This window comes from Hyperoodon ampullatus (assembly GCF_949752795.1).
Source record: "Hyperoodon ampullatus genome assembly, chromosome: 6".
Classification (NCBI taxonomy): domain Eukaryota; kingdom Metazoa; phylum Chordata; class Mammalia; order Artiodactyla; family Ziphiidae; genus Hyperoodon; species Hyperoodon ampullatus.
Genome location: NC_136919.1, coordinates 24,823,831 through 24,944,370, shown reverse-complemented (window position 1 = coordinate 24,944,370; position 120,540 = coordinate 24,823,831). Strand labels below are relative to the sequence as shown.

The 120,540-nt window shown below is 45.0% G+C and overlaps 4 protein-coding genes across 5 annotated transcripts in view; 2 read left to right on the top strand and 2 right to left on the bottom strand.

The window, feature by feature from the left end:
• The window catches only part of CORO2A (coronin 2A), a gene marked incomplete at both ends in the record, with an annotated part of 23,716 nt that extends 23,517 nt beyond the window's left edge, over positions 1 to 199 (top strand). Inside the window, one exon of the mRNA XM_079706683.1 lies at positions 117 to 199. Within this exon, the coding sequence (XP_079562809.1) occupies positions 117 to 199 (83 nt within the window). The remainder of the gene's footprint in view (positions 1 to 116) is intronic.
• Positions 200 to 4,191: 3,992 nt separating this feature from the next.
• TRIM14 (tripartite motif containing 14) lies at positions 4,192 to 25,999 on the top strand (the record flags this gene model as incomplete). The annotated part of the gene is given in 12 exon segments (XM_079706109.1): positions 4,192 to 4,298; positions 4,300 to 4,405; positions 7,192 to 7,256; positions 7,258 to 7,282; positions 14,202 to 14,327; positions 14,331 to 14,435; positions 18,076 to 18,226; positions 21,823 to 21,915; positions 25,474 to 25,522; positions 25,524 to 25,709; positions 25,711 to 25,747; positions 25,751 to 25,999. Coding segments are annotated over 12 exon segments (1,299 nt in total).
• Positions 26,000 to 32,706: 6,707 nt separating this feature from the next.
• NANS (N-acetylneuraminate synthase) lies at positions 32,707 to 54,929 on the bottom strand (the record flags this gene model as incomplete). 2 transcript variants are annotated; one of them, XM_079706228.1, is made up of 6 exons in its annotated part: positions 32,707 to 32,955; positions 34,716 to 34,986; positions 37,604 to 37,758; positions 38,551 to 38,650; positions 48,357 to 48,572; positions 54,798 to 54,929. In XM_079706228.1, the coding sequence occupies 6 exons, from the start codon at positions 54,927 to 54,929 to the stop codon at positions 32,855 to 32,857; spliced, it is 975 nt and encodes a 324-aa protein (XP_079562354.1). In that variant the 3' UTR covers positions 32,707 to 32,854. The 2 variants fall into 2 exon arrangements, with proteins under 2 accessions (XP_079562354.1, XP_079562353.1); XM_079706227.1 differs by having other exon boundaries at positions 32,707 to 32,937; positions 34,720 to 34,986.
• Positions 54,930 to 65,541: 10,612 nt separating this feature from the next.
• On the bottom strand, positions 65,542 to 91,084 carry ANP32B (acidic nuclear phosphoprotein 32 family member B). Its single transcript, XM_079706082.1, has 7 exons — positions 90,948 to 91,084; positions 80,507 to 80,656; positions 77,196 to 77,318; positions 71,572 to 71,761; positions 68,554 to 68,678; positions 67,221 to 67,296; positions 65,542 to 66,003 (listed from the first exon to the last, which is right to left on the bottom strand). The coding sequence occupies exons 1-7, from the start codon at positions 90,999 to 91,001 to the stop codon at positions 65,936 to 65,938; spliced, it is 786 nt and encodes a 261-aa protein (XP_079562208.1). The 5' UTR covers positions 91,002 to 91,084; the 3' UTR covers positions 65,542 to 65,935.
• Between the last annotated feature and the right edge of the window lie 29,456 nt (positions 91,085 to 120,540).

The following is a 120,540-nucleotide window of genomic DNA, read 5'->3' as shown; positions in this document are numbered from 1 at the left end:
GGGAAGTAAGTCAGGGTTCAGACTAATTGTAGAACACAGACAGGAGGCCATCCTCTCTCTCTTCAACCAGAATCAGCCGAATATGGGTAGACGCTATCCCTTATGTGGGGATGCAGACAGCAGAGTGGTGCCCATGGCTACCGACTGCCACCACCAAAGCCCTGAGGTCACAGAGCCTGCCTCCTCCAGGATGATGTAGGCAGATTTCAGCCCAAGGTAATAGAAGAGGTCCCCAGGAGGTAGGGATCTCCAGCCTGGAAGTGTGCCGGCAGAGCCCCATGGCCGCCCAGCCATGAGGGTTTCTGGAGAAGGATGACTGCACTAGGCAAGGAAGCGGGACCAGATGGCCCTGACTTCCCTTCCGGCCTGAGAGTTTTTCTGTGTCCCTCCTTTGTGAGTCTGTATTCTGAGCCCTTTCTCTAAGGTTCTCTCCTTCTCAGTGGTCAGTACAAGAACCCATCTAGGGACGGGGAATGTTGGAAGTTAAATGTGCCCCTCTTTACCAAGGCTATGCAGACGATGAGTTTGTCCATTGCACAGGGCGATCCTGGAGCTAAGATGGGAACTGCAGGAGGCCACCTGGCCCGGTAGGTTTCAACCCAGGCTGTACCTTAGAATCCCCTTGGGAGCCTTCAGGAAATACAGATACCCAGGCCCAACCTCAGACCAGCTGGAGCCGAATCTCCAGAGTAGGGCCTGACCTTGTGTATGTTTTTATAAGTTCCCAGGTAATTCTGCAATACAGAGAGGACAGAGACCTGCTGGGCTAGTCCCTCTGTACCTATTTGCAGGAAAGATGAGGACAGTGAGCCCCAGACAGGATCTGGGACTTCAACCCTATCTTCTAAGTCCATGCTAGAAGCTCCTAAAAAAAGTCAAAAAGCATTTTCCTGGGTGTCTCCAGGACCCTGACTGCAGCACAGTGAGGGCTCTGCACTCCCGACTGCCCCCTCCCCGAGCCATGGCTGCGTCCCCTTGTTTGCCCACACACACCAGGTGCCCATGTTCCTTGTCGGGTTTACTCAGTCACTGGGGCCTGCCAAGCTTGCCAAAGGCCAAATCCCAGACATTGTCAGGGGAGCAGAGCTCCACTGGATGGGGTTACCTTTCCCACCTCATTCGCGGCCAGCATGTCACAGTTTACAAAGCACTCCCACCCTCAGTCACTGACACATTCTATTTTAATACGGGTCAGCTAAGTGTTATCATCCCCAAGTTCAGAAGAGAAGACCTAACCTCAGAGAATGAAGAATCATCAAGCCCAAAAGGCACTGGCTGCAAGGCATGGAGGTGGGGCCAGTCTGGAGAGCTTCCCGCATGCCTCCTCAACACAGAGACATCCCTTCCTTCTCAAGCTCTACCCACCCCTGAGGGACCCAGACCTCATGCTTAAAAACAATACGAAGGCATCCATGAACAAACTTCTTTTTCCTTCTTTTTTTTTTTTTACATCTACAATAAATTATTTAAATTATTTCACAGCAAGGGAGAGGGATAGGTAATTTTTATCAGATATTTTTTTAAGACATTTTTTAAAATTACGTTTTTGTTCTTGACTGATGAAGTGGAACTCGCCCAGCATTTGCAGGGCCCTCAAGCTCAGGGCAAGCGGAATGTGTACTCATCTCCTTACTCCATACCCTAGGAACCCCCTGACTGTTGACTCAGGAACTTTCTGAGAATGAAGACAGCACTGGGAGATGAGCTTTGGGGTGTATCCACCTTAGCTCTACAGTCATTGAGATTGTATCATAGAGGGAAGCAGGAAGTCAGAAATCAATCTATGCTTTTAATATGAAACCGTGCCTGAAACAGTTGATTGTTTTAATATTGTTTCTGAAATTCCTTGTACCTTTGTAAAAAAAAAAAAAGTGAAAATAAATAGATGTGGAATAGTGCAATGAAAAGAATGTAACAAAATAATAAACAACATCTTCCTAGACATTTTAATGCATGGAGCTTTCCTTGATTTGTTTCACAAATACCAATGACAGGTTTCCCTCCATATCTGAAAATAGAGGGTTCTTATGAAACCTTTTGTAAGCCAAAATGGCTAAAGTGAAGAATCAGTTACCTTAACACAACTTGCTAACGGACAGATAAGTCCAGATAAAGCACAAATGCTCACAGGCACAGTTCAAAGCTAAGACCGCTTAATGTTGAGATGCTGAGTGTAGTTCCTGGGGAAGGAGCTTGGTGGTGCCACTCCCACTGCTTGGGGTGCTAGGGGGTGCACCAGTGCCTCTCTAATAGCTTGCTGTAAAACAAACGCTGAACATATTTTCACTTTTTGTCTTTTCCCATAAAAGCGAAAATCCTCTTCAGATTTCTTTCTGTTAGTGAAAGCAAGTGCTAATGTAGGTCTTTTGTGAAAGCAAGGTGGCATAAAGTGAACTTTTGGAAATACCCACTTGTTTGGGCCAGAAACCAAGCTGGGAAACAGGCAAGAAAGACTTGGTTCCTACCCTCCAAAGAGTTTTTAGTCGTGGTTGGAAGGAAGGGAACATTCAGGCTGCTCTTGGAGGAGAAGCAAGGAAGTCTTCTTGGAGGAAATGATACTTAGGCAGAAACCTGAAGGATAGATAGGAGTAAACAAGGCAAAGAGCATTTGGGGAAAAGAGTGTTCCAAGCAGAGAAAACCAGCTGTTCCATAGTCTGGAAACAAGCAAAGGGTGAAGCATAGACAGGGCAGAGATCATGAGTATTAAGAGCCACGGGCAGACTTCCTTGGTTGTCCAGGGGTTAAAACTCCATGCTTCTATTTCAGGGAGTGTGGGTTCACTCCCTGCTAGGGGAAGTTCTACACGCGAGCAGTGTGGCAAAAAAAAAAAAAAAAAAAAAGGTAAGAGCCAACGGCTTTGTAGGTGGGAGCTGAGACTTTTTCCCCCTAGCTCTATTGAGGTATGATTGACAAAAAAATTGTATATATTTATGTTGTTTGTGATTTCTTGAGGTGTATGTGGTAATGATTACGATATGAATACATTGTGAAATGATCACCACAATCAAGTTGATTAACACATCCATTACCTCACATCGTTACCATTTTTTGTGTATGGTTGAGAACATCTGAGATCCAATCTCAACAAATCTCAAGTGTACAATACAGTATTATTAACTATAGTCACCGTGCTGTACATTAGATCCCCAGAACTTATGGGTTCTGTAACTTAAAGTTTGTACCCTTTTCCCCCACCCTACCCTTTTCTGTCGGCCCCTGGCAACCACCTTTCTACTCTATCAGTTTGACTTTTTTTTTTTTTTTTTTTTAGATTCCACATATTTAGGTATCATACAGTATTTGTCTTCTCCGTCTGGCTTATTTCACTTAGCATAATGTCTTCCTGGCTCATTCATTTAGAAAATGGCAGGATTTCCTCTTTTAAGTCTGAATAACATTTCACTGTATATACGTGCATATACCACATCTTCTTTATTCATTCATCCACTGATGGACACTTGGGTTGTTTCCATATTTTGGCTATTGTAAATAATGCTGCAATGAACATGGGAGTGCAGATAGCTCTGATATACTGACTTCATATTCTTTGGATATACACCCAGAAGTAAGATTGCTGGATCATATGGTAGTTCTATTTTTAATTTTTTGAGGAACCTCCATACTGTTTTCCATAATGCCTGTACCAACTTACATTCCGTGGATGCTGAGACTTTAGCGTGGGGGCAGGTGGAGTTTCCAGAATGTTTCTCACAATTGTGGGAATCGTAATTTCTCTTGGGGATAGGGCAAGAGAGAATTAAGGGAAAATGAAAATTCTAGGTAATGCACAGCATCCTGGAAGGCCACAGCCAACTTTGGTCCCATCCACAGGGCTGCAGTTTTCTGATCATGACTGGACGAGCGTCCCTCAGCGGGGAAGCCCACCTCCTTGCAGTTAGTTAGCCCATTCGAAGTGAGCCCCCATTTGTGCTGTGGCCGCCTCTGGGCTAGACACAGAGCCGGGAGACCAGGCCTGAACATTCACTGCCCGGGCAGATGGACGGGAGAGCACCGTGCTGTCCGCAGGGTGATGATGCTGCGGCTGTGCCCTGGCCTGCAGGCGGCGCCCTGCCAGATATCTGTCTTTCCCCGCCGGAACTGGGACGGCCCGGAGCGCCCCGCCCCACCGCCCAGGTTTCGATTTCGCCGCCGGCCCCTGTCTGCGCGGCGGACCCAAAACTTGGGGGTGAATGGCGGGCGCGGCGGCGCCAAGTGGGACTCTTGGGGGGCTGGGCCCAGCGGAGCCCGAAGACGCGCGCGGCTGGCGCTGCCCGGAGCATGGCGACCGCGTGGCTGAGCTGTCGCCGCTGCCGCCGCTGCTGCGTGTGCGCGCTTTGCCCGGTGCTGGGCTCGCACCGCGGCCACCCGGTTGGTCTGGCGCTGGAGGAGGCGGCGCGCGTGCAGGTGAGGACGGGGGCGCGGGAGCCCGGGAGCAGAGGGCGGGGAGGGGCGTGACAGTTCCCGGTTGGGACCAGGACCCCCAAGGCGGCCCAGAGACCATCTAGGAGGCCGACCTGTTGTTGTTCAGAAAAAGAAACAAGCCCAAGGAAACGCAAGGCCATCATTTAAGCATAAGAAGAGGTGGGTTTGGGGCTTCCCTAGTGGCGCAGTGGTTAAGAGTCCGCCTGCCGATGCAGGGGACACGGGTTCGTGCCCCGGTCCGGGAAGATCCCACGTGCCGCGGAGCGGCTGGGCCCGTGAGCCATGGCCGCTGAGCCTGCGCGTCCGGAGCCTGTGCTCCGCAACGGGAGAGGCCACAACGGTGAGAGGCCCGCGTACCGCAAAAAAAAAAAAAAAAAAGGTGGGTTGGGGAGTGAGAACTTGGGCGTCCCGGCCGGCACCGGATATCCCGGACCTCACCCACCAAGGCGGGTCCACCACACTGCCTTTGGGCCGGAAGAAATTCTGCCTTTTAACAAAGATGAAAAAATCCCTCCCGCTTCGAAAACATCTGTGTTTCCGGAAAGCCAAACAAACACCTCCTCTGGTTTTCCCTCCTGGAATTCAGAGAGGGGCTGCGGACACAAAGGCCCTCTGCCTACGCCGTTCTGCCCCTCCCCCTCCATACCGGCTCCATTCCACGCTCATAACAGCCTGGTGAGAGCTAGGCCGGCCGCTTCGTGGCCAAGAAGAGGAGGGTTCTGGAGGCCGAGGCGGGCCTTGAGCCCAGGACTGCCTCCCACGGGCCCATTCTCACCTTGGAGCTCTCACCCATGCTTATTCCTAATAGTGGAAGGGGGCTCTGGACTCTTGTTCCATCCTTGTGGCCAACTTGTCCAGTGACTCTAGTCAGACCCCTCCAACCTCTCTGGGCTAGGCAGGCCCCCCTGTCACAGACAGATGTTGATTCTACCACTTCCACCTTCAAGAAGTCGTCTGTGGTTAATCCACAGCCCCATAATGACCTATCCCCTGCACAGCATGACTTAACACCATCATGGTGACAACCTTGGAGCTCCACTGTGAGAATGGGCCACGTGGGGGCCAATCTAGCAGGTGGAGTCCAGGATTCAAGGCTTGCCTCTGCCTCCAAGATCTTCTTCTTGTCTATAAAATGGTTATAATAATAATTTAGTTCCTCAAAATGCTGTTTTCAGAGTTAACAAGGCTGCTTTCAGAGATACAGCTTCTAATAGGCAGGTCCACCCACCTACCCCTTTTGCATCCACACACCCACCCACTCACCTGTCTGTTCATGCATCATCCATCTGCCCATTCATTCATTCATTAGACATCCATTCAACTCATACCTGGTGCCATGAGTCAAGGAATAGACCAATTCTTCCCTGACCTGGAGGAGTTCCTTGGCTAGTGGGGGAAGAACAAACAGTGACAATACAGTATGATAAGTATTGTAACTGGGGAGTCTGAGGCAGTGGTCAGTGGGAGCCAAAGAGAGGACAATGTGAACCAGGGCCAGGAAGCCCAGCAAGACTTCCTGGAGGAGGAGCCATTGGAACTGGCCGTGAAGAATAAGTGGGGTTTCACCAGGTACCTAGATGGGAGAAGCACCCTGTGACTGGAGGTTTCAAGCACCAGGAAGCTGGGTTATCCTTGGCTGATAGCCAGGAGCTGGACTTGAAGGCTTAGAAATCACAGTGGGGTATGGATGTGCTCCTGGAAGTTGAGGCTATGGCTTATACTTGGGTTATTATTGTGTTGCCAGCCCCACCCCTCACTCCCAGCCCCCCAGCTAGAATAAAACTGTGCACACCATAGCAAATGCTTGTTGGATATTAAAATAACAATACAAGCTACGTCTATTGAGCACTTATTGTGTGCCAAGCACTATACCAAGCACTTTGTGTACTTCTTATTCTTTACAGCAACTCTGTAGGGGTGTCCCCTTTTTTGTAGCTGAGGAAGCCGAGGTTCAAAAAGGTGAGATCACTTGCCCAGGTCATGTGGAAGGAGAGCTGGGACTCAGACCTAGGAGGTCCCATCTGACTCTGGGGCTTAGGCTCGTAACTTGCTCCAGCTGTCCACTTGAATTTGGCAGCCCCTGGTAATTCTGTTCAATTCAGCAAACACTTTTGGGTCACCCCCTGGTCCCTGTGGGGTAGCAGGAACCAAGAATGGAGCAGACCTGCCCTCAGGAAGCTCCCAGTTGGTCCAGCAGCTGAGTGTAAGGTGAGCCATAAGAAGGTAAGATGGAGGTAAGGCCTTTGGAGAAATGGCAGTTGCAAAAAGCAGAGATAAGGAAGGGAGCCATCTTAGGTGGGAGAGGGGACCTCTTACACGTGCAGGTCCTCTGAACCCCAGTCCAGGCCCGAGGACCACAGACCAAGCCTGGATGCAAGTTCCATGAGGACAGCTCCAAGAACAGGCCCCAGCACATTATAGGTACTCAGTATTCACTCTAGAAGTGAAGGCTCTTCCCCTGATCCCAAGCTGCTTCCCTAAAGTCCTATTTGAGGGCCTGGAAAAGCAGGTCACAAGCAGGACTATCCTAGAAAAAAAGGGGGCACCTCGAGGTTTGGAGAATACCTCATAGGGCCATGAGGATCAGAGTGGCCCTACTTCCAGCTCATCTTCCAACTTGCCTCATGACTTTGGGCAAGTCAGCTCACCTTCTGAGTCTCAGCTCAGCTGAAAAAAAATACAGGAGTGAGAGGACATGACCCCTGGGGTGACTTGTTATCTCAAAAGTAACAACATTAAGACTTCTCTCCTAACACTTTCACATACAGAAACTCACCCAAGAATGTTTAAAGAATTTGACAACCAAGAAGCGGCAAGTTGGCAACATAACCCAGACAAGATGCTGCTGAGAAGCTCAAGGCAAGTGGGGATTCTTCCTTATTCTAGATGAGATGTCCACCTTTGCCCTTGGACACACAGTTCTCCCCAATATGGAGCCAAGGGAAAATGAAAAACAGCCTCAAAGGGGCAGGTCAGGTTTGGTGAGACCTGGGGCTTCTGTAATTTAGGGGGCTCTTTTGGAGAAAACACAAAATTAGTTGCAAGATCATGAAGGGGCCATGCCAGGGAGGGACCTGGGGCTCCTGTTTCATTAGCTTTGTGGTGAATCTGCCTCTGCCCAGAGCCCTGGCCTTGTCCCATAATGCCTGACAAAATGCAGGAACAGCCTTTTCTCCCACCATGGCCAAAGCCATTCTCTTGGACAGACTAGTCCTCTATCCCCTGCACCCCAAACTGCCTTAAGCAAAGCAAAATACAAGGTAAGGAACACACAGATCGCTCTTTAGGTTTCAATGTTGAAAGTAAATAGGTATAAATGTATTCCATAAATATGTACTTTCTTCAGGCTTCTCCTTGTATAACACTTTACTTAAGTGGATTCTTTTGTGGGTTTTAAGTGGGAAGTTGGGGCTGACATTATCCCAGCTGCTGTTTTGACTGTGAGAATGGTGTTGCTCTTTAGGAGCGTTTTAGGTGAACTTGGCCGATCCCTTCCCTTCTCAGCCTCAGCTGCCACCGCCTCAAAGTGAGGGCTGGAGTGGGTTGCCCTCCCAGGGCCTGTCTCACTGAGGGCTCTGTGAACCCCAGACTGGCCACCCCAAGTCAGGCAGGGAGATTGGCCTTGACGACCACAGGAGTAGCTGGCACCCAGACCAGGCCACAGAGTTGGCCCCCTGTTTGCCCAACATCCGTTATCTTTCGGGTGACAGCATGCCCCAGTTTACTGGGGACGGTTGTGGTTTACACCTGTGGCCCTGGGTTAATTGTTAATCATGTCTTGTCTTCAAGAGCAGGACTCTGGGTATAGGCAACTACATCAGTTCAAAAGGATTTGGGAACTGAAAGTTGACACACCTGAAGGGATGGCGGAGGTGCTTTGGGCTGTTCAGCCAGAAGAACAGAGTCAGGGCACAGTCTCACTGTCTGTAAATCTCTTAAGCAGATATGGTTTGGGGGTCCCCGAGGAAAGAGTTAGGATCTGTGTGGAAAGTCTAAGGGGGCAGGTTTCAGCTTAATCTAAGGAATGGTTTTCTTTCTTTGAAGCTTTTCCCCAACTTTTAAACTTTATTCTGAAGTAATTACAGATTTATAGGAAGTTGCAAAAGTCATGCATGACCCTGGATGGATCAAAAGATTCCTTGCCCTTCCCCCAGGCCCGTGGGTGGGCTTTTACTGGTGCCTAGTTCATGGATGGAGTGGCTCTCTGTGAATCTGGTTTGATGCGGGTCAGGTAGCCCCCTTCCCGCTCCCAGGACGCCAGGTGCCCAGGGCGCCCTCCTAGATGACCCGGCCCCAGCATGGTGTGTCTCTCATACACCCCTCTACCTCCACCCCACCGGGGTCCCTCACTCAGCTCACTGCCCATGGTTCTGACGCCAAGTTCCCTCTTTGTTTTTGGCACCCAAGGATTTCCCGGTTTTTGTTGATGTTTGTTTGATTGTGGGTTGGTTTTTTGGGTTTTGTTTTTGTTTTTCCAGCTTGATCGCGTGATTTTAAAATTTGCTCATTTTATCAGCATTTCCATGTGTTTGAAGTAGGAAGGGGGATTTCCATGTCAACTCCTTCTCCCTTTTTGACCGAAACTATATGTCATTTTACATATGGGTTTTTTTTTTTTTTTTTTTTTTTGCGGTACGCGGGCCTCTCACTGTTGTGGCCTCTCCCGTTGCGGAGCACAGGCTCCGGACGCGCAGGCTCAGCGGCCATGGCTCATGGGCCCAGCCGCTCCGCGGCATGTGGGATCCTCCCGGGCCGGGGCACAAACCCGCGTCCCCTGCCTCGGCAGACGGACTCTCAACCACTGCGCCACCAGGGAAGCCCCATATAGGGGGTTTTGTGGTTGTTCATTTAAGACCCTAACCCTTCCCTATGTCATTAAAAGTTCTTTGTCAGTGTCAGTATTAGAGGCTGTATATTCCATTATAGGGATCGACTATGATTCATGAAGCCATTTTCCTAATGTTGAGCATTTAGATCACTTCCAGGCTTTCACTCAGGTAAAACAACGCTGCAGTGATATCTGGCACCTTAATGTATTTTCTCTGGGACACGTTCCTAGAAGTGAGTTGCCTGGCTCAATAGGCGCAGACGTTTGTAGGGGGTCTGGTGCGTTCTGCTGAACTGTGGCAGGCGTAGTTGTGGCAAAGAGATCTGGGGCAACCATGCCTCTCTGGCCTTGCTTACTCAGAGGCAGTACTAGGGAAAAGGCCATTTGCCTGAAAATTAATCCATAAAACAGCTTGGTAAACAAATTAAAACCAGTAAAGTTCATAATTGTCCAACGTCTACTGTTCAGAAGCCAACAACCACACCTACCCCTCCACGCCTTTCCAGAGAGCAATCAAGAAGGACTTGAACATGAATCCCCAGCCAATACCCACTAAATGATTTTTCTCTGACATCCTTGTTAATAGGCTGTTTGCTTCCCCATCAGGGCTCTTCAGCGGGCTCATACATGCCAGGTGTAGGGAAAATCAACACTTGCCTGCTGCCCTTTTTACTCAAACTGGGATGAGTTGACAATATAGCAGAGTGATTATAGTCTTCTTTCAAATCTTCCAAATTTTCCACAGTGAGCTTTTGGTACTCTTGTGAACAACAACTAAAGAGTATATAAATACATGATATATATATAGATATATAATACATTAGTTCACTTTGAACCAATGTGGCCCAAACCAGACAGTGTACTTCCTTGTTTCATTTCCAGAATTCTCTCTCTCAGTCTTTTTTTTTTTTTTTTTACCATAGTGCATAATCAGCCTCATCTTGCCTATACTTAAGTTTTCTACACTGAGATTTATAACAATGTGTAGTGTCATTAAGCTTATTTTGTATATTCTTCTTTAAAAAGTGGATCTGTAGAAACTGCTTGGAGCCCAGTTGGTTGGGAGAAGATATTTGCTCTCAGTTTCTGTAGAAAGGTCCTCCGTGTACATAGGTTGCCTCCAAAATGTGTGGATAAATCAAGCGTTTAGAACACATTTTCTTTCCTTCGTTTAATCATTCAACAAAGATATATTTCTGTCCAGGCTCACTGACTCATAGAAACCATGTTGTAAGTGTGGACTAATTCCCAAGCTAGCCCAGAGCCAATTTAATCAATATGAGGCTCTAAACTCAGAGCCTCACCACTGCCTAGAACATTGCACGGGAAACACAGACTTCGGGAGCCCATCCCGTAGATCCTGCCAAACCACACATTCCTGCCCCACTAAGGAGAGAACATGGCACACAGGGGAGCCTGCCCACCCCCATGCCTGCCTGGGTACCAAGGATCTTTCTGCTGTGTGGGCTGTACAGACATTTGGGCTGAGGAAAGAAGCCGACCTGATTTTTTTGTTGTTATGATTTTATTTATTTTATTTATTTATTTTTTTTGCAGTATGCAGGCCTCTCACTGTTGTGGCCTCTCCCGTTGCGGAGCACAGGCTCCAGACGCGCAAGCCCAGCGGTCATGGCTCACGGGCCCAGCCGCTCCGCGGCATGTGGGATCTTCCCGGACCGGGTCACGAACCCCTGTCCCCTGCATCGGCAGGTGAACTCTCAACCACTGCGCCACCAGGGAAGCCCTGATTTTATTTTTTAATTGTACTAGTAATACATGAACGCATCTCGGTTTTTAAAATTTAAAGTTTATTAGAATACAGTGTACAGCTATGGAAAGTACAGAGTGAGGGTCCCTCTTGACCATTTCCCCAATCCCACACCTCTTCCCAAACATGACCAAACTAACAGAAATTTTATTTTTTTTAATTTTTGATTGATTTATTTAGTTTGGCTGTGTTGGGTCTTCTTGCTCCTAGCAGGCTTTCTCTAGTTGTGGTGAGTGGGGGCTGCTCTTCGTTGCAGTGCGCGGGCTTCTCATTGCGGTGGCTTTTCTTGTTGCAGAGCACGGGTTCTAGGCGCGTGGGCTTCAGTAGTTGTGGCGCGTGGGCTTCAGTAGTTGTGGCACGCGGGCTCAGTAGTTGTGGCTCGTGGGCTCTAGAGCGCAGGCTCAGTAGTTGTGGCGCACGGGCTTAGTTGCTCCGCGGCATGTGGGATCTTCCCGGACCAGGGCTCGAACTCATGTCCCCTGAACTGACAGGCGGATTCTTATCCACTGCGCCACCAGGGAAGTCCCCAGACATTTAAAATGCACTTGCAAACATGCAGATGCATATATACATGTACACTTTTAATTTTGTTATCTTTTACATAAATGGGATCATCCTATATATATTATTCTGCAACTTGCCCTTTTTCACACGGTGTCTTGAAGAGCTTCCCACGACAGGACATATAGGTCCACTGCATTCTTTGTGTGTGTGTGTGTGTGTGTGTGTGTGTGGCAAAATACACATAACATAAAAGTTACCATTTTAACCATTTTTAAGCATATAATTCAGTGGCATTAATTACATTCACAGTGTTGTACAACCATCAGCACTCTTTCCAAAAGTTTTTCATTACCCTAAATATAAACTCTGTAATCATTAAGCAGTTACTTCCCATTCCCCTCCCACCAGCTCCTGGTAACCTCTAATCTACTTCCTGTCTCTATGAATTTGCCTACTCTAGATATTTCATATAAGTGGAATCATACAATATTTGTCCCTCTCTGTCTGGCTTATTTAATTTAGCATCATGTCTTCAAGGTGCATCCGTATTATAGCATGTGTCAGAACACTGCATTCATTTTAATCACTGAATATTATTATTTCATTGTATGAATGCAGCATAATTTGTGCAATGAACATATATATATACTTCCCATGTTGAAAATTTTGTCCAACTTTTCTCTATCTCCAACAATGCTATAGTGAGCTTCTTGGTACACAAATCTTTGTGCACATGTGAAAACATTTTCTAGGATCAATTCCTGCAAGAGGAGCTGCTGCATCAAAGGATTTAAGCATTTAAAATTTTGATATTATCATATCACCCTCTAAAAATGCAATACTGATGGACACTACCACCTGCAGTGTATGTAAGTGCCTATTCCACACACCCTTATGGACTCTTGGTATTATCCATCAGTTAGCATTCTTCCAGTCTGATGGCCAATATATATATATATATATATATATATATATATTTTTTTTTTTTTTTTTTTTTTTTTCTCTGATTATGCTGCTCACTTCCTTGATTGTTTGGGACGCTGAGGCACCTCTTCATACGTCTATTGGCATTTGTATATCTCTGGTCCATTTTTAAATTGAATGATTTCTTTTTTCACTATATGTTATGGATAGTAAGCCTGTGTAGTTTGTTACTTGTCATGTGGCTTTGTTTACAGTACCTTACCTCTTGGGAAGAGTTTCTTTTTTTATGTAGTCCAACCTGTCATGACTCCCATTTTGCTATCTGAGTTTTGGGTTCCTCTTACAGAGGTCTTCCCTTCTCAAATTTTTAAAAATAAAATTGTTTTGTATTTTATTCTAGTAGGTTTATCATTTTTTTAATGTATAGTGCTTTGATGTATTTAGAATTGTTTGTTTGTTTAGCTTTTATCGTGGAAAACCTCAAGCATACATATGTGTTTTGAAGCAAATCGCAGACATACAATTTCATCTGTAAAACTCTGAGCATATTACCTCTATAAGATAAGTACTCATTTTTTAAAATATATAAGCATAGTATCATCATCACACCTATGAAAATTAACAGTGGTTCCTTAATATTATCAAATATCCAACCAGTAGTCACATTCCCAATTGTCTTATAAATGTCACATTTTATTTGTTTATTTGAATTAGGAGTGAAAATTTTCAAAATGCTATTGGTTGATGTATTTTTTATGTTAATGGTTAACATGCTCCTCTGTCCTCTATGTGTCTTCTAAATTTTATCTTTAAGTTAGATCTAGAGGCTTAATCAGATTCAGATTCACATTTTTCACAAGAGTACTTCATAGGTGGGGTTCTGTCTGAATTTGTTTTTGTATACAGAATAAGATAAGAATCTTAGTTTTTTTTAAAATACATGATTAATTGCATGCTGTACCAATACCATTTATTGAATTATATATATAATTATATTAATTATATATATGTATATACATACTTTTCTAAGCTATTCTTTGCTCTTGATCTTTTTGTCTATGCCTAAGCCACATAGTTTTAAACCTTGTACCTTTATAGTTTGTTTTGATATCTAATACGGCAGCTCATCCTTCATTGATTTTTTTTTTTTTGGCCATGCCACACAGCTTGCAGGGTCTTAGTTCTCCGACCAGGAATCGAACCAGTGCCCTCAGCAGTGAAAGCCTGGCGTCCTAACCACTGGACCGCCAGGGAATTCCCCTTCATTGATCCTTTAAAAGAAATTTTTGGCTTTTCCTGTGCTTATTCTCCCCCATGGTAATTTAACATTTGGTTAATCTGTATGTTAAGACTTTGATTGGGATTGCATCCAATTTATAGACTAATTTGGAGACAAATGGCATCTTTATAGTATTCAATCTTCCTAGCCAGGGATATGGTTTTTCCTCCATGCATTCAGATTATTTTATGTCTTTCAGTACAGTTTTATGCTTTTCTTTATCTAGGCCCTTACAGTTTTTGTTAGGTCTAGTTTTAAATATTTTGCTATTTTTTTTCTACTGTTTTAAGGATGATCTTTATTTCTCCATTCATTTTCCAGTTGGTTATAGCTGGTACTTAGGAAAGCTTTTTATAAGTGCTGAACTCACTTTTTAGAAGTTATAATAATTTTTTTCATGTTGATAATTTTGGATTTCCTGGTTGGCAATCATATCATCTGCATCTGGTTTTGTATTGTTCGGGTTTTTCTTTAGGCTCATGCAGAGTCAAGTAAAACCTGGCTGACCAGGAAATTTCCTGAACTCAGATTACTACTTGATGAAGAGGAAGCTCTGACCAAGAAATTCATTGAGAAAAACACGCAGCTTGCCCTGCAGGCGTAGAGGGAGCAAATTGAGTCTTGTGGGGAGCAAATCGATGTCATGAACAATCTCTCCAACAGGGTCTGGAATATCAGCCAGGAACCCAGTCCTGTACAGCTGCTGCGGGTAATGCTGGGTTTCTGCCCTCAGCAGCCACCAGCCGCCACATTTCATCTTGGTTAATGTGGCACTGAACACAGTATTCACACACTGAGTAAATACACAGAGAACTGCCTTGTCAGCAGGTAGACTGATTACATTGTTAGGAAGATAATATACATCTTGGACTAATTAAATGACATGAACAGCCACCATTTTTGAGGGCCTCTGTGTTCCAAGCACCTCTGTATCTTAGCTCTAATATTTACTAGAACTCTGCAAACTGGATATTCTCACCCCATTTTACTAATGAGAAATGGAGGCTCAAGGAGATGAAGAGACTCATCCAAGGTTATACAGCTGGTAGGTGGCAGATCTGGGATCAGGTCTGTCTGACTCTAAAGCCACAAGGCATCACTGCCCAGTCCTCTGACGGTACAGTCTTAATGGAAACATCACTCCTGGAAAGGCAGGCACCCTTGCAAAAGCTACTAAGCAGACTTCAAGAGTGGAGTCACAGTTTGCTCAAAGGGGAGAGAAGGACGGGACTCCTTGGCCAGTGGGCTCTGTTGGAGGCTATTATCTTATACTGAAGGAGAATCTAAAAACTAGCCCCTATAATATGCGCTACTACACTTAGTGAAAGCATGTTGTTGAGGGTCGCGTTCCCGTCTTCAGGGAACCATGGGAGAAACTCCTCTCTCGTGTCAGTACTCCTGTGCAGTCACCTGTGCACTCGGATTGCTTTTCTACTCATCTAACTCTCCCTCTTTCTTTCTTTGCCATAGCTTCTGGGAAGCTTAGAGGCAAATATGTTTCAAATAGCTGGGATGAGACTTTGTGGCATACAGTTTATGCCTCATCTCTGGCTTCCAGCTTACAGTCTTATCCTGGTTATCTCTTGGCTTCATTTTTCTCACTGTAAAGGAAAATCTTGCAGCATTAGATAACTTTTGTAAGGTGCTTTAAAGGTTTGTGGGATGAAGCAAGGTACAACTAAGTAAAGGTGGCACTGAGTTGAACCACAGATTAGCATGGGCTCCGGCTGCAAGATAAGACAGACAAATAAATAAGTCAGTACAAAACTAGTCAAGCCAGTCCCTGGAGGCTGTTTCTACTCTTGTGCCTTTATGTGGCCTTGGTCAATTCAGCCTGTGTCTCATTGTTAAATAACAACCACAACAAAAAAAAACCTAACAAAATATTCTGGGTGAGGTGCTCTCCTAGGCACTTTAGACGTTGTACTTTAAGAGAGGCAAGACGCACAGAGGGGCACATTTTTTTTTTCTTTTAAAATAGTGGTACATTTTAGGAATATCTAATGCAAAGGGATGCTTCCATGGAGAAGAATGCTATTCTTCCATCATAGATACAGTTTCAGGGCTTTCTCATCTCTCTCTCTCTCTCTTTTTTTTTTTTTCAATTCTCTGGTGCCCAAGCTACTGATTTTCATCATTCATCGTTCCTTCCATTTGTTCACTCATATTTTCATCAAATATACACTGAGCAACCTGATTGCAACAGGCCCCTGCTTCACATTAGGAGCTCATGTGTGGGGAGACATGCTCAGGAAGTTATTCACAACACAGCAGAGCTAAGTGAGCTAGCAAAAGTGTGTCCAAGAAAAGTCCAGCTCTGTATGGGGAATCAGGGAAGGCTTCCAGGAGGAGGTGACAGTGGAGCTGGTATGGGAGAATAAGGAGGAGCTCACTGGGTATATACAGAGGGGAAAAGCAGAGAGGACATCCCAGGCAGAAAGGAAGCATGTGCATGTGAGAGCTTGGCAGGCTGGAGAACTGCCAGGGTTCAGCCTGACTGGAGGCGGGGCAAGGGTACAAGGGAGGGGGGCGTGTTGGGAGATGTAGGGATGCCAGGGTTACTTGATGAAGGGTCTTATATGCCTGGTTATGAAGTTTAGACTTTGTCCTGTAAAGAGAACGGGGGCCAGGGGAGTGTTTTGCAGCGAGGAATGACATGGTCAGATTAATGCTTTAGAAAGGTCACTTTAGTGACAGGCTGGAGGATGGACTGGACAGACAGGAATGGAGCCGGAAGGAAAGCTGGGAGGAGACCACAGTATCCAGGAGAGAGATGATGGTGGGCTGGACCAGTGAAGGGGCAGTGGGGATGGGGAGAAGCAGGCGAGTTTGATAGGTGTGACAGGATTGGTGACTGGGGGAATCCAAGATGACAGCTGGTTTCTGGCTTGAGAGATGGGTGGTTATGTGGCTGTTCCCTGAGTCTGCAAAGGCAAGAAGTAGATGTGCTCAGTTTCATTCATTCATTTATTGCATCGTGAACATTTATCGAGAACCTCCTATGTGTCAGGCCCTGTGCTAGATGCTGGAGTTTGGGGTCACCAGGTGGTCGCATTTGTCCCTCATCCCCTTCCCCAGTCCCACCCCGCCCATCTGCCCTCTGGGCCACCCCGGAGCTGCTCCCTGCCCTCCCTGCTAGTGCTCTGGCTCCCTGGCCAGCCCTCTGAGTGTGACCTTAGCCCTCTTTCTCCACAAATTACCTTCTTCCCACCCGAATGAGGATGGGCTCTAGACCTGCAGCTTCCTAGGTAGACAGGGCTTGGAGACCATCCCTCAGCCCCTCCAAGGCCCAGCATCCTTCCTGCCAAGCGCTGGGCCACCTTCCCTCCCTCCTGAGGCATCTACCCCACCTCCCATCTTGGGCAGCACCACCCACCAGCCAGGGCCTGCTCTCCTAAGGCAATGTGCTGTCTTCTAAATCCTTGCCCAGGACAACCCTCCAGAAAGTGCAGACAGGGATCTTAGGTGCAAACAAGAGAATCCACTGTAACTGTTTTAAGCAAGAAAGGAGTTTATGAAAGAGTATTAGGCAGCACATCTGATCTCCAGGAAGGCCAGAAAGTTGTGATGAAGACCAGGCCACAGGAGTGAAGTCAAGGCCATGGCACAGACTTGCTCCAGTGGAGACCCACCCTTCTCCGCTGGGCAAGATGTCACAGCTCACACCACTGACCCAGAGCACGCCCCCTGGAACCTCCACCACTGCTGTCCCTGACAGCTACATGCTACTGTCACCAGCCCACCCTCACTTCCACATCCAAGTCTTGGAGTGGAGACTCCTTGTCACATGCCTACACCAGGGGCTGGGACAGTTTTCTTGCTTCTACTTAGCAAAGCCACACTTAACACAGGAAGGGTATTTAAAAGGTGCTGTCCGGGCAGAAAACAGGACAGGCCCCAACTGTGATGGGCACACCCCCTTGGTCAGCATTCCAGCTGAGCTTCCAGAGTCTTTGGCTTCCCCTTTGGGATATGGTTTCCTGTTCCCCCCGCCTTTGGACATGCCCCAGGAGCGCCTTTCCCAGGAAAACTGGCCCCTCGCTCTTTTCGTCCCCTGTACCTCAGGCCGACCTCTGTCACAGTGTCTGTAAAGCTTCGGGGTCCCTTTCAAGGTGGTGAGCAACTTCAGGGCAGGGGCAGTCAGCTTGCCTCCTTCCTCGAGGCGGGGTGGTGGTGGGGGGACTGCCATGGCTGCGGTCCTCGGGGCTCTGCTCCCAGGGGCTGGCCTGGGCTGGCAGCAGGTGCCATGGCCAGGTGGGGCCAGTGCTCGCTGGCTGGGTTTATTCCTGGGCACGGTGGTGGAGGCTGGGACGCGGCTCCAAGCCAACCTGAGCCCCATGTGCCCTCGCGTGTACACGGCTGCTGAGCAGCAGATGAGCCTGGGGGAGTCGTGCCACCCCATGCCCCACTCCTTTGAGCCCGTCAAGAGTTTCTTTAAGGGCTTTGTGGAAGCCACGCAGAGCCCGCTACAGACGCCACTGGACGTCCGCCTTAAGGCAAGTAAGTCACCATGTGACCAACCTTGAGTCCTTTACTCCCCTAGTGCCCTGTGATTAGAGACAGCTGTGAAGATTGCCACCCTAAATCATGTGTCTCCTGCACAGAGGCCCTAGGCTGGGTGGTCAGGGTCTCCTGGGCCTGGGCCAACCCTCCCTTCCAACCTCACCTCCTACCCATTCGGAGACCAGGTCCTGCTTCTCGCAGCTGCACTGCTCTGCTCCTGCCCCTCAGTTGCTCCCAAGGTTCTGCCACACCTCAGCTTTGCCTGCACTGGGCTCCCAGCCGGAAGGGCCAACTCCCCCTCCTCTTCCTCTGCCTGGTCAGGACCCACAGCTGTGCTCACCTGAGGAGCCTTTCCAAGAAACCCCAGGCTCGCTCGCTCTCCCGGCCGTCTCCCCCCTCTGCCCTGGGCCTGCTCCATCTTCTGCTTGGGGGTGTTTGTCAGCTGGATACATGGACCCCTCCCTTCCTCTCTTAAATGCCTGGAAGGCAAGAACCACTTTGGGTCCAGCTCTGAGGTCACAGCAGGGCCTGACACAAAGCAGGTGTTCAGAAATATCCATTCATTCATCTCTGCTATTAGAATTCATTCAGACCATTTACTGAGCCCCTGTTATGTGCTGGGCACAGTGGGGTACAAAACAAAGCTCCTGCCTTTGTGGTGCTCAGTCTTTTAAGGGGAAGATGGACAACAAATGAATATATGTCAGTGATAAGAAGTACTTTGAGGGACTTCCTTGGTGGCACAGTGGTTAAGAATCCGCCTGCCAATGCAGGGGACCACGGGTTCAATCCCTGGTCCAGGAAGATCCCACATGCCACGGAGCAACTAAGCCCGTGCGCCACAACTACTGAGCCTGCACTCTAGAGCCCGCGAGCCACAACTCCCGAGACCGCCTGCCACAACTACTGAAGCCTGCGTGCCTACAGCCCGTGCTCCACAGCAAGAGAAGCCACCGCACTGAGAAGCCCGTGCACCGCAACGACACTCACCGCAACTAGAGAAAAGCCCGTGCACAGCAATGAAGACCCAACGCAGCCAAATAAATAAATAAATATATATATATATATTTTTAAAGTGCTTTGAAAAAAAATAATAAAGCTGAGTAAGGAGAACGGAGGGTGACCAGGAGGAAGAGCTATTTTCTATGGGAAGTGGGAAAGGCCTCTTTGAGAAGGGGATGTGTGAGCTGACCTGAAGGATGGGCTGGAGATCACTGTGGTCACATGCATGGACACTGGAGCCAGAGCCAGACTGCCCGGGTTCCTATCCCAGGCCCACCACTTCCTAACCCTGCCATCTTGAGCAGGGCACCTAACTTTTCTGTGCCTCTGTTTCCATATCCATAAAATGGAGATGATAATATATTCCTGTCTCATAGAGTTTTTATAAGGATTAAATGAGTTCTTACATGTAAAGCACTCAGAGTGGCGCTCAGGTATAATAAGCACCATGTGAGCGTTAGCTATTATTGTTGCTGCTGCTGTTATATCTGGGGGAAATGTCTTCTAGGCAGAGGGAAAAGCAAGTGCAAAGGTCCCGAGGCACAAGGTAAGGGTAAGTTTGGCATGTTTGAAGGAACAGCAAAGGGCAGGTGGGGGGAGTCAACAGGAGTAGATGTGGGCACAGGAAGGGAAGAAGAGAGAAAGAGATACCAAGGAGACTCCACAGATTTCGACCAGAACAACTAGAAGGAAGTTGTCATATTCTGAGATGGAAAAGAGCATTTAGACTTGGAGGGAATGGCCCTTTTGGCTCTCTGAGCAGCACCATGGTGGTTTGCAAGAGCAAATGCCTGACGAAAGGCAGTTAAAAGGGAGCCAAGAAGAAAATGGTTGATCTGTTTTCTAAGGAAGGTTGGTACGATGTGAAAGCACCAACTACGTTCCATATAAGAAATATTGGAAAAACCCTAGTCATGAGAACTCCAGGAACCAAAATTGCATTTGATGGCCTCAAGGGTTAACTTTTGGAAGTGAGCCTTGCTGACCTGCAGAATGATGAAGCTGCATTTAGAGAATTAAAGCTATTTCCTGAAGATGTTCAGGGCAAGAACTGCCTAACTTTCGTGGCATGGATCTTATCCATGACAAAATCTGCTCCATGGTCAAAACATGGCAGACCATGATTGAAGCTCATGTTGATGTCAAGGTTACCAGTGGTTATTTGCTTCATGTGTTCTGTGTTGGTTTTGCTAAAAAATGCAACAATCAGCGTTACTCCATATGGTAGACATCTTCATTATCCCCCATTTTACGGATGAGGAAGCTGAGGGTCAGAGAGGTTAACTGACTTGCCCTAGGTCACACAGCTAGGGGTAGAGGCAGAATTCAAACAGACTCTGGTCCCAAGGTTTGTGTTCTGATCCCCTGGAGTCTGCTTCCTCCCAGGCCATCACCCCTCATCCACCACCAGATAAGGCCATCATTCTTACTATCACAGGTAATACTGAGAGGTACTGACTCCCAGGAAGGCCACAGGGAGATGGGGGTCTTGCAGCACCACTGCCCTTCCAGTGTCCCGCCTCACCTCCCTACCTGTGAATTCCACAGACACTGCAGGCTCAACAGGCTGAAATGGAATCCGGCATCTTCCATGCCTCAACCCCCAATCCTCTGCTTCTTGACTCCAATCTGCTCTTCATTCTCCACTCCCATTAGAGTTAAGCCTTGGTACTTGTACCACTGCAGTATATCGTGAACCCAGCCCCTTTTCCATCCCTGCTGCCCCAGGTCAGGCCTGAGCCTACCAACAGGGCCTCTGCCTCCACACTCACCCTGCCCCATCCACTCCCCACCAGAGAGAGCTCTGGAGATTCTTCTGCTCATGTCTACGCTCCTTCAAAAACCTTCCATGGCTCCTCACTTTTTACACAATGCTCCTAGCACCTGTCCTTAATGTCTTTGCTCCTGCTGTATCCTGGGGAAAGCCTCCCATCCTTTTTCTCGGTGTCCAAATCTTCCCCATCCTTTAAGGGCCAGCTGAGGTGCTTCCTCCTCCATGAAGCCTTCGCTGACCCCTCCAGGCCCTGGAGCCCTTTCACGTCTCCTCTTCGATCTAGAGCACTCTCTGCCTTGAGCAATATAGCTCAAGCAAGCCCATTTCTCACCTCATTTTCCTGACTGAGCTGTTGGAGACAGGGACCATGACTTGGGTTTCCCCTGAACTCCCTCTTACCTGGATGAGACCTGAACGCGACCTTCCTAAGGGTTCAGCTTTGATTTCTTGTTTTCGATCTTTATCCTAGAATTTGCATGTCTGCCATGAAATTGCCCCCTTCCTTGACTGCTGAGTACATGGTTGACTCTCAGGATGGTCCTGGAGCCTGCTGTCTCCTCCCCATGTCCAGGCCTCACTCACACTGGCCTGTCATTGCTCAGTTTGCTTTGGATCCTGGAAAGTGTGTTTCTGTATAGATCTGAGCCTTGTCCTGAAGTTCTCCTGTTACTGTGAATTTGCATTTCCTACTTAAATTTGCATACAATTCTTGGGGAGAGATTATGCTAATCTCCAGTTCTATCATATTTTTAGTATGTTTTGTAATTTGTGCTGCTTGCATGAACACCAGGCACTCATTTCTCACAATTCATTACAGACGTGAACTACCAGCACTCGGGCTCCTCTGGCGCCCAGCCGGGTTCCCTGTTAAAAACAAGCCCCTCACCAGAGCGATCACTCTTGTTAAAATGTAAGACCCCATGAGCGGGGAGAGGGTGAAGAGGGCGTGGGGTGTACTGGTGGGAGGGAGGGTCACTGAAGTAGAGGCCCCCCTTCTTCCCTAAGAAACCCAACTTCAGTTTTCTTAAGCCTTATTATCAGTTTTTTAAAAACCACAGAAATAATACACGTTCACTGTAGAAAAATTAGAAAACAAAAGATTTTTTTTTTTTTTTTTTTTTTTTTGCTGTACGTGGGCCTCTCACTGCTGTGGCCTCTCCCGTTGTGGAGCACAGGCTCCAGACGCGCAGGCTCAGCGGCCATGGCTCACGGGCCCAGCCGCTCTGCGGCATGTGGGATCTTCCCGGACCGGGGCACGAACCCGTGTCCCCTGCATCGGCAGGCGGACTCTCAACCACTGCGCCACCAGGGAAGCCCCAAAAGATTTTTAAAAGAAAATCACTCATAAATCACTGAAGAGCTTCGGAAATTTTTCTGCTCACATACCCAAGCAGACACGTAGTAGTAGATAACTACTATTATTTGCCTTTTAACTTTCTTTGGCATATCTATATACATACTGTGATCAATATTTAATATATATATTTTTTACAAACATGGTGTCATACTCCACATCCTGTTTTGTAATCTGTGTTTTCATTTACTGATATATTATGAACATCTTTGTTCCCTTAAACAATTATACAGGTAATGCATGCTTGTAGAGAATTAGAAATTACATATACTAAAAGAAATCAATTGCCTGCCCCAGAGTTAAATGATGTTAATTTTTGTCATATATTCTTTCAGACATTTAAAAAATATATATGTCTACAGATTTTTTAAAATAGGATCATATTATAGATATTCTTTTGTAATTTTAATTAATTAATTAATTAATTAATTATTTATCTATCTATCCATCCATCCATCCATCCACCCACCACGAGGCTTGCAGGATCTTAATTCCCCAATCAGGGATCGAACCCCGCCCCCAGCAGTGGAAGTGCAGAGTCCTAACCACTGGACCGCCAGGGAATTGCCTTTAGTAATTTTTAAAATTTAATAGTATAGATTGAACTATTTTCTATTTTAATAAACACAGATATTATGGTTATTTTTAAAGGATACATGGTATTCTATTGAATATGCCATGTTTAAATCAATCTCATATTGTTGGACATTTAGGCTGCTTTACATTTTCATTTCTATAAACAGTGCTGCAGTAAACATCCATTCTTTTTTTTTTTTTTTTTTTTTTTGCGGTACGCGGGCCTCTCACTGTTGTGGCCTCTCCCGTTGCAGAGCACAGGCTCCGGACGCGCAGGCTCAGCGGCCATGGCTCATGGGCCCAGCCGCTCTGCGGCATGTGGGATTCTCCCAGACCGGGGCACGAACCCGTGTCCCCTGCATCGACAGGCAGACTCTCAACCACTGTGCCACCAGGGAAGCCCAAACATCCATTCATGTACCTCTTTGTTGAATTAATGAATAAGTGACTGAATACACCTTAGCTCATTTTTGTATTTTTTTTAGGAGTAATTTCTCAAAATGGAATTACTAGGCATGCAGTTTTTTAAACTAAACTTTAACAAATATAAAATACATAAAGAAAAGTGCACAAATCAAAGAGCTGTAGCTCAATGATTTTTGAAAAGTAAACACATTGAATAACTTCCTTCAGACCATGAAATGGAAACTTCTAGCTCCCCAGAATCCTTCCTCATGCCAGTTCACTATCCCAAAGGGAAACTACTCTCCTGACTTCTAACAGTAAAGATTACTTTTGCCTGTCTTTGACCTTTATATAATGAGATCACTCAGACTACTCTTTTGTGTCTTGCTTCGACAGAACAACATGACATTTGTGAGATTTACCCATATCATTGTGTGTAGCAGTAGTTTGTTGATTTTCACTGTGGTGTAGTATTCCATTGTATGAATGTAGCACACTTAATATTATTGATGGACATTTTGGATTGTTTAGCTTTTGCCTCTAGTGAATAGTGTTGCTTTGAATATCCCTGTACATGTCTTTTGATGCACCTATGTATGCATTTCTGTTGGGTATTTACCCAGGAGTGGGAGAAAAGGATGCCCAGTATAAACATTTCTATGCAGCATTGTTCTAGATGTCCTAGAGAGTGCCTTGAGGCAAAAAAAAAAAAAAAAAAAGTAAGCTATAAGGATGGGAAAAGGGAAGAAAAGATCATTATTCAAAGCTGACATGATTATTTACAGAAAATCCAAAATAATCTATAAATAAGTTAGTTACCAAATGAATTTAGAACAGCTGCTGGATGTAATGGCAGCATACAAAAGTCAATTGTGTTTCTATGTATTGGCAGTAAACAATTAGAAAATGAAATTTTAAAAACATTATTTTCAGTAATACTTTTAAAAAGCTAGGAATAAATCTAACAAAAGATGTACAAAACCTCTGTACAGAAAACTCCAAAATATTACCAAGAAAACTATCCGGCAGTATCTACTAAAGCTAAACATCCACATGCCCTAAGACCTAGACTTTTCTCTAACTTCATGTCTACAGATGTGTATAATGCAACAAGAACTGTTATTGGGAGTTTAAATCACCACCACCTTTCTGGAGGACAGTTTGGCAATATTTACCAAAGGCTTTAAAACCACAATCATCCCCGTTGACCGAGCAATTCTTCTTCTAGGAATATATCCTAAATAAATAATCAGATACATAAAGATGTATTCATATTAGTGTTTCCAAAACCTTTTTAAAAAGCGTATTTTTTAAGGCGGGGGGAGGGGATAGGTTATTATAATTCATCTATACATCAAAATCTTAAGGTTGCCATTAAAATGCTCTTATAAGAGAATATTATTTGATGTGGTAAAATGTTCATAAATACATCAATAAATTTAAAAAGCAGATTACCCAAGAGCCTGTATAGTATGACACCAACGTTAAGAAAAAAACTATAAAGGGGCAAGTAAAGAAAAAAATTGGAAACATATACACCCAAGTGTTAACAGTGATAGGATTATTATTATTATTATTATATAATTTAAATTTATTTATTTATTTATTTTTGGCTGTGTTGGGTCTTCGTTTCTGTGCGAGGGCTTTCTCTAGTTGCGGCGAGCAGGGGCCACTCTTCATCGCAGTGTGCAGGCCTCTCACTATCGTGGCCTCTCTTGTTACGGAGCTCAGGCTCCAGACGCGCAGGCTCAGTAGTTGTGGCTCACGGGCCTAGTTGCTCCGCGGCATGTGGGATCTTCGCAGACCAGGGCTCGAACCCGTGTCCCCTGCATTGACAGGCAGACTCTCAACCACTGCGCCACTAGGGAAGCCCCGATAGGATTATTTTTTATTAAAGTTTTAGAAATTGGCAACAAATTCCATGGTACAAAATTTAAGCCGTACAACGGGTGTGCACTAAAATGTTCTCTCCTGCCAGCCACCGCCCCACTCGTGATTTCAGTGTTCCCTGTATTCTACCCTGAACACTTGCGGAACAGCGGGTACCAGCAGGGTCGGTTTCCGGGGGCGGGGCGGGGGCAGGGGCACTGGCCCCGCCAATCGGGCGCGGCCCGGTGTCCCCGCCCTCCGCAGACGCGCGCACGCCCACGCTGGAGGCAGACACGCTGCACGCGCGCCTGCGCCTCGGCAGACCGCCTGAAGGTGCGTTGCGGCCACCACGGCAGCCTGGGGCTCAAGCCTGCGCTGCATTTCAACGCGCTGTGGCAGGTGCTGGGCCGCGACTGCTTCGACGCCGGCCGCCACTACTGGGAAGTGGACGTGCAGGAGACGGGCGTCGGCTGGTGGGTGGGCGCGGCCTACGGCTCCCTGCGGCGCCTCTGCCGCCGCCCGCTTGGGCTGCACCCGCTAGTCCTGGTGCCTCGAACTGTATGACCTCGAGGACTGGGCCTTCCACGACGGCCAGCGCAGCCGTCTGCGGCCCCGCGACGACCCCGACCGGCTCGGCGTCTTCCTGGACTACGAGGTCGGTGTCTTCACCTTTTACGACGTGACGGGCTGTTTGACCCACCTGCACACCTTCCGTGCCGCCTTCCAGGAGCTGCTCTACCCGGCCCTGCGGCTCTGGGAAGGGGCCATCAGCATCTCCCGACTGCCCTAGGGGCCGACACCTGAGTGGCCCCCCTAGGCTCTCTGTGGCTCTGGTCTCACCGGATCCGGACGTGGCTGGTCTACTGCCGCCTCTGTAAGCATTCCCATCCTCTCCCCTACCAGTCATGCCCTGTGCTTTTAACAGTTCCTCTCCTAGGTAGGCTAGTTTCAAACGAGCCCTAAACACAGGTCCTCTGCTGCTGCTCTCTCATCCGAACTCCCCACCGCCACCAGGGCCCTTATACTACACTGCTTTTAGTCCAGGTTCCTGAAAGGACACACCCACAGGTGAGCCCTAAGCCTCCTCACCATGTCAGAATACATGATCCTCAGCCTCAGAACATTCTCCCTCATACAGCACTCAGAACCGCCTGGCACATAGTAGGCGCACAGTATATATGTGAATGAAAAAGAGTCGCTAAGACTCTTCTGTCTCTTAATGTCCCTTGGATCTGCTTCCTCCTCTCCACTCTCCTTCAGCTTGTCCATGTCACTCCCTTAAGAGCAGCTGCAAGAGCTTCTTAACACCTCCTGGCCTGAACCCTTTCCCGTGCTCATCCTCCACCTTACAGCTAGAGTGATCTGCGTGAAACCTCACTTAACCTCTTAGAACTATCAGAAGGTTCCCAAGGACTATGGGGTGGGGGAGCACTTTACCTTAGCAGTCAAGGCTTTCCTAGTCTGCCGCAAACTACACATCCTCATCTAGCTCCTACTGCTCTTTTCAGAGACCCTCCAATCAGAACTGTGTGTCGCATAGTTCCACCTCTGTACCCTTGCCATTTCCCATATAAACACATTTATACAGGAAAGCCCCTTCTTCTTTTTGCCTGTCTGTTTTCCCCAGGCTTAACTGCCCCCAGGAAGTCTCCCCAAGCTACAAGAATCTCTCTGTATCAGATCCACAGTCTGGGACCTGTCTTTCCAATTAGATTGGAAGATTCCTAAGGGCAGCCATGTCCTACACCTTACCCACCCTGAAAAGTTCAGAAAGTCCCTTCCCTCCAAGGCAGCGAGTGAATGACCACTAGCTGGCCGCTATTGAATCGGAACAGCTGAGCTGGGAGGGTCTCACAGATCACTCAGCCTGACCCCATTGTACATTTGGGGAGAATAAGGTCTTGAAAGAAAGTTGCCTAAAGTCACCCACGGTGATTAAGGGCTCGGCCACCTCCCAGCCCTCAGGCATGTGTCTCACTTGCCCCCTGGCCCAGCCCTTCAGGCCCAGCTTTCAACCTGGAAGATTTTACTGCTTATTCATTTCTTAGGGGATGTTGGGAAGAAATCAGCAGGTGACTGTTGCTAAGCAACCACAGGCAGTTTTCCCAACCGTCTTGGAATCAAAAGGAGAGGAACTAACTGTGAGTGGGGTTTGGGCAGCTCAGGCATCCCTGTGCTCCTCAGATCCAAAATGTTGCCAAGGAAACCCAGAGAGCCCCTGCTTTCCAGAAGGTAATGATGGAAATAGAGAAGGCCAAATCAGCAGGGCCTCCCAGGGAGATCATCCCCTCTAGTAGGGAGGGAAAGGCCTCTTTCCAGCGTCTGTGCCTCAGTTCTGAAGGTTCAGCATCCTGTCTGTCAAATTCCTTATATGGTTTTGAAGTGGTACTATGTAAAAGTATCTTCTTAGGTGCTTGGCAGGAGGGCAGTGGTAGAGTGAGGAAAACGCAAAGCAATCTCCCTCAGGGTTTAAACAGACTCTCAGTGCATTAATTGGTTTGAACCATATAAAACTGCCAATTTCCAATAGTTTTTTTTCAACCTAAAAACGGTACTTTCATATGGGGCAATGTAATGTAAGTAGAATACAAGGCAGAAGGAGCCTCAAAACTGGCTTTAGTCCTAACCAACTCATTTAAAACTCTAGCTTGGATAGATGTCTTCAGCACTATGCTCCAGGAATGCTGAGAAGAGGGAAATTAATTCTACTGGGGATGGCCCAGAGCTGAATTCTGACAGGCAGAGGGCATTCCTGACAGAGGAAGATGCATGCACTTGACCCCGTATCTCTGTTCATCCCTGCAAACCAATATTTATTCCCAGACCCATGGCCGCAGGGTCCAAGTAAAAATAACTTGCTGTTTTGTCAGGCACTGTTCTAATGCTTTACAGCTATTAACTCATTTGATCCTTACATCACCCCTAGGAAGTATAAAGTTATCCCAGTTGTACACATGGCAAAATTGAGACACAGAATGAGTAACGTGCCCAAGGTCACCAGCTAATGGTGGAACTGGGGTCTGTACTCATCCACCATGTTCAGGTGAACGCAGCCAGTCTCTAGCCAGTACCTACTCGCTCTGGCCCCTCTCTTTTTTCTTTTTTTTTAACATCTTTATTGGAGTATAATTGCTTTACAATGGTGTGTTAGTTTCTGCTTTATAACAAAGTGAATCAGTTATACATATACATATGTTCCCATATCTCTTCCCTCTTGCGTCTCCCTCCCTCCCTCCCTATCCCACCCCTCCAGGCGGTCACAGAGCACCGAGCTGATCTCCCTGTGCTATGCGGCTGCTTCCCACTATCTATCTACCTTACGTTTGGTAGTGTATATATGTCCATGCCGCTCTCTCACTTTGTCACAGCTTACCCTTCCCCCTCCCCATGTCCTCAAGTCCATTCTCTGGTAGGTCTGTGTCTTTATTTCCGTCTTACCCCTAGGTTCTTCATGACCTTTTTTTTTTTCTTCTTAGATTCCATATATATGTGTTAGCATACGGTATTTGTTTTTCTCTTTCTGACTTACTTCACTCTGTATGACAGACTCTAGGTCCATCCACCTCACTACAAATAACTCAATTTCATTTCTTTTTATGGCTGAGTAATATTCCATTGTATATATGTGCCACATCTTCTTTATCCGTTGTTGGTTGATGGACACTTACGTTGCTTCCATGTCCTGGCTATTGTGAATAGAGCTGCAATGAACATTTTGGTACATGACTCTTTTTGAATTATGGTTTTCTCAGCGTAGTGCCCACTAGTGGGATTGCTGGGTCATATGGTAGTTCTATTTTTAGTTTTTTAAGGAACCTCCATACTGTTCTCCATAGTGGCTGTATCAATTTGCATTCTCACCAACAGTGCAAGAGTGTTCCCTTTTCTCCACACCCTCTCCAGCATTTATTGTTTCCAGATTTTTTGATGATGGCCATTCTGACCGGTGTGAGAGGATATCTCATTGTAGTTTTGATTTGCATTTCTCTAATGATTAATGATGTTGAGCATTCTTTCATGTGTTTGTTGGCAATCTCTATATCTTCTTTGGAGATGGCCCCTCTTCTTAGGCCTGTGATGCTTTGCTTTTGCCCGGTTACTCTGTGGGACTTAAGTCTACCTTTGGATTACCTTCCATGGGCTCTGGGATGAGGTCTTACACCCAGAGGGAGATTTGAGAGTTTGGGATTCATGTAGCAGAGTCAGAGCTGGACTATAAAGGACGAAAACTGCAGTTTTGGTCCACAATCGTGACCTCAAGCTAGTCACTGTACTCCTTGGGGCGTCATCTGTAAAATGGGGTTAATGACCCTACCTGCAAGTGCTGTGAGGCTCAAATGAGCCCAAAGGATATGAACTTGCCTTAAAAACTGTACAGTACTGTACCATGCCAGGACCTATCAGCATCCCCAGTGGAGTTCCTGTTGTGCCTGACACGGTGCTGAGACAGCCGATACTCCTAGCTGCCATCTGGTAGTATCAGGAGCCTCCGTGAATATTCAGCACAGGACTGAGCTTCCTTGGGGTCCATGTCTGTAACGGTACTGATCACTTATTCTCTTTCAGACTTGAATCTATAGAAATTTCCTTATCGATAAGAGCAAATTGCTTGCAGATGTGGTTTTAATAAAATACGAGTACCGTCCCTTTTAACCGTGTTCTTCACTGGGAGTTTGTGTTGCTTCAAGCACACGGCACCCAGACCTGGACGGGGCCTTGCTCATTTCCCAGCCCCTCCACAACTTTCTTGCTCTAATCAGCTGGTCCTTGATGGAATATCTCTAGTAATGGGGGGAGTTCACTATTTCTGAAGGTAATTCACGTTAGAACTTGCTTATGTGGCAACAAATTCTGCCTCCCAGCTGTTCCTATCCAAGATAATATTATGTAACTTTGGGCAACTTTTGATCAACATTGAAGCCATCTGTGGTCACTTACTAATTTTTAGAGATTTCAGGGACCCTTTCTTGTCTACTGCATGGTATCTTCTGTTTCTGCAGTTCCTCTCTGCCAGGGAGAAGGGGACAGTGATGATAGCCTGGTGGAGACACAGCCTAGCAGAGGGCACACAGAGGTGGCCCAGTGCAGCCAGGGCATGGTGGGCAGGAGTCCATACCATGAGGAGGGGACAGGCTGCCCAAGAAGCCAAGCTGCATACGAGGTGGGATGGTAAGCATAAGAGGGGTGTGGCCCAAGGTTGAGTCCACCGTGTCCTGTTCTGAAGCCTTCCATGGCTTCCCATTGCCAATTGAACACAGTCCAAAGTCAGCAGGCTTTTAAGCCCTTGCTTCCTTCTGACAACCTTCCAAATCCCTTCCTTCCTCTCCATGTGGCCATTCCCTGCCCAACTTTCACCTGGACATACAGGGTACTTCCCATTCCCCAGATCCCACAATTCCTCCCTCAGTCACTTCTCAACATGCACAGTTGAACTAAAGTGCCACCTCCTCCAGGAGAGCTTCCCTGGCCAACACCTCTCCCATCCCCACTCCCATAGCTCTCATGACTCTTGGAAAACATTTCAGCAATTCACACATGCAGGGGGCACTATTTGTGGACGTAACTGCACCCAATAGGCTGTGAATTCTCCAACAGGGACCTCTGCTGCCTCACTGTGGGCCCAGCACTGGATCTCCTTCCTGGCAGGTGCTCAGGGACGTACGAATAGGCCAGAGCTGTGCCCAGAGAGCCATCCTCCTGCCCTCAGGGCCTGGCACAGCATGAGGTGGCCAGCTGCTCCTGGCTGCAGGCAGCCCCATACTTTACCTACACACGGCATTCACAGGCTGTGATTTTCTCTATGTGCCCTGATGGGAAGCGGGTTCTAGACGATGGCCCTTCTTCCCAGTTCTCTCCAACACATTACCCAACCCTCTACCCAAAAGGCAGAGTTAGGCCCTGTGCCCTCAGTGGCTCTTCCAGGTGTGAGCCTCACTGGCTCCTGCCCTCTGGGGGAATCCAGCTGAGGTCTACAGAGCAGCCTGGGCCCTTCTCACATTCCAGTCTGACAGGACCTGGAAGCAACTGACGGGTTCCCTGCTAGAAACCGCCTGCCTGCTCTCAGCCAGAGCCCCAGCTAGGCTCTTCCCTCCTTTCCGTTCAGACCCACCTCCTCTTCCCAGGCCCTGGAACACATCCGTCTACTACCATACTAAGTCTCTTCTTGTTAGGAGGTCTCAGATATTTAATGTCATCTCTGCTCTTGTAGAAAAAAAAAGGCTATGGAATCAAATTTTGATTGTCTGCTCATGACTGTTTATAGGGAGAAGTGAAAGGGAGTAAACAGCAGCCAGAAGTGGATGCCGTCACACTCCAGCTCCTAGCACGTCAATTTTATGGATTCTCGTAAGTACGACCCGGATTCCCACCCCACCCCACCCACACATACAAACGCGAGTCTCCTTCCAGAAACTGTTTGGGGATCCCCAGGAGAGGGAGGCCCTATCCTCACAAGTAAAGAAACTTCAGAGGGCAATTTACGCATTCGAAAAGAGACTCCAAGATACACTTTGAATCAAGAGGAATTAAAGTAACCAGGTCAAATAAATATGAACAAAGATTAAGAATTTGAAAGTACATTTGAAAATAATCATTAATCTCAGTATTGGTTCAAAAGAACAAAGAGGACTGTGATATGGAATCTCTGTGAAGGGTTCATGCTGCAGTTCAAGGAGGTCCAACCGTGAGGAACTTTTGTTAGCTGGGTTTGTAATTTCACAACGGATCATGGAAGGGCTGATTTCAGCATCACCAGCATACTTACAAGTCACCACAAGCTGCAAATACACCAAGCCCCACACTCCCCAGCTCCCTCACGTGCCTCACTGCACGTGTCACCTTCTGACGTACTGTGGTTTACTTTACTGTGCTCCTGGTTTATGGAGCATCTGTCCCCATCTGAACAGAAGTCCCATAAGGAAGGGATTCACTGCTGTATCCTCAGGCCCCAAAGCAGGGCCTGGCACATAGTAGGCCCTCCATATTTGTTTAAAGAAGGAATAAATGCCATTTCCCTCTCTTTGCTCAGAGCTATGAGTGCTTTGGCATCCTCTGCCTGCAAAACACTTCGGCCAACCCCTTCTCTAATGCCTGGTGATGGCTATACAGCTAACTAGACTCAATCCCAGGGCGGGCAGGGGATAAGGAGAGAGAGCTGGAGGGAAGAGATATTTGGGGTCATTAGGGTTGGTTTTGCAGGCAGGAAGAAGGCAGGCTGCAAGGAGAGGCCCCTACGGCCAGCACTCACTCCTCTGCACCCGCACTGCCACTGGGCAGTGATGAGGTGCTTCTGAGCCCACCGCCCCTTCTGGGCCAGCCAGCCTGAGGCAGCGGCCGCCCATATTTGCTCTCTGTATCCCTCCAATGGGCTTGACCCAAGGCCTGGCCCCTAAATGTGTGCTCTCTGGGTGGGGAGTGAATGAAAGCCAGATCCCTAGAGATCACTCCTACCCCACCTCACCCAAATGCACCTGACGGCACCAGCAAGGCAATCCAGAATTCAGAGAATGGCACTTTATTTTAAGACTTGATTTTTTTGCCATGATTTTCTACTGATTCCTCCATGATGGTGTCGTCTTCTTCCACAGTGACCAGGACCTTCTTGCCCACCAGACTGAAGATGTCTTCAGGAGGGTAGCCTTTGGGCTCACCCACCTTCACAGTGAGCATGTCCAGTGTTAGAATGGTGCCTTCCGGAATTTTCACTTTGGCCACCACAGACTTGCCCAGCTGTGGATAAAATTAAGACTCAGTGCCAGCCTCACAGAAATAGTTAGCGCACGTTGCTTTATCCCCAAGGTCCCTGATCGGTTTTCTTGCACAAGGTTACCTGGATAGCAGGGACTCTGTTTTCCCCCTTCAGTGCCTAGAACAGTATCTCACACACAGCAGGGACTCGGCCAGTGTAGGGTGGACTCAGAGACTCAGAGGAGGGGCCTTTATAATAAAGGACTCAGGTTATGTAGCCAAAGAGAGCCAGATCCGAATCCCAGGCAGCTGGGTACAAGCTGTGGCTGAGTTTCTCTGTAAAATGGGAAATAACAGTGTCTCTACCCTGTCAGATGACTACAAGGATTCATGATAATAATGTATGTAACCTACCTGGAACATAGACTGCTCTCGGTAAATAAAAATTATGATTGCTTTTATCATCGTCCAGTTCAGCATCGCATTTTAAACATGGGGAAACGGAGGTCCATGGAGGGCAGGTAAGCTGGCCAAGGTTGCGAGGAGCCAAGGTGAGAACCTGGGGTTCCTGACTCCTGGCCCACTGCTCGAGGGACACAAACCTTGTGTCCTCCTTGCTCAGTACAGTAGCAGTACAGAGGGCACACAGACGCTGAGTATGGAAGGGGGCCTCTTAGGAAGAGGCAGATAGGCTGGGCAGGTGAGGGGAACGAAGGAGACCTGAAGCTCATGACCAGTGTTTCTAGGTCTTGTCCATAGATGCTTTTCAACAAAGTATCTAGTCCAATACTCTGCATCTTCCAGGTGAGGGCCAAGGAATCAGTTCTGGAATTTATGCCAGGACAAAAGGTCTGTCAGTGGATGATTATCAGATTCTGCATCCTCTGGTACCTCACTGTTTGCCCAGGGAGCCAGGAGGCTCAGAACCAAATTAAGTGCTCAACTGCTATAACTCTCATTACAGTTTCTGGGCCAATTCTCTCCCCTTTTCTTGTATAAGGTAGTTTGTTTCTTTTTACTGTTATTTTAATTTCCTGGTGTATATGCATCTTTAATTTGAGGGCAGCAAGTAGGCCCCACTGGGATAAAAGAGCACTCCTCTAGCAGGCCTGGTGTTAGATCTTTGTTTCGGCCCAGACAGCTTGCAGCGTTTGAGGAGTGTCTGCTTCCCTGGCAGCCCCGGGACGCCTGGCTCTAGACTCAGAGGCTGAGCCAGGTATAGGCCATGGCTTCTGGGAAGCCCAGATAGTCAGTGTGCCAGGCAGGGTTCGCGGGCCTCCCCGTCCCCTCTGTCTTAAGGTTAACGCTGCACAGCTCAAACTGCTCCTGAGGGAACGTTTGCGTCATCCCCCACCAACCCCGTGACAAGCCCCACCCCCATCCATCCAATGCCTCCCACGCTTAGGGACGCCTTGACATATCACAGGCCCTCCTCCCACTGCCTCATGGGGCCCCTCTGCCTGGATATCCCTCAAGGATTACCTACTCCACAGGACCCCAGACTTGACCTACCCGCGTGCCTCATGAGGGGCCCCAGATACCACCCCCCCTTTACCCGGGGTCTGGAGCACTGGGGCCAGAGGCTTCAGAGACTTAATGGAAAACTGTAATATGATGCCAGGGAACCAGAGAAACAGCTGAAGTTCCTTAAATAACCAGTTACTCCCGCTGCTAATATGAACCCCCAAAAATTCATAGGCTCCGAGCGACATCCCTGCATCATTCCACTGGCCTGGCCTCAGGTAGGGCTGGTACCAACTACCTCTCGGGTAAGTGCACGCGGCCCCTCTCAACAGTGGCGCCCGGCAGGACAGAAGAACCCACCTTTTCATTGCAGGCCATCTCACAGGGCAGCAGCTGCTTGGTCGGGGAGCCCAGAGCCCTCTCCACGAGGCGCACGGACCGCACTAGCTCGGCCAGCTCCCCAGGCTCCAGCGAGGCCGAGTGGTCACTCCCCTTCCAGGTCTTGTCCAAAGTTATGTGACGCTCCAAGACCTTGGCCCCCAGAGCCACTGCAGCCACAGATATCACTATACCTGTTTCATGCCCAGAGTACCCTATGGGAATGTCAGGAAAGAGCTTCTGATATTCCTTTAAAATAGAAAAAGGGAGGAAAAAAAAGTTAAATAGTGTGGTACTTTCTGCATACATTCCAGAGTCAGGCAGATCTGAGTTTGAGGCCCAGTAAGCTCCAGGAAGCCTCCGAGGCTCTCTGAGTCTCTCCTTCCCAGGGATAGCAGTACCTGGTGGGAGCTGCTATGAACTTGTGGAGGGCACTCAGCACACTGTAAATGCTCAAAAATAATGGCTGCTGTTGTCAGGAACACATCTGAAGAATGTTTCACACTGCGCAAACCACGAAGAATAAGAACTATAACCGAATGCCTAAACCCATTCAAAAAGCATCTTTCACATTTAATTAGCCTGAGCTGCTGAAAGCAAGTATGCTATATGCACAAATATCACCATCAATAATATATACAGCCCAATCTCAAAACAATCCCTTGGTGGGAATGCTAAATAATTAATTAATTGGTTATCTATAATTCACTGGATGTGACGAAAGACATTCTGAGTGGAGTGAGCCTTGTCAGTGAGGGTGACCAGAAAGCTTAAGTACAGCAGAAAGACCCAGATGGGAATTAATAGAAGATAAGGATGGCTGAGTGGCAAAGGCCTTGAAAACCAGGCTTAAGGGTGTGAGATGGACAAAAAAGTGCAGGTTGCTAGGTCAGAGGACTCACCCTGCTGTGACAGGGGTGGGCTGGGCCTGGGGGGCAGGCTGGCAATTTAACTGATGGTGCCCTGCTCTAAAGAAAGGATGTGAGCATACCTCAGGTGGGGATGGAAGGGATATGGGGACCACACTTCACAAAGGAAGAAAACTGAGGAAAATATTTGGTGTCAGACACACTAAATTGTTAATTATGGTAATCTCTGTGGGATGGGATTACAGAGGATGTTCACTTTGTACGTTATATATTTCAGGGCTGAGTTTTTTTTTTTAAACCATGTTTAAATTTAAAAAACATGATTTAGAGATGAGCTAGAAATGGAGAAAAGACTACAGAACTGGGAGGGACAGAAACTTCAGTTAAAAAGAGAGTAGTGTCATTTCAAAAAAGGTTAATTTCTTTTTTTAAGTTAAACCTGAAGACTCTTTAGAAAAATGTATAAGAGCTTATATAATCATGGGGGGAAAAAAAACCCCAGAATGTCATATACGGTAATGAAAGAAAAATACAAAAGGGAAACTGGTTAATTGCAGTATCAGGATTGTGTGTGTGTATATATTTGGAATTCCACTACTCTTACTATAATGTTTTTTGTACGATAATTACACACCTATATATTTCCAATTAATTATGTTTCGGGAGCTACCAGGAGGAATTGATAGAGATGGCCCGAGACAATAAGAGACAAAGAATTCTACTCCAGCTTTGCCACCAGGATGCTGTGAGATCTCAGGCCAAGTAAGGACTGGACCTCGTCACCTGTAAACCGACTGAAGTGGAACAGACAGAATGCTGGGAGAGAGAAAGCTCTCTCAAGGTTGTCACTGTAAGAACTCTGACCCTCAAGGATACTCAGAATCAGCTGGTAAAAGAGAGCAGGAAAAGCCAGAAGTTTCAAGAAGGTCTCCTACAACTCAATATCAAGAAAAACGGATTTCTGTACACCAGTGTTCATATCTGCATTATTCACAATAGCCAAAAGGTGGAACCATCCCAAAATGGTTTTGTTGTGCTACCATCACCACCATCCATCTCCAGGACTTTTTCATCATCTCAGAGTCAAACTCTATACTCATTAACACTAAATGCCCATTTCTCCCTCCCCCACTGACAAACAAAATGGGTATTTTGTTTGTCAATATGGAGAAAAATGGTGTATTTGTACACCAATGTTCATATCAGCATTATTCACAATAGCCAAAATGTGGAACCATGCCAAATGTCCATCAACAGATGACTGGATAAACAAAATGTGGTACATACATACAATGGAATATTATTCAGCCTTAAAAAGGAATGAAATGCTAACACATGCTACAACATGGATGAACCCTGAAGACATTATGCTAAGTGACAGCAGACACACAGAAGGACAAGTACTGTATGATTCCATTTATTTGAGATACCTAGAGTAGTCAAATTCATAGAGACAAAATAGAATGATGGCTGCCAGGGGCTCGGGGAGGGGGAAATGGGCAGTTAGTGTTTAATGAGTACAGAGTTTGACTCTGAGATGAAAAAGTCCTGGCGATGGATGGTGGCGATGGTAGCACAACAATGTGAAAGTACTTAATGCCACTGAACTGGACACCAAAAGATGGTTAAGATGGTAAATCATATGTATATTTTACAAAAACAAACCCACAACTCACTAAGAAAGCCAGCGATTCACAGAAGAGGGACCGCTGATGGCCAATACACACAGGTAAAGAAAATGTATATGGACAATTATGAAGACTCCCCCTTAAATTTTATAATGAGAGAAATTAAGGTTGGTTTTAAGAAAACGTAATTTGTAATCTTTAGAATGTATCTGACTCCTTAACTGCATAGTTGATTCTAATTTGATTCTGCAACAGCAAGATCGTCAAAGGATGTTCGAATACGAAGCATGCCAAGACTGGTTAGAATTTGGGCTGCATCTTCCCCACAGCAAATGGCCCAATCAGACAAGGGCCCTCCCTCGGGCTCACCGAGATGACGCACAGGTTGACGTCCTCGGGCTGGAGCGGGTACGCACTGGTGCACTGGAGGAAGCAGAAGTTGGGGTTGAGGGGCTTCACAATCTGATAGACTTGCTTCATGGTGTCCATGGACTGCATCCCACTGGAGATGACCATTGGGCGGCCTGAGGGACCCAACACCAACACCATCATCACTTTCTTTTTAGGGGTTCTGACTCCCCCTTAAGCACACCCCTGCTGTTGGTTTCATCATTCTACTGAATCCCGCAAACATCTCTTAAGCACTGTGCCAGCCACAGTGGGGGAACAGAGGTGAGCCTGGTGGGTTCCTGTCCTCAACACCCGTAACATTATTGTTGAGCAAAGTGAACCCAATTAAGAGGAATTTCACACTCTTTAGAGAAAGATGAGCATCTCATTGGATTAAGAGGTTGCACAGTGTGGTAGGGTGAGCACTGCCCCAGATTCAAGAGTGTGAGGCCTGGGGCGGCCAACGTCCTAGCTGTGTGGTCTCAGATGCCTCGTCAGTGAAGTAAGTAGAAAGCATCATCATCATATGACCTGCTTCAGTCCCAGGATTGTCATGAGGATCAAATGAGATCACTCATGTTGTAAAACCACTTTACAGACTGTGATGTGCGGAGGTTGGATATTATACCTACAGAATACTTCTCAAAGTCAGCTTCCTCTAAGAAGTTTTACACATACTGTCATATCCTTAATTTTATATAAATATTTTCTTAGAAATTAAAAATAATTTTAGTTTAAAAATTCTTTAAAAAACTGTCTTATTTTTCATTCCTTTCAAGTCAGCACGTGAAAAAGTGGGAGTATAGGCTGAAAAATGGAAAATCTGGAAAATCTGTCTTCAGGAGACTCCTTTAGTGGGTTATTACTAGCGGGGTAAAAACAGGAAGGTCTGGACTCAGATTGTATGACAAAAATTAAACACTCACCTTTTTTGGCTGTCTTTTCCAGATAAGGGAAGTTGTTAGTGTCCCCAGATCCAACTTTGAAAAATGGAACATTCAGTTCATGCAGAAACTCAACTGCCATCTACAAAAATCCAAGAGGGAGCTCCTTTTCACAACTGTTCAAAATCACTGTCCTCAAGACAGGCGAGGAGCCACATATGAAGAGAAAAACCCCTCTTTGCCCAGCAAGAGGGACACTCTCAACAACATGAAAGCAGACACAGATTTGTTATCAGTCATGTCATTCAAATTCAAACATTCCGTCATTCATATCCACCCATCCATTTGTCCAACAAACATCGTGTGCTGGCACACACTGGCTACGTACGAGAAACTGGAAAAGAATCGGAACCCTGGCCAGACCTTCCTTCCCCAGGGGCCTGGAGCCCCAGTAAACAAACGAAAAAGGGTCATGACCTAATCTTGACCCAGAAAAGCAGGCAGTGAGCAAGTGAAAGTCCCTCAAAGGCCTTATCCTTTCCTCAGGACCGAACAGCCGGAAAAGAGGCCATTTCAATCCTTGCCAGAAATAGAAAAAGTGGAGCGTTTGATGGCCTAGCCCTGACACACTGATCCACAGCTGGCAGGGCCCGTCAAACCCAAGCCCTTTCAGACCTCAAACTATGCTGCCCACAGAAAAAACGAACCTCAGTCACTTTTTTGGACACAACATCACTGTTTGAGGTTACCTCTCTAGGGCCCTTCACCATCCTTATCTGGGATTCATCAATAACACTCAGGAAATTGGCAAATGTCAGCAAATGCTTGCTGAAGGAACCAGTGGACCACAAGTTTTAAGAGTAAAATCTCAATTTGCTGTAAAATTACAATTTTACATTACTATTACTGTTTTCATTACTATTTTTTTTAATTGAAGTTGAAAATCAGAAGTAGGGCGAATCAATGTCTTGGAACGTTTCCCAATATCTAAGTTCCATCTATCTTAAAATGTTGGCTGAGTCTCAGAAGTAAGTTTGGAAGACTTGATTAGCTAGGTCAGTGCTTCTCACGCTTCATTACGGGCACACGAACCTGCCATGGATCTTGCCCAAATGAAGTGCAAATTCTGATTCTGTTGGTCTAGAGTGGGGCCTGAGAGTCTGCATTTCTTGTAAGTTCCTGGGTAACACTGCTGTTACTGCTCCGTGAATCATACTCTGAGTAGCAAGTAGCAAGGTTACCAGCATGAAAATCCAAAGGGCTCGGGGGTGTTAAGGAACAATATGAGAAGGTAATTCTGCTAGCAGGTTCTTTAAATCAACCCACTACTGCCTGAGCTTCCTTCCATCTTCCCAGCAGGTGATGAGCTACTCCAATCATTGGTCTCACTCAGAGAATCACTTTCCTCATATGTTAATCCTCTAATAATGTAGGGGTTAGAGCTGCTGGTGGTTCATACAGAGTGACCAACCGGCCAGTGAACAGTTCAAAGGCAGAAGGCAACCCCCTCGGTCTAAGAGACACCTCTCAGGATGGCCCAGGCGCCACTCCCCTCCAAGGTGCTAAGCCACCACTTCCTTCCCCCCCTCTGCTTTATGTCTTCCTTGTCTCTCTCTTCCCTTCCACAGTTTTCTATGTCACTCTCTCCTGTGTACGTATCTCTCATACTGTTAACCAGCCCTAAGATGGAACTGAAAAACATTTGTTTTTAATATATTTCTTGAACAAAGTCTAATGTTCCCACCCTTCTCACTCTATCTGGCAGATGAAGAGTGTTTTCTATTTTAAGAGGGAAAACCCTATGCTAAGTTTTCGTCTGTAAAATGCTCTATTTGTGAGAGCATGGCTCATGATGAAAAAGTCCCCAAGGGCATAAAGAGATGGATGAGCCCACTCAGGAGAGGTGCAGAGCGCGCAGGGGCAAGGAGGGGCCAAATGCAGAAAACACACTTTGCAAAAGCTTACCTACACTACTGTAGAGCCCGGGGAACTCTACTCAATGCTCTGTGGTGACCTAAATGAGAAGGAAATCCAAAAAAGAGGGGATATATGTATATGTACAGCTGATTCACTTTGCTGTACAGTATAAACTAACGCAATATTGTAAAGCAACTACACTGAAATAAAAAATTTTTTAAAAGCTTACCTACACTGACTGTAAAATCTGCATGGAGCTCTATAATTTTCAAGTGAGGAGAAGGGGAAATTCCTGCCGGAGGAGAAAGGTGCATCTCGTTTTGCAGCCCTCCTGGGGAGCCAGCCCCATCTAGTGGCCATTTAGAAAACTGCCATTTTGTCAATCCTTGGTCCAGGAAGATCCCACATGCCACGGAGCAACTAAGCCCAGGCGCCACAACTACTGAGCCTGCGCTCTAGAGCCCTCGAGCCACAACTACTGAGCTCGCATGCCACAACTACTGAAGCCCACGCACCTAGAGCCCGTGCTCCGCAACAAGAGAAACCACCACAATGAGAAGCCTGCACACCTCATCAGAGTAGCCCCTGCTCGCTGCAACTATAGAAAGCTCGCGCACAGCAATAAAGCCCCAATGCAGCCAAAAATTAATAAAATTTTTAAAATAAATAGAGAAAGCATTCTTTAAACATTAAAAAAAAGAAAACTGCCATTTTGGATTAATCTCTGCAAACGGTGCCAACTTCAGTAGTAATCTGGAAAATGCTAGCCTTCCATCCTGAGGCAATATTACTGTGTCCAGGGCCCCTCAGGCTAGGTCAGCACCAGTGGCTGCCTTCTCTCTGTGGACTCCCTGGCTTCCTCTAGCCCTGCCCACGCTGCTGTCTGTCCTCCTTCCATCTAGGGGTACAATGCAGCCAGACAGTCTCACAACTTCTCCCTCCCACCCCACACATCACAAAGGCTTTCCGAGTCTGTTTGAAAGGAACTCAACTGAGTATGACCCTCCCTGGGCATCCAACTGGGTTAAACACACAGAAAACGGTCCCACCAGCAAACTGGTTTGAGTAAAATGCTGCATTGTCAGACTCTCCCTTAGAGGGTCCCAGTAAATACAATTGTCTAGCTATTTTACAGTGTTTCCCACACTTACTCTACTCAGAACCCTTATTTATTTGGGGAAGGGGCTTTGATTCTAAATTAATGAATTAATGAGGAACCCCCTTCCCACAATGTGTGCCCACAGAACCCCCTTTCCACATCATGTCCGATGAGAAGTTTGGGGGCCCAATGATCTAAGGGGTAACAGAAACGACAGGAGTGGAGCTGGGATTTTTCTAGAGCTGCTTCCACTCCCCTTGGTTTCTGGATCCATGGTGATGAGCTGGGGAGAACAGGGGGTGCTGGAGAGCTGCCCAGGGTGAGGAAATGATGAGGGGGGAAGCACGGAGCCATAAAGGCTGGGCCCGCCCTCAGCCCGGTGGCCCTGTCAGAGTGCACCGCGACGTAGGCAGGGGGTGCCCTGTGGCAGAGGTGGTGGAGGAAAGAGGGCACCGTGGAGGCAGGCACTGGGAGGGCAGGGCAGCTCCGCCGGAATGGGTCTCCAGGGGCCACCTCTATGTCACGGCTCCCATTTGCTTTCTCAACAGAACCCTCTATTTTGACCAAAGACACTCTGCTCATTTCAGTTGAGTTCCACATGCCTCCGTGCAGTTTTGACCATGTGCCCTGGCAGTTTTCTTGGTCTTCACAAAGTTCGTTCCACCATGCCTTAACCTTTCCTCAGCACACAAAGAATGCCCTAGGACAGCACACAGAGTGGAGAAAATCGGCACTCAATAAATGCCTACTGTCCATGAGGAAATTTGGGTGGGTAAATACTCAGAGATACTTGCCAGGTAAACACAGAACAAGGAACCAACCCACCTCCAACAGCCAGGTAGACAGGACTTGCTGGTTCAGCAAAGGGACCTGGCCGGCAAAGCAAATTAACTCTTGCAAAGGCTCTTAAGAATGCATTTCTCCTTACTGCCTATGCCCAGGTCAGTCAGGAGACTAGTGGGGAACAAACGGCATCCTTAGGAGAGAGGAGCCTCCCTGCCCGGTTAGTGTGAAGCAGAGAAAAGGGTTCTAAGCAACAGAACAGCTGTCATTCAGTGGGTGCAGATCTTGCACCTCCTAGACTCACCTCACTGGGTCCTCACTGCAGCCTCTGGGGTGGGCATCTTAATTACCCCGTTTTTACAGATTGGACACGTGTGGCTCAAAGAGGCTACAAGACCAGCCCAAGCCCACCGATCAAGTGCTAGTACCAGGACCTGAACTCAGAGGGTGGCCGCAGAGCACGCGTTTATACGCCAAAGAGAAGTGCTTCCTGGGAAACCAAGAGGGAACCTGCGGAGAGTCAGCCCCAGCTACCAACACCCAGCCAGGTTCCTCTCCTTCTCCCACCTGCTCCTGATTCCCACCTCGAAGCCACCGGGGAGTGAAAGACCTAAAGAAGTGACTTCTTGAGCAGATGCAAGGAGATGCACCCCCTTCAGAGTCCACATCCGGGAGCTCTGGTGCCTGGAAACGTGGACTGAACAGGAAAGTTCTCATCCCAGATCCAAGTCACCTTAGTGACACTATCTCTGATTCTATGCTGGCTCAGGACAACAGAGCAGGGAGAGCCTTTGGATAGCAGCTTGTTCACACACAAAAGGAAATGGAGGCCCAGAGCAGGGAAGGGACTCTTCCAAGCTCACATTGAGATGAACTCAGAACAGAGCAAGGCAAGGACCCGGATGTCCTGATCCTCTGCCCAGGCTGTTTCCTGAACTGTAACTAACATCGCTAAGCGCTGGCTGTGTGCTGCGCTTTACATGGGTGATCACATTTAATCCTCATAACAACCCTACGAGATGGGTTCAGCTGAAGAAACAGAAGCACAAAGAAGGTAAATAACCTCCACCTGGACTCACCAGGAATGACAGGCAAAACCATATTCAAACTCAAAATGTGACCCCGGAGTCTGTACACTTAACCACGGGCCCATACAGCAAGAGTCTGCGCTAGAGAGCACTCTTAGTACTGAGGACTCTACTGAGTTTCTGTTTATGCAGGTTCTACCTATTCATATTTACTGAATTAAAATATGGTAAGGGACTTTCCTAGTGGTGCAGTGGTTAAGAACCTGCCTGCCAATGCAGGGGACATGGGTTCGAGCCCTGGTCCAGGAAGATCCCACATGCTGCAAAGCAACTAAGCCCATGCGCCACAACTACTGAGCCTGCACCCTAGACCGGCGAGCCACAACTACTGAAGCCTGTGCACCTAGAGCCCGTGCTCTGCAACAAGAGAAGCCACCGCAATAAGAAGCCCACGTGCAGCAACGAAGACCCAACACAACCAAAAAAAAAGAAAAAAATTTTTTTTAACTGAGGATTCTTTTTTTAGATTTTAAACTTTGTATTTTGAGATAATTATAGCTTCACATGCAGCTGTAAGAAATAATACAGAAAGAACCTATGTACACTTTACAGTTCCCCCCAATGGTAACATCTTGCAAAACTACAGTGTAATATCACAACTGGGAGGGTCAGGTTGATAGAGCCCATTCAGATTTCACCATTTTCACATGTACCCATCTGAGTGTGCTCGTATCTAATTCTCTGCAATTTTACCACGTGCCCAGACTCATGCGGACCACCACCACAGTCCGATACGGACTTATGCCACCACTACAAGGCTCCCTTCATGTTACCCTTCTATAGCCACATCAACCTCCAAGCCCTCCCCTCCCTAACTCCTGATGACCACTAATCTGCTCTCCAGCTCTATAATTGTTATTCCGAGAATGTTAAATAAGCAGAGCCGTATGGTATGCAACCTTCTGAGAGAAGCTTTTTCACTCAGCACAATATCCCTGAGATCCATCCAAGCTGTGGCAGCTATCAGTTTTCACTCCTTTTTATTGCTGAGTAGTATTCCGTGGTGTGGATACGCTACAGTTTATTTAATGATTCATCCCCTAAAGAAAGTTTGGGTTCTAGTTTGGGGCTACCACAAATAAAGTTGCTATGGACACTCATATACAGATTTTTGGGTGAACATAGGTTTTCATTTCTTTGGGGATAAATTACCAAATGACAACTGGTGGGTCACATGATGAGCACCTCTAGTTTTATAAGAAACTACCAGTACACTTCAAGTGGGTGAATTGTATATTATGTGAATTATATCTTGATAAAGTTGTTTTTAAAAAAAGAAAATTTTCTAGAATGTACCGTTCTACATTCCCACCAGCAATGCATGAGAAGTCCATTTTCTCTGCATCCTTGCCACAATTTGGTGTTATCATCACTTTTTTTTTTTTAAGATTTAATTTTATTTATTTTTGGCTATGTTGGGTCTTCGTTGCTGCGCGTGGGCTTTCTCTAGTTGTGGCGAGCGGGGGCTACTCTTGGTTGCGGTGCTCTGGCTTCTCCTTGCGGTGGCTTCTCTTGCTGTCTAGGCGCACATGGGCTTCAGTAGTTGTGGCATGCAGGCTCGGTAGTTGTGGCTCGCGGGCTCTAGAGCGCAGGCTCAGTAGTTGTGGCGCATGGGCTTAGTTGCTCCGCGGCATGTGGGATCTTCCCAGACCAAGGCTCGAACCCGTGTCCCCTGCATTGGCAGGCGGATTCTTAACCACTGCGCCACCAGGGAAGCCCACTTCTGGGTATTTTTAATCCACCCCCTTGCCCTTTACCTATGAGGAAACAGGCCCGAGAGATGCAAGAAGAGTATAGTATGGTCAGGAGGGCAGGCTCTGGAGTCGCCTAGGTTGTAATCAGCCTCTGCTGATCAACAGCTACTGACAGCTAACTGGCTCCGTGCTCTAGCGTCTTCATCTGTAAAGTGGGAATAATAACTGTCCTATCTCAAGGGGTTGTTAAGAGGAGTAAATGAGCTGATACATTTAAAATACCTAGCACAGGGGCTTCCCTGGTGGCGCAGTTGTTGAGAGTCCGCCTGCCGATGCAGGGGACATGGGTTCGTGCCCCGGTCCGGGAAGATCCCACATGCCGCGGAGCGGCTGGGCGCTTGGGCCATGGCCGCTGAGCCTGCGCGTCTGGAGTCTGTGCTCCGCAACGGGAGAGGCCACAGCGGTGAGAGGCCCGCGTACCGCAAAAAAAAAAAAAAAAAAAAAAAAAAAAAAAAAATACCTAGCACAGAACCTGGCAGATCATAAACACTCAAGAAACGTTGAAGATTCTTACTTTTAATCACTCAGCTAGTTAATAGCAAGACCAGAAAAAAACACCCAAGTCTTTCAGATCCCAAAGCCCACAATCTTTTTTGTCTAACATTTTTGATTTACAGATCCTTTAAGGATCTGATAAAAGCCATCAGCCCTCTCTTTTGCTTGGCTTGCTTATTTACTTATTCACTCAACAAACATCTCCCGAGCACCTACTACGTGCCAGGCACTGGGGATGCTGTGGGGTTAACAGCCTGGTGGAAAGGAGCAATAGTTAGCAGTAATTACGGAAGTAAAGAAAACCGGGAGACAGGACTTCCCTGGTGGGGCAGTGGTTGGGAGTCTGCCAGCCAATGCAGGGGACATGGGTTCGAGCCCTGGTCCGGGAAGATCCCACATGCCGCAGAGCAACTAAGCCCGTGTGCCCCAACTACTGAGCCTGTACTCTGGAGCCTGCGAGCCACAACTACTGAAGCCCGTGCGCCTGGAGCCCGCGCTCTGCAACAAGAGAAGCCACCGCAATGAGAACGAAGGGTAGCCCCTGCTCACCACAACCAGAGAAAGCCCACACGCAGCAATGAAGACCCAATGCGGCCAAAAATAAATAAATTAATTAATTAAAAAAAAAAAGAAAACCAGGAGAACACAACAGAAGGAGGGGCCTGAACCCAGCAGGGGCACAGGAAGAATTTCCTGAGGAGGTACTATTTAAGATGGGATCAGAAAAATGCCCAGTAACCACTTCAGATAGGTTTTCCTAAAAATATGTCCCCTTTTCCCCAGGGCATCTCTTGGGCCCAAAGACTCTCCAGCCACCAACATCGAGAGTGGTGAAGAGCAGGGGGGAAGCCCAAAGGCTCTCCTGAGCTTTGGGAAGCCACACACACCCGGACGGACAGCCAGGTGGCAGCTGAGGGACCGCAGAAAGCACACTGCACTAGGCGTCAGATCTGCCCTCAAGACCCATTTCCCAGCTGTGTGACACTGTACAAACTTCCTGGCCCCTCTGAGTCTCCATTTCTTCATCTGCAAAATAGGACATAGTAGGGATAAGATATATTACTGTAAGTGGGCTACGGAACTGAAGCCTGGACTTGTCAAGTTTCACAGACACCTAGGTTCTCTGCTCCCCACCCCCTTTTTTAAACTACCAATGGTTTAGGCTAGAGTTACGTTTCTTTTGACTCAATTTACAGACATATCTTAGGGTTGGAATAGTGACACAAAAGGTCAGAGGCCTAGAGAAGGAACTGGGCTCCCTTCAAATATTCTAGTTGACTAAAAGAATCCTAAGTGTTTCAGGAGCCTTTAAAATGTTGTTTCATCTAATGATCCATTACTGCAAAGGAAACAATTCAAAACACAGAAAGAAGATGGTCATCTCAGCATTATTTATAAGCACAAAAAACTGAAAGTAAAAACATAACCTCATGTTGAAACATAAAGAAATGGTTACATACATTATAAATCCTCAGAAGGAATACTACACCGCCATTAATAACTTTCAGCACAAGATATGGAGAGCTACATGTCAGTTATATCTCAAAGCTGAGAAAAAAAAACAAGATATGGGTAAAAGCTGTAGATAATGTTAACTGGGAAAAGCATGCACGGAACTAAACATTCACAACGATAACAACTAGGCAATAAAATATGCATATAAAACAACTTCAGGAGGAAATATATAAAGAGAGCTGCCAGGGGCTTCCCTGGTGGCGCAGTGGTTAAGAAACTGCCTGCCAATGCAGGGAACATGGGTTCCAGCGCTGGTCTGGGAAGATCCCACATGCCACGGAGCAACTAAGCCTGTGCGCCACAACTACTGAGCCTGCGCTCTAGAGCCCTCAAGCCACAACTACTGAGCCCGTGTGCCACAACTACTGAAGCCCGCGTGCCTAGAACCAGTGCTCCGCAACAAGAGAAGCCACCGCAATGTGAAGACTGTGCGCCGCAACAAGAGTAGCCCCCACTCGCCGCAACTAGAGAAAGCCCGCCCGCGGCAACAAAGACCCAACGCAGCCAAAAATAAATAAATAAATAAATTGATTTTAAAAAAAGAAAAGAGCTGCCATATAGAGATTATGGGTCAGTTTTTCTCCCTTTTTTCTGTTTTCTAAACTTTCTGTGACATTGTATAACACTATAATTTTTATAATTAAAAAAAATTTTATATTTGAAAAAAGAGCACGTAAAGGAGTCTTGAGGCAGGTCACAGAGCAGATGGGACCCAAGACCTGGCACCAGCTGGGCTCTTCCAGTATGTCAGCATGGCCATCCTGTGTGCTACTGCCTTCTGAATGATGCAATGCCACCTCACCCAGATAAGCCACGGCCACTCAGCAAGGGGAGGACTCCTGTCAGAACTGAGGTTTCCGGAGTCCAGGCCACTTTCCACTGGGAGAAAACTGGCCCAATGGGGCATCTCCCACAGGCTTGAGGGACTCTGGGGTTCCAGGGTGGCTGGCCCCTACTCCCAGAGACAGCCTGCTTTGAAAACTATGGTTCTCTGCGTCACTGGACCTCTGATCCCCCTGGCCTCCAGTTTAGTTGGGCATTTATCTTGTTAATGCTATGGGGAACTCTAGGTCCAGAAAGCACAAAAAAGTCTAACGTGAGCAAGGGCCACAGCTGGCTCTAAGCCAAAGCCACAGGGCTACCTGATGTCCCCTAGGTCTGCTAAAATGGCAAATAACAGCGTGGCAGAGGGCTCACCTCATCCATACCGGAGGCAGTGAAGAAGATGCCAACCTCCTCTGCATATTTCTGCAGCTCCTTGTACTGGGCGTGGCTGAATTCCAGGTGGCGTTTGTGCTCCCCGTACGTCTTCCCCCAGGAATGCTTCGAAGTATACGGCCTCTCCAAGGCTTTCCGATTAAACTTATACTCCAGCTCACTCTTCTGGAACTTGGCACAGTCAGCGCCACACTCCTGCAACACACATTAGGGCTCCTTTAATGACCCGGCACAGATTCTGAGAGACAAGAGAAGTGTTGGGGCAACTGCTATGAAATTATTATCTTTAAAAATAACATCGGGGGCTTTCCTGGTGGCGCAGTAGTTGAGAGTCCGCCTGCCGATGCAGGGGACACGGGTTCGAGGCCTGGTCCGGGAAGATCCCACATGCCACGGAGCGGCTGGGCCCGTGAGCCATGGCCGCTGAGCCTGCGCGTCCGCTCCGCAACGGGAGAGGCCACAACAATGAGAGGCCCGCATACTGCAAAAAAAAAAAAAAAAAAAAACAACCCAGAAGTGGACTTCCCTGGTGGCGCAGTGGTTAAGAATCCGCCTGCCAATGCAGGGAACACGGGTTCGAGGCCTGGTCCGGGAGGATCCCACATGCCGTGGAGTGGCTGGGCCCGTGAGCCATGGCCGCTGCGCCTGCATGTCCGGAGCCTGTGCTCCGCAACGGGAGAGGCCACAACAATGAGAGGCCCGCATACCGCAAAAAAAAAAAAAAAAAAAAAAAAACATCAATTGACAGACGCATTAAGAACTCCCAAAGAAGAGAAACAGGAAAAACAAGGAAGTCTCAAAGGAATAAAAGGGTGGGGATGGGGGTTCTGCTCTACTTTTCCCTCTTAAAATGTAAAAAAAAAAAACGGGGGGGATGCTGGGCTTCCCTGGTGGCGCAGTGGTTGAGAGTCCACCTGCTGATGCAGGGGACGCGGGTTCGTGCCCCGGTCTGGGAGGGTCCCACGTGCCGCGGAGCGGCTGGGCCCGTGAGCCATGGCCGCTGGGCCTGTGCGTCCGGAGCCTGTGCTCCGCAACGGGAGAGGCCACAACGGTGAGAGGCCCGCGTACCGCAAAAAAAAAAAAAAAAAAAACCCACAAAAAAACTCTCCCGAAAGTAGGCATAGAGGGAACTTAACCTCAACATAATAAAGGCTGTATATGACAACCCCACAGCCAACATTGTTCTCAATGGTGAAACACTGAAACCATTTCCACTAAGATCAGGTACAAGACAAGGTTGCCCACTCTCACCACTCTTATTCAACATAGTTTTGGAAGTTTTAGCCACAGCACTCAGAGAAGAAAAAGAAATAAAAGGAATCCAAATTGGAAAAGAGGAAGTAAAACTGTCACTGTTTGCAGATGACATGATACTATACATAGAGGATCCCAAAGATGCTACCAGAAAACTACTAGAGCTAATCAATGAATTTGGTAAGGTACCAGGATACAAAATTAATGCACAGAAATCCCTTGTATTCCTATACACTAACGACGAAAAATCTGAAAGAGAAATTAAGGAAACACTTCAATTTACCATTGCAACAAAAAGAATTAAATACCTAGGTATAAACCTACCTAAGGACACAAAAGACCTGTATGCAGTAAACTATAAGACACTGATGAAAGAAGTTAAAGATGATACAAACAGATGGAGAGATATATCATGTTCTTGGATTGGAAGAGTCAACATTGTGAAAATGACTATACTACCCAAAGCAATCTACAGATTCAATGCAATTCCTATCAAACTACCAATGGCATTTTTCACAGAACTAGAACAAAAAATTTCACAATTTGAATGGAAACACAAAAGACCCCGAATAGCCAAAGCAATCTTGAGAAAGAAAAACAGAGCTGGAGGAATCAGGCTCCCTGACTTCAGACTATACTACAAAGCTACAGTAATCAAGATAATATAGTACTGGCACAAAAACAGAAATATAGATCAATTGAACAGGATAGAAAGCCCAGAGATAAACCCATACACATATGGTCACCTTATCTTTGATAAAGCAGGAAAGAATATACAGTGGAGAAAAGACAGCTTCTTCAATAAGTGGTGCTGGGAAAACTGGACAGCTACATGTAAAAGAATGAAATTAGAACACTCCCTAATTCCATACACAAAAATAGACTCAAAATAGATTAAAAACCTAAATGTAAGGCCAGACACTATAAAACTCTTAGAGGAAAACATAGGCAGAATACTCTATTACATATATCACAGCAAGATCCTTTTTGACCCACCTCCTAGAGAAATGAAAATAAAAACAGAAATAAACGTATGGGACCTAATGAAACTTAAAAGCTTTTGTACAGCAAAGGAAACCATAAACAAGATGAAAAGACAACCCTCAGAATGGGAGAAAATATCTGCAAACGAAGCAGCTGACAAAGGATTAATCTCCAAAATTTACAAGCAGCTCATGCAGCTCAATATCAAAAAAACAAACAACCCAATCCAAAAATGGGCAGAAGACCTAAATAGACAGTTCTCCAAAGAAGATATACAGATTGCCAAGAAACACATGAAAGAATGCTCAACATCATTAATCATTAGAGAAATGCAAATCAAAACTACAATGAGGCATCACCTCACACCAGTCAGAATGGCCATCATCAAAATATCTACAAACAACAAATGCTGTAGAGGGTGTGGAGAAAAGGGAACCCTCTTGCACTGTTGGTGGGAATGTAAATTGATACAGCCACTATGGAGAACAGTATGGAGGTTCCTTAGAAAACTAAAAATAGAACTACCATACGACCCAGCGATCCCACTACTGGGTATATACCCTGAGAAAACCATAATTCAAAAAGAGTCATGTACCACCATGTTCATTGCAGCTCTATTTACAATAGCCAGGACATGGAAGCAACCTATGTGTCCATCAACAGATGAATGCATAAAGAAGATGTGGCACATATATACAATGGAATATTACTCAGCCATAAAAAGAAACGAAATTGAGTTATTTGTAGTGAGGTGGATGGACCTAGAGACTGTCATACAGAGTGAAGCAAGTCAGAAAGAGAAAAACAAATACTGTATGCTAACACATATATATGGAATATAAAAAAAAATTGGTTCTGAAGAACCTGGGGCAGGACAGGAATAAAAACACAGACGTAGAGAATGGACTTGAGGACATGGGGAGGGGGAAGGGTAAGCTGGGACGAAGTGAGAGAGTGCTGTGGACCTATATACACTACCAAATGTAAATAGATAGCTAGTGGGAAGCAGCCGCATAGCACAGGGAGATCAGCTCGGTGCTTTGTGTCCACCTAGAGGGGTGGTATAGGGAGGGTGGGAGGGAGACGCAAGAGGGAGGAGATATGGGGATATATGTTTATGTATAGCTGATTCACTTTGTTATACAGCAGAAACTAACACAGGATTGTAAAGCAATTATACTCCAATAAAGATGTTAAAAAAAAAAAAAAGCCCCCAGATAGTTAAGATGCATGTTTCAGGAAAAATTTAAATGACCCCAGATTCTTGCATTTTCCCATACATAGAAAAGCACTAAAATCATTAACTTGAGATATCTGTTCTTTGTGATTAGATGTACTTTTTTACCAAGACTCATGCTTGATTACATGTATTTTGTAGCCAAAAAATCCATATATATACTGGCTTCTCCCCTACCTCTTTGGAGCAGTTTCTCAGATCTACTGAGAGACTGTATCCTGGGCTATAGTCCTCACTATAAAACTTAGCTCACAACTCTTCTGTTGCGCATTTTTATTTTGGTCAACAATTGAATGAACTGCCAATTAAAGAAGGTCACTTGCCACCTGGTTCTACAAGAATTCAGTCACTAGCCACTGCAGTTGCTGACCTTCAACATATCCTGAAAGTAATTCAGGGTAGAGATCAGGAATGAGGCTCTCTGTGCTCCAGGAAAACTGGCAGAACAGGCCTTTAGACAGTGAAGTATTTGTAGGAGAAATTTTTTATGAACCTGGATTCTTGAATCTTCCCACACTTAGAAAAGCACTAAAACCATTAACTAAGATATCTGTTCCTCATGACTAGCAGCAACCTTCCACAGAGATGTGTGCTTGATTACAGGCTCCCTTCATCAAAATCACATATATACTTACCTCCCTCCTCACCTCTAAAGAACGGTTTCTCAGAGACTGTCTCCCTGGTTATAGTCCTCAGTATGACACTGAATAAAATCAACTCACAGCTCTTATACTGTGCGTTTTTTTTCCAAGTTGACAGAACTCAACTTTTAATATTGTAAACAGATTTGGTACATGAACAAGCCAGCTTGTATGTAATATACTCTGGATAACTAAACTTGTGACTCCATTTGGCAAGAAAAAAAATCCTAAAATATAAGGATTTCAAAAGATTCCATTGCTTTAAGTTTAAAAATAAAGATACATACATATTATAAAACAAGTGAAACTGAAGCCTAGAGAGGAACAGACCAAGATTATCCAGCTGCCCAAGATTATTCAGCTAGTAAATGGTATCATGACTCCAGTCCAGCGCTCTTTCCACTATAACACAACCTCAAACTCTTCATTCTCCTCCCCCGGGGAATACTATCCTTCACAATTAAAACAGGAAGAAGAAAAGAACCACTATAACTTTGTTTCTATGGCTTCACTATTTCTAGGTATTTTTACAACTTCAGCATTCAGAGTGGACACCTCCAAAATAAGGTTGTTTCCTAAATTAAGAGCCGAAGTCTCCCCCTAGAAAACAATGTTACAGTACAAAGGCTGGAGCCCTGTGTCTAACAGCAAAGCTCTGAAATACATGAATTACTAGCTGTGGGCCCTCAGACAAGTCACTGAAATTCTCTGAGCCTTTAAAATGAAACCAACAGCATCTATTCCACTGTGTTGTTGTAGGAATTAAATGAGATGGTGCATTTAAAGCACTTGGCCCAGTAAGCGTTCAAAAATGTTAGCAATTGTTACTCTTTAAAGGTATTTTATTTTTTAGATTCCATAAGTGATAACATAGAGTATTTGTTTTCTTCTGACTTATTTCACTAAGCATAATATCCTCCAAGTCCACCCACCACATTGTTGTAAATGGCAGAATTTCATTATTTTTTATGCTTGAATAATATTCCATTGTGTATATCAACCATATCTTCTTTATCCATTCGTCTGTTGAGGGACACTTAGGTTGCAAATAGACTCAAGGATCTAGAGAACAAACTAATGGTTACCAGTGGGGAGAAGTAAGGGGGAGAGGTAAGATAGGAGTGGGGGATTAAGAAGCACCATCTACTATGTATAAAATAAATAAACAACAAGGATGTATTGTACAGCACAGGGAAATATAGCCATTATTTTGCAGTAACTTTAAATGGAGTATAATCTATAAAAATATTGAATCACTACGTTGTACACCTGAAACCAATGTTATTGCAAATCAATTATACTTCAATGAAAAAGTAAATAAAATTTTAAAATAAAAGTATTTTTATGATTCAGTAGGCGTCCATAAAAGCAGAGTTAGTCCTGGAGTAACAGAAAACCTAATCATGAATGACTGAGTGAACAGCACTGACTGAAGGGAAGTGAAAGGAAAAAAGATGGAGTGAGCTCTCGCTAAACCAAGGAATCACAGCGCAGACTTATGGTGGGGCCCGGGGTCACAATGAAGAACATGACAGGCCTCCCCTTCAGAGGGCTCACAGTCTAACAGAGAGAGTTTAAACAGACAGTGACAATACAATTCGATGGGACCAATTACAGGAGCCCAGCTTTGCAGGGAGGGATTGGAGAAAGTATCCAGAGAGGGAGCATAGATGTTCATTAACATCATATCACTAATAACCAACATGTATTGAGTCCTATTTGCCAAGTACTGTACTAAGAGCTTTACACGAGTTATCTCATTTAATCCTCACAACTCTATGAGGTAGTTAAGTACAAGGAATGGCAGGTGAGAGAGACAACAGCAATTTTCAGGAACTTCCTGGAAGTAATTCACTGTCGCTGAAAGATGTCAGAGATTAAAAAAAAAAAAAAAAAAAAAAGGCAAGAAGGGGCCAGGTCATTAAGGTCTTGAAGGCTTTATTAAAGGGTCTCGACTCTACCCGCGGGCAGTGGGAAGCCACTGAAGGTGCCAGGTGGCTGATCAAATCTGTGTTTCAGAAAGATCATTGTGCCACCAGAAGGGAGCGAGAGAGGTGGGAGTAAGGGGGGCGGGGGCAGATGCAGTAATGCAAACAAATCAGGATGGTGGCGGAGGGATGAAGAGGATTCGAAATGTTTGGAAATGGATCTGGCGAGCTGGACGGCAGGCCGGATGCAGGGCACCGAGAGGCAGAGGAAGGATGGCCCCAGCTCTGCGCAGCCCTGCCCCACCCCTGCCCAGGCCGGTCTTCCCCAGGCCCCGCCCCCCGCTCGGCGCCCGGGTACTCTAGACAGTCCCCTCACCTTGGCCATGCGGATCATGCGCTTGGCCACGTCCAGGTCGCCCTGGTGGTTCTGGCCGATCTCGGCAATGATGAAGCATGGGTGCTGCCCGCCCACCCAGCGCCCGGGACACAGCTCCAGCTCCAGCGGCATGGCAGCGGCTCGCGCTTCCGCGCCACACCACCCGTCACAGTCCCGCCGCCGCCGCCGCCGCCTTGGTCGTTTCGGTCAGCAGCCCAGCCGAGCCCACACGCCGGCCTCGCCACGTCAGCCCGCGGCCACCGCGCAGCCAATCCTCGAGCGCCGCCTCGCTCCAGACAGCCAATCAGGTTAGGGGGCGGAGCGACCCTCTAGGGGAGAGGTGCGGCGGGAAGAGGAAGCCCCGTGAACTTCTCGGGAGCTGGGCTTGCGGCTCACAGCCGGAGGCGTGCGTGACCTCTGGCGGCCGTGGGGTCCCTGCGTTCACCCATGAGCAGACATTCCCCGAAGGAGGCTGACGGCTGGGTGCCTTCGGCGTGGAGAGAGTGCGCGCCCTACAGTGTAATGGAAAAAACGGATCCTGGAGTTAGAATTACAGAGCTGGTTCGAGCCCAGCCCATGCCACTAACCAGCTCTTGATCCTGAATACCTTAGTCTTTCTCAGTTTTATTTTCCTTTTTCTCTGAAATGGGAAGATTATAAAGACCCCACCTCTTCAGGTTCGTGAGATGATGTATAGAACACCCTAATCACAGTACTGGGCCTGTAGTAAGCTTTCAGTAAGTGGTTGCCAGTCCTATTATACGAGAGGCAACAAGTTCAAAAAGCTCACTGAGGGCTTCCCTGGTGGCGCAGTGGTTGAGAGTCCGCCTGCCGATGCAGGGGACTCGGGTTCGTGCCCCATTCCGGGAAGATCCCACATGCCGCGGAGCGGCTGGGCCCGTGAGCCATGGCCGCTGAGCCTGCGCGTCCGGAGCCTGTGCTCCGCAACGTGAGAGGCCACAACAGTGAGAGGCCCGCGAACCGCAAAAAAAAAAAAAAAAAAAAAGTTCACTGACTTGTCCAAAGCCACCCAGAAAGCCGTGGTGCAGCTGGGATTAGGACCCTGGACTGCCTCCTAGCCTAGGGCTCTTGCAATACACTATACTGGGTTACAGACAAAGCTGAGAAATAAGAACCAGTTTGAAGGAAGAAATAACACTTGATTCCCAGCTTGACTTTCAGAACTAATGAGCAAAGTAACAATAACAGAAAGGAGAGGAGGAGGCAGTGTGGAAGGGAGAAGGGTAGGTTTGGGACACGCTGGTGTAAATATGCAGGTGAAACTGCCCACCAGGCAGGAGGAGAGGCAGGTCTGAAGCTCAGAGTGGAGGTCTGGGCTGGAGAGAGAGATGCGGGAGCCATTTTGAGGAAAGCCTGAGGATGGGTTTGACTCCTGAAGGACAGAGTGTGCAGAGGGATTAGCAGTGGAGAGGTGAGCCTTGTGCAGCTGTCCTGGAAGGACAGAGAACCAGGGTGTGTCCTGAGGAGAGACCCACAGATTCGAAGGCCCAGAGCAGTGCAGGAGAATGAGGAGCTAGAACTTGGGGGGAACATGGGGGCAGGGGGACCACTGGAGACAGCAGATTTGGTGGTGAAATGGATTTGGTGGCCAAAGGAAGATGAAGAAACACCAGAGGCGAAAATAGACTTTTCCTTGGAAAAGTTCAGTTGTTAAAAACAGACGGAAAATGGACCATGGGCTAGAGGGGGGTCCCAAAGTTGAGCGGTTCTGAAGAAGTGCAAGTTTGGAGGCCAGAAGGAAGCAACCAAAGGACAAGGAGATTGCAGCAGTGTTCATTCGTCTGCGATATGTTTAGACTAGAGGCCATGTGCTTTATGTCTCTCAAGTTTAAATGGCCTTTCACACCTGGGTAAGGCTGAGCACCAGGACCTGATTACAGAGAAAATTAAACCCAGCACTAAAGTAACTCAGTCACTTGGGGCTAAAGAAAACCATCATGGTTTTGCATAGTTCGTAAATAAGTGGAAATTAAGTTTAAAGGAAAAAAAAGAAATCACATTTAAAAATATGATCATCCCACAAAAGCAAATTAGGCTGTTGTTATTTGTGGTTAAATAAGGACTTTCACTAAATTAAAGTAGGTACTTATTTAGTACCTACCACAAATAAGGAGGAAAGTATACAATTTTTCTTCTACTCTTGTTCCTGTTTTTAAAGCCAGTTTCCAGTGCTTTCTGTTGCTTTTTCTGCTTGGATAATGAATCAGTGTTCTATCTGTCGAAATGGATGAGAACATGTGGGAAGGTCTTTAAAAACAAATTAAAACCAATGAGGGATCTTTTTTTTTTTTTTTTGGCAGGAGAGGGCAAGGAAGAACTTAATTTTGGAGAAACTAGGGTACCCAGAGTGCTGGGTCATGAGGGTCAAGGTCAAGGATTGGACCCAGTTCCTAGAGCTCAGACCCTGGGGCCTGGGACCCCAGTGGCTAGTTTGACTGTGCTCAGCCCCTCCTGCAGTTGATTCCCGCAAAGCCTCCTCCAGCCTAGGACTCCTGCCTAATTTTTTGCCACTCTGTGCTCTAGTTACACTGAACTATTTTTGAGTTCCCCTAAAGGATCATGTTCTCTCTCCTCTAGGCCTTGGCACAGGCAGTTTCCTAAGCCTGCACACTCCCTCCTCCCCTACACCCACCACGCTGAGCCCTGCCTTCTGCAGGTCCTTCTGCAAGTCCTTCAGGGTAGAAGTCACCTCCTCTCAGGACCTTCTCTGATCTCCCCAACAACCTTCTCTGGGCTCCCACAGCACCCTCTTTTGGCCCACTTACTACCCTTCATGGTGACTCCCTCTTTTCTTGTCTGTCATTCTCTCTAGACTGTGAGCTCCTCTGGGTTGGAACCATCTGGAGCACCTACTCAGCACTAAACCCAGGGCAAAGCCCTAGGGACACCATGGTGAACAAACAAGAAGTCCAGGCCTCTGCCCTTATGTGGCTTAGAGCCTTGTATTATAACTGTGTCCTCCAGGACAAAGACCTCCTTGAGAGCAGGGCCTGAACTGTTTCCTACTATATCCGTAGCACCAAGCACAGAACTTAACACTTCATAGGTGCCAATAAACATTCTGAATGGCCAAGTGCAGAAAAGGAAAGATGACAGCAAGGACTGAGGCATAACTGACTTCATACATTTACTCCTCAGGCCACATTCAGCCTCTTAGGTGAACATGACTGTTCCCTGAAGTCAGCTTTCTGGAAAGTTCCTCTGAGGAAGAAGTGAAGTATTAATGCACCCAAGCTCCCCGACCCCAGCCGCCGAGGACCTGCCCTGGTGTCACATGCCCCAGGTTCTCAGTTGTTCCATTTATAGGCACCCTTGATGGTCACACCCTGACCTACACCCACTTCCTGCTTCCTCAACCTTGGTCCTCATTCCTGGAACATAAGCATCATTTTTATACTGTCCCTGAGCAAACAAGCCCACCATCACACCTGGGGCAGTTTGGGAGGTGAAAGTCACCTCATACTGTCTCTGTGGAAGGACTTTTGACCTGGGATACACAACTTACCTGCCTCCATTTTCCAAATGCTACCTCACTCACCCATCCAGCAAATAATTCCTGCATGCGAGGCACCCATACAAGCACCAGGAATAGAAAGGGGAATGAAGAAGGTGGTCCTCTTTCTGTAAACTGTATTTTACAGTAAATGTAGTTTACAACAAAAGTAAACTATGTTCACGCACTGCTATAAAATCATGGACTATACTAACGAGGGCAACGAAGGAAACAAATTGAGTGCTGTGTGTGACTAACAAGGGGACCTTCTTTACACAGGTGGTCAGGAAGTGTCTTTCTGAAGAGTGGACACTGAAGCTGAGACCCCTATCCCAAATTTCTTCCAAATGATAATAATCTATTCCCACACTGGGCCCCCACAGGAGGTTGAAACAGTATAGTGTCCTGAAAAAATCACAGGGTTTGGAATAAGTCAGGCCTGGGTTCCACTCCCAGCTGTGTTCCTTCCTGATAAGGAACTTCTCATCTTCCAGCCAATGGAAACAACCACCACCAGAGGCCGTAGTGAGGACCATAGGAGACGAGGGGTGTGAGACCTCTAACAGCCTGGACCTGCAGCCCAAGGTTCTTGCCCCAGATACTTAAGAAAGAAGTCTCATCCTGAGCTCTGGCTCCCTGGCCTGCTTCCACTGCCTGTGTCCTGGAGGACCTTCCCTATCCTCATACCTCGTCTTGACAGTCTCTGCCTGTCACCAGCCTCATCTCCTCTTCATCCCCCACCACAACCCCCTGTCTGGCAGGTCCTGCCCCCTCCTCCCCCCAGTTAAGACAGTGGGTCTAGGGAATTCCCTGGAGGTCCAGTGGTTAGGACTCGGTGCTCTCACTGTGGTGGCCTGGGTTCAATCCAAGATGATTAGGTGTCCTTACAGAAAAGGGAAATTTGTGCACAAACGCATACACAAGAACCCCACATGAAAGACACAGGGAGAAGATGGCCATCTATAAGCTAGGGAGAGAGGCCAGGAACACATCCTTCCCTCGCAGCCCTCAGGAGGAACCAACCCTGCCGACACCTTGACCTTGGACTTCTAGCCTCCGGAACTGTAAAATGATAAACTTCTGTTGTTTATGTTACCCAGTCTATGGTACTTTGTTACAGCAGCCCCAGAAAGTTAATACACGTGAGGAAATGTCATTGAGGAAATATGCACTGAGGGCTGGGGGGTGAGGCACAGCAAAGGGACTCAGGCCCATGGCCCCGAGCACTCACTCTCTGGCAGGGGAGACAAGACAGGGAGCAGAGCAGCCAGTGCTAGGGCCATGAGAACAAGTTATCAAAGTCACTGAATGAGGAACCCAGGGAGGGGAGTTTCCCATCTGCTGGCCTGCTGGGGAGGCTAATGCCTTTGCACTGGTTCTTGAAGACTGGGATGGTTGGCTTATGCAGATGGAGGAAGAGTGCAGACAGAGGAGGCAGCACGAGCAAGGTGAAACACACAGGAATGTTCGGATGGCCAGGTAGGGCATATGGAGACTGGGCGCAGGAAGTAAGGCTGAGAGGGTGATTTGGGATGTTGTCTGTGTGTGCACTTGGTTGGGGGGGGTGGGTGGCACTGGAAAGTCACTGAAAGTTCCTGAGCTGCATCAGGAGAACCAGGCTGTGGGGAGATCCCTTGAGCAACATAGGGAGGACAGGTCCTGGGTGAAACACTGAGGGCCTCAAGTGGCCTATGATGTGGGAACTTGGATTTCCTCAGCCTCATTTCTTCCATTTCCCTCTTCCTCCTGCCGAAGCACCCGCGCTGTGGAGTGCTCGGGGTATCAGAAGTTCCCATCCACAGAGGGATCCTCTGAGATGAGCTTCTCCCAAGTCCAGTGGAATAGTCTACTGTTACTGGCTCATCCCTGGTCTTTACCCCAGGATTAGCACAAGGCAGGGAGAGAAGTTGACCTTGCTTTGCACTCTGGGGCCTTGCAACAGTCATCTTGAGCCTCAATTCCCTCATTTGAAAGATGGGGTCAGAATCCTCACACTGCCTCCCTTGAACAAGATAATGGATGTGAGCTATGCGAACTGTAGTGTGGTATGGACACACTGGGGGCCATCATTCTTTTGTCAGAAGTGGGGCTCAGGACGGGTCAGACTGGAGCTGGTCAGGCCAGAGCTTCGCAGAGTGGTTGTAGGTAGGATTTGGACAGGTACCTGTGGGAAGCACCAGGTGGCTACAGAAACAGGAAAGCAATGGGCTGATGTCCCAGCAGGAGTGAAACCTAATGGCAGATCAGGGAAAAGGTAGGGCCCTGACCCAGCACTGGTATGGACAAAGCCAAGGGCCTGACAGGAATTCCTATCCCCAGGGGCTGGCTGGGATCCTGCGGACTACTCGCTTCCCCAGAGTCCACGTCACCCACTCCCAGACTCCCCCAGTGCCAGGTCACCCACTCTGCTCAGATGCCCACCTCTCACCCACCTGCTGCTGCTGCAGCAGCTACCAGGTGCACAGCTGTGCAGAACCCTGGCTGCACGCCTGCTAGCCTAGTTGGCCACTGAGAGAAGCCCACGGTGTAGGCTGTTCCCAGCAGTTCTCCACATCACCCCTCAGTGTCCAGCTTTCTCACACTCATTAGCTTACCACAGCGTGCTTAGGGCACCCCCAATTTATAAATGGAAAACTGAGTCCCAAGAAGCAAAGGGTCTTTTGCCAGTTCACTAAGATGGTATATGGCAGGGCTGCCTCTCACAATGTGAAATTATTATGATTAAGAGTGGTAGTTGTATTTATAGATTGCCCACTGTTTGCCTGCACCCCTGAAGCATTTCATGGTTCTAATTCTTTTTTTTTTTTTTTTTTTTTGCTGTACGCGGGTCTCTCACTGTTGTGGCCTCTCCCATTGCGGAGCACAGGCTCCGGACGCGCAGGCTCAGCAGCCATGGCAGGCTCAGCAGCCATGGCTCACTGGCCCAGCCACTCCGCAGCATGTGGGATCTTCCCGGACTGGGGCACGAACCTGTGTCCCCTGCATCGGCAGGCGGACTCTCAACCACTGTGCCACCAGGGAAGCCCCCATGGTTCTAATTCTAAAAACGAGCTCAGTTCTCACTCTGTCTTCACTCTGTCCTGAGCCTCAGGGTCTTGTTAGCCAACATCTACTTTGCTCTGGAGAAGAAAGAAATAGGTCCACTAACTTTCTCATTAGAACAGAGCCAGGAACCAGACAGCCCTAAGGAGGAGCATTTGGCAAACAGCAGAAACTGAATTCGGGCAGAGCTGGGTTGGAATAGGCTGGCTATTCACTGGCTATGTGACTTTAGAAGCACTTCACCCCTAAATCCTTCAGTTTTCACGTCCGTGAAATGAGGATTACAGTTTAGCTCCCTCCCTCTGATTCAGAGCATTAGTACCCTGCTAGGGGCAGATATACATCTTGCTCATGCGAAGGTGAGTCTGTAATTCTGTCTTCCAGACTGATTAGTCTGACTAGTAAAACAGATTTACTAGTATTCCTGTTGCAGTTTTTGGATGACACCTCATTCACCATCAGTCTTGGGGGTGCAGTCCTCATCCAGCCTTGTCCAGGTAACTGTAACAGCCTCCTCAATGATCTCTTGCTACAGGTCTACCCCTTTCTACTCCACCAGCCTAAGGCACAGCTCTGACACTCTCCACGAGCCCAAACCCATACCTAACTCCTCAGGAGGGCGGGGTAAGTGGGAGTAACGGCACGTAGTAACTAACTACTAGCATGTCTACTGCTGGTGAGAACTTGGAATATACCCCCATTCCGATTTGTATAGCTGGATCAGAGCTGCAAGCTTGCTTAAGCTTGGGCCCCATATTTTCAGTCGAGGAACTGAAGGTTCACAGAAGGGAGGTGACTCAGGAGGGTCAAATACCAGCTAGTGGCCAGGCTGTGGCTAGAACAGGTCTCTGGGTTCTCTCTGAGGCCTCCCTCACCACACCTCCACTCCTCTTCCCCAGGGCTGGGGTGGGGTGACGTTGTAACGAACACACATGCTGACCTGGGTCAAGCCCCCTTAATCAGACAGAGTAACTCTAAGGGTCATTTTCTTCTCTCTTTATGCCCTTCTGACACCTCTGGGACAAGTTATAAAATACTTGGTCAGAGATTACGAAGCTGACCTAATTGGCTCTAGGAAAAACTTCAACACTTGCTTCAATCTTGGTGGCTTTCCTGCAGAGCAACTGTTTGGCAGCTGAAGCTTAAGTAACTTGACTCCCTTTCAAACTGTCAACACAGTGGTATCACCAGTCTCATTAAAATTGATGTCAGCACAACTCGACAGGGCTGGAGAAAAGGGAAGGTCATAGCCTAGGGATAGAACCACCTCTGTGGTTCTGTCTCACCCTTCTATGATGGGAGGGTGGTGTAGCCCAAATAGGAATGCCAGAAATGGAAACCATTGACTCTGCTGTAACTCAGCTCACTGTGTCCTAGTTAGGAGTCCTGGTAGTGGTGACGAGGAGTGGGGGCTAGCATCTTACACAAGGTGCTCTGAATTTCCATCAGAAGCGTCAGTCACTCTTCAGGGCCTGGATGCCTAAAGCAGGAGTAAACAAAAGGTAAGAGCAAAGTTGAAAGCAGGGCCAGGTTCTTTCACTACTTCACCAGGAAACCTTGGGCCAGTCCTTGACTCTTTCCTGTTCCTCAGTTTCCCCATACCCACAATGAGCAATAGTTCTAAGCCCTTTTATTTTTAAAAGACGAATGCTTCAAATGCATGCCAACATATCACACAGGAACAGGGCCATTGCTCTGGCTGGAGGGCAGGTGTGTGTGGAAGAGACCCCTCTCCCCACCCTGCAGGAAGGAGCAAGTAGGAACCAGTTATCCAGCCCATCACAGCTCCCACCCAGCTCAGACATTTATAACTTAAACATTCACTGCAAAAGTTGGGAGCAAACCCACTCAAACGTCTCCTTCAGATGGGAATTAACTCCAGAAATATGGTCTGCTCTGTGACCTCATCACCAAAAATCCTGCTCCTCAAGAAGTTTAAAATAGTCTTCAGTGAAGAGCAGCTAAGCCAGAGACTTACCTAGTGGCGCAGTGGTTAAGAATCCGCCTGCCAATGCAGGGGACGTGGGTTCAAGTCCTGGTCCGGGAAGATCCCACATGCCACGGAGCAACTAAGCCATGTGCGCTGCAACTACCGAGCCTGCTCCCTAGAGCCCATGAGCCACAACTACCGAGCCCGCGTGGTGCTACTGAAGCCCGTACGCCTAAAGCCCATGCTCCGCAACAAGAGAAGCCACCGCAATGAGAAGCCCGTGCACCGCAACGAAGAGTAGCCCCTGCTCGCCATTAACTAGAGAAAGCGCACGCGCAGCAACGAAGACCCAACACGGCCATAAATAAGTAAATAAATAAATATTAAGAGCAGCTAAGCCTCAAGGCCCTCCCAGAGGTCTGAATGTCACAGGCTTCTGGAAAATGTAATTTTAAAACAAGAAAAAGCATGATAGAAATGAAAAGCTGGTTTGAGAGTTCCCTAGAATCCTCACTGGCCACAGGCAGTAGATCCAACTGACATTTTGCAAAGTGAATGCAAAAGAAAGGTCTGCCGTTCAAGCCCCCTTGGGATAAGGTCCCAAATCACTGCTCCAGTCTCACCTGCCATTCCTCTTCTTCCTCATTCTCTAGTCAAACTTGCCTATTTGAAGCCAAGCGTACACAACTCCCTACCTCTGACCTCTGTCCATCATGTTCCTCCCTCCTTTCTCCATTTCTATTTCTAAACTCTACTCACATCTGCATGGGCATCTCAAATACTTTCCTTTCTAGGAAACTTCCCTAATCCTCCCAGTTGAAAGCTACCTTTCCTACCTCTAAATTACTCTAACACTTACTGGACCACTTGTTCTAGATCTTGGTAAATATCATTCCCATGTGTCTTCTCTTCCCTACTAGTTCCCATGAGCACCCAAGGGCTGGTTTGTCTTTTTTGCTGTTTGCAAAAAGCAAACTCCACTCTAAAGCCTAGAGGGGACTTTAATGTAAAGTACATGATTTGGGGGCTCCACTGACACTAAAATGACATAAATTCAGATTAGTTTCCAATCTTTTTTTTTTTTTTGCGATACGAGGGCCTCTCACTGTTGTGGCCTCTCCCGTTGTGGAGCACAGGCTCTGGACGCGCAGGCTCAGGACGCGCAGGCTCAGCGGCCATGGCTCATGGGCCCAGCCGCTCTGCGGCATGTGGGATCTTCCCGGACCAGGGCACGAACCCGTGTCCCCTGCATCGGCAGGCGGACTCTCAACCACTGCGCCACCAGGGAAGCCCTAGTTTCCAATCTTTAACATTGCTTTTACATGTGTAAAAACACACTCACTCCAGTAGCTTATAGCTAAGTTACCAAAACAATCCTCAAGTCTTCCACTACAAAAATTGACAATGTAGTCGCACATTAAATTGTTGAGCCACTGCATAAAGACTGCAGAATCTTACTCCTCCCCCAAATCCCTTTAAGATCTGTAAGAATAGAGCAAATTTCCATCTTCCGCAAAAAAAGCTGAGCTGACCTCAGGCAGTGTGTACCCACGCCCCTCCCCCTGCCAAGCCAAGCTTTTCACATGTCATTCCTCCTTAGCTCGCCTGTCTTGATAACAAACTATACCCTGTTCACCTGTCAGTCGAACCCTACATGTTTCAGCCTTCGTGCAAAGCCCATTTTTTTCTTCAGACCTTCCTGTCAGAAGCCATTTGGTCACACACCCTCAACTTTATAGTCTGGGAGGTAGTCCAGAGGGCAACACAAGGTCACACAGGAAATCAGTGGCAGAGCCAGAACTAGAATTCAGATCTCCTGGGACTCAGAGTAAGGCCTTCTCCTTTATACTACCCTCCTTTACTTAATTCATCTATTATTTGAATCTAACATTATTTTTACTGGCTTTCAGGGGCTCCAGAGCATTGAATTTCACACATTATTTTTCAAAAGTCTACCTCCTTACTCTCAGTCATCAAGAATGAGGATTAGAGTTAAATGCTCAAAGATCCTACATACTTGTGTATTTCCCCTCAACAACCACTAATATAAAAACACCAAAGAAACCAGTTCTTTAGTGTGTTTCAACACAGGCTTACAATCAAAGTCTTAAATTACAAATGTAAGCATACAACTAGGCTTTACCAAAGAGGAATGTGTTTATTTCACTTAAATTCTTAAAAATACTTTTTTGGCAGTTGTCACATAAAATGTCCTAATGTAAAAAAATTTTCATTAAAAAGAAAAGAAAAGCATGAAAAAACAGACCCAAAATGTTAAGATTTTATTTACAAAGCTTCTTTGTTGTACAGAAAGTAAAAATGCTGTTACAATCTCAGTGTAACTGGCAGCCACAGACCGTTGACTCACCAATCACAGCTATCCACGCTACAGCAAGACTCTTACACGAAAACCTAACAATGCTTACAATTTTGTTGGGGTGAAGTCCCCAAGCTTGGTGGTGGATTTCCAAGAGGGACTAAATGGAGGAAGGTGGAATGTCACAGGAACTATTCTTTGGCTCTTTGGGTGGGTGGGTGTCCTGGGGTTTGTATCACAGCTACTTTTTTTTTTTTTTTTTAAACAGCTACCAAATCCATGTGAACAGTCCAACCAATACTGAACAGTTCTTTTTTTGCAGGTTATTTGGGGTCTTAATCATCTTCTCCTTCATCATCTGTTTCTCTCTTCCTCTTTTCACCTTTCCCGCTTTCTTCCTCTTCTGTACAATAATAAAAATTCATTTTGAGACAACTGGAAAGGCATTTACTTTGCCTAATTATTGCTAACAGAGGTAACAACAATGAATTTTTTAACGGTTGGGAGATAAAAAATGATGTAAAAGCTTGATCAAACGATAGGTTGTTAATTAAGAAGTTTTAATTCTAAGAAGCATAAATAGTAGCCGCGGAACCAAGAAGGGTAAAATGCACAGCAGCATCTCAAATCACAGCAAAGTTAACTCAGTTTTCTCAAGTTAAGTTGCTGTCTAACCAAATGTTTATTTTTCTTACACTTGTTGGTCACCAAAATCAGACATTAGCAGTTATTAAAATAAATAGCAAGGACTCCGGAGCTCCTTAAGCCTACTTCCTCATTTGTAAAATGGGGACAATGGCACTGACTCCATAGGGTTATTCTGAGGATTAAATGAAATAGCACGAAGTATTTAGCCTAGAACTTGGCAAGACTCAAACTGTTGCACGTTTATATTAACTAACAAGAGATTTCTCAGACTCCTTAAGCATTTGAGACATAGAGACCTATACATCGTTCTGTTTTTTCAACTAGTAAAAACTCACTGCTACTTTAATGAAATTAGCTAAATCTGCACTAAATTGTGTTCCAAAAAGCTCCCTGAAGGCAGAGACCAGGTCCTAATCAATGCTGTATCCAAAGTAATTTTAGTCCTGTGACTTGCACAGAGAAGATGCTGCTGAGAAAGTATGAACCAACGGAAAGCACAGCAACCAACCCAGTACTCTGAAACTTACACAAGCGTTAGAATCTACTTTCTAATAAATAAACAGATGTTTCACTGGTTTTGGTTGTGGTGGGGAAAGGAATAACACCAATAAAACTAGAAAGGTGCTATTTATCTACCCTGCAAAGATTACAATCCAATTAAGATTTTTTTTTAATGAAAAAACTCCAAACACAGAAATCTCATGCCTAACAGTAACACAAACGATGGGGTCTAAAGACACAACATGTGGGGACTGAGGCCGGGGCTGCCTATCCTCATACAGGCACTACTAACTGCTGTAGAGCAGGTGGGTGAACCAGTACACACACACTAATGGGGCTTTACAAGTGCTTCTGAAGATCACCAGGGCCAAAGGCATTTTATTTTCTTCTCAGTGATTTCAAATTCTAAATTAATGGACATTTCCCTTGATCTTTAACTGACAGGGACCAAAAATGCATGCATTAACCCACCTTCATCCTCATCCTCATCTTCATCCTCATCGTCTTCATCTTCATCAACTTCTCCATCATGTCCAAATTCTTCTTCCTAAAGAATGGTAAATAGCATATCATTATTAGATTAATTCTGCCAAGTTAAGAAGTACGAAGAAAAACAAGAATTGTCAATTAAATTTAACAGTTCATTCAAAGAGAAAACTGTAACGTTACTTTTATCTACTTTAATATAGTGAGAACTGCTGGTTTTTCTTAAATTAATGAGCTTAATTAAAAATTGCTTTTCAGGGCTTCCCTGGTGGCGCAGTGGTTGAGAGTCCGCCTGCCGATGCAGGGGACACGGGTTCGTGCCCCGGTCCGGGAAGATCCCGCATGCCGCGGAGCGGCTGGGCCCGTGAGCCATGGCCGCTGAGCCTGCGCGTCCAGAGCCTGTGCTCCGCAGCGGGAGAGGCCACAACAGTGAGAGGCCCGCGTACCGCAAAAAAAAAAAAAAATAATAATAAAAAAAAAAAAAATTGCTTTTCAGAAGTAAGCATTAATTGAAGACTAATTAAAGACATCTTTAATTAGTATACAACTTACAATGGATAACTACAGAAATAATTTTAAAAACTTCAAAGCAGGTTGGACAAAGACTTCCATATTCCCTTTTTCATAAAAAGCTCCTTTCAGAAACTTAACTTCATTAGACACCTATGAGATTATACAAATGCTCAGCCTTACGTTTGTACTACAAAAGAACTTTTTTTTTTTTTTTTGATGATGTCTAATTTTCTTGGCCTGTATTCACAAGTCCCCTTTAGGGCCAAAGTCACTCCTTTCTCCTATCCTTCTATGGTATTCAGCTCCTCAGAGATAACTGTTATTACTGCCTGTCCCATAAATTAGACTACCTGCCTCTTTCAGAGCAGGACCACATTTTTCTTCAACTTTTCATCCTCAACTCTTTAACACAGCAGGTACATAATGCATTTACTGCATTAAGCTGGATATACAGGAAGTTCAGACTTTACCGGTAAACATACCCTTCACTTCAATACAACAAAGGGGAGGACATCCCATCAGTTCTCAATGTTTCCAGTTTTCTCACCATACTGAATGCTCTTGTTGCTGCCTCCCAAAGTTAAAGGGTCAAAACTTACTCTGCAGAGCCAAGCACTGCTTAGTTAGCATTCAGGAAGTATTCTATTTAGTATTTTCTAAAAGGGGGACAAGAGCTAAATTCATCAGATCACTATTAGTCTATTTACAAGTATACTAATTTCTTCAGAAGACTTTTCTTTTTTAAACAATCCACACTTTTATTTTAATTACAAATGGGAAGCAGGGTAGCAAGAAGTGCACTGACCTCCCCACTGACTTCATCTTCATCCTCCTCCCCTTCTACATCTTCGTCTTCATCTTCATCCTCTTCATCATCAAACTCTTCTTCCTCACCATCCTCATCCTCCTCCTTGTCCTCATCTTCTCCTTCTGAAAACAGTCCAAAAGGAATACATCAAATACCCTGTGTGTCTCACAAGGTACACCTACTCAGGTGGTGGGGAGCTTTGGGTTGGTCCACAGGACAAATGCTGGGCCACACCAATGTCAGGGAAAACCACGAACCACAGTCACCTCCTTTCTTGCAAGTTGCTGAGGCTCAGTCCCTTTGACCTGAGCCCCATAAAATCCAGAGGCCAGGAGTCCTGGCGGACCAAGTGTACACTACAATACTTACCGATGAAATGATACAATGCCTAAGATGTGCTTCAAAATAAGGAAGGGGAGAAGTGGGTGGGAGTGTGTGTGTGTGTAAAATAATATCAGATCATGGCTGAAACTCAGTAATGGGAACATGAAAGTTAAAGTTAGTTTTACTGTTATTTCTACCTTTGTCTATGTCTGAAATTCTCCATAGTAAAAAGTCACACACACAAAAAAAACCCCAAAAAAGACCCACCAACCTCCTTCTCTGGGGTAAGGGTACCACCACAAACCAGCTGTGCAAATCAGGAACCTGGGAAACACCCATAATAACCCCATGATGGGGATGGGGGTGAGGGTAGTGGTGGTAGCCAGGCAGGCTGAAAGGCACCTGTGTCCTGTGTTTCTACTCCATTTGGTGCAGGCCTCTCATCAACTAGTTCTTACCTCTCCAGGTCCTGGAGCTCACTGTGCTCTCTCCTGCCTCCGGACCCCACATGCTCTTCCCTTTCTTTTCTGTGTGGCTAACACTGGCTCAACCTTTGAGTCTCAGTTAAACATCACTTCCTCAGGCCAACTTGCCAGACCCCCAGTCTCAGCTCCTATGCTCTCACACACCTGGTGCTTCTCCATTACCACACACTTTGCTCGCTTGTGATTAGTTATTTAGTTATGATTACTTAACATTTCTCTTCTTAGTAGACAGTAAGCTCCAAGGGACAGGAACCATGTTTGTTTTTTCTTAAAACTATTTTTAGATAGTTTTAAAAGCCCTGGCACATAAGAAATTCTCAAATACTTGTTGCCTGACTGATCTTGCTCTCAAGAACTGCCTTCCACTCTCCAAGGAATTTTCTTTACAGGCTCCTGCACATGGGTGGCTGCTCAACCCATTTAAGGTGGACTTAAATACGGACAACTAAACTGGTTTTTAAGAAAAACTGAGAACCAGCAATGAAGGGACTAAGTGATGTAAACATTTGGAACAAGATGAAACATCCTATTCAGCGTCCACTTTACCATCTAACATCCCATCTCTTTTTGCCTTGTCTCAAACCTGCTGCAAAACAAAACTGTAAAATTCTTCCAGAGTACTACCCCACTAATTGCAACCGAGGTGCCTGATGATGTTCTCCACTTTTCTTAACCATTTCTGTCTTATAAACTTTCATCTTTAAAGAGATATTGAAAATAATGCTTCAAATACAGTAATGTTGCAAATTCTAGCAACATCAGGAATTCCAGGAGAATAAGTTTTCTTCATGCTGATTGATGTGATCACTAATAGCTCTGCTTCCTCTAAGCCACTCAGGTGAGAAACCTTTTATCCTAAGAGTGACTCAGAGTAAACAAGTCACTGTGCGAGGAAAGCACAAGCTGATTAGGAGGGATAGTTTGGGTAGAAAATATACAAAGATTCTTAAAGACAACAGGATGTAAAAAACCTTGATCAAATGTCAAAAATAGGGGCTTCCCTGGTGGCACAGTGGTTAAGAATCTGCCTGCCAACGCAGGGGACACAGGTTCGAGCCCTCGTCTGGGAGGATCCCACATGCCGCGGAGCAGCTGGGCCCGTGTGCCGCAGCTGCTGAGCCTGCGTGCCTTGATCCGTGCTCCGCAATGAGGGAGGCCACCGCAATGGGAGGCCCGCACACCGCGGCGAAGAGTGGCCCCTGCTCACCTCGACTAGAGAGAGCCCGCACGCAGCAACGAAGACCCAATGCAGCCAAAAATAAATAAATTTATTTTTTTTTAAAGTCAAAAATAAAAAGTATATTCTAATTCCATGTTATAGCTAGAAATTTCCTTCATTAATGAAAAATGGAATCCAACACATACTGCTTTCAAATCATTACCTTTTAAAACTCTATAGTCATATATCGAAGCAGGAAAGATATTTATATTTGAATGTAAAAAACATGTACCAAGTACCTACCAAGTGCTAGGCCCTGTGAATAAAGAGATAAGAAGATAATCATAGGGACTTCCCTGGTGGTCCAGTGGTTAAGAACCCGCCTTCCAATGTGGGGGACGAGGGTTCGATCCCTGGTCGGGGAACTAAGATCCCACGTGCCGTGGGACAACGAAGCCACAGCTAGAGAGCTGGCATGCCGCAACGAAAGATCCTGCGTGCCGCAACTAAGACCCGACATGGCCAAATAAATAAATTAATTTAAAAAAAAAGAAGGTAATCGTAGCATAGTTCAAAGGGACAAGAATAGCAGAGTGACAAGTGCTACGAAAGAGGTAAGCGAGGGGATGCTCTGGCACATACAAGGACCTAGGTCTCCAGCATCATAAAATGCTTCCCGGAAGTGTTGACAAAGCCGAGTTGGTAAGGATAAGTAGGCAGTAGCCAAGAAAGGGAAACAGCTAGGAGAAAGGCAGGAGACCTGAGGCAATGGTCCTTTTAGTAAACCATAAACCACAAGTACTTCAAAAAATGGACTGAAGCAGTCTATGATCTCTAGGCTCCAAATTCAAGACTAATTAGCTAGCAAACCATTTTCTATTTTGATCATTTGAAGACTTCAATGCCCTAAGAGTTTCAAATTTAACAGAACGCCTACATGCATGGATATAAATTATTTTTCTCAATAGCAAGAGCATTCAGTGGCCTAATCAGGACCTTTGGAAAGCAGAAATTAAGTTCACTGCACGTTGCTTTGTGCCCACTCACCTTCATCATCCTCTTCTTCATCCACACCATCCACCTCGGCATCTGAGTCAGGGGCTTCACGATCCTCTCGGTCATAGCCATCCAGGTAGGTCAGCTGGGGAAGGAGCTTGAAGACACTCTCTCGGTAGTCATTCAGGTTCGTAACCTCACAGTTAAACAGATCCAGGCTTTTCAGACATTCCAACTTTTTCTGAGGAAAAGGATCAAGAAACATACCTACTAAACCAAAGGAACATAAGCAACAAAACCCATCTCCTAAAGAGGTAAAATTCTAGGCTCTGAATTCAATTAGCTGCTACCTACTCAGCCTTGTACATAGGAAAACATTTCAAGTCCTTTGCAACCTTTATATTAGGTCACTAGATTTTTAATTAGTCCTTCCCTTCTACCTCTCTCCTCTCAGAGAACTGTTTTCTTTTGGCAGTATGAATAGTCTTAAGAAATATGAATTTGAAATATTAAAACTGGATCTTTTTACAATATGAGACAAAACAGAGACTTTAACAAATTTGGTTCAAAACTAGGTTTTAATGTTTGAGTAATCAAATGACCAATAAGAACCTGCTGCGTTATCAAGCAGTCAGTCTTCAGTGCTCTGGGGTGGTAGAATAGGAAGGGAAAAAAAATTTTCAAATCAATCAACATCAAGATCCTTGACATTTCTACTTGGGGACATAGATGGGAAACACTCGAGAACAGAACCTAGTAAAGCACAAAGTGTGGTGATGCAGATCTTTTCTGGGAAGACAGGAGTCAGTGCAAGCTGGGGGAAAAGAAGGGGGACTCAGAGTTGAAACTTCAAAAGTAGAGAAACTTTACACTCTTTTCTTCTATTTTAATTTTGGGGGGAAAGATTGACACTATTACCAGAACTTTCTGATGTAAAACTCTTCTGATTTTACCACACCTTGAAGTTTTGTTGTAATACCTCTCTGTTTGAAACCTCAGTTTCATCTATCTAAAACAGTTAAGATCTAAAAACTTGGCCCAAGAAGTTTTCTGAGCAACCAAAGCGAATAGGAAAATGTCCACGTATTCTACTCAGATCTTCATTTGTTATTACATCAGTGTACTAGTATTTCAATACCAGGTCTATTAAGTTTTGATTAAGGGTGAATTAAGAGATTGGGAGGGCAGAGTTAGTATTACAGGCAAGTAAGGAGACAGCAACAGAAAGTGACAATAGACCCTCATAGGGAGCAGAAGAGGGGGCAAACCGATAAAGAGTAAACGCAAAATGTGAAGTACTGTGAGGCCTGGTGCCTTTTAAAATAGGGGCTTGGGGGGCATATGGATATACGGCTTCATAAATTTAACTTTTAATGGTTCTGAGTCAAGAGAAAAGTTTGCCATTCTCTAAAAAATTACTGAGAGGATCTCTGTATGAAGCAAGTTGCAAAAAAATAAATGTTGATGTTTAAAGACTTCGATGTTTTATTGGGAAATCTATTTCAACATTCACAAGGACCTGGGAAGAAACAAAGATGAAACAAAACCTTGTCTGCAGGACTTGAGGTATCTGTGTAGTTCTTGGGAGTTACAAAATCATTTGAAAATCTGTGCTCTAAAGCAGGCCTTGGCAAATGACAGCTGGCTGGCCCACTCCGGCCTGCCTCCCGTAGTTGTAAACCAAGTTTTACTGGAACACAGCCACACTCACTTGTTTATGTATTATGTATGGCTTCTTTTATGCTACAAATGGCAAAGTGGAGTAGTTGTGACAGAGACTGCATGGCCTACAAAGCCTAGAAGATCTCTTATCTGGTCCTTTAGAGGAAGGGGTTGATGATCCCTGCACTCACAAATCTTCGTCCTCCTGGTCAAAGAGGTTCCCATACTGGTTTTATTCTCACTGAACAGCCCTTGGGAACAAGAAGCCAAGCATGGAACACAGAACAGTGTTACAGCAACAGGCAAATGTACTCCTCAAAACACCAATGTACAGTGATCCAAGAGCTTTGTGGATCCAGTAACGTGCTTATGTAAGTCACACTGAGGTCTTAAGAAAGCTGTCACACTGATCCAATAATGTGCTTATGTAAGTCACACTGAGGTCTTAAGAAAGCTGTTCCCAGCCCTTCTGATCATAGGGAGAACTGCTTTTCTGTCATGTAGCTTTCAGATTAGGTTCCCTACTGGACAGCCCCTGACCCCCAGAAGCCCAGGTATGACTTCTTGACAAAGGGGGAAAAAAATGCTGAAATACCACCCCAGACAACTGTAGAACTCTTTTCTCTTCACAGAAAGGTTGACTCTATACCAGCTAAGATAGAACCATGAATGTATTTAGGCAGCTTTCCCAGAGGCTCAGTATAAATTCTTCACTCAAAGGAATGAGCCATTTACTGTTCAACATTATTTCCTAGGAATGGATGTGCAAAAATACATACAACTCCAGATCTTTAATGCTCAACAGTGCCCCAAGCCCGTTTTCTAATTCTATCAACTAGCCTAGTACACAGGGCCTCCAAGGCTTTCCTGTTTCTGCAACTCTGAATCTGTGACATTTTTTGCTACTTCTTCAGAAAGGACCCATTATGAATAATTCGGACATGCCAAACAGTATGCTAGAAAACGAAGTGAAAGCAAATAAACAACAAAACCCCCAATAATTGTAGGACTCTAGAATTGTTTAAAGCAGTAAAATTGTGCTTTAAGGCCCAAAATACACTACACACAGGTTATTCAGGATCCCAATGTAATGTGTAAATACTGCTTAAAACAACAACAACAACAAAAAAAAAAACCCCACAACTCTACCATTTCAGAAATTTGGCCTAAAACTAATAGGCTAGCCATAATAAACATTAAACATTTTATTAACAATAATTTTGCTTGCCTTCTTAGAATTTAGAAGGGCTTTGGGGGATGGTTTGGATGGCCCAGGTCTCTTAAAAAAGGTGTCCAAGGAAGTTTGAATTGATGCCTTCTTTGTCTCTCGATTAATGTCCCTGTAGTAAGCAGAGGCATTCACAATCATTGCATTGACTGTAAGAACTGGGCTCAACGTAGACGGTGTTCAAAATGTATGTGGTTGATGAGGATGAGGATGGTGTTTTCCCCACTGAAGAATACTTTCAGAAGTCAAAATGGACCCAACATTTCCCCCCTTCACCTTCTCCTACAGTTTTATTTATCCTGAAGTTATAATGTCAGGAGACCCACTTAGCGCCCCCAGGAATCTGAATAGAAAGTTCAGGAGAATGGTAGGAGCTCAGCCTTTCCCAGACAGCCCTGGGTGTGTGGCACTGTGGCTCTGTCACTCCCTAGCCAAGTGTGTGACTCTGGACAAGGGATTCAGCCTCTCCTAAGCCTCAGCTTCCTCATGTGTAAAATGAGGGCCATGCTATTTCTATCCATTTTATAGAAATGTTGAGGATTACTAATGAGATAACATACATAAAGCAACCACTACAGTGTATGGTACATAGCAGATCCTCCAAAAATGGTACATATTATAATAATTATTTTTCTCATACTTCATTGCCCCAGGGGACTGAGACTTCCATAGCCATCAAAGGGCCCTAATAAATCACTGACCAGGTCAGGAACAATTCCCACACAATGTTTGCTTCTGCTCTGCCTCTGAATGCTAGGACACGGACAAAAGCTTCTGATGAAACATCAAAGACGACTAAGGCTGCCAGGAGAATTAGGCAATGGCCAGTGGTTTAGCATGGAAAGGTACTGCCCGGTGCTCTGTTCTAGAGAGAAGGGGTTCCTGTGCTTACAATGACCCTAAATTGATAGCCTGTCACTAACACAAACAATAAAGGCTTAGAGTACCCCATGGGACTGGGAGACCATCAGCACTTAATTTAGTGCTCCCGTTAGAACTCCCAGCTTAGGTCAATTTGGGTATGGAATAAATTTATAGGTTAAAAAGAGAAGAACAGGTCCCAGGGGCAGTGGAAAGAATGGTGGACTTGGATTTGAATCCCTACTCGCCATTTATTCTGCAGCTGCTGAGTAATTAAACTTGGTTTCCTCATTTCTAAAAGGAGGACATTCCCTCTTCTTTGCATTACATGAGAATACAATGGGCAAATGTTAACATCCTTGAATAAAGCAAACTGCAATAAATGTTTGCTTAAACATTGGAAATGGGGATTGATTTGGAGGAAAACAGAACTAGTGAAAAAGGAGGGAGCCCAAGTATCTGAGTGAACTGGTAACAGAAAAAAGGGGACAAAATTCATGGAGCAAAGGTGAACAACAGGCTCGCAACATTTATGAGAAATGAGCTAAATGTGGTCTACTTAATGAAACATAAAAACAAAGGGACTAGGTAAACAGTGACTAAATCTACACTGGAACAGAGCCTCAATTACTATTAGGAGGGAAAAGACCCTATAGTTTTAGCAGGAAATCCTCTTTATTAAAAGTCATAATTTAACTCTATCTTCTCTTGAAATATCAACAGCACATTCTGTACAAATGATATGAAGTGCAAATATTTTAATATATTGTGGTATCAGAAAAGATAGAGATAGCAGAAGGATGCCTTATCTTCTTGGGTTCTGCTCTGCTGGATCCTGAAAGACAGCTCCTATCTGCTGTATAGCCCCTCTCCCAATTAATGTTTGCACATTAAGTCAGATGGAAATACTGACTTTATGTATAACAGAAAAAAAACCAACAAAAACCCAGAAAGCTGCCACAAACTTCTCTGGGTGATAAGAAACAAGTTTGAGTTCCATTTGCCTTATTAAAATAGAATTCTACTTCTATAAATAGAATGTCATATTTAGGGGAAAAAGTCATTTAACAATCTTGAAATCATAGGAATTTCCAGGTGGCAGCCAAAGAGAACAGGCTGTGGGGCTACCCCCTACACTGCATTAACCCCTGCCTCCAGAAGCTCTTTTCTGGTCACTACAAGTTCCACTAGACTGGACCCCCATTAACACAGCTTCCCAACTTACAAAGCAAAATAAGTGCATTACCTTATTTTATTCTCAGAACTCCTAAGTGAGGTAAGTTAGGCAGGGATTATTATTCTTCCTGCTTCATAAGTGAGGAAACTGAGGCCCAGAGAGAAGAAGCAATTTGCCCAAGGTCACACAGCAAGTCTACAACCCAACTGGCACTTAACTTTCCATAGCTTATCCCAGTATGTAAGACTAAGGAGAATTTGGGGGTTCCCATGCAAAACTTTAGGCAACAGTGATCCAGCTACAGCACAAGATCATGAATTAGAAGACCTAAAACTCACTGGAGCTGCCCCTGGCCTGTTCCATCTACAGATCAGATATGTCACCCAATATAAACAGCCTTTTCTGTAAAAGTATAATATAGAACAGTCTGGCCAGTCTGGGGAAACAATTTTAAGATAAATGTTTAAGGCTATAGTTAATACATGACATTTAAAAAGGACAAAAAAGAAAAGAATTCCCCTTTGAAGGAAGCTACCACAATAATAAGGGAGGGAGAACAAAGTCACAGGAACACGTATAACTAAAGAGGCCCTGATTCTTTAAAACTGGACTCTTTCTATAAGAAGTACTATAAAAAACCACAATTTTCTCAGTCAATTATTATTTCCAATTATTTCCCTCACAATAAAGAAATATGAAAATGAAAATGACCAATAAGTCCTGGTTTTCAAATTCCTGATTACTTACCAAAGGTTCCAGGGTGCTGATATCTTTCAGTTTATTTCCACTTAAGTTTAGATGTGTAAGATTTGGAAGTTTTTCTGCTAACATATCCAGACCTCCAAAGATTCTATTGTCACTGAGCTCAAGCTGTTAAGAGAAAATGCACACAGCACACAAATACACACAGAGAAACACATATCATTAAAGTGTTATAAATAACGAATACAGTTCTCAAACACCAAGATCAAATGATTGCTATTTTTTATTAGGGCAGGTGTGTTCATTTTGTTTGATTAAACCCAAATAAGTAGTTTACAGATCCCAGGAACACTTCTGGGAAGGAGAGACATGTTAGGATTAGAAGAGTTGTATTTTCTTAACCAGCTGCTAATTATAACAGTTTGCTGGCCCCTAACATCAGCAAATACATTTTCTAACCTAAAAAGTGGGTCAAAGCAAATGAGAATTCTTTGAGAAGTTGTAATACTCTATACCTGCCAGGAAGGTTAAATGGTCTGTGCATTCTAAGCAGCTATTCTGTGTGCCAAGCAAAGCTCACAATGCCCACTTGAAACCTAATCTGGTTCTGTTCAGTGCTGGCTCGCCATGGAGTTCTACATCTGGAAGCCACCAGGGAATGTTGCTCTGAAGGCTACAGGAATGGTACAAGCCCTTAAAGAAGCTCCATGACTTCGGAAAAAGGGACTGGGGCAACAGCTTCAGGGCTGACGAAACCAACTCCCCAGAGGACACTTCTTGCACAAACCTGGCACTAGCCTTTGTAAGAACCCACTCTAATTTCTTAGCTGCAGGTCAAGTAGCACAGCAAGTGGTATGCCAATGAAGGAACAAGCCTTCACCAAGGAATATTGGACTCTTAGAGTGAAAGAAATTGGAGCCTGGAAAAATAAGATGGTTGAGAGAATCTAATTCAAACTCTTCATTTTGCAGATGAAGAAAACTAAGGCCAGACAGCTAGTTTCAATTCTCTTTTAACTGCCAACAACAATGGTAACTGTATCTAACCCTTACATAGTACTTCAGGCACTGTTCAAAGCACTAGAAATCCATGAACTCATTTGATCTCACAATCACCCTAGAATTATCACCCCCATTTACAGATGACAAAAATGAACTATGAAGAGACTACATAAGTGCCCACAGATCACACAGCTGTTACATCGGTGAACCTATGATTTGAAGCCAGGCAGGCTAGCTTCAATGTGCTCCCCCCTATGCTATGTACCTAGAACAGCATGACAACTTATGCAATTTAGTCTGGCATGCAATGAAATGAAGTACATGATGCAGAATACAGGAACTTTTAAAAATTTAAATATTTGTTGAAAGAATGAGTTTAAAAAACAGTAAGTCTGCTGCTTTGGTGTTATTAAGCATTTCGGAAGAGAAAAATGCAACATTTCAATACATTTTTTTCCTTCTGATGGGACAGCCCAGTAAAATATCTAAAATTTCTCTTGGTTGGTTAGAATATCGACATATGTAGTATTCACATCCTTTCAACATGCATATCTTAGGAAGTAGAGATAACAAGGCAATCTGCCAAAGCATTTAGTGGCATATTTATTTTGAAATGAAATCAATCTGTAAATTTAGGAAACCTGTGACATTTATACACCAAAATCTCTTTCAGAACCTGTTTCTTGTTAAAAAAAACAATCTGTGCTCTAGGGTAGGAAGAAAATCAGCTGTGAGAACACCCAATGTGCCTTTAAGTTTGGTTTACAGATATCTCTAATTCCTCCCTCTCTGACCCTACAAGGTAAGTGATTAATAAGACTTCAGAAGGATTTGATACTGATACACTGTTCCCTGATACACTGACTTTCTGAGTAAGTGTGATAGTACACAGACCATAGTAATTCAGGAAAATGTACCAGGATGCTAGGAAAGCAGAACAGAACACAAAACACATAGTAGGGACCTGCTAGCATCAAGTTTATGTAGATACAGGCTAAAAAGCCATCAGTTTTTTATGGGCTTATCAGAGCTTCCAATGTCACAATAACCTATGCAAACATAAAAGGATTACACTTGAACCTCTAAAGGAAATGCCTGTCAGAAAAAAGAAAAAAAATTTACAAATTTAAACATAACAGAATTCCTTCTGATAGGAGGGTCGCCCTGAAACTCATGAGGACATCCTGAGCATTTATTACCTATAAAAGGCAAATAAGTAAAAAGCACTTTTGGATTTTAATTCATGTACTTAACCAAAAAACAAGTCCCTCTCAGAATTCAAGCAAGCAAGCTACAGCAACAGCCTACCTGTCCTTTGCCTCAATTTGATTTCAGTTTTCTATGTGTATCTTTTTTAGATGCAGGTTCAACTTAAATTCCCTAATAAAGAGATTAGGTAAACAGTGGAGAATTCTGCAACACTGCCATGACCACAAACATTTTCGTATGTAATGGAAAAGATACTGGGTTAGCAAATAGGAAGATATGGGTTCTAGCTTTGGTTCCAGTACTAACCACTTCTGTGGGTGGCTTTAGGCAAATTACTGTACCTTTCTGGGTCTACTGCTGTGCCTGTAAAACAAGGCTAGAAGATCTAAGTTTCTTCCAGTTCTGACATTCTGGGGCTTTGTGACAGGGCAACGTGCAAGGACATGAAAAAAACATTTTTCCTGAGGTTTTTTTGTTTGTTGTTTTTTTTGGGGGGGGGTTGTTAGAAGGGATAGCGAATGGTTTATAATTAGACCAATAAAGCCCTAACAATGGGCCGTCAACTAGGATAGGGAAGTACAGCAGTCTTGTTAAAATGAACTCTTGCAGTCAATCACAACAGATTTAAACTTCCTAGTCATTAAGAATTACATAATGGGTTTGAAATAACATAGACTACAAATTTGAAAGGTCTATACTTCAATTCTCCCTTAATCAACATAAAACATGAAGAATGGGAGAGGTACCTGTGGTTCTTAAACCAGAGCATACTAAGAACAATACGAGTTAACATCATAGCAACAGATTCATAACAAGTAATAAATTATTTTCAAAATAATTATTCTTCATAACTACTATTTATTCAGCACCCAACATGTATTATTTCCAAACATCATAGCAATTCTGCAAGGTCAGGTGGTATTACAAGTTTACAGATGAGGAAACTGAGTCTTAGAGAGATTAAGTAACCTGAGGAAGATTTACCCATCAGGGAAATGTTAGAGCTGGAATTCAATCCCAGATCTGCCCAGTTCCAAAGGCCATATGCTTTCTGCTACACTAAATGCTTCCTTACAGATAGAATCATATATTTTTCCCTTCCGCAGGATGGTTCTCTCTTCTACTGTTAACGAAAAAGCACTTACCTTTTTCAATTTAGGTAGTTTGGGGAGATTTGAAACTGAAATCAAGCCTACATTTATTAAACTGAGGAACTCTAAGTTCACAAATTCAGCTGTTAGGCCCTCAATTTTCCCATCATTTGATTTGCAATTGTCCAGGACAAGTTCTCGAACCTGTGGGTGACAAAGTGGGGAAGAAAAGCTTTAAAAAACATGCAGAATACAAAAAATAATGCAAAAACTTCAACCATAAATACCCACCAAACCACCCACATATAGTGGCAGCCTCAACTTAGACCTAGGTCAGTTATAAATAAATGAAAAATGATTAAGCCTTTAGTAACAATATTCTAATAGATATCAAGGGTGGAATGTCACACCATGGTACAAATAAAGATTTAAACTCTTTACTTTCCAGAGACCGAAACTACAGTTCTTACGAGATAAGTGAAGAAATGATATCCCCCTTATTCCTTTTCCCAAGTCTGTTCCGCAAGGGGCAGCTTTAACTACAAATGCGGAGTGAAGATACCCCCCCAACCCCTGCAACCCCTTTAGGCCAAGTTTTCCTCAAGGCCTAGGAGACTGACACAAGGAAAAGAGGAAAGCTTCACTTTTCCCATCAAGGTCACTAAGAGATTGTGGCTACAGGTTTCTGGACTATACATTTCTACTTTTGGTCTTATTAATCTTTACTAAGATTATTTTGACACTAGGAAAAGATCAAGATGCAAGAGGCCTTAATTCAAAACAAAGATCATTTTGTGTTACATGTAAGAAAGTATTTCTAGGGGAGAGAACTTGTTAGACATTAGGTTCCTTTTTCAGACCACAAAATCTCCTTATGTGGAGGTACTGAAATTCAGAATTCAAATCCATCCAAAGGTATCACATCTGAAGATTGTGAATACTGATTATTTAATAAAGTCTACTGTGTGAATATCTACCATGATAATCCCTACTGCCATTCTTGCTCTGTGGTTGACTCTGAAACTTGAAAGTTTTAAACACGTTTTGATAAATTTACACTGATGCAAATTAGTTTTAACTGCCAAAGGCATTCTTGCAGTGAATCTAACACGTTTAATAGCACTAATCAAGCATGTATGAGAAGGAGATGCTGATAGTTCTAAAATGAAAATAGGGGCTAGTAGTATCTTCATTCTCTCATACAAAATCCAAGGATACTACTCTAGCAATTGCTAACATTTATGGAGAATTTACTCATTTTTCTTTGTACCATCATACCCTCCCCTCAGTTACAGAGAAGGAAACTGATTTAGAGAGTCAGTGACACCCATAATACCACAACTTCTTGCTCGCTTCTTCACTACTTCTCACTACTCTACTTCCTCCTCAGAAGCCTTGCTTTCAGCATGCATACAGGCCCATTATATCTTTTGTTTCTTTCTTCCCTTCCTTCCACTTTTCTCTAGCTACCTCGGACATTCTTTCCTCTTCTGATGAAAATTAGCACATCTGAAAACTTAAGGTAGACTGAGGAGAGCTGGGCTCCAGAGACAGATGCTTAGGGTTGAATTCTGGCTTTGCCACTCACAACCTGTGTGACCTTAGGCAAGTCACTTAACCTATCTGTGCCTCAGTTTCCTCATCTGTGAAGTAAAACTGTTATAGAAAGTAGTGCTTGGGGCATAGTGAATACTGAGAAAGTAACCTCTGGGAAAGGGTGCAGGAGAATGACAAAGACCTTTGCTATTTACTTTATTCCTATCTGTACTAAGTTTTCTACAAACATGTATTTCTTTTGTATTAAAAAAAAAAAAAGTAGGACTTCCCTTGGTGGCACAGTGGTTGGGAATCCGCCTGCCGATGCAGGGGACACGGGTTCGATCCCTGGTCCGGGAAGATCCCACATGCCACGGAGCAACTAAGCCCATGCACCATAACTACTGAGCCTGCGTGCCACAACTACTGAAGCCCGTGCGCCTAGAGCCCGTGCCCCTCAACCAAAGAAGCCACCGCAATAGTAAGCCCGCACACTGCAACAAAGAGTAGCCCCCCTTGTCGCAACTAGAGAAAGCCCAGGCGCAGCAACAAAGACCCAACGCAGCCATAAATAAATAAATAAATACATTTATTTAAAAAAAGAGTAAAACCAGCAAATCATTTTTTAAAAAAAAGGTCAACTGTAATCACCCACCAACTTAAGTAGTATACTGCAATACAACTAAATGTTTCTATTTGATTTGGGGGGTTTTCTATGACTATATCTGACAGAGAATCCAAAAACGTTACACAGAATGACACCAATATGCCAAAAGCCAACTAAGGAGGAATTTAGATAGCCGTTTTGCCTCCCAGCCCATGGGTGTACCTCTTGGACATTTCTCTCAACTGGTAAAATTCTGCTTTAACTAGAGTCATCAAAGAGTTAGTACAAGTCTGCTGAACCAAATAGCCGAATAGGAATCAAGGAGAAATTGGTAGGGAAAAAAAGATGTTAAAGTGGTCCAAATCTGCAAATCTAACTGCTAAGTATGAAAGATAATGGAGAGGAATTGAGGTTCTGGTTTAAAGAAATGGGAACTATGTAGCTGGATGGAAATAGGAAGGAACAGCTTTGGGGATGGGGTGGGGGGGGAGAGCAGGTATATAATGAATACCACGAAGAATACCAAGTTTAAAGTTCTCATGAGAAGTCCAGGTGAAAGTGAAATCCAGGTGAAACCCCCAGGCAGCTGGACATGAGGGTCTGGAGTTCACGGGAGTTCTAGTTTTAAGTTCTGTATTTGGAAGTCATCAGGGCAGAGACAGTAGTGAAAAGATGGAATTCCTAGGAAGAGAACCAAGGATGGAACCTGGGGGATCCTGCAAAGGTGACTTGAGAGGAATCAGTAGTACCCAAAGGTGAAGCATTAGTTTCAAACACCTAGAAAGGTTTACGAAATAAGGCCTAAGAAGTTACTGAGGGGGGAAAAAAAAAGGATTGAAAAAAATTAGGTAACTGTCCATCAACAAAGGACTCATTTCCAGGATACAATGTATGATGAAAAAGGTACAAAATGTATTAAATGTTTTCATTTATGTCACATATCACACATTCACTTTCTTATATTCTTCTCAGGGAGGGAAAGTGACTGGCTGGGGGACTTCCATAACCTTATTTAACATTTCTATGATGAGATTAATCTATTAAAAAATGTAAAGGTTAAAAAAAAGGTCACTGCTAGGGACTTCCCTGATGGTCCAGTGACTAAGGCTCCACGCTCCCAATGCAGGGAGCCCAGGTTCCATCCCTGGCCAGGGAACTAGACTCCCCATGACACAACTAAGACCTAGCGGGGTCAAATAAAGAAATAAATATTAAAAATAAAATAATTTTTAAAAAAGGTCACTACTAGCCTTGAAATTTCATCAAGCTTCATGATGGCAGGGTCATGTCTATTTTAGTTACCACCATACCCCAGTATGAGAAGGAGCTTTCACAACTGTCAAATGCAGAAAAAATGGCATTGGGGTTTGTGTCCGGATTGTAGGGGAATGAGCAGATGATGAAACAGAGGAAACCTGGGTATGAAGAGAACCTACTTTCTGATCTTAAGCATAATCACATTAATGCAAATCATATTGCTGTTTGTCACTTAATACTTTGGTTTTTTTTTCAGTCTTTGTATATTTTAAATACAGCAAGATGAAACAATATTACTTAGCATATTTTCACAATTATAAATATTTTTTAATGGCTAAAGAAATTAAAGTGTATGGATGCACCATAAATTACAATCCTCCCTAATGAACATGTTTCCAAGTTTATTATATATAATGCCATGCTATCTTTTTATGTGAAGTTTCTTTTGTAATAAGGATTGTTTCCTCACAATCTATTGCTAGGTGAAAAAAAATATAAATGTTAGAGTCTCTGAGTTTTGAGTTCTTTATTTAAAATGGCAACCAATCCCTCAACACTTTTTTGTGACCTTTCTTGACATATGGAAATTCTAGGTATTTGCATATAGTTATCTTTTTCTTGAGGATAGTTTTTACCCTAAGTGAGGAAAAAACCAAACACCCCAAAAGAAATACTGACAAAAAAGCAGACAAGCCATAAAAATATAAATCATCAGTAAACGAAAAAATCATTCAATGACAACAAATTATAAAAGATACGTATTAAAAATGAGATGTTATTCTACTCTTATTGAGGATAGGGCAGCTCTTTCATGGAGAAGAGATGGATAGGATGGGTATAGGTGCAGGTAAGTTTGTAAGTGGGAGAGTGAGAAGTCAGGGAACGCACACCTGAGACCTTTAATTTTCTCCATGAGTAGGAGGCAACAGAATATATTGGGGTGAGTACAGGGAAGGACTGGGCTGTATGGCTCAGCAGTGAAATCATGTCCCTAGACTTTTCCAGGAAGGCTAAGCACGTAGTAAAGAAATGGGCTAACTCCAGAGGCACAGTAAGAAGATGAGCCACAAACAAGCACAGAGCAGAGTGGGAAATTACTGCAGAAAGCAGAGACCAAAGGAGGGTCCACTTAGGGCTGTGCCCAAGGATGACAGGTCTGGAAAGCCTGCCATAAGCAGCCTTCTAGCCAGTCTAAAGTTCTAAACAGGACCCTGGTGAAAAGGTGTCTGCTCTCAGGCATTGTTTCAGCAGCGTTTGAGATAACTAAGCCTCCCCTCTCCCCCAATTCCTTCTTGAGGGTGAAGGGATCCAGACTGCCTTACAAAGGAAGGCATATGGGGTGGGGGACATACAATGCCATGGCATCCCAATCTAGACCCAGAATGTGAGGTTCTAATCAAGAAAAAGCAGCCCTAGTTTTTCCTCCTTATGTCCCAAATCCTCCCAGGAGGGAAGGTTGGGCAGGCACTTGTACATTTGTGGGCACAACTCAAGGAGTTATTTGGTCCAAGGCAGAGTTACCAACCAGGCTTTCTGAGTGAAGAAAGATGGCTTAACTTTGGGGGCCAAATTCACTCTTCTTCATCCCTCATCTTCCAACTAAACTAGTTTTTTCTCAAACGTTAATTTAAGGTAAACACTTAAGAGCTAAAGACAAAAATCCAAACTGTTTCCTATTCAACTTTTGTTTTTGATAGTTATCAGCAAAGCTGATACTCTAGTTTTTCAACGCAAATTTTGAAATATATTGCAACCAAGTTACAGGGATTGGGGCTAGGAGCCCCATAGGAGATCAAGCAATTTTCCTTTCATCCTCTCCAACTTGCTCTCATTTCCTACTTCCCTAGCTACTCTTTTTCTTTTTTAAAATTAATTTAATTTATTTATTTTTGGCTGTTCTGGGTCTTCGTTGCTGCACGGGGGTTTTCTGTAGTTGTGGTGAGCGGGGGCTACTCTTTGTTGCGGTGCGCGGGCTTCTCATTGAAGTGGCTTCTCTTGTTGCGGAGCAGGGCTCTAGGCACGGGGGCTTCAGCAGTTGTGGCACGTGGGCTCTAGAGCTTAGCCTCGATAGTTGTGGCACACGGGCTTAGTTGCTCTGTGGCATGTGGGATCTTCCTGGACCAGGGCTCGAACCCGTGTCCCCTGCATTGGCAGGAGGATTCTTAACCACTGTGCCACCAGGGAAGCCCCCCTAGCTACTCTTTAAAAAGAAAAAAAGAAAATCAATTTTCCGTAACTGGTTGAGTGACCTTCCCCAATCATCAATTATAACTGTTATGAGAGGGGAAAAGAAGATATAGAGGATTAAAAATCATTGAGTTATCAAATTTTTGTTAGAAAATACATGATTATTATAGTAAGCGAAATATGTGCAAATATGTCCAAAATGTGGAAGGTAACTCCTGCCACCCTTGATAATTTCCATCTTTCTGAGTTAACCAGTCTTCAAACCTTCCACCCTACTATTATTTTAAAATAATGTTTGCAAAATGACAGTAGAATAGAACATTAGCAGTTCTCAAATGTGTCTGGATGGCAGAACTGTTGGTATGAAGGAAGGAAACACTCATACCCTACTGGTGGGGAGAACCATTCTAGAAAGCAATTTGACAGAGATTCACATTACAAAATGTTCATTTCAATACTACTTAAAACAGTAAAAAACCTTCTAACCACCTAATGGGGATGGTTAAATTATGACCTATGCAGACGTTAACAATGAGGCTGTAAAATAATAAACTGTGCCAGAGAAAGATAAAGATGTTTACTATATTTTAACAAGATATTATATGCATTAATAGCATGATCTGAGTTTAGGAAAAAACATTCTCGTGGACTATACACCAGAATGTCTAGATGGTAGGATGGGTGTGTATGAGACTTCTGGGTTTTTTAATTTTTCCTTATCTTTATCTACTATTTTTTTAGCTTATCTGTATCAAATTTTTCTTCAATGAAGACTGTATTCCTTATACAAGGAAAAGAACCCAATTAGCTGCTATGCAACCAATTAGAATATCCCACGGAGCTCAAAATCACATCACAACAGACACAACAATAAATGCCAAAAGTTGGGGGAAAGGTTCTTCTCACGTTGTCTTTTTCTTCCTTTTTTCTTTTTAAGGCCGCACCATGCAGCATGTGGGATCTTAGTTCCCCAGTCAGGGATCAAACCCGTGCCCCATGCATTGGGAGCGCGAAGCGTTAACCACTGGAACGCCAGGTAAGTCCCCTCACGTTATTTATTTTAAAAATTAATTTTTTTTTAGTAAATTGGGACTAAGGAAAGACTACTCTTATTTGTGGGATATGAAATGTCTCAGTCTAGCATACAGCCCACCAGTGTTCCACAGGGGCACTGATTGTAAACCACAGGAACTGCATGACTTTCTAACTTTGAACACAAGACTGGAACAGAGCTAACATCGAGGCTAGATACCCCTAGATTCATAGTTAATGAGGTGCCTCGTATCAGTGGCATGTTTGGCATAATAGAAAGATTAGGGCCTCACATATAGAACAGGTATTTTCTCCAATTCTGGAATATATCTAAATTACAAATTTAGATATAGATAATATCTATATCTTGCTACTGCATGTCTCTTCTCACATCTGACAACACCACCAATTTCTGTGGTATACATGGTATGTTCTAGTACTATACAATTTGCTCTCAGTGAAATAACTGACAATACCAATAATATTTTGTATAAAATATTTCCTATCCTTGCCTATATTTAAAAACAGTGATCACTGTTCTTTTTGAAGATTATTTTAAAATGCCATCTTAAGCCATTTTTTCCACTATGAGAACAAACCTCTGATATAAAGAGGTGTTTTGGACTTAGAAAAAACTGAATTATTATAGTTCTTTATGAGTCACCCCTTAGGGAAATGAGCATACCGGTTTATAACAGGTGAAATGGAACCTATTATCTTGGTCTGTCTCATGTACTTTGGCTAAAGAACACAAGAAGTAAAGTGTTACCAGGGTCTTCTTCAAACCCCAAAATAAAATAAAAACAAAAAAGCCACACTCACAATAAAAGCCCATCTGGGGATTTCCCTGGTGGCTCAGTGGTTAAGAATCCACCTGCCAATGCAGGGGACACGGGTTCGAGCCCTGGTCCAGGAAGATCCCACATGCCGCGGAGCAACTAAGCCCGTGCACCACAACTACTGAGCCCACGTGCCACAACTACTGAAGCCCGTGTGCCTAGAGCCCGTGCTCCACAACAGGAGAAGCCACCGCAATGAGAAGCCCGCGCACCGCAACAAAGAGTAGCCTCCCCCCGCAAGTAGAGAAAACCCGCGTGCAGCAAGGAAGACCCAACACAGCCAAAAATAAATTAATTAATTAAAAAAAAAAGTCAAGGGCTTCCCTGGTGGCACAGTGGTTGAGAATCTGCCTGCCAATGCAGGGGACATGGGTTCGAGCCCTGGTCTGGGAAAATCCCACATGCTGCGGAGCAACTAGGCCCATGAGCCACAACTACTGAGCCTGCGCGTCTGGTGCTCCGCAACGAGAGGCCGCGATAGTGAGAGGCCAGCGCACTGCGATGAAGAGTGGCCCCCGCTTGCCGCAACTAGAGGAAGCCCTCGCACAGAAACGAAGACCCAACACAGCAAAAATAAATAAATAAAATTTTAAAAAGATGTGTTTTCTTAAATTAAAAAAAAGTCAAGATTTTTTTTAAAAGGTCATATATTAAAAAACAAAAAACAGTGGATTACAGTAGGAGAGCGCAGTCCAATACAGTAGCCACTAGTCACCTGTGGCTTTTGAATTCCTGATATGTGAATACTGCAACTGACAAACTGACCTTTCAGTGTAAGTTAAATAGCCACACGACTCTAGCCTGTTTTGGGCAAAAGGGCAAGGCTTAAGCTGATTTCTTGAAAAATTAACGCTTGCACATACATGTTTTAAAAAAGCAATATATTAGTTATTTCATATAAGAACAAATTCCACATACAACTAGCCCAGCTGTATTTCCCAGAAGGAGCAACAGTGCTCTTAGCTGAGTATTTTAAGAGTACTTTATGCACCCTCAAAGAATTCAATTTCCAGATTTTAAGGCACTTTGAAGACCCATGTGTACTCTTCTTTTGGAAAATTTAGCTAAATCTAATTCCTCCACATTCTCCTCATTTGCAACTACGCAGTAATAATTCAAACGTCTTAAATTAACAACTCCTCAAAATGAGATCACAACTCTACAAGTTTTACAGTATGAAGAAGCTTAACGGTTCAATATACTAGCACGTGGCCGACACAAAATGTCTGACTGATGGACGAAAGGGACCACTGAGGTCAAACCTCAACCTTAAAAACCCAGAGCACCGAGTCGAGACGCCTACCTCCCGAGGTCCTCCAGGGACAAGCGGGGAGGCCACGAGGTGCAGCGACCCGGCGCCTCATTTGTGGAGACCTCAGGGATTCAAAACCTCATGCACAGAAGGGAATGCCGGTTGACGAGTTCCCACAAGTTGGCAACTTGTTACCCATAGCTCCCTGACTGCACGAAACGCGCCCATCGCCAGCCTCGGCTGCCCCAGGGCCAAAAGACGCCACTCACCCGAAGAAGGGGTCTGGCAGAGGCACGGCCTCCCCGCCCGGGGGCCAGGAAACATGGCCCCGCGCCCGGCCGCGGGAAGGCGCTCTAGTTCGCGGGGAGGGCCAGGGGAGAAAAGAAAGCCGATTCTTACACGTCCACCCGCCGCTCACGCACCCGCGGCGGGCGAGTTCCGGCCTGGGTCGGCGGCCCTGGAGCACGTGCGAGGGCAGAGGCCGCCCGGCCCGTGATCCCAGCCGAGGCCCGCCCGTACCCCCGACGCTCGACCGGGGCGGAGGCGGCCGCCTGGCGTTGCCCTTTTAAGAAGGGGGGAGGGAGACGGCAGCGCGCCCAAGAGATGAGTCGGCGGCGGCCGGAGCGCGCGGCTACAGCCAGAGCGAGCCAAGCCTTGGCGAGGCGGGCACCATACAAGCCGCAGGCTCGGCCCGGGGAGCGGCGGCCCACAGCCACCGCCGGTGCGGACGGGCAGAGCTCGGCTGGCCGAGCCAGCAGGCCGGCTCACGCGGCGGAGGGAGACGAGCGCTCGCCAACATGGCGCTGTGTCGGCCTGTGGCGCGCCCCGGCTGACGCGAGGAGCCGCCGCCGCCCGCCCACACCGAGGGGCCAGTCTCTCAGGCAGGGGCCCCCGGTCTCCGCTGCGGCGGCACGGGGGAAGGGAGAAGCCGCCTACGCCACACCGGCGGCCCCGGGCCGAGCAAGGCCCGCCCTGGGAGGCCGGGACTGGGCAAGGCCCGGGGGGCAAAAAGGGAGCTAGAAAAATGCCGGAGAAAGTTTTATTTTTAGGCTTGAAAAATGGCGGGAACCGCATCCTTTTTTCAAACTTGGCCTGGGGAGGGGCGGCGGTTGCGCCACCGACGCCGCCCGAGCTCGCCCCTCCCCCGCTCCACGCGCGCCAGGCCATGCCCGCCCAAGCCCCCCAGCGCCCGAGGGGACTTCCCGTCCCCCTCAGAGGCAAAGAGCCCCCTACTCGCCCCTCGGCCCCTGCCCTAGCCGGGCCGGCGCCAACCGCGAGGCCTGGCCGGAGAAGCCCCCCCCCCCCCGCCCCGCCCGAACCCCTTCCCCGGCCGGCCCGGGGCGCGCGGAGCCCGGCCTGGCCCGCAATGGGCCCAGCCCCAGCTGGCCGCGCGGCTCCTCGGCAGGCCGGGCCTCCGCCCGGCCGCGCGTCCCGGGAGGCTGCAAACATGGCTCCCAGCGTTACACAACCCCCTCCTCCCTCCCTTGCCGCCGGCCACACGCACACGCGCTCCTCCGGGAAAGGACCCCGGCGGGTGAGGAGCTCAAAGTTTGCTTTCCCCACCCCACCGCCTTCCCCGGACGGCCGCGGGGGCCCGTGGGCGCCAAAGAGTTAATCCCCGCGCGCTCGCTCCCCCCTCCGCGTTCGCCCGCCTTCCCCGTCCGAGCCCGCGAGCTGCGCTCTTCCCCGCGCCGGGCCGGCGAACCCGCGATCGGGGCCCCGCAGGTGGCCACCATTACATGCAAGTCATCGGGGGAGAGGGCGCCCGAAGGGGGCTCTGCTTACAGCTGCCGGGGTCCGGTTCCTCAGCTCCAGGTGGATCCTCCTCTTCATGTCCATGTTTCTCTCTTCCCCCCTCTCCAAACTTAACTTTCCGCGGCGGGGGCGGAGGGGGGAGAGGCGTCCCAGCCTGCGCAGCGAGGGCCGTCAGAAGGGGTCTGCTAGCAGCAGAGGCCGGCGGCGCGGTCCCGGGTGGTGGGCGGCGTGCGGGCAGGCGAACGGAGCCCCCGGAGCCAAGTTACTCACGGGAGCGGAGAGAAACCATGGAGGGAAAAGGGGGCTGGAGCGCAGCGCAGGTCTCACTACCGCCGCCCCCGGCCGCGGCCCCGCACTGCGCTTAAACCGGCGACGCGTCGCGGGTGGCTGCTCGGCTCGACTCGGCCCCGCGCGACGCCGCTCGGCTCGGCGGCCGCGGTGCACCAAGGACGGGGCGGGGAGAGGCGCGGCGGGAGGGGCGGAGGCTGGGGGGAAAAAGCGCAGCCGGGTGGACGGGAGTGACTTACTCCCGCCCTCAGATCGCACGTGGGGGCGGCTGATGTAAGACCCGCCTCGGGAGCTTCCCCGCCCGCAGCTAAGCTGAGACCCCGAGGTCCCTCCTCGACGCGCTCGGAGGTGGGTCTCCAGCCCGCGCTTGGACGTTTGCCGGGAGGGCTGAGGGGGGGACTTTACAGCCCGGCTTCGGGGGTCCCTAAGGCCAAGTCCTTCCGCGGAGGCTCGGCCAGGCCAGCCCGACACCCGCGAAGGCGGGAGACTTGTAGAGAGCGCGGGACGAGGGCTTTCGGGTTCACCTCCCGCTCCTCCGCACCGTGTGGGGCCAACAGCCCGAGCCCCGCGTCTCCTTGACCGGGTGGGGCTGGAAGTGCTGCGAGGATCCTTGTCGGGGACAGAATCGCGGCGGGCCCGTGTTCTACCGCGTGGCACCGGGTGGAGTCGGCCTTCGTGGCCGGCGGGGACACGGCAGCCCCGGCTGCTTGCCTAAGCCACAGGGGAGCCGAGCGTCCCCAAGTCCGGGAGAAGCTCCCTGGGTTTTCTAACATTTAAATATAGGGTAGCGAAGGCAGCAATTAACATCTCTAATGGGGCCTCGGAGTTTACAGAGTTTCTTCGAAGACTTTTATCTCGTTTATTTTTAAGGGCACCCCTGTGAGGTGTGTGAATTCTCGATGGTCTCCATTTCGGGGATTGGCAGGTAGCCTTTGTAATGGGCTGGCTCAGAGAGCTCCCTGAGAGACAGGGTTAGAGCACTAGGTCGGCTTTGCAGACCTCAGGGAAATAATGTAACGTTATATTCAGCTTAAAATAAGTAAATACATCACGTGTCAAATCAGATACCATCTTAATTCTAGTATGGACAAGAGGCTCCAAGATTGAGAACAATTTATGAAGAGAGAAAAACAATTCTATACATTAACCTAAGGTTTTCTTCAAGTTAAAAAAGACTGCACTCTTCCATTTCACCTAAGTTCATTTAGTGGCAAACAAAACTACCTATATCAATTTTTAAAATAACAGATACATTAAAATGTCAAAGCAAAAAAGTTTTAGAAGGATTATGGAAAAAGGCAAAAAAAACTTTCTAGTATGTTGTTTCCTGAGTCTTGTATTTAAAATGTTGGTCTCAGCAGTCATCTCTGTGACTGGAAAATGATGAGGGAAGTGCTCTTCAGGATGTCACACTAGGTCTGTAACTGTAAGGTTATGAGAACCACAGGGCCAAGAGATGAAGGCTTTTACAAAAAAACTAGCAAATTATTTCCATGAGCTAACAAGCAGTGATTGAGCATCCACTTTTAGGGCTTAATATGTTCTTTCTAATTTAATGCTCAGACGACCCTGTGAAGTAGATTGTATTATAGTCGTTTTACAGATGAGGAACTGAAGCTGTGTGGCCAACAAGAGGTGGAGCTGGGGTTTAAACCCAGATGGGCCTGACTCCAAGGCCTGTGTCTTTTCTGCTACACTATCAGTCTGTGTGGAATGAAGTCGTAGCATGGGGGTCTGCTTTGGAACAGTAGGTTGGGAACAATTGTAGAGAGGCTTTAATACCAAACAGAGGCTGCAGGCACCATCTTGTAGGTAAAGGGGAGATGCTGAAGGAGACTGGGACGTGGTAGCTCTGTGCTAGAGAGAGTGGGAACCTGGTGGTTTGAGGGGGAGGTGATATCAATCCTTAGGGAGAAAGAGGGCAGAATCTTGGGATCCTGTCCTCTCTTTATGACCAACTCAACGGTATGAGGACTCACAAGATAAATGTGTGTTTTATAAGATTAAGCTACAAAGTAATTAATAAACATAGCCACAATGTGCAGCAAATAAAAAGAACGCTAAAGAGCCAGAAGAGAGACTACAGACCCGGCACTGTCCCTTCTGACACAGCCGGTGCTGGCATGCACCTCTGTGAACAAAGAGCATGTGTTCCAGTGACATGCTTCTTTGTCAGGGGCTTCACTGCCAAAGGCATAAATAACACAGGCAGAATAGGGTGTGTCTCACTGTCCTGCCAACATCTTCCACTGGACTGTCAGTCCACAGGCCTGAAGGGGCTGTTGTCACACTGCCCTGGTTGTGAATATTGCTGTACTTAACATCATTCTATGTATGCATCTGGGTGTGAAAAAGAAGTAGAATATTGAACTGTATCTAAGCTACAATCATTATCATGATTTTGGATTTATGGATTTGAAGGACTGGAAGGGAATAAGGAAAAGCAAAAACATCTTAGTTTGTGAGGGAGTCTGAACTATGGGTAAATCTCTTTTACTTCCATTGATGTTAATGTTTACCTAATAAGTAATACAGGTATCAAACAATGCCTGGTTTTGGCACTCCTTTGACTCTTAAAACTGCTTGTTGATCAGAATGTGTGTATTCCAATAAGCTCCAAAATGTCTGAGGAGAACACTCGGAGCTAGTTTGTAGCTCCTTGGATCTGCTCTCCACCCCACTGCCTCAGCAATGTCATCAGATGATCAGAGCCTTCCACAAACTTTTTGTCTGTGAACAGACTTCAACAAATCTGAAGATAAAACAGGCCCACTCAGGCACTGGCTTAACTGGCCTTGAAACCAGTTTAGCAGAATGGGCACCTTTTCTCTTTAAGAAAGACAGTATATGAAGGTGATGCATAAGATGGGATGAAGAAATCATTACTCTTTAAATATTAAACACCTCCATTCTTTCCCTCCTCTCCATACACATTTGCATACACTGGTAAATCTGTCCGCTGAGTCTCCACAGTACGGTCTGTGTGCCTGTTATAGCAGCTAGGCAACACGTGGGAGTTGTTGAAGGATCTAAATTCTCAGCGAGACTGTGAGCTCATACAAATATTTCTGGATGATATGAATGGAGAGCAGGAGCCTGGGGCCATCTTTAGAACATAGGTGCCCTGCAAATGTGTTATGTTGAAATAATGTCACGCGTGCTCAAAAATATTACCTAGAAACAGCTGAGACACTGAGACAAAGGGAGAGACGAAGGCAAATCGTTGGGTGAAAATGGGTTAAGGAATAAGATCCTGTTAGTCACCAGATGGTAAAAAAAAAAAAAAAAAAAAAATGAGGAGGGGAAAGTGTCAGGTGTGCAGGCAGCTGCAGGTCCAGTAAGGGGCCCCTGCCAAGACAGCCAGATTCCGTTCTGCTCTCTGAAACAGCTGTAGGTGCGTGGCCTTCCTGGGGCAGCAAGGAAGAGCTATGACCACCAAGAGTCGGGTTTAACATTTATTAAACACTATCCTTATGCCAAGTACTGTGCTTGGGACTTTTGTGTACGTTGCATCTCAGTTGATGCTGGCACCAGCTCACTGGGACAAGACTATAATTCCCTTTTATTGTTTAAGAAACAGGCTTAGCAAGGCCAAGTGGAACTCACATAGCTAGTAAGAACCTGGATTTCTCTGTCATTAAAATCTCACTGTAATTCATTCTCATTACTTTGATCCACTAGTCTTCACAACTGCTTCTGAAGACTTTGATCCACTAGTCCTCACAACTGCTTCTGAAAAGCCTTTTTGTTTTCTCTGCTTTAAGAAGATTTACATGCTCAAGGAGGGGGTGGAGAGGAAGTTAAAAAAAAGAAAAAATTAAAGAAAATATTAAATTTTAAAATTAGATTCCTACTATTGAGACATATCCACCATTAAGGTGTATATCCTTGCAGCTTTTTTTTCTATATTATACATATTTTTTAAGAAAACAATATTGGGGGGACTTCGCTGGTGGTCCAGGGGTTAAGACTCTGCGCTTCCACAGCAGGGGGCGCGGGTTCCATCCCTGGTTGGGGAACTAAGACCCGCATGCCACGTGACGCAGCCACAAAATTTAAAAAGAAAATTATGTTTCACGATTAAAAAAAAACAATATTGGGATCAGATTGAAGATTTTTGCTTGAAACTTGTTTTTCCAGCCAACACTATGGTAAGTAATGAGTTAATACTCATGACAAATATGAGTGTTAACTTTGTTCAGTGTTTTTCCCTTTTTAGAGATGGACTCTAGTAATGTGGGAATCCACTCCATCACTTACAGGCTGTGTGCTTTGGGACAAACCACATAACCTCTAGGAGCCTCAGGCTGCTCATCTCGGGACTGTTGTGAGGATTAGACACGATCCTGTGGGTGAAGCTCCTACCTGGCGCTGTGCCTGGCACTCTCTCTGTGCCCCAGTCACAGTTGCTGCAAGGCAGAGTCCCTCCCTTCTAAGCAGAGGCCCAGAGCTTGCTAGCCTCCTCAGGGGTTATCGAAGTTCTGCTGTGGCCATTAATCTTCCACTTCTGCTTCATGCCCTTCATCTCCTGTAGTTACCTTGCCCTTTTGGCTGAGGGATGGGCTCACCTCAAACCAATGTAAATTGTTTGTTTGTTTGTTTTTATTTTTTTTTTGCTGCACTGAGTGGCTGGCGAGATCTTAGTTCCCCGACCACGGATTGAACCCAGGCCACCACAGTGAAAGTGCTGAGTCCTAACCACTGGACCGCCAGGGAATTCTCTAATCAATGTAAGTTTTGACTTTCAAAAAGGGTGGACTCATTTTCTGTTTCATGCAGGCCGTGGTCTCTCTTGAGTAACTGAGAACATACTCCTGGAAAATATCTGTGTGGCCCCGCGGTGTTGGACATCCCTCTCCTCCATAATTAGCCAGCATCCCCGCCATCTGGACTCACTCATACCTCACAGGGATTTCCTTGTCCACACAGAACTAAGATTGATCCAAGAGCCCTGCTCCTGCTGACCGAACTCTACCATCTGTTCTCAAGCTTGCTTTGCCAGCTCCTGCCCAGCCAGGGGCCCCTCAGTGGGCATGCAAGGTGGTTTGTGTGTACCCTAATTTGCTAGTCTCTTATTTTGGTAAAGGCCCAAAGTCCCAAATACCCTCACACTCTGCTTCTTCCTTGAAAAGCAGGGCAGCCGGTTTCCTGATTTCTTTATGTTTATTTATGCACATACTAGAGAAAACTTGGAATGTATACTTAACCAGAAAAAAAAAAAGAAAAAGAAGAAGAAGAAAGAAAAAGAAAAGAAAAATCTCAATTCAGAGCTAAACACTGCTCACGTTTTGGTGTCTATTCTTCCAGTCTTTTCTCTACACACATATGGCACTTTCTCAAGTCTCAGATTGCCAGAAGCATCATCTCATTAATAACAGCTTTTCAGGCAGGCAGGGAGGGGGGAACCAGTACATTAAATATTCATATTGATTGTAAGAGACATTTTTATTTCAGAAATAGTAAGTGGTGGAAAAAAAGTATCACAGTACCTAGGAAATACGGTGTATATTACATTTAAAATATTTTAAGTGGGATACTATAACCTGCTTTTTTCAGTTAACATATTATGAAAATATTTCCATACCATTGAATAGTCTTTTACAATATATATTCCTTGAGGACATTCTTCTACAAAATGAAAATAGCTTTTCTTTTTCTGAATATAAAGACAATATATATTCATGTAGCAAATGCATAAAATGCACCAAAAGTATAAAGAAGAAAATACAAGCCAGCTAAAATCCCATTACCTAGCAGCAACCACTGTTAGCATTTTTGTTAACAGTGAGCTATTTCTATGAACGTAGATGCATAAGTAAAATATATTATATAAGTGGAATACTACTATATAGAGCACTTTGTAACATGCTTTTATTTTTCACTTAGCAGTAGGTCACAGGAATTGCTCCAAGTCAATAAATCATTTCATCATTTTTAAAGTCTGCATCATATTTCATTGTACAGATGAAATGGTAGCACAATTTATTCACCTAGTCTTCTACTGATAGACATTTAGTTTACTTCCAGTTGTTCACCATTATACATAACATCTTTGTACAGTTATCTCCTTGAAATAAATGCCTAGAAATACAACTCCTGAATCAGAGTACATATTTTTCAAATCGGATATACATGGCAAATTGCCCTTCAGACGCTGTTCCTCTTTTATGCTCCCATTAGCAGTGTGTAAGACTTCCACTCAGTCTTGCCTAAACTGGGTATTATCTTTTAAAAATCTTTGTCAATCATTTTTCAACTAATGTCAAGTTTGAAAACCTAAGGGTGCCAAGACAATTCAATGTGAAAGAATAGTCTTTTAAACAAAATGTGCTTGGACTCATATAGCCATATGCAAAAGAAAGAAGTTGAACCTCTGCCTCACACCATATATAAAAATTAACTCAAAATGTACCATAGACTTAAATACAAGAGCTGGAACTATAAGACTCAGGAAACCTAGGAGTAAATCTTCATGACCTTGTATTAGGCAAAGCTTTCTTAGATATGACACCAAAAGCACAACAAGCCAAAGAAGAAAGAGATAAATTGGACTTAATCAAAATGTAAAACTTTCGTGCTTCAAATGATACCATCAAGAAAGTGAAAAGACAATGCATGGAATGAGAGAAAATATTTGTGAATCATATATCTAATAAGGGACTTGTATCCAGAATAGATAAAGAACTATTAGAGCTCAACAAAAAAAAGACAAATAACCCAATTAAAAATGGGCAGAGAATTTGAATAGACATTTCTCCAAAGAAGATATACAAATGGCCAATAAGCACAAAAAGAAGCTTAATGTTATTAGGCATTCGGGAAATGAAAATCAAAACCACAATGAGATACCACTTCGCACTTACTAGGATGGCTATAATTAAAATGATGGACAACAAGTGTTGGTGAGGATGTGGAAAAGTTGGAACCCTTGTGCATTGCTTGTGAGAATGTAAAATGGTGCAGCTGCTGTGGAAAACAGCTTGGCAGTTCCTCAAAAAGTTAAACATAGAGCCAGCAGTTTCACTGTTAGTTATATACTCAAGAGACTAAAAATACATGTCCATATGAAATTTGTACATGAATGTTTATAGCAGCATTATTCATAATTGTCATAAATTGGAAACAACCAAAATGTCCATAAACTGGACATTTTGGTTGTTTATCCATAACAGAATAGATAAACAAAATGTAGTATATACATACAATGGAATTTTTTTCAGACATGAGAAGGAATGAAGTACTGATACGTGCTTCAACATGCATGAACCTTAAAAATATTATGTTAGCTGAAAGAAGTCAGGCAAGATGACCACATAGTGTATGACTCCATTTATATGGAATGTCTAAAAAAAGCAAATCCATAGAGACAGAAAATAGATTAGTGGTCGCCAAGGGCTGGGAGTAATAGGGAATGACTTCTAATGAGTATGGGGTTTCTTTCTGGAATAACAGGAATGCTCTGGAATTTGATAGTAGTGATGGTTGCACAACTCTCTGAACATACTAAAAACTACTGAATTGTACACTTTAGAAGTGAACTTTATGGTAACTGAGTTACATCTCAATAAAACTGTAAACATTTTTTATCAATTAGGTAAGTTGGCAATGATATCTTTACTTTAATTTGTACTTGTTTATATATAACTAATGGGGCTGAATATTTTTTCAGGTATTTATAAGGAATTTGTTTTCCTTTATAAGTTACCTGTTTATGTCCTGTTGGTATTTTAAATTTATTTATTAATAAGTGCTCTGTATATATTAAGAATATTAACCCTTAGTCTGACATTCATGTTCAAACTATTTTCCCCAGTTGTTTGCTTTTAAATTTTTATTTATGTATGTATATATACATACACAAACACACATACTGGGGACGGTGATGAAGAAAAATTTCAAATTTTTATTCAGGATAAAAATTGATCTTTATGGTTATTGCTCTCATGTCATGAGAGCCTTCCCCACCCCAAGACTATATCAATATTCACCTATATTTTCATCTGATACTTCTGGTTTCATTTTTTATGTGAAATCTATAATCTATATAGATTAATATTTTAATGTATGCCTTGAAGTAAAGGTCTAATTTTCTTTATTTTCTTTATTTATTTTTTTTTCTGGTATGCGGGCCTCTCACTGTTGTGGCCTCTCCCGCTGCGGAGCACAGGCTCCGGACGCACAGGCTCAGCGGCCATGGCTCACAGGCCCAGCCGCTCCGCGGCATGTGGGATCCTCCCGGACCGGGGCACGAACCCGTGTCCCCTGCATCGGCAGGCGGACTCTCAACCACTGCACCACCAGGGAAGCCCCTAATTTTCTTTATTTTTAATGGTTAGCTACTTGTCCCAATACCATGTGTTAAGTAATTATCTTTCCCCCAATGAACATGAAATGTGACCCTTAACACATACTAAGTTCTTACATATTCCTAAGTCTATTTCTGGACCTCCTTCTCTGTTCACTTATTTTTCTATCTCACCAGTACCCCTCTGGGACAGTTTAGCAAGTGGAAAGCCAGTGGACAAATGACAGAAGACCAGAAGTTTATTCTCTGGAGACATGGGCTCAGAGCGGCACTGGACTCGGGGACACCAGGCCCAGGTGAGAGTGCATCTCCATTAACCATGTAGAAGTAGAGAACATAACTTTCAGAATGCACAGTGTCACCACTAGTCCTATGCTACCCTCCATATTATCTCCCTCCCTATTTATTATCATTCTTCCCTGGAAGAACACACAGTTGGCCCTTTTTTTTTTTTTTGGCCTCACTATGTGGCATGTGGGATCTTAGTTCCCTGACCAGGGATTGAACCTGTGCCCCCTGCAGTGGAAGTGTGGAGTCTTAACCACTGGACAGCCAGGGAAATCCCCACGCTTGACCCTTGAACAATGCAGGTTCGTACTGTGGGGGACCACTTATACGTGAATTTTTTTCAATATATACAAATTACAGTCCTATACAATATAAGGTTCATTGAATCCGTGGATGCAGATTAGATGTGGAGGGCCGACTGTAAAGTTATACATTGATTTTCAACTTCAGGGAGGATTGGCAAACCTAACCCTTGTGTTGTTCAAGAGTCAGCTGTACCATCAGTCAAGATGTAAAATGATATCAGAAGGATTTCTGGTTAGTCATGATGTATTTAACTCATATGCTTATCTCCACATCCTCCCAAATCCTTAAAAGTATCTAAAGATAAAGTTGAGGAAATTTTCCCAGAAAGTAGAACAAAAAGGTAATGAAATATACTGAAGGACAAATAAAATCAAAGGATCAGTCCAGGAGGTCCAATATCCAACTAATCAGAGTTCAAGAAAGAGAGAAAAAATAAAATGCAGGGAATTAAGTGGAAGTCTACATCCCAAATGGTGAGATACCCCTCCAACTCCCCTTTCCCCACTTAGTTCCAGAATGCTAATAGCTAATCTCCAAAGGCAGGAGATTGGAGGATTCTTTTCTGAGGAAAGTGACTGGTTTATTTTTTATTTTTAAAAAATATTTATTTATTTATTTATTTTTGTCTGCGTTGGGTCTTCGCTGCTGTGCGTGGGCTTTCTCTAGTTGCGGTGAGCGGGGGCTACTTTTCGTTGAGGTGCACGGGCTTCTCATTGAGGTGGCTTCTCTTGTTGCAGAGCACAGGCTCTAGGCACGCGGGCTTCAGTAGTTGTGGTGCATGAGCTTAGTTGCTCCACGGCGTGTGGGATCTTTCCGGCCCAGGGATTGAACCCATGTCCCCTGCATTGGCAGATGGATTCTTAACCACTGCGCCACGAGGGAAGTCCAAAGTGGCTAGTTTAAGAGTGAATGTCTAAGATAACCAAATTTCTTTTATTTTAGCTATAATTTCCAAGGGCACTTTTTTGTCTTTATAATTATTCATTTTTCATAGCATCCTGTTTTTATTTCATTGATGTAACATCTCTTCTCCTTGAGAAGATAAAGTTTTATTCTGATACCTGAATTGTCTCCATTTTCTCCAAGTTCCTTTTTACTAACTCAGATTTCTGGCTCTAGTGTTAGGGTCTGTTAACTCAAAACAATAAAACAGCTGGTTATTTTACCAGCAAAACGAGCTTATTTGGGAGCAGCAAAGAATTGCAACTCAGGACACACAACTATGGTGAACCATATGCAAGTCCAGTTAAGAAAAAGAAAGGAGACTCTTTTATAGACCAGAAGGGGAAATTGGGAGGGGCTGTTAAAAACAAAAAGTCCATTGGAGGAAACTGGGACTTTGAAGTATAGTGACCTTTCACTGGCTGAGCTGTTGCCAGGCAAGGAGAAATCTTTCTTCCTCCCAAGGTGGTATAGTAGTGTCACTTCTTGCTAGAGATGCAAGGTAGGTCTCTACCTGTCAGGATCTCTATGGATGTTGCGTGGTATGTACATGAGAGCTCTCCCTCTGGCCTCCCAGCTCCATTTTAGTGAGGTTTCCTTTTGTTAATTTTCACAAGTCTTTCCTGAGTATCTGACCATCCTTGAATGTCCATTCATATTTACGAGAGAGGGGCTAAACAGATGACTGGAAACTGATGAACTGATAGGTCTTAGAGACTTGTGGTGATCAGGAAGCAAGCAGGCATTTCCATTAAGAGACCTCCAAATGCCAGTATTTTCAGTACCTACGGCTGTAAAGGATGAAATTATCAAGCAATAGTACAACACAATTCCTTTGGATTTCCAGGTTGAAACGGCCCATCAAGGCATATTATAATGAAAATCAGAAAACCAGAGATCCTGAAAGTGTCCTAAGAGAGAAAAAAGTCATAATGAAAGAATCAAAATGGTATGAGACTTAATAGACCATGGGGAAGTAGAAGATAGTGGAGGAACTGATGCCTTCTGAGGAAATTCTGAGGAAAAGGATCATCCTCTTAGAACGTAACACACAGCCAAACTGTCTTTCAAGAGTGAGAGAAGAATAAAAATATTTTCAGACATTCAGGATCTCAAAATATTAACCCTCCACGCACCCTTTCTCAGGAAGCTACTGGAGAATACCCTCCCTTAAGGGTAGCTGTAGTGGGCCTCGAGGACAACCCAATACAGATGGAAAGAGAGGACAGGGGCTCCAGGAGGTATGCTGGAAAGTAAACATGAAGATTACCTCTGTGCAGCCACCTTGAGAGGTGACTTTGCAGCTTTGACAGAGAAATGAAAACAATAAAAAGAGGTCATTCGTAACTCCAGGAAAAATAAAAAGTTGTACAAGAAATATAATTACAATATGTTATATGGCTCATCTGTAAACATTATGTAGTCACATAACATAAATAACCAACACTGAAAGGAGGTGGGAAGTCAAAGCTGTGTGGGAGTGAGGACCTGAGAGCTAAATCCTTATTTTTCATAGTAGGAAGTCAATAGTTAATGTTCAAAAAACATTGGATGTAATATAACCACATTATTTATATAAAAGAAGGCAAACACCAGAGACGACAGCTAAAAGAATTGAAGTTGCTGTCTCTGCAGAAGAGGGAGGAAAGTGGGAGGGGCCAGGCAGGAGAATGCTGTTTTGGTAACAAGCTCCGTAGTAGTCTTTTTTTTTTTTGCGTTTAAAACTCTCTCCTTGTATTACTCGGAAACAAATGACATTTAAATCAAAAAGCTTGCGAGCTGTTAGAGGTGGCCCCTGACAGTGGGTGTGGATGCTGGGATAAGGTGTTCTGCCTGCCTGAGATCTATTCCGAAAGGGCTGGAGGTCCCCAGAGCCCAGAGGACAGACGGTGTGGGAGGGGCCAAGGGCCTTCCCGCCTTTTCTGGGGCACTCTGCTCCTGGGATGGAGGTGGGCGTGATAGGGGCTCAAAATTGGGTTGGATTTTCTTCATACAGCTGCAACGTGCACTTTATAAGGGTAGAGATGTTGCCAAGACTCTGGCATTACGTTTCTGTCAGATTTTGTACAGTGTTGGGAGATTCCTAATTTCCCGATTTCTTCAAATGTGGTTTTTTTTAACCTCTTTATTGGAGTATAATTGCTTTACAATGGTGTGTTAGTTTCTGCTTTATAACAAAGTGAATCAGCTATACATATACATATATCCCCATATCTCTTCCCTCTTGCATCTCCCTCCCTCCCACCCCTCTGCTGTGTTTTAGAGAGAAGTTGAGAGAGTGCAGGGGGCCACTCAGAAGCCACTGTGTTTGGACATCTGGGTTCTTCTTTCTACAACAGCCTGAGCAGGTCGGCCTCCCTCTCACTCTCTTTTTCTCCTCTCTCTCTCTCTCTTAAACTGAGGAATAATTACAGTAAAATACACAGATGTTAAGCATATAGTTGGTGAGTTTTAACAAAGGTGTTCACCTGTGTAACCAACACCTCAATCAAGATAGAAAGCACTGCTATCGCATCCCCCGTGTCCCTTCCAGTGCCCCATCAGAGGCAACACTTGTTCTAAATTATATCCCCAAGAGACGATTTTGCTGCGTTCTTGGACTTAATATGAAAGAAATCATACACCTGTACTCTCGTGTGTCTGACTTCTTTCCCTCAACATATTTTTGAGAATCATCTGGGTTGTTGAATGCATCAGTAGCTCGTTTCTTTTTATTGATGAGTACGATTCCAGTGTATGAATAACATTGCCATTTATTTATTCACTTTCTTAACAAGTCTCTTCTTTCTCAAGACCAGCCTTGTTTCTGAGCTGGAGCAAGTCTTCTTTACATGACCCTTTTTACTAACACACTAATGAGGTTGTTTCCACTGAGTGGAGTTGAAAGATTAAAATTTAGGCTTTATGAAGGACCAGCATCATTTACACACATGTTATAAATGGAAATTGGATGTAATACATGCTCATTTAGATTGAAGCTATTTGTGCACCAGGAGACCAATTAAAAGCCTGTGACAATAACCCAATGTGAGGTAACTGAAGTTTGCACCAGAGTTTTTGCTGTGAAAAGAGAAAGGGAGGAACAGATGGGATAAATATTTCGCAGGAAAACCTGACAGGGCTTTGTGACAGATTAGGTGTATGGGATGAAGGGGCAGGACGAAACAAATGCTATTTCCGCGTGGACATCTGCCTGGTGGGTCCCTCTTCTCTTTCACCTTGGGCCAGTCACTCCCTCTGCAAGCTCTGTCCTGTTGGGAAGTTTAAGGAGCTCTGATTCAGTGGCTCAGCCTGCCGTCCATGCCCACTTGTACCTTTTATACACACCTCGGAGCTATTGAAAGGCATAGTGAAATTGCAGAAAGAACACTGAGTTTGGACTTGGTTAGTTTTTCATTCTTTCACTTGCTTAGGCTCCCTAAGTCTCAGTTTCCACATAGGTGAAATGAAGGTGAGTAAATATCCCCACCCTACCAGATCGTTTTGAGAATCAGGGGAAGTGACTTCAAATTTCTTATAATGGTTCACAAGAAACTGATAAGAGAAATCGCCTGTAGGAGGGGGTAAGAGGGATGGGGGAAGAAGTGGGAGTGAAACTTTTAGTGAACACCTTTTTTTTTTTTAACCATGTGAGCATATTACCTTTTAAAAAGAAAATCCTAGTAAGCTATCTGTACAAATGATTAGGCATTCTAGACTGCTGAAAAGGACAGAGCCTGGCTACCTCCTGTCTGTGAGAATCTTGAGGTCCATTAGCCCAGAAGTCCTATCACTCCAGGTTAGCTGACAATAGCCAATTATTTCACCTTAATGACAAAAAATGGGTTTTGGGTTGCAGTGAGAGAACTCTGCTCCAAGAGTAAAGAGATCTGGATCCTGGTCCTGGATTTTCTGTGTCATTCAGGTGGGTTCCTTCTCTTCTCTGTGTCTTCTATTGAATGAAGGAGTAAGACTGCATGATCTTTGAGATGCTTCCAGCTCTGACATGCTAGAATATAATGCTAACTTCTAAGCAACAGAGGGTCTCATAATGTGATATCTGTAAAGGATTTGCTGGCGACATTTTTGTATCTAAGACGGGAGCAGGGCAAAGAATCACGTACTTCTCTTTTCACCTTTTATTTCCCTTGATACTGAAGTATCCAGAAGCAAGGAGTCAAGTGGAGTGTGTTTTCCAGAAAAGAAAATTGAGCTGTGTTTCAGTAGAACCATTGGTGCAATCCCATTGCTGTTTGCTACTGACATTAGCCAAAGGGTGTATCAGTGGTATTTTATGTATACACGGCACTTTATATGGATAAAGTTATATCCACTTTATATGGATATCTACTTTATATGGATAAAGTTCCTATTCAATGAATAGGAACTCAAAGATCATATAGTTCAAATTCTAACAAGACTCAAACAATGGCCTTTGGGGCTTCCCTGGTGGTGCAGTGGTTGAGAATCCGCCTGCCAGTGCAGGGGACACGGGTTCGAGCCCTGGTCTGGGAAGATCCCACATGCCGCGGAGCAACTAGGCCCGTGAGCCACAACTACTGAGCCTGTGCGTCTGGAGCTTGTGCTCCGCAACAAGACAGGCCGCGATAGTGAGAGGCCTGCACACTGCGATGAAGAGTGGCCCCCGCTCGCCGCAACTAGAGAAAGCCCTCGCACAGAAACAAAGACCCAACACAGCCAAAAATAATAAATAAATAAATTTAAAAAAACGAAAACAACAATGGCCTTTGGTGCCAAGGAACTCATCTCCTCCTGAGGTGCTTCATTCCGTTTTCATCTTGCTCAAATCATTAGGAAACTGTTCCTTAGGCTGAGCTGAAATCTTGACTTCATGATCACTGTTAGTGCCAGCTTAGCTCTCTGGGGCTACAAACTACACCTATGTTCTCTCTGGCCAAGGTTGCAAACTGCTGAAATGCAGGCCAGTATTAGACCATGTCTTGTTGGCTCTTAATAGTGTTTAAAAATATCTCAATTAGTTTTTGACATTAAAACATCATGAGTTTTTTGTTTGTTTACATAAACTGTTTCTGACTTTTCTGGAAAGATCAAAAGGTCTGTGCAGCTGCCTCCCCAGTATGATTCTTCCCTTTTTAGTAAACAATTCAAAGCTTTGTTCCAGTCCCTATCCTCTCTGGCTCAGCCTATGTGCTGTTGGGAGAGGCTGATCCCACCCCTGGTTCTAGAACAGGGCATGCAAACTAGTCCTAATTCATCAGCATAACCCTACCTTTTGTCACCTTTGTTGATTCAGAAACAAGCACTGTTTCAAGACTGGGTTCCTTGGAAACAGAATCCGAGATGGAGAGCTGCATGCAGAAGGCTTACTGAGGAGTGTCCTTAGGACACACACCTATGGGAACCTGAAGAAGACAAGGGTGGGGGTGGAGAGAAGCCGACCAGCAAAGTAAGTGCAATGTAGTTACAACCAAAGCCTCAGCTGATCCCAGGAACTCAGGAATGGGGATGGTCCTTCAGAGTTGTCCCAAACTGAAGTAAGGGGGCCAGACATTTGTATTCCCACATCAGCCAGTCACAGGCCTCAGGCTGCACCCTGGAAGGGGGTGTAAAACCTTGGAGGAAGTAGTTTCCTAAGGCTGAGAACAAGACTATTCCCAGCAGCTGAGGGATGGATGTGTTCCCCCTGAAGAGGGGACCTGGGCTGAGCCCCATAGTATCTCCTACAGGCATAAGACTCAATCCAGATTAATAGAGATTTGCTAGGACTCCTGAGAAAGAGGCTTCCAGAAGTGACCTGTATCTCTCTGGATATGGACAAGGAGCTCTGGGACTTGTCCTTAGCCATCTCACATCAAGGTCAACTTTGATAACACTGGAGCTCTGCTGAATCAAACCAACCCTGAAGCTTAAATTACCTGGACTTTAGTGTGAGCTTCATCGTTAAGTCAGTTTTCTGGTTGTGTTTTAATTACTTACAAATGAACATACTTTGACACATTCTGCATTGCAGAGCTACATTCCCTGGCAATAACCCTCTGAATAGCAGCTGCCTCCCTTTAAGATGGGTCACTCGGTTTCCAGTTTACTAGTGCCCACTTGGCTTTTAGAGGTGGTAGCAGAGAGCTAAATCCTAATCTTCTAATAATATGAAGTCAATAGATAATGTCTAAAGTGGAAAAACCAAGACATAGAACAGAGCATGTGTCTATAAATATGAAGTAAACATCAGAAGAAATAGCTAAAAGCGTTGGCAGTAGTTGCTTCTGGGGAGCTCTGTCAGGGTGGGATGGGACAAGGCACTGCAACTGGTTTTTGTGGGAAGCTTTGAAGTGCTCATTGATTTGAAACTCTGTGTATCCCCGGTTGCTAATGCATGCCCTGGGGCATCTTGCCCTGCTCTGGGACTCTCCCATCTCCTAGTTCTCTTGCCTTCCTCTGGCCTTTCTTCTGGGTAGGGGGTTTCCTAAATGCTGGTTGATAATCATCTTAAGCTACCCTTTCTCTCTTTATTATCTTATGCATTCTATCCGCTCCTGGGAGACTTTGTTCCCTACTCCTGCTCTCTCCTCTTTAGCTCCTGATCCATATTTCTTCCACAGGATCACCTTGGAATTCCCCTGCCCTATTTCCAACTTGCACGAGGAGGTAACCAAGGTCTCTCCTAGCTCTAACATGCTATAAGGTCTGAAAAATTATATGGAAACATTTAACAAGTCATAAGAATGGATCTCTTTCATTTACTTAATATCATTAGCCATTTTTTTCTTTTGTCCTGTTGACTGAAAAAATGCACAACCTAAAAGCTGAGAATTATGTTTTATTTGGCTAACAAAACTGAGGATGAAAGCCCAGGACGAAACCTCTCAGATAGCTCTGAGAGACTGCTCTGAGGAGGTACGGGAAGAGCCGGGATATATAGGAGTATTTGCAGCAAAGAGCAGGTAGTCAGAACTCCAAAAGATTACTGTTTTTCATTTTAATGCTTTATTTATTTATTTATTTTTGGACTGTTTTTTACTGTGGTAAAATTTATATAACATAAAGTTCACCATTTTAACCATTTAAAAATATACAATTCAGTAGCATTTAGTTATGAAACCACCACCACTACTTAGTTCCAGAACATTTTCATCACCCTGAGGGAAACCCCGTACCCATTAAGCAGTCGCTCCACCTTCTGGCCTCCCCTCACCCTGGGCAACTCCTTATCTGCTCTCTGTCTCTATAGATTTGCCTATTTGGGACATTTCATGTAAGTTGAGTCATATAATTTGAAGTCTTTCAATACTGTGAAAGAGCCAAGTAACATCTTAATATTATTATGAAAATAATTTTGATCTTATTATGGACCTCCTGGAAGAGTATCAGGATCCCCCAGAGGTCTGCAGAGCAGACTTTGAGAGCTGCTGGTCTAGGTCATCCAAGGTGTGGGGCACCAGCCAGCTCCCCATTACAGCTTCTCTCCCAGCACAAGGTGATTGTCATGTCCCCACGTCCAACCTGAGGCCTCCACACCTCAGCTTCTCATTTCCCGTGAAAACTCGGTCGGCCACTTCCTGCAAAGTTGAGATTACAATGGATTCACATTCAAACTGCCCAGAGGAACCAAACAACCAAATGCGGACACATTTCAAGTTATAAATCTGAATGTGGTAAAAAAAACTATACCACAAACTGGTTTCCAGTAAAATTCTGATCACTTCCTGCCACTGTCATTACATTTTATAATCACAGTAATTACCTTTTACCTGTGATGAGAGCTGTCATGTACTTTTGAATATCAAGCAGCAGCCATGCCATAAATTGCTAGCCCCTTTTTCCTCTAATGATCACAGCTTATTTTATTCTTCAAGTATTCTTCTCAGAGTAATCAGCACGCTTATTATACAGCATATTCAAATGTTAATGCGTACACTGAACTCACGCTATTGTGAGACCCATTTGCTCAGGAGCTAAAATTATGTTGCCACTCTGCTTGGTGCTAGAGGTTCTGTGCTCGAAACTGGTTTTCCACATACAAGGAGCCCAGGTTATTTAACGAGAATGTGAGCTAGAATGAGGAGTTAACACTTAGTATAGAACCTGGAAGCTAAATGGGGTCAGCATGTATGGGGCCTACACATTTTGAATTAGCTATCCATCACTGTGGAGACAATCAGTATTTGAGCAGACTGGCTTTGGGGCATGTTTAACATCTTTTCTCCAGGGTCTCTACCAAACCCTGCCTCTGCAGGTTAAACTGCCCAAATCACAGCTTTGACAACTGGAAACATTTTCCTCATACTGAGCTGAAATCTGCTAGAGCTTTCACTCATTTGTTTTTTTTTTTAATTTCTATCTTTCACTCGTTTGTTTTTGCTCTACCCTCTGGAGCCACATAAAGCATGCCTGCTTTCCGTTCTGTGATTGCCCTTTAGAGATTTAGGACAGTGACCTTGTCCCCATGGTCTGCTCTCGTAAGGCTCAATTGTCCCAGGTCCTTATAGGACAGGTTACCAGTCCCTTTACCACTGTGGTCATTCAGCTTGTCAATGTTCACCCTTTAAAAAAAGAGTGAGATGCTCAGAATCTGAAACAGTGATCAACGTGTGGTCTGGTCAGGGTGGAATTGAGCAGGTCTCTGTTGGATGTGAATTCTCTTGTTGGATATGATTCTATTAGTGCTTTCCAAGAGGATATTGCCTTTCTTGTTATCCGTTACTGATTCCTAATTAGCTAAAACTACCAAGTCTTCTAAGCCATATATTGGCACTTAGGCATTAACCATTTAGACCCCAAAGCAGGATCTGAGATTTGTCACCATTACATTGCATCCTGTTAAATTTGGCCCAGTGCTTTGGCCTATCAAGACCCTTTTTTGTATCCTGAATCTATCCTTTCCATCCACAGGTGTAATCAATCTATCAATATTGCTATCTGTATATAAATCAAAGTTAAAAAAGCCTGACAGAAAAGGCCTCAGGATGGAGCCCAGAGACCTCAAATCAAAGTATTTGTTTAACCAGTTATAAGCCTCCCTCCCCAGCCCCAATATACACACCTCCATCCTCCAACTGTTCCATCCTCTAACTCAAGCTGTCAGGGAGGGAAAACACCAAAGAATATTCCAGGTTACTAACTAGCTGGTTAAAGTAGCCTAGAAAAGAAACTGAGGAAAAGAAGGGAGGGAGAGGATAAGGCCTGGTGGAGAGCCCAACGTGGCAGGACATTTTCTCTGAAATTACTTCCTCTAAGCCCACACTCCTGCACAGGTTGGGGAGGTATTAAGGTATGAGTCAAATGGAAGATAGTCCAGGGTTCTGCTGCAATGAGAGAGAGGAAATCAATAACCAGGAAACAGGACCAATGTTGGAAGCTAGAAGATAGTCAATTAGTATATCAACCTGGAGGGACTAGGCAGAAGAGAACAGAGACAGGCGTGGAGAATGAAGCAAAGAATAAGCGTGGGAAACAGCATCTAGGCTTGCTAAGTGGGCTTCAGAGCTGTGCTGTTCAACATGGTGGCCACTAGCTACAGGTGGCTATTTTAATTTAAATTCATAAAAATTAAATTTAAAAATCAGTTCTTGGGACTTCCCTGGTGGCACAGTGGTTAAGAATCCGCCTACCAATGCAGGGGACATGGGCTCGAGCCTTGGTCTGGGAAGATACCACATGCTGTGGAGCAACTAAGCCTGTGTGCCACAACTACTGAAACCCGTGCGCCTAGAGCCCGTGCTCTACAACAAGAGAAGCCACCGCAATGAGAAGCCCGCGCACTGCAACGAAGAGTAGCCACTGCTCGCTGAAACTAGAGAAAGCCCACACAGAGCAACAAAGACCCAACGCAGCCAAAAATAAATAAATGAATAAATAAATAAATAAAATTTTAAATAACATTAAAAAAATCAGTTCCTCCATCACATTAGCCACATTTACAGTGTTCCATAGTCACATGTGACTAGTGGCTACCATATTGGATCATAAAGAAGAACATTCCCATCATTGTGGAAAGTTCTATTGGACAGCTCTGCTCTAGAACATTCTAGATGTACTTCTAAAAAAGGGCCAAACCAGGTAGGATATCATTTTAATGTGCTTATTTTTCCTTTGCTTTCTTCAAGACCCGGCTCATATATCAATTCTTCTGGGAATTCGCCACATGTGTGGTCTGTGACGGTATGCTATAGGCATCCAAGCATTCTGAGCTATGCAGTTCTTTGTGGTAATGCGTGGATCTAGATAGGACTTAGTATGGAGATCCTGGCATAGCTATTTGTCAATCCTTAACCAAAATGTGGCCTTTCTCTATCTGGGGAAAGCATCCTCCTTGACAAAGCAATTAGCTTTGGGGCAGGAGGGAAAGGAGGGAAACACTGGCTTAGCCAGCCAGATCTGCTGAATCCACCTCTGTAGCTGTAAAAATAATTTGTAATAAAAGCTTTTGACCTCCTGTCCATAAACATTACATAGGCCATCTCGGCCAGGCCATCAAGAAATGGAAGTCAGGGTGTGATTTGCTTGATACAAGATATCTTGTCATCTTACCTGTGGACCCTCACTAAATTTTCAGTCTGCTGTCTTTCTCTTTCAATTTTCTGTGCTGGAACTCTTAGAATTTCTCATAATAAGATCTGTCATTTCTACCTTCTAAATCTCTCTAGAATCTGTCCTTTCCTTTAATACCCTCAGTGAATTTATCTTCTCTCTCCTTTCCCACCCAGCCCCCTTATTGTCACCTAAATGCTCTAAGAACATTACTTGATTATGGCATTCTCCTCCATAAAACCCCTCAGTGGCTCCCCATGACATCATAAAAGCCTCTCCTTGGGCCCCCAGCTACCCCTCTGGTTTCAGGTCTTTCCATTCCCTGGTGTGTAGCACGCATTCCAGCTTCTCTGTTACTGTGCCCAGAGCCAAGATGCCTTTTCATATCCCTGTGCCTTTGTATACTCGCACCTCCCTCTGTCTGAAATGCGCCCCCCACCACCTTTAATCCCCCTGGAGAATTTCTACACCCTTGTTAAGGTAACATTTAAATCTTATCTCTTCTGAGAAGCCCAGCCTGAGCCCTCAGACAGACTTAAGTGATCCATCAACTGTGCCCAAACGCTGTGTGGGCTTTGGTCATAACCCAGTCTGTATATGACACTCATGAGTCTGTTTCTCCCACTAAACTGTGAGGTCTCAAGGGCAGGCAGCACATCTGACTCATCTCTTACCCACTGTGGCAAGCACAGGACCTGACTCACAACAAACACTTACTAAATGCCTGTTAGAATGAACAATAATCTGTGCCATTATGAGGTTCTGCTATGAGGGTCCTCTGTGTGGAGCTGCCATGCTCCTTAGGGTTCACCCTTGCTGATAGAGGCCTAGGGCCAAGTGGCACTGGTAGCTGAGGATGTGCAAAAAAGCAAAAGGCCTGCAGCTGCTCCCACTGAAAGCCTCCCTGTATGCGTGCAGCTCGTTCCCTCTCAGACTTTGTGACTCGCACAAGCCCATTCCTTGTCTTTCATGAAAAACACACAGGACCCCTTGGAGAATGTTCCTGTAGGGACCCATCTGTGGGTAATTCTATGGGGGAGAATTATGGGCAAGGGGGAAAAACATCTCAATAGAATGGAGAGGGATGAAGCATTGCTACTCTTGCTTAGCATTGGGATGTCGCTGGAGGGGGAATGTAGGAGCTGGTAGCAACACTTCTTATGTGTCAGAAAGTACAGCATACCCTGTGGTTACCAAAACCTTCCACTTTTATCATCTTCTTGAGCCTGTTATCCACCCTGAGGGGCAGGCAAGACAGAGCTGGGGCTATTTGTAGATAAGGAAACTAATATCCAGAGAGGTGAAGTGACTTGCCCAAGGTCATGTTTTGAGCAAAGGCCCACAAAAATGAAGTGACTTTCCCAGGGTTGTGAAGTAATAATCAGAACTATAACATATGGGGTTACTTGTAAAAATTTCTGCGGGTTTTAAACTATTTGTTTATTTATTTACTTACTTATTTTTGGCTGCGTTGGGTCTTTGTTGCTGCGCATAGGCTTTCTCTAGTTGAGGCAAGCGGGGGCTACTCTTCGTTGCGGTGTGCGGGCTTCTCATTGTGGTGGCTTCTCTTGCTGCAGAGCACGGGCTCTAGGAGCGTGGGCTTCAGTAGTTGTGGCACGCAGGCTCAGTAGTTGTGGCTCGCCGGCTTAGTTGCTCCGCGGCACGTGGGATCTTCCCGGACTAGGAAGAACCCGTGTTCCCCTGCATCGGCAGGCGGATTCTTAACCACTGCGCCACCAGGGAAGTTCCTCTGTGGGGTTTTCTTTAATAAACTTTTTGAAATCAGAAACATTTTCTAGTAAATTGAGTCCACACAGGGCTTTCAGACATCTCTTGGGAAATTTGACTAGATGACATTGAAGATTTCTTCCAGCGGTGAAATTCTATGAAATTTAGTGTTTACTGTGTCCCAGGTTCAGGTAACTCCATAAAGTACAATTACCAGTTTGCAAGTAACTTCCAAAACAAATAGCTCTCCTGCCCAGTCAAGCATCGCTGTCTGACTTACTAGAAAGTCTCATGCCCATTACTTACATATTGTATCACCTACTCATCAATCTATTCTTTCCACTCCTACTCCCTACGCTGTAGCAACTCTATTACTTGATCAATTGTTCACTTCCTCTGTCAGAGATAACTAGGATTTAGAGCTAAAGGCATAATTTCTATATAAGACTAGAAAGCAGAACTGTTGTGACTTATTGAGATCTTAATTTAATTCCCATTAAAGGGGAATTGAATCGACTGGATTAGTGAAGTTTCATTCTACTCATTCCTCCTCAGAGAAACGACTGAATCCATGTGGGTGCCATATTTGGTAGTGGGATATGGGAATGGAGTTTTCCATAGATCAGGGTAGGGGTAGGATTTTCTAGAAAGGAAAATCTGTCTTGGTTGGATGGACCAAGTTATTTAAATTCTGCCTGATAATTCTGCCCAGTCTCTTTGCATGAGCACAAAGTATTGTACACCCATCTGAACTGGGTAAAAACAGAAGTTAATAGCAGCTCTGTGGAAATAGATACCCTACTTATCTTCTGATCCAAGAGTCCAGGCTCTATCTGCTGCACCACACACTCTTCAGGGTGATAATTGCTCCTATTAGTTAGTGTTTCCTGAGAAGTGAAGCATAGTGTCCAATTTTAATAATGAAGGCTATGGCAGTAATAACATGTAACATCCTATTTTATTTTCATCAAGAAGACCAAGCCAATCAGATAGAAGTATTATGGGTAATTCTGAGTATTGCTGGCAGTCTCTGAAGATGGCAATTCTGTCTGGGTTTGTTTTAATTTCTCTCTTGATTACCAAGAACATTCTGACACTTAAGAATAGATGTGCTTGTTGCTGACGGGGAGGGGAGGGCTCATTACAAAGAGCTGGGGCAGACCTGCACCCTCTTTTCTTCCAGTGGAACATCAGACTTTGCGACATGACTCCCACACAGGTGTCTATCACAGCTGAGCAACTCTGGCTTCCCTAAAATGAGATGAGAGTGCTAACAATAAAGGGTGACAATACAGAACATAAAGAAGCACAAAGGAAGTCTTCATCCTCACATTGAACTTGCCCAAGATAAATGCTGATGAAATCAGATCTGATCACATCCTGAGCTCCATCTGTTAAAGGTGCTCACAGCCACTTAGGAGAATGCCAGGGAAGGAAGACCTGACAATACATTTTCTGCCTGCTAAAGTAACTCCTTCTCTTCTCTCTGGCTAAAAATACAACCAAAGTGTCACTAAAACACACACACACACACACACCACGCACAAACCCAAAATACAAGAAAGCCTAACATTTGTTGAACAGACTGTGACAGAATATCAATTAGCTAAGTGTTTGGTATGCAAACATCCCCGATGCGAACTTACCCAGAGGAGGACTTGCAGGGAGGGGGAACGGAGAGTGTCAGAGAATTAGGGAGGGAGCAAGGCAGGCTGCCACCAATGGAAAGTGCTGGAACCAAAGCTCAAGACCTAGTTGACAGGTGAGAATGGTGCAATTGGCTTTTACGTCCACCTAGTAGCAGAGTTCTAGCCAGAGTCATCTCTACCTCAACTGGTTCAGGTGACGACCATTTACTTGAACGTATAGTATAACATTCAGCACTGGCGCTGAACCATTTGGAAGGCTGCAATTCTTCAGCAGTGTTCACTTTTGGGCAGGGACTCATCTAGGTTATGCTAACTCTAAACTTCAAGCCCAGGGGATAGAATCTGCTGGAAGCAGGGAGTTGAAGTTTCCAAATTAATAAGACTAAAGCATCATGTTAGGTTCTAGTACATATTCTATGCCCGAGTAGCTAAAACTCCAAGGAGTGAATAAAGAGCAAAAACAGGAGAGGTTAGGGCTTCCCTGGTGGCGCAGTGGTTGAGAGTCCGCCTGCAGATGCAGGGGATGTGGGTGCGTGCCCCGGTCCGGGAAGATCCCACATGCCGCGGAGCGGCTGGGCCCGTGAGCCATGGCCGCCGAGCCTGCGCGTCCGGAGCCTGTGCTCCGCAACGGGAGAGGCCACAACAGGGAGAGGCCCGCGTACCACAAAAAAAAAAAAAAAAAAAAAAAAGAGGAGAGGTTAGCATTCAAATAGAGACCCTGTGGAGAAGCTGATATGAATAACAGTGGGTCAGTGGCAGACCAGGGAATGAATCGAGTCTTTTGCTCTGTCCCTTTTGAATTATAAAACAGTTCCTGCAAAGGGCAGTTTGGTTTTAGGATAATTTGGACATGATCTAGAAATTCTGTGAAATGAAAAGAATTCACTGATTAATTACATAGGCCAACCTTTCCCAAGAGGTGATATGCATTCATTCCACTTGGGGCAGTGCAGATAATTTCAGATGAAACATCTTTTACTTTAATAGTTCAGTATTTATTTTAATGTACCTTAGAAGAATTATAATTTGTTATACCACAAACCTGTGATTTCACTGGTGATATTGTTGGTTTTCCATTTACATTGGTGATATAAAATTTCCATTTTAAATACTTTTAGGAAAAAAAAGTTTATTTGAAGGAAAACATTAAGTAAATAATAATACAGAAGGTGTTATTACAAGAATAGGGCAAAAATCATGAAGAGAGAATGTAACAATTGGAAAGTTTGGGAAATACTTCATCAAACCAGGGGATAAGGTAGATTGACTTGTAGACAGAAGAGTTCGGAATAGCAGGCAGGTAAAGGGAAAATGATAGAACTCTCAGAGGATCTGGATTCCGGTTCCAGCTGCCACTAGGCCTGTGTGACATTGGCCCCCTCTGGATCTCCTTATCTATAAAATAACTCTCATGCCTTGCTTAGCTTTATTATTTAGCAGTTCTATTTCACTTATTGTTATTGACATTATGAACAATCATAATGACAGCCAGAGCAGTAAGGTCTGCTATGTGCCAGATTCTTTCCAATAGTCATCATTCTTAATTCTCATAATAGTCATGAAAGGTAGGTGTTATAATACCCATTCCATATATGAGGGAATTGAGGGTGGAAGATCCTGGCCACACAGAACCTGATTTGAATGAACTTAGATCTGACTCTGGAGCCTGTGTTTGTTCCTCTGAGCCTGGTTGAATCATAGTAGTTAATTCCTATTCACTCTCAAAACTAAGCTCGAGATCACCTATTCCAGTAAGACTGCTTTGACCTTATCTCTTCATCTTGGTTAGATGTCCCTCCTCTGTGTTCCCTTAATTTTCTATGTATGCCATTTTTCCTATTTGCCTTTATATTCCCAGCACCCTACACACTTTGGGACACAGATTAGATAGTCAACAAATTGCAGAAAGAGGGAGAGGATGAGGGAGAGGGAAATGGGAAAGAAAGGAGGGAGAGAGGATCAAAAAAGAATATATATTGCTGCCTTATTTTATTAAATATGAAAGAAGTAGAATTGAGAGGCAGGAGAGCAAGGTGGTTAAGCATATGGCCTCCTAGATCCAAACCACCCAGCTTTGCCACTTATTAGGTGTTTGACTTAGGGCGCAGGTTCAATACCTGTGCTTCAGTTTCTTCATCTACAAAATAGGGATATTAGTGATACCTACCTTAAAAGCTGTTGTAAAGACTAAATGAACTATCTTATATAAAGTACTTAGAAGACTGCCTGGAATATGATAAGCAGGTGCTCAATAAATATTGGCTATCATTATTATTTCTGTGAAATTAATAAAAGGGGAAAAGCTTAACACTATTGTAAAGTGAAAAAAACACATAATACTATTACACACATAGAGCCTCATCATTTTTCCAATTCTACTTGTTGACCAATGCAGTCATTTCAAGGCAGTTATGAATAAAGAGGATTATAGCTAGAGGATACACAATATAATATCTTTATCTTTCTACTTCTATGACAGCAGAATTAAGCACTCCACCTCTACTCTTAGAACATTTGGAAATATTGATGTTAAAATTATCATACTGTATTATATTCTAAATTCAGATTTACTTATTGTCTATCACCCTCAATTAGACTGAGTTCCTTGGAGGAAAGGACTCCTGTTTGATTCTTCTCTATGTCTCCAATTCTTAGTAAAGGGGCTGGCAAGAAATAAATGTTCAATAAATGTTTGCTGAATGAACATTATAGAAAAGATGTGTACATGTGAACAATAAAATAAATATGATGTGATATTTATCATACAAGAGGCTCAGATCAAGTGACACTATAGCTCAAAAAGGAGAGATCACCTCTATGTAGGAAAAGGTAGTAGAAAAGAATGGTTAAATCTGTGAACTTTAGAGTCAGACTGCTTTGGTTTTGAGCTCTAACTACGGCACCTATGAGCTTATGTGACCTTGGGATGTAACCTAACTTCTTTAAACCTTAATTTCCTTATCAGTGCAATGGGGATAATATTAGTTAGAAGAACTACATGAGATAATGTTTGTAACATGTCAGGTACCTATTATGTGTTTGTAGAGTAGCTAATATATCATCATCATCATCATCACCAAAGGCTTTGTGATGGGGGCACTCACCATCTGGATGAGCAGACACAAGTGAAGAGCACTGAAGAGCAAGGAGGTGTGAATAAAGGTACTGTGGGTGTTAGAAAGAATCAAAGCCAAACAGGGAGGGCAAGTGGCACTATTTAATTGGAACATTGGGTATTTTCAGGAAAGTAATGGGAGACAAGATTGGGAAGTTGGCTTTAAATGCCAGACTGACAAGTTTAGTCTTTATTCTACACATAATACTGAGACTTTACGGGATTCTAAACGGGGTAGAGACCAGTTCTGAGCCAGTTTTATGGGGAGTGTTCTGGCTGTTTGTGCAGGACAATCTGGGGAAGGTGAGGGGAGATAGAAGAAAATAAACCACTTAGGAAGCTTCTCCAATACTTCCAATGAGAAGTTGAGGTCCCCCTCTGGGATGGTGGTATGGGAAAGGAAAAGAGGGAATAAGCATGTGGGACATTGGGAAGAATAAACTCAGAACTGTGTCCAACTGGATGTGAGAAGCAAAGGGAGGAGGTGGAGGCAGAGGCAAAGACAATTCTGAACTGGATTGCCAGTTAGAACTGGATGTCCAGGAACAAGGTGCCGCTCTTCTATAGTAGAATAGTTAAGAATGGCAGAAATAAGGCGTAGGAGAGACTGGTTTTAGGGGGAAGATATATTTGCTTTTTTTTAATTTTTGTGGTACGCGGGCCTCTCACTGTTGTGGCCTCTCCCGTTGTGGAGCACAGGCTCCGGACGCGCAGGCCCAGCGGCCATGGCTCATGGGCCCAGCCTCTCTGCGGCATGTGGGATCTTCCCGGACCGGGGCACGAACCCGTGTCCACTGCATCTGCAGGCGGACTCTCAACCACTGCGCCACCAGGGAAGCCCTATATTTGCTTTTTGCTATGCTAAGTTTAAGGTGCAGTGGGATATTCAGGTAAAGAATGATATTCAAGAGACACTTGAAAATGTGATCTTTCAACTCAGACTGGTAATTATTTAGAAGATATCTGCATAAAGGTAATAGCTAAAGGTATACAGTTGGATTGACTGTCTAAGAGTGAGAGAGAAAAGACTCAGAGGAGTCATCCTTGGGAAGTACTTCTCATAGCTAGAGGAGTAAAAGAGAAGTGTGTGGAGGAGGGGGCGGGGAGGAAGGAGGGATGAAGAACACGTTACCATAGAAACTACAGTGAAGTCACAGAGAGAGAGAAGTGAGAAGGGACCACTGGACTTGGCCATTAGGAATCATTGCTGACTTACGAGAGAACAATACGTGGAAGAGAAAACTAGATTGTGGATGCAAAGGAAAGAAGAAGTTATATGGGGAAAGGAAGCATTCGACTTGAGAGTACACTGTTAGTTCCGGAAGTTCAGGAATGTGAGGACAGAGATGTGATGGGGGCTCGAGGTGGGAGCAGACTTGTTCTTCCCCAGATAAATGACCACACATCAATGTTTAGTCAGAGATGCTTATTGTCTATTCATTAAGAAATAGAAAGCAATATTGGTGGAGGAGGCCGGAGGAGGGACTTTGGAACAAACTAAATTGAAAGTCAGGTTACAGCCATCCTAAAGTCATAGACCGTGTTATCTGTATGTGTGCAGTAGCATCTGTTTCAGCAGAGACAGAACTTATTTATCATGCATCAGCAGGCTGTGTGAGAGAGGGAAACCAGAAACTCCCCTTCTCCACTAAGGAAAACAAAGCACGATCAACTCTTTGAAAATAATTTAAAAGGTTTGAAAAAGTATTTTAGCAAGGAAAGAACACTAAGAAAAAAAAGTGTATGATAGCTTCCCTTTCTTGACTTTTCCACCCAAATGCACTCCAGGACAATGCCCAGGTGTATCATCAGAACACTTCCAATAACACTATCATTAGAACACTTCCAATAATACTATTAACACTGCCTGAGTTTATGGCATGTCTATCTGCACAGTGCTTTTTATTTTATAGAAAGCTCTCATGATCTCTTTTATCCTCCCAGAATCCCTGGGAGGTATTACTTTTTCTCTGTTTTATAAGGGAAGAAACTGAGAATCAGAAAGAATTGAGAGATTTTCCCCCAAATTACACAGCCAGGAAATGGTAGAGTCCCAAATCCCTTGCTCTTTTTTTTCTACACGTTTTCAAATTCCATTCACACGGTCTTCACAGCATAACACTCCATATATGGGATGACAAACCAAAGTGTAGCAAAGTGAGCGCCCTCTTTTCTATAATTCTATCAATATGGCCTAAAACTACATCAGTTTTGGGGCACTTTTATTAGGTCAAGTTTCTCACTGAATAGTATCCAGTGCTCCCTTTTCACCCCCATCATAAAGAGCCCCAGGGCAGAAGTTCTTAGGAATGTTTTTCCCTCCCTCCCACATCTGCCCAGTTCAACCAGGCCTCTGAAATGCATGAACAAGGCCTCAACACTTACTTAAACGTGCTCCAGATGGGTCAGGAGGCAGGAAAGCAATTCTCTCCTTCAATATCTAGTTTGGTCTAGTAGGAAGAAGGCCAGACTTGGAGGCTGCAGGCTCAGGTTTCATGCTCAAACTACCAGTCT

Bases quoted from the DNA above. Each gene is read 5' to 3' on its own strand.
- ANP32B (XM_079706082.1), bottom strand. From the start codon at position 91,001: ATGGACATGAAGAGGAGGATCCACCTGGAGCTGAGGAACCGGACCCCG. The intron at 80,657-90,947 runs GTAAGCAGAGCC...TGTCACCCACAG, and splicing joins GGAACCGGACCCCGGCAGCT to GTTCGAGAACTTGTCCTGGA. The intron at 71,762-77,195 runs GTAAGTAATCAG...CCTTTTCCTCAG, and splicing joins TCAGCACCCTGGAACCTTTG to AAAAAGTTGGAATGTCTGAA.